Source organism: Syzygium oleosum, unplaced genomic scaffold, assembly GCF_021117445.2.
Source record: "Syzygium oleosum isolate NSW1041296 unplaced genomic scaffold, Sole_v2.1 Sole_v2.28, whole genome shotgun sequence".
Classification (NCBI taxonomy): Eukaryota; Viridiplantae; Streptophyta; class Magnoliopsida; order Myrtales; family Myrtaceae; genus Syzygium; species Syzygium oleosum.
This window is the reverse complement of record NW_026607512.1, coordinates 1,674,020-1,780,482: the sequence shown is the minus strand read 5'-3', so window position 1 is coordinate 1,780,482 and position 106,463 is coordinate 1,674,020. Positions and strand designations below refer to the sequence as shown.

The 106,463-nt window shown below is 39.3% G+C and overlaps 3 protein-coding genes, 1 long non-coding RNA gene and 2 pseudogenes across 6 annotated transcripts; 1 reads left to right on the top strand and 5 right to left on the bottom strand.

The window, feature by feature from the left end:
* Positions 1 to 13,009: 13,009 nt before the first annotated feature.
* On the bottom strand, positions 13,010 to 18,530 carry LOC130135153 (uncharacterized). 2 transcript variants are annotated; one of them, XM_056303640.1, is made up of 12 exons: positions 18,308 to 18,530; positions 18,075 to 18,169; positions 17,818 to 17,875; positions 17,410 to 17,601; positions 17,092 to 17,168; positions 16,868 to 16,950; positions 16,607 to 16,658; positions 15,918 to 15,986; positions 15,422 to 15,508; positions 15,246 to 15,310; positions 13,707 to 13,871; positions 13,010 to 13,549 (listed from the first exon to the last, which is right to left on the bottom strand). In XM_056303640.1, the coding sequence occupies exons 1-11, from the start codon at positions 18,444 to 18,446 to the stop codon at positions 13,763 to 13,765; spliced, it is 1,026 nt and encodes a 341-aa protein (XP_056159615.1). In that variant the 5' UTR covers positions 18,447 to 18,530; the 3' UTR covers positions 13,010 to 13,549; positions 13,707 to 13,762. The 2 variants fall into 2 exon arrangements, with proteins under 2 accessions (XP_056159615.1, XP_056159616.1); XM_056303641.1 differs by having other exon boundaries at positions 18,291 to 18,451.
* Positions 18,531 to 32,247: 13,717 nt separating this feature from the next.
* On the bottom strand, positions 32,248 to 33,769 carry LOC115675337 (uncharacterized). Its single transcript, XR_004005030.2, has 3 exons — positions 33,665 to 33,769; positions 33,473 to 33,539; positions 32,248 to 32,376 (listed from the first exon to the last, which is right to left on the bottom strand). It is a non-coding gene; the product is annotated as an uncharacterized LOC115675337 (long non-coding RNA).
* Positions 33,770 to 42,236: 8,467 nt separating this feature from the next.
* LOC115675349 (kiwellin-like) lies at positions 42,237 to 43,042 on the top strand (annotated as a pseudogene).
* A 1,039-nt stretch (positions 43,043 to 44,081) lies between these two features.
* LOC115675283 (protein NO VEIN-like) lies at positions 44,082 to 76,558 on the bottom strand (annotated as a pseudogene).
* On the bottom strand, positions 67,547 to 69,505 carry LOC115679796 (uncharacterized). The gene is made up of 2 exons (XM_056303642.1): positions 68,166 to 69,505; positions 67,547 to 67,944 (listed from the first exon to the last, which is right to left on the bottom strand). The coding sequence occupies exon 1, from the start codon at positions 69,295 to 69,297 to the stop codon at positions 68,536 to 68,538; it is 762 nt and encodes a 253-aa protein (XP_056159617.1). The 5' UTR covers positions 69,298 to 69,505; the 3' UTR covers positions 67,547 to 67,944; positions 68,166 to 68,535.
* Positions 76,559 to 90,544: 13,986 nt separating the features above from the next.
* On the bottom strand, positions 90,545 to 95,314 carry LOC115675285 (purple acid phosphatase 22-like). 2 transcript variants are annotated; one of them, XM_056303583.1, is made up of 6 exons: positions 95,160 to 95,314; positions 94,803 to 95,009; positions 94,378 to 94,669; positions 91,542 to 92,116; positions 91,362 to 91,450; positions 90,545 to 91,003 (listed from the first exon to the last, which is right to left on the bottom strand). In XM_056303583.1, the coding sequence occupies exons 2-6, from the start codon at positions 94,998 to 95,000 to the stop codon at positions 90,790 to 90,792; spliced, it is 1,368 nt and encodes a 455-aa protein (XP_056159558.1). In that variant the 5' UTR covers positions 95,001 to 95,009; positions 95,160 to 95,314; the 3' UTR covers positions 90,545 to 90,789. The 2 variants fall into 2 exon arrangements, with proteins under 2 accessions (XP_056159558.1, XP_030453744.1); XM_030597884.2 differs by lacking the exon at positions 95,160 to 95,314 and having other exon boundaries at positions 94,803 to 95,040.
* Positions 95,315 to 106,463: the final 11,149 nt, after the last annotated feature.

Genomic DNA, 106,463 nt, shown 5'->3' with positions numbered 1-106,463 from the left:
CAACATCTCAACTAAAAGCATGCATACGAGGGATTCATTATCTCAATCGTTAGTACGGTTCTTTTGGAAATTCTCTGGACAACGTCCCCTAATCCAATGGCGACGGCTATTCATCCATACTTAATCGGGCAACGTCCCCTAATCAAGGGCGACAGCTATTCATCCGAACTTAATCGGCAAAGTCCCCTAATCAAGGGCGACGGCTATACCTTTCCCTTGTGCGAACATGCCAACAAGCATTAAACCAATTTGAGTACTTCACACGAAGTGCGTATCATGCAATGTTGCCTCTAAAGTCTTAAGTCATGCCGAGCACGAAACCAAGCTCGTGGCCCAAACCGACTGGTCATGGCGCCAACCTATACCAAGCAAAGCTTGGATCGGTACGCCTCAATATCGATCCTCCAAGCAAGGTTCGTTTCGACATGTCTTGACGCCGATCTGAACCAAGCGAGATTCATTTATGGCCCGGGGCGTGCTCTCACACATGACACCGAATACATGAGCAAACCTTACAAATTGCATAAACATGCGTAGTAAGCTATATCAAGCATTTCACAAACAACGGAATCCACGCAAGTACAACAAGAACATGACTCGCCCAACAATGTAACATGGCACCCTAGCCAAGGTTTAGTAAGTCTACTTACTACCCTCCAAGGTCGTGGCCGAGTGTGGCCTAGGGGTGAGCCGAGCGATAAGGACACGGTGCAGCACTCGCACGGGCGCGGGCAAGGGCACGGCCAAGAAAGAGAGGGCGACCAAGAGAGAGTGAGGGCGTGAGAGAGAGAGTGGTGATAGTGGAATGGTGAACCAAAGAGGTGAAAATGCAAGAGAGGGCTCCTCTATTTATATGCCTCTTGCCAAATTGCTAGAGAAGTTAGTCAACTTGCAAGGTAAGTTATCCAAGCCAACTTGCCAAGTAAGTTAGCCAAGCCAACTCGCAAGGTAAGTTATCCAAGCCCACTTGCAAGATAAGTTAGCCAAGCTGACTTGCAAGATAAGGTAGCCAGCTTGCAAGGTAAGTTATCCAAGCCAACTTGCAAGATAAGTTAGCCAAGCCAACTTGCAAGATAAGTTTCTAATAAAGCCATTGACTTGACTAAATCAACTTGTCTTCTTGTCCCAAGAAGCACTATAGGCGTGAATCATATGGCCCTATCATTAACACTCAATAATTGGGGTCCTTGCTAATCTAATAGCATAACTTCCTTTGAACACCCCATTTTCACTAAAACTTGACTTAATAAGGAACTAAGGTAATTAGAGGTTTCAATTGCCATCAACGATTGACCATCCCATTTGGAATCGAGGTTTGGTGTAAAAATATGTCCGAATGTGATTGGACACAACCGAGCCAAAGATCGGGTTGAACGGCGCAAGGCCGGACCAACCAAACTGACCAGGCACGAGACCTGTTCGATCGGGTCTGACCGAGCGTGGGGCCAGGCACACGGTCGGGTCACACAGGCACAGGGTCGGGCACATTGCTAGGCTATACAGGCGCTGAGCTGGCTGCATGGGCACAGAGCTGAGTGCACGAGTACGGTGCCGGGCCGCACGGACAGTATGCTGAGCGCAAGGCTGAGCCACACAAGCGAGGGACCGGTTCATGGACCGAACACATATAGTGGCTCACGGACGAGCACAATACATGGCTCGTGGCCAAGTCTATTTGGCATGGAACTAGGTTGGAGTCGGATCTGATGGGCACTTGTGTCAGGCATAATGACTGGCACAGGGTTGGGCACAGGGCCGGTTCGTGGCCTAGCTGACATGCACAAGGCCTAGCTTGCGCGACCGACACAAAACCTAGTCCGCGATTAAGCCACAAGGCTTTTGGCCTAACACATGGCTCGTCCATGGCCTTTCCAACTTAACACAACGATCCATGGCCAATTTGCGATCAGTCCATGTTTAAGCATCAATGATCCATGATCGACCCTCGGTTGTCATGTAGCCGCGTGGAATCAAGTACTATGAAATCAATCCATGGTCATCCGCGACAGATGCATGGCCGAGCGAAATCACTCGTGACCTACACATGCCCGCACGGCACTGATCCATGGTCATCCCGGACTGTCCCACTAGCAACCCTTATAGTCAAAAGGCCGATCCATGGTCAGATCACTCTAATCGGCTTGCGTGATTGAGGAGCCATTTCATTATCGATCCCTTGGTTAATCCATGGACAATCTTTCAATCGAGCCATAACCAATCCTCAGTACACTCATTCCGACCGTACTATCCATTCCATTATCGACCCACCGATCGGACCGCTCGCCAATTCCATTACCATTTGCCTTTGATCGTCTTGGTCCAAATTGGGGATGTTACATACATACTCATCCTCGTTTCTGATTTACCACTGATTTTAGTCATCTTAAGTGAATTTTCAATGCGTTTTCCAATTTCTTATCACTAGCTTGTTCTTTCCCATTGAAACTTTAAGAAAAAATTAATCGAGATACAATTTTTTGGGTTACCACTAATAGAGACTATATGACATATGTCTAAAGATCCATTCCAATTGATTTAACATGACTATTTCTCTCGAGAATCCTTTTGTTAATGTAACTTACTTGACCTCACACATACGTTCTTGGGCATATTCACACCTTAAGCTCAAATGTCTAGATTTTCAATTGTATATCTTATTAAAACATTATATGTAACAACCCGGTCCGATGAGGGAGGGGAGTGATCACTGGGGCCAAAGGGCCTGGACAAGGAGAGGCTCTTGGCAGGCTTCTAGGATAACAAATGGGGCAGGAATAAATCGAATTGTGCACCGAATAAGGGGATTCGGTCTCTAGACCTATATCTCTCAATATTTTGCTATCCTAGAATCTCTAATAGCCAAAAATTTGTGAATGGTCTTCCATATCAAGGGAATCTAGTCTCTAGACTTATGAAAGTTAACAAGCTACTGAGAGGACTCTCAAAGGAATGGAACAACATCAAGACCTCACTGCGAGAAACTCAGAGAATCATGCCATTATCTATTGATGAACTCATAGGAACTCTTCAATCCTATGAGATAGAGCAAATAAATGAGGAAAATGAATCCAAAGGTAAGAGGTCATTAGCCTTAAAATCTAACATTGATTCTGATGATGCAGATTCAGATGAAGACAGTGATGAAGAGTTGGTACTTATCATCAAGAAATTCAGAAAAATGAAAAAGAAAGGAAAAATGCTCAAAGGAAAGAAGTTTAGTGAGAAGAAGAAGATTCCTGACGAAACAGAAGTTGCAAAAGATGTGATATGCTTCCATTGCAGAAAATGTGGACACATAAAGCCAAATTGTCCACTTCTGAAGAAGAAGAAAGGGAAGTATGAAAAAGTGAAGAAGACTCTTATAGCAGAAACATGGAGCGACACGAAATGTGAAGACAGCAATGAGGATTATGCTAACATCTGTCTAATGGCAAACTCTGACTTAGACTCAAGTTCTGATTCTAACTCAGAAAACGAGGCAAATATTGAGGTAAAATATCCAAATATTCCAATTGAAGTATCTAATTATATTGATGAATTACGTTCTGAATTCAAATCTGCTCTTAAGAGGATCTACGAATTGAAAAAGGAAAATTCATTACTCTGGCAACAAGACGTTTCACAAAAGGATAAAATAAATTTTCTAGAAAAAGAATTTCATTAAATCAAAGACGACAGCAGCAGCAGCAGCAACAACAATCAATTCAACTCGGGTGCCTCTCTCTTCGTGCGGTGGCGACGAACCAATCAGGATACGCTCACGTCACACGCACACATTCCGTCGTCCCCCGACTCGGAAGCGACGACGAAGCAGCAGGCCGACGCCAATCGCTCGCTTGCTCTCCCCAAGACGTCTCTCCCTCTCTCTCTCTCTCTCTCTCTCTCTCTCTCTCTCTCTCTCTCTCTCTCTCTCTCTCTCTCTCTCTCTCTCTCTCTGTGTAACGCTTCTTGCTGGTTGTTGCTTCTGGTACGAGTGGGTCGGGTGACTTTTATAAGGGAGAAAGGATCGAGGGGGGCCGGAATGACGAAAAAGGGCCCCGCCCCTGTACGGACCGGTCCAATGGGCGAGCGACGCGTGGCACGTCCCCCCCCAACACGGGAAGGCGATGGCGGGTGGGGGAAATATCGGGACATCGGAGGGGGTAAATTGGGGAAAGCGCACGGCTGTCGGGTTAGGCAAGCGCGTACAGCTCAGCTTGACGTAGCATTTGATTTTATTTGACTAGAATTAGCACGCCTTTTATATATTATATGATTTGGATGGGGTTTTGTGGGTTGAGTGGGTGGTTAAGCATGATTATGGTGGGATTCATTTCCATGGGGGGTTTTAAGTTGGTCTTTCTTGAGGGTGGGAGATGATTATGCGACCCAAACTATTATCAAAGGTTTTTAATCCTTTGTGTTATAGGTAATCGGGCGGTAATCGGGCTCGGTGTCATACGAGTTTTGTTTCTTTGCGATCGATGAAGATTTTGAAACTGTTTATCGCGACCGATTTGCTTCTTTGACGGTTGCCGTTAGGCAATGCCCCAAAACCTCCTCGTGGAGATGGGGGGATGGCGGTGCTAGACCTGTCAATAGATTTGGAATGGTAACGTCTATAAATAACACGGGTGTTAAATAGGTTCACAATTTACTTAGACCTAACTCATCTGTGTTGCTCTCTCGCCCACACTCGATCTCACACTCGCTCGCTCCATGCTCTCACCTCAGTTAGGATATGAGTTCGGGTTAAATATATGGGCTGTTAGATTTGCATTATATAAAAATGGGTTGGATCATTTTCGATCAAATCCATCTATTTGATGGGTCTAGGTGGCGCCAATGCACTCCCCTTCCATTGAGATGCTCTCGATTCAGGTGTCTACTTCGAAAAGCTTGCCCATTACTTAAGAAAACGTATCTTGATCGCCTATACATTCTCGAAAAACCGTCCCTTTTCGCGTTTGCTTTGTAATCACTTCCAAGGTGACATCAAATTTGATCCAACCTATATCGCAGTAAAAAATTATCCAAAGTCACTGTCACTAAGGAAGTCTCCTAGCCCTTCTCTTTCCCTCGCTCGTCCCACGGTCTTGTTCTTCGTTCTTGGCTATTAGAAACCCATCAAACGCCACCCGTCAACCTATAATTTATCTAAGGAAGGGAATTATTCGAGATGCGCAAAAGCTTGGCTATTAGAAGCCCATCAAACGCCACCCGTCAACCTATGACCTATCTAAGGAAAGGAATTATTCGAAATGCGTGAAAGCTGGTCAATCACCCAATCACTAAAATCAGAAAAAGAAGTGATTAAATTTATTACTCAAAGAATCCAACCGTAGATATGCTTACCAAGATGACAAAGTTTGGCGTTCTTCATTGGCTGTGGCTCCCGTAGTTGTTGCCTCGGTTTGATCAACACCTTATCTTCAATACTACGCTAAGGTGGTGGGTGTCCTAGTCAACACGGTCACTTTGCTAATCCATTACATCACGTCAAGACAACTATTTGCATGGTGCGATCCGCCAGAACTTTGCATAATACGTGACAATAGAACTTGATGGAGCCATCGCATGATCCATCAGTTCGATCGGAGGATTAGTCGCAAATGACAAGATTATTGGGGTTGTGTATTTGTTGCCTAAAACATCCGTTAATCCGGGGTAATATCCAAGGTTGTGAAGAAGAGATTTATGACCGAATAGATATCCCAAAAGTCGAGAACATATTAGATTTTAGCTTTTGGACTTTGTAGCATCGAAAGGCCAAAATTGGTAAAAGCAAAATGATCATCTTGTTGATGAGATAAACGATAAATATTTTCATCGTTCATGAAAAATATTTAGACTTAAATTGTTGTCGATAATAAACACATTATTTATTAACTAATTATTTAGGGCGATATGGACGGCTAGTTTTAGGAAAATATGTTCCAAATCTTTCATTTTCCGTGAAGCAAACGGACCCTTAAAGAAAAAAAAAAAAAGACGACTCATGCAATTCGAAATTAGTTGCCCAATTATAGGAGCTCAGATTGTTGTTTTTTTTTTGGGTAAGGAGAGCTCAGATTGTTGTTTATTGGGACAAAATGCCAAAATAAACCAGAGAATAAACATATGAAAAACTAAATAAAAGAAAGTTTCAGGCAGTGGAAATAGATTCAGTCCAAATTTAGGCAAAACTAAATTCTCACTTACAACTAGCAAATACTCATATTTGAGTAAGACCGTAGGAGTGGAGAAAATCATCTTTATGTACTTTTAATCTATACTTTTCTATATTATTATAAAATTTAAAAAGAATCTCCTACTTTTTAGGGATCGCAATTCTTTTTTCTTCCCCAAAATTTCTTCAATTATTTAATTTATAAATATTCCATCAATTGATAGATTCGTAAAACAGAGTTAAAGTTTACGTTTAGCCTTGAACTCTTGGGTATAATAAAGGGTCAATTCAACTAATGTTATTGCTCCAGCTAGACGAAAAGTGCATAGGTTGCATGTGAATAAAAAAAAGTGAGAACGTTTTGGAATTATTGAAAAGCTAATTAATTGAAAAAGCCGGTCTAATTGAAGAATATGAATTTAACATGTTATAAGAGCGGAAAGATAAGAGATTAACGGCATACTTTACCTTTATCTCAATCTCAAATTAGGAAGGTGAGGCATTCACGGCTTACTTTGGTCTGCGTTCGTTTTGCGGAAATGAATGATTTGGAAAATATTTTCCAAAAAATAATTACTTATATCGTTTAGAAAAATAAATAAATAAATAAAATTTCATCGCCTACGAGAATAGTTATGCATAGATTGGTATCAATGATGAAAGTATTTTCCATTGACCGATTTATCTAAATGATATAAGTAATCGTTTTTCAGAAAATATTTTCAAATCACTCATTTTTCGCAAAACGAACACATCCTTAAACTATGGTTAAAATACGCACTACGGACATGCGTATGATTAGGTAATTATGCATCAAAATAAAATGAGTAGCTACATATGAAATAGGTAGTACGAGATAAAGAAAGTAATGATTTTTTTTAGGAAGTTTGAAAGTGAGGAGAGAAAAAAAAATGGGTGGTTTTATATGAAATGGGTTATTACCGTAGAAAGAAATAAATAGTAAATTAGGAAATCTAAAAGTGAGACAAAGGGTGTTTTGGCCAATATATATAGATTATCTTAGAGGAGTAGTGTTGACACCTATTTTAAATTTGCCCAAAATTAATTACACAAAATTTAGGAATTAATTTTCTTTAATTCCTAAAACAAAAAAAATATTTCTATTTAAATGCATTGCATATAGACATTAGGCATATGTGCATTAATAGGGCCTATTAGAGCATATTTTCTTAAATTTTAAACAAAAATTAAAAAAAAAAAATCGAAATCGATTCGGGCCGGGTCGGGGCTGGGCCGACCCGGCCCTTTTCTTCCTTTTTCTTTTTTTTCTTTTTCCTCCTGCGCGGGCCCAGCCCGTTTCCTTTTTTTTTTCCTCCGCGCGGACTGGGCCTGGCCCGGCCCAACCCCTTCCTCTCTTCCTTCTCCCTCGCCGGTCGCTCTCTCCTCCCCTGTTCTCCCCTGTGCGCGACCGAAGCGTGACGCACGGCGGCGCCGCTCCTCATCGTCGTCATCCGGTCAGAGGAGGCCGAGGCAGCACGCCACAAGGACTGGCCATTAAGGCCAGTCCCGTCTTCCCCATTTCCCGGGCTCTCTCTCTCCCTCTCTGCTGTCTCTCTGCACACTCCACAGAATCGGCCCCCCCTCTGCACCGGCCTAATGGCCGCGAAAGTCATGGTAGGAGCAGAGACCGGTGCAGAGCATTGAATGGAGCAGAGAATGGCGTCGTCGTCGTCGGATATACAGACCAGAGAGAGGAGAGAAAGGGGCGGTTTTTCTCGGTCGGTTTTGAGCAGAGAGAGAACAGAGAAACCGTGAGAGAGACCCAGAGAAATTGAGTGAATTCGAGAGAAGACAGAGTGAACAGGGAGCCTCAGTCAGCCTCGCCGTTGCGCGTAACCTCCGGCCGCCGAGCCAGGGGCGGTTTTTGAGAGAAAAACAGAGAGAGAGAGAGAAAAAGAGCACCGAGAGAAAACATGGAGAGAGAGAGAGAGAGCAAACCGAGAGCTCGCCAGAGCAAGAAGGAGAACCAGCAGTATCACCGTCGCCCACGGAGCATCCGGAGACCCCCAGAACGCGCCGTCGACCGGTGAGTCTCTCCCGGCCGAGAACCGCCTCTGTTTTCCCCTATTTTCCGGCGTGGTTGGGCCGGGACTCGCGCCGGCCGTTTCGTTCGAATCCCGGCCCATACCGACGTCGGTCCCGGTCCCTACTCACCGTTGGAGGCGAACCAAGGCCGTCGGAGCCGACCGAGTCGCCGGAGGAGGCCGAGATCCCTTGATTTTTGCCGCGCACTCTACTTGCTCGATGAAATGCCTCAATGAGGCTGGTTTGTTTTTGGTCGCCGGCCGGCGAACGAGTGATCGGACGGTGACCCCGGTGGGTGGAGAGGTTTGATTTTAGTCCCAGGGGCCGATTTGGGGGCGGCGCTGGTCTGGGTCCGCCGGCGAGAGGCCGATTTTCGGCTTCGCCGGCGGCTGCTCCCATGGTTCGGTCTGACCCGGTTCAGCCGACCCGACCCGGGTCGGTCTGACCGACCCGGTTCAGCTGATCCGACCCGGGTCAACGCCCGGGTCGGATCTGTTGACCCGGGTCGGATCCGACCCGACCCGGTTAATATATATTATTATTTTATTTTATTTAAAAAAATTTAATTAAAAATTTAAAAAAAATTAATTTTTTTTTCTTCTTCTGTATTATTATTATTATTTTTTTATTTTTTTCGAAAAATTTAAAAAAATTTAAAAAAAATCTTTTTTTAAAATCATGTTATATCTAAGTGTTTAATTTATCGTAGTATTATTATACATATTTTTGTCTTGTTTAAATTAGACAAGCCTGAGAAATGCGCGGTAATATTTTGCATGTTAGTTTTTATTATCACTGTATTATTATGCATGTTTTTAATACAATCGCATGAGTTGTGTTTTGAATGTCATCTGACTTAGTTAAGGTTAGAACCTTAGGCTGCATGAATTGTTGTGTTCCTGACTGCTGATCGTTTCTGATTATGCACTCGCTTGATCACCTCACATGTTAGGAGAAAGGTCTTAAAATCAATTCAAATTGCCTGACAAATGTTTTCAGAAATGAACAGGGTAAAATGGTACCGAAAGGGCATTAGTTATCCAACTAGTGTAACCAAGTCCCCGAACTCATTTAATCTCTGGTTCGTAGGAATAGGGTGATTCTCCCATCACCCTATTTGGGTTTCTAATTGACCCACCCCAAATCGATTAGTGGCGACTCCTTGATATAAACCACTTGCATGCTAAAAACTTAAACCCTAAGTCGCGATATGGTATGGGCTTGGGAGAGCCCGAGTTAAGTCCCGAACCTAGACTTAGCACGTACCAGGCGAGCCCCCCTTTTTTGCATGTTCGATATAAAAGGGCTCGGGAGTTCGGTCGCGACAAGTAGATAAGGATTGGATAAATTAGTAAACATAAAGCATAGAAGGAGTCAAGCACAAACAAAGCAAAAAGAAGAGGAGCAACGTGGGAAACACTCGTACTTGTTAAATAAAAGGTCGGAAGAAACATCGTTATCTCGACTAAAAAAATGTTCACATGATCGTGTGAGCTTTGCATTATCTTCTTTTTCTTGTCGGTCGATATTTTTCAATCAAAACATATCGAAATGTTGGGAATTTTCATATCCAAAAAGGTAGGGAATTGTGGGAAACGCTAGGATTAGAATATAAAAGTCAAGTGAAACATCGATTACTTGAGATTTGCCACTTGATCTTTTCTAATAGAGACGCTAGGTAGCATTAACTATTGTGCAAAAAAAAAAAAAAAGAAATTACATGGACTATGTACCACATGTGCTACACGTGAATACATACAAATAGGCTAAATAGCTATTAACATTTTCTTATATGATTCTAATAAGGGTGCTCATCCCACGTGAAGCAATTGGATCCGAGTTCCAAATGTAATCTACATTGAATACTAGCTACAAATACTTTTCCTATACTAATTCTAGTCCGGAAAGATCGGTACATTCGTAACCTTTATAAAAGTTTTTGAATACAGAATTAATTGCCTATTTTTTTATGAGTTAATATCACGAAAAACCTCAAACTGATACACTTGTGACAAATTTACTCTAAATTAATTTTTTGACTACCAAAAACCCCGAACTGGTACACTTGTGATAAATTTACCCTTCCTTAATTTCCGTTAAATTTTACTGTCAAATTGCTAAGTTGAATGACGGGTTGTAGTCGAAAGGTGTACCAGTTTTGGGTTTTATCCTCTGTTTATTATAGGTGTACTGGTCTGTGATTTTTCGTGCTATTAACGGATGGTAAATTTATCACAAATTTGCCAGTTTAGAGTTTTTTGTGGTCAAAAGATTAGTTTGGGGTAAATTTGTCACATGTGTACCAGTTTAGGGTTTTTGATGGTCAAAAAATTAATTTAGGTTAAATTTGTCACAAGTATACAAGTTTAGGATTTTTCGTGATATTACCCCATTTTTTATTCAAATAATTTGAGTGAATCTAAGTTTCAAAGTTGAAATGTAAATTTCAATCTATAATTATCTAGCCTATCTTAATCGTATGTGTGTTTTTTCCGGAATAAATTTGTAGGTTTCTAAGGCGAAACATCACTTATTTTGTGCTTTCCCAATTTAATTCGAATTGTAAGATGAAGGTTGAAAATCTATTTACACCTTCTTCACTTTCAGACTCCCATCACATCATTCCAGAGAAAGTTTTAAGAATATTTTTGTAGGTTTAATCCACTTGCTATTACATTGAAATTATAATCGATATTAATTACTTTCTCCATGATAGAAGTAGAACAAGAAGAAGTCTCTTTTTTTCTTCTTTGTACCTTATCTTTTGTTTCGATGTGGTCTAAGTATACACATGTTTAATGTTTGATCATGCTTCTAAGAAATTAACCTATCCATACTTCGATCATTTTTTCCCATTTTTGATTGACATAATTAGATTGAAATTTAATTTTCAACTTTGAAATATAGTTTCACTCAAATTATCTAATGAAAAAGAGGCAATTAATTGTGTTCATAAGCCATCATAAATAAAAATTTCTAATCTTCTATGTAGCATTGATTACTAATATGATACCATAAATTAAAATTAATAACTTCTCTAAGCAAAGTGATCACATGATGCAATTGTGAAACTGATGAGAGAAATGATAAAAATAAAGTTAGTTTTGTTGGTGCGTCCGATGAAAAAAGGAAATGATACTTTGAAGAGGGGATAAGTGTACTAGAAGTCCTAAAACTTATCAGGAAAGTGCAATTGAGTCCTAAAACTTTCAAAAAATGCGATCAAGTCCTAAAACTTGTCACGAAAGTGCAATTAAGTCCCAAAACTTTCAAAAAGTGCAATCAAGTCCTAAAACTTATCACAAAGGTGTAATCAAGTCCTAAAACTTTCAAAATGTACAATCAATGGAATGACTTAATTGAACCAATTTGACAAGTTTTAAGACTTGTTTGCACTTTCGTGACAAGTTTTAGGACTTGTTTGCACTTTTTTAAAGTTTTAGGACTCAATTGCACTTTCCTAACAAGTTTTAGGACTTAATTGCACATTATAAAAGATTTAGGACTCAATTGTACTTTCGTGACAAGTTTTAGGACTTTGAATGTACTTATCGCCTTTGAAGAGAGAGAGAGAGAGAGAGAGAGGCATTTTGGTCAATTACTTTAAAAATGAGCGTTTTAGTCAAAATAAGGGTGGAAATAGCACCGCCCTTGCAAAATTGAACAAAATAAAAAGATATTGCTAAAAGAGTGAAAATAATGAGTAATATATCATTAAACACTTTCATAGTTTCATTTGTACTAGTTTGGGGTTTAATGAAGTCATTTTTGTGCGGGATGGTCCCCCTTTATATTCATACTTTCATGACAAATTGATGTAGGACTCCTCCCCACAATCTCAGTGACTGAGGGGTCATTCGATCATTTTACCTAATAATTCATGCCATGTTTACCCTACGTTAATCAAAGTAGGAATCTTAGATTGCAGGTGGAATCCAAAAGAAAAGAGTCTCGTCTCTCTCCATTCCTGGCGAGTCGCCGGCCGACGACAACACCAGAAAAAAGAGCAGATTACTTCGGTAGACAGAGATGGCTGGAAGAGCAGTTTACTGATAAGAATGCAGAAGGAATGGAGAATGGCCTTGTCGATGACTTCAACTGATTATAACAAGAATGCCTTTCTTGGAGCCTTGTCTACGACGTAATGTCTTAACATTGTACAGTCAACGTTTTTATACTTTACTACGAGGATATGTCGTAAAGTGGCACGGTACACCAGTCGTACCATGGAAGTGGTGAACTCGAGTGAGAGATTGATGACCGTCGCATCACGGCTTTATCACAATTACAAGGCCTTAAGCGCTACGATATTTACTTGTTATGCTGTGATCTCTATAGAAGTTCTATTACATATTTTATGCAGGCAAGGGTTATCAATTCGGGGCTGTATCGCCGTGTTCACCTTAGCGCGGGTTGTTCCCAAAATGTTTCAATCGGATGAATAAATTGTTTTTTCTCTGGTCAAAATGTCTAGATTTCGAGTCTCTCACTAAGATTATGTGGTGATAGAGTTGTCTCTTTCTTCTCATGTCATGTTAAGAATCGACAAGCCTACTTTCAAGGGGTTGCGGATTCTTTCCCCCCAAAAAATATAGGATGACCTACCTGGGGTGATGGCCAGAAATGCAGTGGGCAGGAATAATCATATCAGTGAGGACTGAAGACCCATAAACTGCATGAATAATGGCAGTTAGAGAGGCCTTGACACAAGCAGATAGCCAGGGATGGCAAGAAACAGCTGATAATGGGGACTACACTCAGGGCTGCTTAGCTGAGATTTTGTTGTCAGAAATGAGAAAGGGAGAGCAAAGAGACTTATGAGAATGATGTTTCAGTCAAATAGAAGAAGTGCTAGTGAACGTGCAAGTCAGGTTGCAGTCCATTTAAAGAAGATGATCGATCTAGTCGATTGGGTCGATGACCCTCCCGTCTTCTCTGTGGGATCTTTGCATGTGCTCTTGTTAGGAATGATCCCTGTTGATGAAGAAGACCACCACATAACATGTGTTGATGGAATCAACTGTACGTTTTACTAGCTATACAAGTACATAATGACTGCAGGAAACACTGCCACATCAAAATGGGTGAGTAATCCAAATGACCAAGAGTGAGTTTCTCTGCATTCAGTTTTATATTCATGTGAATCTCACAACAAAGTCAGGGCCTAAATCAATTTTATTTACTCATTCTGCATTAAAGAAGCCCTAGCTTCTTGCTTCAGACTTTCTCGTGTATAAATTGCCTTTTCTGCTCAGCAACATGATGAACTAGAACCTCACATATAGAATGTGGCCATACCATGGTTTTGGTGACCCAGTGGAAGTTGATCGCATCATGCCAAAGCAGAGCCTCTCTCTGTAAGCACAATTAGGTTAAACAACTGGATGCACCAGTTAGGGGTAGAAATTTAAGTCTGTCCAGCACATCAGAGTGTAACGATCTCAAGCTCGTCAAGGAATTCTGCACTTAAAATCTAATCTATTCAAGCCATGATGAAGGTTTTAGTAATTACCCATTGAGTTTACTAAGATGAGGACAGTCAATTGTAATGCAAAGTGGCAACTTGCATCATGAGGTCAAAGATTCCTCAGGGGAAACTGCACTTCCATTGTTAAGCACTTGATAATGTGTCAGGTTTCCATCCTCAATGGCATGTACAACTTCAGGTTCCTTCTCACTGGACAACGAAAACACCATCAACTTTGCACGAAAACACTTCCAGAACGAGGCACATCTATATAAAACTTAAGCACTCTTGTGGGGTCATAGTTTAAAGGATCATACAAATTGATGCTATCCCAACTCATATATTAACCAGCAAAAGATGCCACCATCATTGCAACTTTAAGCATGACATTCCGTAACTGGTTTTTCCAAGCAGGATAGATGGAGTTACACTTCCCTCCTAATGTTTTGATACTTCTGTTATTAAATATAATGGTGTAACATGAGTAAGTCAAAAATGGGATGATCTCTCATACTTTAATTACTCTAAGTAAATGGAATGGGATGCTTAAGACTAGAGAGTGAATTGCAGTCACGAATAGTCATGTAAAGACTCCGTAAGAATTCCTTTGATTCAACAAGACAAAAGAAAGCACCCCGGATAAATTCAGCCAACCGATAACCATAAACACAGGTCCTTTGATATTGCCTTTATTGTCTTTATCTTTGATTAATGCTAGAGATACAAAGGTTGGTTTACAAAACAATTCACAAATTGATGCAGGAGAATCTTATTAATGCCGAATATTATCTACTTGTTTAAATTCTCACATATAGTTTGTCACACAGTTTATAACAAATCTTTGAATCCCTCTCATATTAGGGTCGGTTTGTTTAGAATTAAGTTCCAATAAAAAGTACTTTTTGACTCATGCCAAAAACAAATTATCCAAATATAGAAAAATTATCAAAAAAATATGTCAATCTACGTTTCCACATTTGCACATTATGAAAATTTTAAGTGCTTAGGATTAAGAAGTCAAGCGCGTGCGTCACAAGATTTAGATTAAGCAAAAACAAAAGGTAAATGTACATCCAGACACACCCTTACTCTTTTATCTTTTTCAGGTTTTCATTAAATGGAGGCATGGCCTTTCTATTTGGGGTCACTCATTGTTTTGGGATTACAACCCCAGGCTCTCTTCGGAATGGATGGTGGTTCACTGTCTTGACTCGAGTTATTATCTAAGAGTCAGATTGCTTCTTAGCCAACCGAGTGAATGAGAATGAACGGAATTTCTAGCTATGATTCAAAAGAAAAAGAATCAAAGGTTACGCTCCTCGAAGCAGGTTATTTTTCTAAACTGCAATCAAAGGTTAGTGCTAACGAGCACAAGTTGCTCAATAATTCAGTTACTTCATCTTGACAGAATTTCTTTCCTGTGATGGATACTTGCACTTGGCCAATGGAAAATGGTCGATTGGCTGGGCTACGCATGAGAATATGCACCATAAAATTGCATCTATGCAAGAAATACAGGCATATAGAGGACTGTAAACCAAAAAAATGGAGAGGAACATTCTGTGGATAAGAGATGACACGTACTTTTTCGAGTAAATGACCAAGCCAACTACCACGATGGCGAAAGCAAGATAGTATAACCTGTCAACCTGAAAGAAGGGTGAATATTGATCTGGTTATGCAGGTACAAAATGCTATCATGGTGTCAAATATGAAACTAAAAGCTGCCGATGGAAACCAAATAATGTGAATGATTGTACCTGCTGATTATAGATGAGGATGCGTACAACAACTGCCCACATATCAGATGTGAGTAGAGCGAGATTGAACATTGCGGCTCCACTCATCTGTAGGCAACTTATTCTCATTAGAGATACCGAGATTTACTTCTTAGCAAACATTTAGTGAAGGATGGCTTTATCTCATTTCTTTTGTCATTATATTAGAGATCTCACCATAAGATTACACCAAAAATATATATATTTCCAATAAAGATGGAAGAAGATGCAGAGCGGTAAATAATTGCATCGATCACAATGTTTCATATGGCTGCCATGTACATCAGAGGAGGAGAAAAAATGAACTTAACTCGAACTATCATAAGTCTAGGAAGATATTTGATACTCTCTGTCAGGACAATTCAACATTAGCTCTAAAGTAGATCGTGGGAGTGTACATATGTACATAACCACACTGCAAGATTTTGAGACTTCTAAGGGAAAACAATATTTACTGGCACCAAAAGAGCAAGAGTACCTTCAGGACTGAAGGAGCAAATGTGCAGAATGCAAAGCATGACAGAGCATAACCAACAAAAGCTAGTACCTGAAACAGAAGCAGAGGGCTTAGAAATCGAAATAGAGGGCAAAGTACTGGAGAATCTGAGATGTGCAAGTCAATGGAACACGAGGTACAAAGAGCAAAAAATACTCACAGAACACAAAGTCTACAACCAGTAATCGGAGGTGGTACTATAAATTAAGGTATGTCCAGAGAAAAGACAGGAAGAATGTCAAATTGATATGCCATTCGTAAGCATGCTTAATTTTCTAGGTAAAAACTTATCAGCCAAAAAAAAAGTTGAAATTACCACTCACTTGACATTTACACCACTCATGTTTTCATGAAAGTTTGTACTATATGCCCCTTCAAGTAATGGCTAGAACTCAATGATACCCTTGCCAGACAGGTACAGGCATATCGTTTTTTTTTTTTTCCTTTTGGAGGGACCCAAACATGCATATTGCTTAATATTGTCATTAAGAAGAATGACTCATTTGGTGGATTACCAAAATAACAATATTTAAATGGATAATTGAAAAGGCACAAGATGATTTTAGTTAGGAGGCTTTCCTACTGTACATTGACTCAAAAGGCCATAATTGAACTTTAGACAATTTGAACAAGAATGGTGATGAGGAGGTTTAAAAGTACTTCTTACTCACAAGTTCTGTAGACCACGTGATAGATTCAATACTCTGCCTTTCAAATATGGATCTAATCAGAATTAAGGAATAAGATTAATGTCACCATCCAGTAGCATAAGTAACATTCCCCAGCCATATTCGCAACATATGAATGAGATACAAATCACTGACTGCAAGAGAGTACAAGCAGGTCGAAGCTCAAGCTTTAGATGGGACACTTTTTGTAAATAAGCACCCGCATTTCCAGCATCTATTTTCTAGCACCAACATGGAGGATACATCTCAACCACACTGACTAGTGATCCATAAAGTCCAATCATGGACACTACTTCCACTAGATCCTTTTTCTTTACGCAGAATTCCTGCAGTACTAAAAAGGAAAATGAGGAATTAATAAGTCTATGAGAAACTTAGAAAAGGTTAATCAGAGTCTTTGGAGTCTGAGATATTCCACGTATATCGCCATCTAAAAACTGAAGTAGATTCCATTAGCATTCACTGACCTCACCGACATTGCTAATGGCATAGAAGACAGTCCCACCAATAACAAGTATGTCTCCCAAAAGAGGTTTTGAACCGCCTGAATAGAAAATTCTGATCATACATTTGGATTGATGTTGTATTTTCCAAAGAAGATGACAATTTTCTTTGATAAACATGTCGAATTGCTATGATTCTAGAGAACCAACTGACAGTTGAGACCAAAATGTCCATATGCTATCAACATGAACTAATCCAAGATAATTTGTGTGTAAACTTGCAAGTTCATCTTGTATGCAGAAGTTGGAAAAACGTTTGGTTCAAAATAATAAATCTATCACCTCCTCCTCCCACTCCAGCATCAGACAGAAGTACTAAGCCAAGGCCTAGAATACACAATGCGGCTCCAAACAACTGCAACAGCGAGTACCGAGTTCCTAGAAACACCCTGGTCAGGACTAGGACCCACGCTATTGTCCAGCAATCCAGAAGCGTCACACTCGTAATCGATGAGTACTGGTATGCCTTGTTAACTGCCATCAAGAAGTGTGAGTGATAAGTAAACTGTAAAAAGATGCCATTCCTTATGGGCAGAGATCAAGTTCCTGTACAGACAAAACGCGAAGGGAGATTTTGCGTGATTTGTGTTACTTCACTGCTAATCGGACAATGGTACTGCCGTTCAATTGCTTAAAGAGAAATTGTTTTTCTCGGGAAGAGAGAGAGAGAGAGAGACCTTTTCAACTCACCCAAATAATTTCCTTGGACGTCAACTATTCCCAAAAGCAGATACCAGTACCATGAAACCTGTCAAAAATAAAAATCTCCTAAAAGATGAAATTCCATATCAACGAGTTGCATGTTAGATTCAGCATTTGAACTTGCCAACCGAGTGAAAAACATGCCAATTTCTTAAAAGAGCACAGTAGCTTGGCTTGGCCGAAGTCTCGTACTTAAAAACTGATTGACTCTCTGTACACGGAGAAGAACAAAACAGCGAACATACTAGAAGCCTGCGTCGCCTGTAAAGCAAGATGCTTCCGAAAACCAGAGCCAGAGCTAAATAAGCAAAGAACATCTGAGTGAGAGGCGCATCCACACCTGCACAAATTTCGCCAAAAACCAAGACGACTTGACTCGAATCATCACATTAACGCATTCTATCATTCACCGTCATGGCAAATTTCAAGAAACCAAGTAATGGGACAAAAAAAACTAGTACTCTCTTCCAGTTGTTACCGAGATCAGCTATCAGAGAAGAAGAGAAGCTCCCGAGTGCCATTACGAAAGAGACGACCTGACCCAGGAAGAGAAGGTACACCATTCGCCACGTCCCGTGGCTTCTCCACCAGCTGCTCACGGCGTCGAAACAGGTCATTCTTTCAAAACTTGGTCCGACCCAGAACAGAACAAGATCACCTATCACCCAAAGATTGGACCTTTCGAGTGTCTCAGCAGCGAGAACAACGTATAACTGCAGCCCTTTATCCCCTGTTGCATCTGCTGATAACTACCGACTCGTTATATCTACGATTCTTTGGGTTTGGTTTGGGTTCTTGAAGGCGGAGTGTGCGGCAGAGTAGGTGTTCAACAACGTCGGCAGACGCGAAGGCAACTCGTTGGGCAGTAGGCGCTTCGGTTGGGCCACGATGAGATCATCAATTTCTTCTGGCGTTATTGCCCAAGCCTCGCGTGCGTTTTACCTTGAAATTTCTATGAATTACTTGTTGATTGTTACTTCAATTATTACTAAAAACTCATATTGTACTTTTGCACATTCTAATTCTATGAATGTGAGAATTGGTTCTTATGTGTTGTAAGTAGCGGAACTAAATATATACGGGAAAATTTTTACCAGAAAAATCTTAAACTTATTGTAATTATGCCAATTCAGTTTTAAACCTTTTTTTGGCCAATTACATCCTAAATATTTTGCATTTTTGCCAATTCAGTCCATCCGGCCAATTTTAACCGTAAACCACTGACAAGGATGCTGGCCGTCCTACGTGGTGAGCCGGCACTGACGTAAGTAATTTTTAATAATATTTTAATATTTTTCGAATTTTATTTATTTTTTCTTTTTTTCTTCCATCTTCCTCCGGCCGGTCGCCAAACCTCGGCGACCGACCAGAGGTGAGGGGGCTGGGCAAGGCTCACCCTAGCCAGCCAGCCAGAGGAAGAAGGAAGGAAAAAAAAAGGAAAAATAAAATAAAAAATAAAAATATAGAAAATATTATAAAAATATTCCACATCAGCGTCGCCTCCGCCACGTAGAGCTGCTAGCATCCATGTCAGTAATTTCCAACAAAAATTATCCGGATGGACTGAACTGACACTAACGCAAAATGTTTAGGACTCAATTAGCAAAAAAAAAAAGTTTAGGATTGAATTGGTACAATTACAATAGGTTTAAGACTTTTTTGAAAATTCTCATATATATATATATATATATATATATATATATATATATATACATATCATATAGTTGAGAATTTTGAAGTACTTCTTTCTTATTATATTCTCTTGCACTGTGCAAAGTCGAATCAATTTTATTATGTGCACATGAATCATGACATGGTTAGATATTTTAAAATATTTCTCTCTACTTCATAACTACCTCTACCTAGCATAGTCAATTTAATTGCTTATATGCTAATACAACTAAATATTTATATGCACATTTCGAATTTAAAAGAATTTCCTTTAATTATCACTTTGCTGGGAGAACTCCTTAATTTACTTTTTCGAAAAAGAAAGGTCTCATACCATTTAATTTAGTTTAATTTCCATTGTTCACCTACTATAACATATATGTAAACATACAAAACATTGATTTTTATTTGAAAAGGAAAAGATCCATTAGCCTGATTCTATCTATTTTAGTGCATTTTACTTTCAAAAGTCTATCTTACTATAATATGCTAATAATAATACATAGTCAATTTAATTGCTCATATGCTAATAATAATACAACTAAATATGTATATGCACATTTGAAATTTAAAAGAATTTCCTTTAATTATCACTTTGCTGGGAGAACTCCTTAATTTATTTTTTCGAAAAAGAAAGGTCTCATCCCATTTAATTTAGTTTAATGTCCATTGTTCACTTACTATAACATATATGTAAACATACAAAATATTGATTTTTTGAAAAGGAAAAGATCCATTAGCCTGATTCTATCTATTTTAGTGCATTTTACTTTCAAAAGTCTGTCTTACTATAATACTAGTGCTAGGGTCCATCTTCGCACGGGTTTTATCTTTAATTGTTTTTAAATATTACACTTTTAAAAAAAAATCACATTATATTGTGTAGCCAAATTAATTTTGTATGTGAATATGAAACATGGTATAGTTAAATATATGGAAGTATTTCTCTCTACTTCATAATTATTGCACATAATCGATTTTATTGCGTGTACAAAAATAACAATATGAATAAAAATTTGTATGCACGTCAACGTTTCGAAAGATATTCCTTTAATATTTCACTTTTTCAGCAAAAATATTAAACTTCTATGGGAAAATGGATGGACTTGTTCCTTTAAATTTAGTGCACTTCATGTCTAAAAGTCTATTTTCTTTCAACTTTCACTATCTCAGCAAAACCATACAATTCTATTTTGAAAAAGAAAAGACCCATTCCATAAAATGTAATGCACTTAATGTGCAGAATTCCATCTTACCATATTTTATTGATTTGATGCTATTATTTGTCTTCGGGCCAAAAATAATTCTATACAAATTTCTCAATTCTAATGTGAATGGCTTGCTTTTCACCGGATTGAGAGAATGGAGCGAGACGTGGCTTGAGGTCAAAAGGAAAATAGCACAAAGCTAGGATCAGCATTCACGGCAGAAAATTATGAAGATAAAGAGTAGTTTAACAGTGAAATTTAAGGGCAATTTGGGGGCTGTAAAACTCCATCAACCTGATTGTCAACTAAAGTGATATCGACTTTGATGACCATGATGAACCCTGTGGTCTGATGAAGTCCCACGCCATTCCCCTGCACGAACTTCAAAAGCTAATGGTCCCATGAATCTCTCAAACAGTCCCACTCAAATGTCAAATCTCACATGCCTTTCCCAACCTTCAATGCATGGGACGCAACCCCTTTTGAAAGCTCGACCGTGGAGGTCGCTTTCGAGGTCATTTGCACATGCATAGAAGTCCAATTTGATGCCGACATGGTGACCTCACTCCCACTTTTCAACGTATTGATGACTCATTGGATTGGTGCACATATCTACATGTCAAAGTGAGGCTTCCCAAAGAGAAGCTGCTTTCTTCCAAACTTTTTTTTCCAAGCCAAGTGACCATTTTTCCCCATTTTCAAAATATATTTTCTCTCTTTTTCTTGAAATTAAAAGAAGTACTAATGCAGGATTGAATGGAAACCACCGACTTTGAGACATGTAACCACTTTTGTAAAAAGTGATAATTTTACCGCATCACATTGCTTCTGGATTTAGGCAAAGTCACTTATATTATACGACAAAATCACCGAACGCAAACAAGAAGTAATACGAGTGTTATTTACTTTTAATTTCTCTCGAATTTTCTTGAAAATGTTCAAAATGAAAAAAAATCGATTGACGAACAGATGACAACATGGAAGATGATTGTGTGCAGTTGTAACAACATGTGAAGCACTCGCTCCATTATCTTGTTGTATCTCTTAAATGAAATGGCGTATTTTCTTAATTCAAATGAGTGCGGTCTATAATCATTTGGGACTTCTTACATTTAATGATAAATTACGGCGTTGACATGTCCATCGTTATGTGATGACAGAGATTGTTATATCTTGATTTCAGATAGATGTCTTACTTGGATAATTCATTTATAACTTTTTTTTGTCCACGTCCAAACTTAACTGATTGAAAACCACATCAATAGATTTCGTAAACTTAAATTAACGATAGGACAATATTGAACATTTTTTTATAATTTTGATATCAGATTGAGCATTTACTAATAGTTCAAGGATCAAATTGATCAAATTAAAAGTCCAAAGACGACATTGTTTAATACACCAAAGTTCATCTACCATTTGTGTCATTTTTTCCCAAACCGATAACATCACACAGAATACAACATCCCCTTAGTACTCTCAAGGCCTTATATTTCCTCCAAGTTTTCATGAACATTTTACAAAAATAAACCACACAACCTCACTCCCTATGTTCATATAGATCAAGTTCCTTTTGCTTGCTTCAATAGGCACTTTTATTTTTCATTTCTAAATTTCAACAAGATAAATTGGGTAAGAACATACATTGTTACATCCTTACCTCGAGGTTAATGCGACATTACAGGCACGTCACCGTCCCGTTTCTTTTATCTTCACATTAATAGCATGACGTCCTATTCAATTTTATCTTATCGTTACGAACAAGCGAAAGTATAAACTCGGGACAATCGAACAAACAACGGGGTTAAGATAAACATCATGAGCAAACCTTAAATTTACAGGATGACCTATTTATTACATGAGTGTATTCTACAAACCCAATTCTACTGGCTTTTTTCCCTTTTCAATACACTACATGTATCCACGTAAGATGGGGGAAATTCCTATCTTCTCTAGCGTGACTACAGCTCCCAAAATTGGTGTGAGATTTTCATGCCTACAAATCTAAAAAATAACAGAGTGAGTCAAGGACTCAGTAAGTAAAACTCACTAAACTTCGGATAGGAGGACGCCTCGCCATCGAACTAATCACATGTCATAGACACATCAATTGATAGCAGATCAATAGCAAAGATGCTTCAAACACACTTGTTTTTGTGCATAAGATGATCTCAACTTGCCTTTCTATTCAAGTAACAACATCCCAACTAAAAGCATGCACACGAGGGATTCATTATCTCAATCGTTGGTACGGTTTTTTTGGAAATTCTCTGGACAACGTCCCCTAATTCAATCGAGCCATAACCAATCCTCAGTACACTCATTCCGACCGTACTATCCATTCCATTACCGACCCACCGATCGGACCGCTCGCCAATTGTATTACCATTTGCCTTTGGTCGTCTTGGTCCAAATTGGGGATGTTACATACATACTCATCCTCGTTTCTGATTTACCACTGATTTTAGTCATCTTAAGTGAATTTTCAATGCGTTTTCCAATTTCTTATCACTAGCTTGTTCTTTCCCATTGAACCTTTAAGAAAAAATTAATCGAGATACAATTTTTTGGGTTACCACTAATAGAGACTTTATGACATATGTCTAAAGATCCATTCCAGTTGATTTAACATGACTATTTCTCTCGAGAATCCTTTTGTTAATGTAACTTACTTGACCTCACACATACGTTCTTGGGCATATTCACACCTTAAGCTCAAATGTCTAGATTTTCAATTGTATATCTTATTAAAACATTATATGTAACAACCCGGTCCGACGAGGGTGGGGAGTGATCACTGGGGCCAAAGGGCCTGGATAAGGAGAGGCTCTTGGCAGGCTTCTAGGATAACAAAGGGGGCAGGAATAAATCGAATTGTGCACCGAATAAGGGGATTCGGTCTCTAGACCTATATCTCTCAATATTTTGCTATCCTAGAATCTCTAATAGCCAAAATTTTTTGAATGGTCTTCCATATCAAGGGAATCTAGTCTCTAGACCTATGAAAGTTAACAAGCTACTGAGAGGACTCTCAAAGGAATGGAACAACATCAAGACCTCACTGCGAGAAACTCAGAGAATCATGCCATTATCTATTGATGAACTCATAGGAACTCTTCAATCCTATGAGATAGAGCAAATAAATGAGGAAAATGAATCCAAAGGTAAGAGGTCATTAGCCTTAAAATCTAACATTGATTCTGATGATGCAGATTCCGATGAAGACAGTGATGAAGAGTTGGTACTTATCATCAAAAAATTTAGAAAAATGAAAAAGAAAGGAAAAATGCTCAAAGGAAAGAAGTTTAGTGAGAAGACGAAGATTCCTGACGAAACAGAAGTTGCAAAAGATGTGATATGCTTCCATTGCAGAAAATGTGGACACATAAAGCCAAATTGTCCACTTCTGAAGAAGAAGAAAGGGAAGTATGAAAAAGTGAAGAAGACTCTTATAGCAGAAACATGGAGCGACACGAAATGTGAAGACAGCAATGAGGATTATGCTAACATCTGTCTAATGGCAAACTCTGACTTAGACTCAAGTTCTGATTCTAACTCAGAAAACGAGGCAGATATTGAGGTAAAATATCCAAATATTCCAATTGAAGTATCTAATTATATTGATGAATTATGTTCTGAATTCAAATCTGCTCTTAAGAGGATCTCCGAATTGAAAAAGGAAAATTCATTACTTTGGCAACAAGACGTTTCACAAAAGGATAAAATAAATTTTCTAGAAAAGGAATTTCATTAAATCAAAGAAAATCGAGATTCTCTTGCCAAAGAAAATACTACCTTGAGAAAGGAATTCTCGGATCTTACTTCCAAATTTTCAAATGGCTCAAAAACTTTGGAACATATACTTTCCATACAGGTTCCATACTATAACAAGTCAGGACTTGGTTTTACTAAGGAAAGTGATCTTTTGATTGATTTTCCAAAGGTCAAGGAGAGACTTAAGCAAAGACCTCCTAGACAAGCTTATAAAAATCACTTTCAAAAGAATTTCGTAAAACCTGTATGTCGAAATGCACTCAAGTGTTCAAATTGTGGTCACACACAACACTTCGAGAATGATTGTCCTAAAGTCTGGAGACCAATTCGGAGAAACTGGATTAAGACAGCATATACTACTAAGTCCAAAGGACCCAAACAAATTTGGGTACCAAAGAAAGCTTGAGTTTTTCTAATTCTTGTAGGTTTCCAGAAGAAAAAGGAATAAATGGTACTTGGACAGTGGATGTTCAAGACACATGACAAGAGATTGTAGCATGGTCATTAAACTCCAAAAGCTAAATGGTGGAAGTGTGTCATTTGGAGGAAACAACAAAGGAAAAATCATAGGCAAAGGAACTGTTATAATCGGGGGCCTATTGATAAATGATGTCTCCCTAGTAAAAAATCTTAACTACAATCTAATTAGCAGAAGTCAATTATGTGATACAAGGTTCAAGATCAACTTTCAAGAGAATATATGTTCTGGATCAAGCAAAGATTGTCCTCAATCATTCACTGGTCAAAGACATTGTAACATTGATCTCCTTGATGTAAAATCTGACACTGCTCAATGTTTAGTTTCCATCAAGGAAGATGCAAACTTGTGGCACAGAAGGATGGTATATATTAGTATGAAACAAATATCAAAGCTATCTTCGAAAAGGCTTGTTCGAGGACTACCAGAGCTTAATTTCAAAAGGACAGAATTATGTACAACTTGTACTCTGGGAAAACAGGTCGTAAGTTCGTTTAAGTCTATACATCATATTTCTACTAATCGTACCCTATAGCTTCTTCATATGGACATTTTTGACCCTACAAGGAATAAAAGCATTGGTGGTAAGAAATATTGCCTTGTGATTATTGATGATTTTACAAGATTTACATGGATATTCTTTCTTGCTCATAAAAATGATGCTTTCTCACACTTTTCAAAATTTGCAAGAAGAATTCAAAATGAAAAAGGTTATGCAATTTCTAGCATTAAAACTGATCATGGGGGAGAATTTGAAAACCAAAATTTTGCAAATTTTTGTGATAAGAATGGTTTTCAGCATAATTTTTTTTCTCCCTATACACTAGAACAAAATGGTGTTGTTGAAAGGAAAAATCGTACTTTACAAGAAATGCCAAGAACTCCATTAATAGAAAGCAAAATTTCATATCGTTTTTGGGCAAAAGCTGTCTCTACAGCTTGTTACATCATTAACAAAGTTTTCTTAAGATCAATTCTTGAGAAAACCACCTAGGAGCTTTACAAAAGCAGAAAACCAAACATTTCTTATTTTCATATATTCGGATGCAAATGCTTTATTCTAAAAAATGCAAATGACCGTGTTGGAAAGTTTGATGAAAAAGCAAATGAAGGAATATTTCTTGGGTATTCCACAACAACCAAAGCCTATACAGTCTACAACAAAAATACTCAGACAGCAGAAGAGTCTATGAACGTCAGATTTGATGAGCAGAAGCAGATTCAGAATGATGAATATGAACAATCTCAAGTGATTGAGAACTTACAAGAATCACAACAGAACTTTCCAGATAATGTTCAGTTAGTAGAATATGACAAAAATGATGATCAGACTAAGCAAACATCTTGAGAAGCTAATGGTGAGGAAAATGACAAATACAATAGAAATTGGTAACACAAATCCAGTCATCCAAAAAATCTCATCATCCGAAGGGTAGAAGAGGGCATTAAGACAATGTCAAAATACAAGGAAAACATCAGCACCTTAGCGCTTATATCTAAGATAGAACCAAAAGGAATCGAAGAAGCACTCTCGGAAGCTGGATAGAAGCAATGCAAGAAGAACTCCATCAGTTTAAAATAAATGAAGTATAGGAACTTGTTCAAAGACCAAAGAATCATATAGTGATTAGAACTAAGTGGGTCTTCAGAAATAAATTGAATGACAAAGGAAAGGTGACCAGAAACAAGGCAAGACTAGTAGCAAAAGGATATGCTCAAGAAGAAGGAATAGACTATGATGAAACCTATGCTCCAGTTGCTAGGTTAAAAGCCATCAGGCTACTCCTTTCCTATGCTTGTTTTCATAACTTCAAATTATTTCAGATGGATGTCAAGAGTGCATTTCTAAATGGATACATAAAAAAAGAAGTATTCGTGGAACAACTACCTAGTTTTGAAGAACCAAGAAAGTCTGACTATATCTATAAGCTGAAGAAAGCACTATATGGTCTAAAGCAAGCACCTCGTGCTTGGTATGAGAGACTAAGCAACTTTCTTACGGACAATGGTTTTGAAAAAGGTAAAGTAGACACAACTATTATCAAAAGAGAAGGTAATGACATTCTACTCATTCAAATTTATGTCGATGATATAATTTTTGGTTCCTCTAATGAACTACTCTGCAAGGATTTTTCAAAGATTATGCAGAATGAGTTCAAAATGAGCTTGATGGGAGAACTAACATTCTTTTTGGGACTTCAAGTGAAGTAGACGACCAATGGGACATCTATATGTCAATAAAAGTATGCTAGAGAAATTGTGAAAAAGTTTGGAATGGAAAATTGCAAGAAAATAGATACACCAATGTCTCATTCTTCCAAACTGGATAAGGATGAGAAGGGTAAAAAGGTTGACCATAAGCTTTACAGAAGCATGATCGGATCATTATTATATCTTACTGCTTCTAGACTTGATATTCTGTTTAGTGTATGTATGTGTACTAGATTTCAGTCAGATCCAAAGGAGACATCTTACTGCTATTAAAAGGATAATAAAAAACATTGGAACTTAACCAATGTTAGGACTTTGGTACTCGAAAGGACCATATTTTACACTAGCCGGTTATTCTGATGCTGATCTTGTTGGTTGTAAAGTGAACAGGAAAAGTACTTCAGGTACATGCCAGTTAATGGGAAACATGTTAGTATCCTAGTATTCAAAGAAAAAAGGTACAATTGCTTTATCAACAGCAGAAGCAGAATATGTAGCATTCGGGTGTTGCTGCTCTCAGATTTTATGGATGAAACAACAACTGAGAGATTTTGGAATTGAAGAGTCATGTACTGAGATCAAATGTGACAACACTAGTGCAATAAATCTAACCAAGAATCCAATCCTTCATTCCCGAGCAAAGTATATTGAAATCAAGCATCACTTCATCAGAGATCATATTCAAAACGGTGATGTGAACATTAAATTTATTGATTCAAAGGATTAACTAGCTGATATTTTTACAAAACCGTTGGATAAAAAATCTTTTGAATCTATTAGAAATAGATTAAATATTACTTATCCATTTGCTTGAAGTTTATTAGATAGGAACAGGATCAGATTCTGACAAGCAGACTATGCAAAGTCTGGACAACTTGCCAGATGCTAAGTCTCAGACGGAAAATAATCTCACCATTCATAAAAATTTAAATTCTGGCGGGTAAGTTTTTATTTTGGAAATAATTAAGTAAGTATTTGATTGGATTATTTTTATTCTGTCATATTTGGATTTTCTGTAATTTCGGATCTTGTAAGTGAAACTGCCAAAATTTGATTTTTTTTAAAAACCACCTATTCCTTCCCATTTAGTCACGATGGTTCAGTTTACCGATTCAAGTTTTCAGAGAAACCCTGTTCCTGCTCTCATCTTCCTTTACAAAAGATTAAAACTTCTCACCAAAATCCACTCGAAATTTGAAATGTCTCTAAAATTTGAAGCATCTAAGAAGACTCGATGCTCCTCACGCATTGCAAACATGGAATCGAAGACGAAGAAAAGTCCAGAGCATCTGGAAATTACGGATTCTTTTGAAATGGAATCCGAAAAGGAAGCAACTCCACCTCCTGCATCTCAACCCAAATCGTCAGTCTCCACAAGAAAAGAGGATTTCTACTTCAAAAATTCCAGGTATGTCTGGAAAGTTTATAACTATCTCAAGAAGGGAAATGTCTCTGACGAAGTTATGTTTAGATTCTTCAAAGATAATGGTTTTCTTTTTGAGGTAGATTTTCTGCTTGCCTATACTTCTGAACCATTACAAATAGTATTGCCTTTGAGTGACTTTGCAAAGAACAAAATGTGTCCAAAAAGGGGAAAGAGAAAGTAGGAGAACCTTCTAAACCCAAAATGAAAGAATATGTTCTGAAATCCCCAGAATCCAAGAGTGGTTCTAATCGAAAAGGGAAGGAAAGAAGGAGGATGATGATGACAAGCTATTTAGGAATTTTGAGATTAAAACAGGAATTGCTGTCGGGATAAAGGGTTCTACTGACAAATTGTTCAGAACTAAACTGCACTAAGAGTATCATAATCTTCTTCTGTCCAGGGGAGTGATGAATCATCGCATTGTGGATTTCCCCTTTCTTGATTCCATTGACATTACAGTAAGAGAGTACTTTACAAAATTGGGTATGGAAGAATTTTGCTTTCTATCATCCCCTGTATACCATGAATTAACTTCTTATTTCTATTCAAATTTGTCATTTCCCTCTCCGAATAGAATAAGCTTTACTGTGTTTGATAAGAAGTATGATTTGGTTGCATCTCAACTTGTTAAAATATTGGTGCCAAGTCATACAATTTTGTCCCTATTAAAGTCACCCATGAGGAAGCATACCTAGTCATCTCTAACAATCCCCATTTCACTCGGGACTCAAAGACACACATCTCTTACTCAAGTCTGAACAAGAAGAACATGATTCTACATAAGATCATTATCAATTGTCTCAGGCCAAGGGCATCATCCAGGACTGACCTATCAAAGTTTGAAGCAAAGATAATATGGGCCATCATAAATGAGGTTACTTTCTCTCTGTCTCATATTATCATCCTTCATATGTACAGAGTTGTGCTAAAGAACAAAGGACAACTTCCATATGGTGCCCTTGTTACAAGGATTTTTAATTTTCTTAAAATTGAAATCCTTGCTCAGTTTAAGAAGAATTGTGTTCCTGAAATTACTGTTGGTGAGAAAATGATTTCGAAGATGAGATTCACAAAGCTTGAGATGAACACAAAAGGACAAACTTCAGAACAACCTGAGAAGGTGAAGAGAGAACAGGCATCAGAAAAGCAGGAGAAGTTGAAGAAAGAACAACCTTTAGCAAAGTCTGAGAAAATGAAAAAGGGTCAGTCTGCTCAAGTCTCTAAGAAAAAGAGAAAAATAGAAACTATTCTAAGGGATGAAGATGATGAGAAAGAAGTTCAGCATGAAGAAAGTCCTACAGAGGAGAAAGGGAAGAAAGATGTCAGTGATGCTCAAGCTTCAACCCAGGAAAGTAAGTCTTCACCAGCAGCAGACCTTGAAGGCTTAGAGAAGCAACTAGAAACTGCTATTGTTCAGGGGAGCTTCAGAAAGATAAAGGGATTCAATTCAAACAACTAGAGTTTCAAAACTTCCAAGGACAGACCTCCCATGACGAGACCATCCTTTCTTTATTGCTTGAAATCAATGCCAAACAATCCGCCTTAAGTGATGATATGCAGAACCTGAAGACTTTTGTTGAAGACAAGCTACAAAATGTTGATCATCAGGCAGAACATAATATGGCAACACTTGAGAAGGCAATTGGTCAATGCATGTCTAAGGTTGAGGATGCTGTTTAGAACTTGGAGAACTTTCAACTTGTTCGAGCCCCTTTTGAACTCTCACCTATCTATTTTCAAAACTGTGTGATCGTTGATTTTAACATTTGGTTTGTTTGATTGACATTTGGTTTGTTGATTTGATATTGTGGACTATTATTATGGCTTGATATTGCTTATTTTGGTGGTTTATGATGCTGACAAAAAGGGGGAGAAAGCATGCAATGACAGGATATTTACAAGATACTTTGAATATTATGCTTATGTCTAGTGGCTGGATATTTTGACAAGATATTATGGATAATTTGCAAGAAAAAAGCCACAGAATCACAATAACAGTTGTTGATTCAGATTATATGACTTTGTTCTCTGTACTTCAATGCAATATCATAAATATTTGTTACTTATCTTACTCACAATTTATTAGATCTATTCATTGACATGGAAAATTTTGTCATCATAAAAAAGGGGGAGATTGTTGATAAAACCTCCGAACATATTTTGAAGTTGACAAAATTGTCCAAGAGATATTGAAAGTCTGACAAATATCTTTGAAGTTTTTCTAAGTCCAGGAAGTCATTTTCTGGATGTTCAGACTTTATAATAATAAGAAGGAAAAGTCTAAACTCTACACGGTAACAAACAAAGCTCAAACTTTGTATACAACAGTTGAAGAATTTCATGCTATGATTGGAAACGAAAGGACAACCTACCTTGACTTATATTCTGAAGGCAAGTCAAGAATCAGATCTTATCTAGACTTTATCGCTAACTCAGAATGAATGCAACGGCTAATAATCTGGCTTGGGTTTCGCAAATGGAAAGTCTTTATTGATTCGATCTTAAAAGGTGATTTTGCAAGGAACATTAATATTACGGGATATCCTTAATTGATTAACAATCAATCTCACGAGAAGTCTATTTCCAAATGGAGAAGCTCTGCTTATGGAAACCAAAGTTCTGATTGTATGGGCTATCAGAATCAACGGGATTCAGACTTTGTCCTCAACGGCTACTCAATCCTTCTTATACAAATCTGTCCAAGGAGAAGATTGGAAGATGATCATCTAAAGACTGTCCAATGGCTAATTTGGAAGTAGAGGAGTATAAAAGGAGACAAACTGTCAAAGAGCAGAAGTAGAGAGACGAAATCAAGAATCATCCATTCCGAAGTCTGAGCAAACTCTGACCAGTTTTTACTTGTCTTTCTTGAGCTAAAATCTGTGATCTTGAGATACTTGTTGTAAGAGAGATAGAGTGATCCATCTGAATATCACTCAGAACTTGTAATCTCTTGATCGATCATCTAGTGAAATTCAGCCAGTAGGCTATCAGTGTGGGAGAGTGGACGTAGGCTTTATCTAAGCCGAACCACTATACATCTGTGTGCATATTCTCTCTTCCCTAAAACTCGTTTATTGCACATTTATTTGTTTGCCATTCAAAGTTTGACTAAAATCTGAACATTGTTAAGACTTTACTTGAGGTTAATTGCTTCCGCATTAAAATTGATCAATTAGCATTCAAATCACCTATTCACCCCCTCTAGATGATATTTGCTAGTCTCATCAACTATAACTATATCATGAGTTTTGATCGCTTAGAATAAGCTATACACGATATCCGGGATTGACTTTATCTAGGGCACCTTTAGCTCCCAATCGAAGATTGGTGCAACTAATTAGATCAGTGAGGTACTCTTCACGAATCCTATTCTCATTCTCAATTTCTTCATGCATTTTGAAAATCTAAAAATTCAACAAGCAATTTCAAGCTTCTGCAGTAACAACATACTCTCTTATAATCTTGTACTTCCAACTAACAGGAAAAAGAGAAAACTGCAATGTCAACAAAGTAGGAAAAGCAACTTGCTATGTGTTCATGTGCTACCACATAACAATTACTTATGTTGACATAGAACACTTGTCCATCCCAAAGACACTTCAATCAATTCCTTCACCTGGTTACTATTAAAGGATGATGTTTTGGCTATACCGCAACGGGACTCTCTTTGACAACAATCACCCTAAAGGTCTGAAGGCTGGATTTCTCACAGGACTTGTGAGGTATGGCATGGATACTCATTATCCAGCCAAATCTCAACTTAGAGAAAAGCAACTCTAGAAAGAGGAAATTGGAAAAGAAGGTATTGAATTGAAACATCACAACATGATAAATAAGTGGAGAAAGTTCCAAATAAGGGCTTAGAGTATTCTCATTTTTTCAAATAAGAGCATGAAGTAGACATTATTTTAAATAAGACCCTAAAGTGGGCAAATCATCTCAAATAAAGACTTTTGGCCTGCCAGCCAACATGTGACTATTCCGGCAAGGGGTATTTTAGTAAAAAAAATTATAAGTATATTTTTGTTAATTTTTTGATTTTTTTACTTTTCTTTTCTTTTTTTCTTTTTTCTCTTCCCTCCTCGGCCATCGCCGCGCCTTGTCAATGGACGCCAGCCTTAGGGGAGGGCCGCCCTTGCCAACGTCGGGCATGAGCCGCCTTGGGCTGGGCTGGCAAGGGTGTTCTTCGCCAGATCCGGCGAGGGCAACCCTCGCCGGCCTAGACTAGGGCAACCCTCGCCGGCATCGCGCAAGGGTCGCCTCGTCTAAGTCAAGTGACCTCTGCCAGCCATCGATGAGGCCCGACAATGGCTAGGGGAGGGAAGAGAAAAAAGAAAAAAGAAAAGAAAAGGAAAAGTAAAAAAATTTAAAAAATATATACTTAGAATTTTTTCGAAGAGGCTCGGTGATGGCCGACAGAGGGAAGAGGGAGAAAGAAAAAATAAAACATAAAAAATAAAAAATAAAGAAGAAAAGGAAAAAAATTCACAAAAGTAAAGGACGAAAATGGCCTTAGGCCGGTGAGGACAAACCTTCTTTGAGACTGATATGGCCGCTTCAGGTCACTATTTGAAATAAGGTTCACTTCAGGCTCTTCTTTGAGAAAACGTGGCACTTCAGGCCCTTATTTGAGAAAGTGAGGGCACTTCATGCCCTTATTTGGAATTTTCCTTAAATAAGTGAGAGATTTCTTGTTCATCTTGCATCTCATTCCTACATCAAGATGCATGCCTAAACTATGCAGAGTAAGCACTCCGGTCTAGTTGACAACATATGATCATTAGTTACTAAATAGTACTAGCAAATTGAAAGAAAAGGGACATTGATAGCAATTAAGTCCTTACAACTTGACAGGATTTTGAATATATGTACCTAGACCATGTGATTCTGCCAAGGTGAGACATATAAATTTTCCCCCTAATATGAGAACTCTTTTCACCTGGTAATAAACAACGAAATTTATCCACTCAACTGTGTACTTTATTGGACAGTCTAAGCTACATTCCTTAAAAGTATACTGCAAATGCATGTATCTCAAAACACTCATCGAAATTGTATCAACACCTCTGATAAGTATTGATCTCCCCGCTTATTCCCATGCTCTAGCTCCATTAAAGTATCCAATCCACATTTATCAAGAGCAATATCAAAGGTTTCGTCTGAGAACTGGTGCAAATGCTAACAGTTAGAATCAAGATAATGGTGGAATCGAAAACAAAACTGTGAACATCCTTCTGAATAAAACAAACATATAAAAAAGTCAAAAGCAGCATAAGCAATCAGACAGAGAAACAAGACAATGAAGTTGAAAACCAAACATGTTGATGGAAGATCCAACATAAATGTACAGCAAAACTGAAGACTAGCATTAGTGCATTATCCACCCCCTCTCACATTAAAAAAAATACATCACCCTCCAGCAGCAAGCAAGGTCAACAAAGTGACTTCAAGTTGATGGATGATGATTCATGATCTGAAATTACATAAACAAAACCCACGGGCTATCAAAAGCCAGTGCACTGCAGCAAAATGATGTGATGAGGCAATGGTTTGGGCATGGGCTTGCATGTGGGTATGGACATTATATCCAAGTGACAGACAAGCCACTATCAAAGTGCCTCCATTTAGCTTTATTGAGCTTCCTCTCCTTGTGGCTCTTCTTTGCCAATCCAGTTCAATCATTTATTTCCCTCTATATATGTCGATCAAGCTAATGTACGGTTTCCCTGCTTATATCTCCTGAAAATAATTCTTTTGACCATACATTTGCTTGATCGACATATTTAGAATAGAAGAAAGACAAATCACTTCAACAACAATGCGTTCGATGAATGAACAATATTGAAAAAAATTAAATTCCCGAAAGTAACTATAGTCAGATTTCACCTCATTGATTATGAGACAGATTACGTATGCCTATTAAACACACCTGCTAAAATATGTCTCGAGTTTGAGCCCGATAGACAAAATCCGATCCGAGATTAAATATTATTTATGAAAGTTTGAATATTTTGAATTGGATATTTTACGGATGTCCAAAAGTTAGCCAAGGAAAATATACGAAATCAAATTTCGAATTAAAGTTGGAATGTGCATCGGAGTCTTTGCCCACTGAAATAGGAAAGTCGAACGTGGAGCTTCCCCGTTGAAGTCGGTCAACAAAGAAAGAAAGGAAAGGATATTGTGCCCAAGTTGAAAGAAGAAATAAAATAAAAAGAAAAGAAAAGCATGGCTGGATGTTTGTTTCCTGATCCCAGGCGTGGTCTTCTTTTGTTGACCAACATGGGACTACTTTCAGGCGGTGGATATATATGTATATATATGCTCACGATCAGAGATGCCTTTCACGAAGAAAAAGACTTCTTGAAGCGCCGCTTGCTTGTGAGTACTTGGCGTTCGAAGACGTGCAGAGGGAATTCGTGAATTATATTCATGAAGTCAGTGTTCAAGCAATAAATTCTTGTGGTAAGAATTTGTGAGTAATTCTTTCGTGAGATTGAGAGATTACTTTGTGAGGAATTATAAAGCTAAATACTACGTGAGTTATTGAGTGTAATTTAGGGCTTGCGAAACACTTAAAGTGTTTGAGTGACTCGAGTGTGATTATAATCTCCGTTGTATCGCTTGATCTATAGTGGAATTTCGTGCTACTCTCTCCGTAGATGTAGGTCACCATGACCGAACCACATAAATCTTGTGTCCGATTTATTTTCTTGTTCTGTCAATTTTATTATTCGATCGCTCGGCTTTCGTAACAATTGGTATCAGAGCTAGGTTTGGTTGAGTTGAAGCGAATATATGGCGATGGAAGAAGGAAAAGTGAAAATCGATAGATTTGATGGGAAGGATTTTGGTTTTCGGAAGATGCAGATTGAAAATCATCTGTATCAGATGAAACTGCACTTGCCCCTATCCGGGGAGAAGCCAGAGATTATGAAGCAAGCTGATTAGGAATTGCTGGATAGACGAGCTTTGGGGTGTTATTCGGCTGACGTTGGCTCTTAATGTCGCGTTTGACATCGTGAAAGAGAAAACCACTGCGGGTTTGATAGAAGCCTTGTCGGATATGTACGAGAAGCCCTCTGCAATCAACAAGGTCTATTTGATGCAACGCCTGTTTAACTTGAAGATGAGCAAAGGTGCGTCAGTTACTGATCATATCAATGAATTTAATGTGATCGCTAGTTAATTGAGTTCAGTTGATATTGATTTTGAAGATGATGTATGTGCTTTAACTCTATTATCTTCATTACCTGATAGTTAGAATACTACTATTACTGTTGTTAGTAATTCCTCTAGGTCAACAAGTTTGACGTTTGATGGTGTTCGAGATTTAATTTTAAGTGAGGACATCCGTAGAAGAGAATCTGGTGAACATGTATTTACTGCTTTAGTAGATGAAAATAGAGGAAGAACCGGCACACGTGTTAGCAGGAGTAATATGAACTGAAATAGACGTAGTCAGTCTAGGACTGGTGGTGCTGTCTGTTGGAGTTGTGGCGAGAAGGGACATCTTAAAAGGGATTGTCTTAAGCTGAAGAATGAGAAGAGTAATGGAATTATAGTTGATCATGTGGATGATGTTTGTGACATCCTGAATTTCGGCCCATTTTTGGGATTTATAAAACGGGTATTTCGTCAGTGCGCTTATAGTAAAAATCTCGCCCGGGAACTGATCACTCCCGGTTATTATTTTTAAATCTTGAGATTTCGCTAGAATCGCATTCGATCGAATTTGGCCGTTATTTAGACCTCGAACTTGGCAGTCGATTTTCGGGAGTTTCAGGACGAAATAAATTGGACGGTGTCAATATTATCGTAGCCAGCGTTGAGATTGTCAGGAACAATGGAAAAATGGGAGTTTTTGACCGGGTGCGAATTTGGACTAGTAGACCCCCTCGCTATAGTTTGATTTAATTAATTCGGCCTTTGTCCCTTTTTATATGCGAGGCTTATTTTGGACCGGTAGATCGCTTTCGGTTTTGAATTTGGGTCATCGGATCGCATTTAATATTTGAATCGTGACCGTTAAATCGATATTTAGTTTGAACCGTGTCCGTTGGTTCGCGCTCGAGGATAAATATTAACTTTGTTCTCTCTTACTCTCTCTCCTCTCTCCTCTGACATGCCCACGCCGCGCACGCCCTCTCTCTCTCCTCATTGCGTCTACCGTCCCTCTTCTCTTTCTCTCTCCCTCCTTCTCTCTCCTTCTTTCTCCCCCTCTTTTCCCCCTCTGGCCGCGCACGTCTTCCCCAGGCAAACGTCCCCTCAGCCCACGCCCATGCAGACCCACCCCCTGACACACACCCTCTCTCTCTCTCTCTCCTCTTCCTTCTTCTTCTCTTTCTTCTTCCTTCTCTTCGCCTGCTCTTCTTCTTGATCTTCTTTCTTCCTCCCCGACGAGCCTGCGTGTGGCACTGCTCCCGCCCGGCCCGACGGCTCGCCAATCGCCGCTCGCCGGACCGACCTCCGTCGCTCGTCACCACCGCACACCATCCGACCGCCACCTCCGCCTAGCCGCCCCGACGCTGCCTTCCTCCCCTCCCGAGCGCGCGAGCTCGGCTCGCCGCCGTGCTCGACGAGTCCCGGCCGCTGTCCAGCCAGCTCCCCAGCATCGCCCCGACGCCTGAGCGTCTACGTCACCGCCGCCGCCGAACGCCCCCAGCCGCGCCACCCGCCTCGGCCACCTTCCTCTTCTTCTTCCTTCGTTCCCATCGTCGTCGGGGAGCAGCTCGCCGCTGCCTGCCTCCGTCGCTACCTCGTCCACCACCACCCGGCGTCCCTTCTGCCACCGCCATGCCGCCCGAGCATCGCCGGCTTCGAGCCCTCACCGCCCCAGCTCTCTCTCTCCCTCGCCACCCCACTCCGGCCGACTCTCTTCTCTCCCTCCAAGCTGGTCGTCGGAGAGCCGCCCTGCTTGCCGCCGCCACCGCCAGCTGCCGGAGCAAGCCCAGCCGGCCAGCCGACCAGCCATTGCCCGTGCCCGTGCCCGTGCCCTTGCCCGCGCCCGTGCCCTTGCCCGCGACCGTGCCCGTGCCGCGCCTTGTGCCCGTGGCCGAGGGCTGTGCCCATGGCCGAGCGCCATGGCCGAGCCCCGCGCCCGTCGCGCCCTTGCCCGTGCCAAGTGAGACACTGTTCACCCGGGCCATTTTAGGCCCGAGCCGATTTTCTCCGGGCCAAAACCAAGTAAGTGACATTCTAATCCCTATTTAGTACAATGGGTATTATTAGACTTGTTTAGAGATTAATTAGAATTAATTCAATGACTAAGTTAGAAAATGAATTAGTTGGTTAGAATATGATTAGTACTTGAATTAGGTGATAAGTGGTGGATTAAATTGTGATGATTGCGTGGCAAATTGTGACGTGCTAAATATCCGTATTGTCTTGGCGTGTGTGGGAAAGTTGACGTGTGATTGTGGCCGGCTTGAATGTCGGAATCGTGAGCTTGTGAATTGGAATTGGGATGATTGTTGGTGTATGTTTGTGGCTATTGTTGGTGGGTCAATGATTGGCTTATCGTGGCATTTGTGAGTGGAATTGATAGCTGAATGTGACCGACTTGAAGGTCGGGTTGGTGGAATATTGCGGTGAGCATGCCTTGAGTTTGATTGGTATGACTTGTGAGAATGGCGAATTGTGTTGTGGTGCATGTGCATGAGAAAAGCCCGGATTGATCGGAGGGCTGCCAACCTGAGGCGTGGTTACGCGGGTGTGGCGAGAAAGGCATGACCAGACCTGAGGCGTAGGTTACGCGGGTCATTGGAAGGGGAAAAATGTCCTGAGGCGTGGTTACGCGGGACCGAGCCCGGCTTGATCTAAGGGCTGAGCCTGAGGCGCAGTAGCGCGGGCTGTGAGATTGGGCCTGAGGCGCAGTGGCGCGGGCAGTGTGAAAGGACCTGGGAGGTCGTGGAAAGTTGTTCGACCACGCATGCGAGTTGTGTGTGATTGAATTGATTGAACTGATTGGACTGGCTAATTGAATGTGTGATTGAATTGGTGTGATTGATTGAGTGCCAGTGTGGTTGGCGTTTGATTGATCGTGATATGTTATTGAGTTATTATTATTGTCTTGTCGCGATTTGACTAACGTGCAGAGTTTACATGGGTTCGGTGGTGAGGTAAGTATAAGGATGAGTTTTTATTTTATATGTTATGGGGTAGATTGCATGTACGACTTGTCTGGGTACGCATTGGCCTACGTGGGGTTTAGGGTGTTGCTTATTGAGACTCGTTCTCACGGTTATTATATAACCATTTCAGATTCGCAACCGTGAGTGATTGGAGACACTGCAAGGGTATCTCGGAGATCGAGGACGGGTCAAGTATATTGTATTTTGAGTCCCCCTTTGTAGAGGAGTTAAGTTTGTAAACCTTTGTCCCTTTTGAGGAATGTGGTTCTGTTGTTGTGGCCTAGCTTAGGAATTGTCCTTTTGTAGACGTCGTATGTATCTGCCAAGTGTAGGAATTACAGTTATTGTTTTGTGCTATTATTACCCCTTGTCATTATTAATTGTCCGGGTTGTTTCTATTTGTTTCCGCGCGTGCCTAATCTCTGATGTTTGGGTTGGGTCGGCGATGTGTCTGGGACGTCGCATTCAATGATCGACCATCGCGGGATGATCGCGCGCTCGTAGGGTGCGGGGCGTGACAATGTTGCAGCTATAGCTGATGGTAATTTGGATAATACTGATTATGTCTTGTCTGTCACTAATGATTTGCTGTTTGGCAAATGGATTATGGATTCTGGTTGTTGTTTCACGCTACACCAAACAGGAACTGGTTTACTACTAATCAGTGCACGGATAGTAATAAAGTGCAGTTGGGGAACAACGCTGAGTGCGATGTTGTAGATATTGGTGATATTAGAATTAGAATGCATGATGGTACTGTGAGGACATTGACTGGAGTGAGGCACGTTCCAGAGTTAAAGAAAAATCTGATTTCCTTGAGTGCCCTGGATTCAGCTGGGTGTCGGTATTCTTCAGACTGTGGAGTTCTGACGGTTCTTCGAGGTGTCATGGTGATACTGAAAGGAATCAAGCACAATAACCTGTATGAGCTTCAAGGTAAGACAGTGATAGAATTCGCTGTGGAGACATCGGATGTATTTGTTCGAGAGTCTGAATTGTGACATATGCGTTTGGGGGACATTAGCGAGAGAAGCCTGAAGAATCTAAGTGAAAGAAATTTGCTATGTAATTATGTGGCTAACAAATTGAATGTATGCAGGTGCTGTGATTTAGATTAACGGCGGAAAGTGCAGTTCAATGCAACTATTAGAGAAACCACGGATATTGCAGAATTAATTCACTTGGATGTTCGTAGGTTGTCGCGGTTTCCTTCGAGGAAGAGTGTTAGATTTATACTAACAGTTGTGAATGACTACTCGAGGAAGACTTGGGTGTTTGTGCTTTGGCACAAGTTTGATGCTGTTGTCAGGATCAAGCAGTTAAGAGCTTTGATCGAAAAGGAGACTGGGAAGACGATCAAGCAGGTGCGGATTGACAATAGTATGGATTTTTGCTCAGAGCTGTTAAACGAATTCTGCATGAAGGAAGGCATAGTAAAACACTGCACTAGTGCCAATGAACCACAACAGATTGCAGAGTTGATGAGCATAACATTACTAGAGATGGTCCATAAAATGATTTTTAGTGCTGGTATGGCTAAGAGATTCCTGGCAGATGCGCTTGGTATGGCAAACTACCTGAAGAGTAGATCCCTATCGACTGCAATTGGATGTCGGGCTCCCGAAGAAGTGTGGTCATGAAACGTTGCTGATTATTCTGTTTTTAGAATATTTGGTTGCCTATGTTATGTTCGAGTTAGTGATTGTAAGCTTGATGGAAGGGTAAGAAAGTGCGTATTCCTAGGTTATGCATAAGGTGAGTGGGGTTATCGATTGTGGTGCCCAGAATTAAATTCACATGTTGTCAGCAGAGAAGTTATATTTGACGAATCTCTAGTACTTCTGGCTAGGAGTGATTATAACAGTGTTTTTACAGATCTGGACGGTGTTCAGCTTAAGGTGGAGTTGCAACCAGAAACTCCTGAGGTAGCGGGTATTAACAAAGTAATCGACACAGATAGTGCTAGTAGCGAGGTAGAGCCTGTAGAGCCAACAGTTGTTGTAACTGCTGATATTAACAAAGTACGTACTTGATCTCCTGACAGATATGGATGCAACAATGGATTTGCTTTATCTGCGGATGATAAGGTTGTGTCGAAAAATTCTTATGGAACAGTTAAAGGTGCATGTGGAGTTAGTGCTTTGATGAGGTCCACAGTTATGGCGAAGTTCAAGCGAGGCTTTGACTTGGAAGATATCTGTGGCAGTTGAGCCCATGGGGCTGTGGAAGAGTAGTAGCGGAATTCGAATTCTATCGAAGCGATTGTGACTTGGCTCAAATGTCGAGCCAAGGTGAAGATTGTTAAAATATGTCTCGAGTTTGAGCCCGATAGATGAAACTCGATCCGAGATTAAATATTATTTATGGAAGTTTGAATATTTCGAATTGGATATTTTACGGATGTCCGAAAGTTAGCAAAGGAAAATATACGAAATCAAATTCCGAATTAAAGTTGGAATGTGCATCGGAGTCTTTGCCCACTGAAACAAGATAGTCGAACGTGGAGCTTCCACGTTGAAGTCGGTCAACAAAGAAAGAAAGGAAAGGATATTGTGCCCAAGTTGATAGAAGAAATAAAATAAAAAGAAAAGAAAAGCATCGCTGGATTTTGTTTCCTGATCCCAGGCGTGGACTTCTTTTGTTGACCAACATGGGACTACTTTCAGGCGGTGGATATATATGTATATATATGCTCACGATCAGGGATGCTTTTAACGAAGACAAAGACTTCTTGAACCGCCGCTTGCTTGCGAGTTCTTGGCGTTCGAAGACATGCAGAGGGAATTCGTGAATTACATTCATGAAGTCAGTGTTCAAGCAATAAATTCTTGTGGTAAGAATTTGTGAGTAATTCTTTCGTGAGATTGAGAGATTATTTCGTAAGGAATTATGCGGCTAAACACTGCGTGAGTTATTGGGTGTTATTAGGGGCTTGGGAAATACTTAGAGTATTTGAGTGATTCGAGTGTGGTTGTAATCTCCGTTGTATCGCTTGATCTATAGTGGAATTTCGTGTTACTCTCCCCATGGACGTAGATCACTACGACCGAACCACGTACATCTAGTGTCCGATTTATTTTCTTGTTCTGTCAATTTTCTTGTTTGATCGCTTGGCTTTCGCAACAACACCCACACACAAATTTTGAAGCTTCCATTAGCTGATCATGGCCTGAAATCCAATAAACCATTCATTCGGAGGAATCCTGCACTGGCTGTGAAAATTCTACACTCAAAAAATGCTTTGCATTTGAGAGAGAGAGAGAGAGAAGGATTTGTTGTAAAATTTTCGGACTTAATAATAATGATCAATCTTTTGTCTACATTAGATTTAAGTGCAAATGCTTGAGAAATTTGAGGTCGTACTTGAGCGCCAACTTGGCGTCCACGCTAGCTAAATGTCACAACCATGACAGTAAGGCACAACACAAAGTGGGCCTTTGACTAAACGTGGAGGCTTTGATCGTGCGAATTCCAATTTGAGGTCGTCCTTGACTGCCAAGGCACAACACGTGGGGGTTTTGATCGTGTAAATTCAAGTTTATCCTTTAGAATACACTCCATGCATGAAGCTCCCTATATAAACCACTTCAATCTCTCACTCCTCTTCCCATCAATCCAACTTTACTTGTGAGTGTTCAACTTTGCATATTTGAACATGAAGAACCTTGCAACGTCTTTCCACATTGCTTTCTTACTGGTTATTAGCTTCGCCTACTTTTCATCTCTTTCTCATGCGAACTCATGTAATGGCCTCTATCAAACAAACACTTGATGATTGTGATGACCAATTGATTTGCATCAATGGAAGGTGGACGGCCGACCCTCAGGTGGGCACACACATATGCAGCAATTTGCCTCCGTCTCCATCTGGTGGAGGATGTCAGCCTTCAGGCACTATGTCTTGCAAGAAACTATCTTACCCTAAATATAATTGCTCCCCACCGGTGACATCCTCGACCCGAGCTACCCTGACGAATAACTACTTCAGCAAAGAGGTGATGGCGGGGGCCTGTTGGAATGTGATGACAATTACCACGAGAACTCCGAGCTGATTGTTGCGCTGTCAATTGGGTGGTATTCTGGTGGATCTCGTTGTGGAAATGGGATCAAAATAACGTTTATGAAAATTGAGAGCAGCGTGATGGCCAAAGTGGTTGATGAATGTGAGTCAAGGAATGGGTGCGACGATGAACATGATTATCAGCCACCGTGCAGGAACGACAACGTTGATGGGTCGGATACAGGGTGGCATGCTTTGGGGTTGGACATAGATGTGGATGATGAGGATGTGGTTTGGTCCATGGCATAGTGTTTTGGTCGCCAATATGTCATCATATTATCGTCTGGATGTTTGTAGTGCTATGTAAGAAAAGAGTGACGATTACAAGTTGTACCTGTACAATTCCATATATATGTATGTATATAGGTCTAAAATTATGATAGGAGTCATACCTTTACATAGAAGCATCCCTTTTGTGTTTGTTCTTTCTTCCTCGTCTTTTCTTTTAGATATGCCTTCTTTTTTATTTTCTTTTTGTGCCTTTTAATTAGGTAGGTATGGCAACTGAAATTCTATACTATGTATGGTCCATCAATCCACCGAGGATATTTTGAATGAGTTACCAGCAAATAATTGTCGGACCCCTTGCTAAAGAAAACTAATGAGAGTTTTTTCATTTCAATTGTAATTGATATCTCGAGAATTAAAACTTTCAAGCCGAAAAAAGAAAAACAAAAGGGAATGACTAGGGGCACGGATGATAACCAATTCTATTTTAGAAATAGATTTCTGACATGAAATAGATTTTTCTATTTCTATTACTTGGACTATGCGTTTGATAACGACACAAAATTTTTCCCTCTTACGCTCTTTTCCATTCATCGACTGGCGACAAGTGGCAGTGGGAGGTGGCGGGTGACCGGGGGTGGTTGTGGCCTGCAGTGGGTGGTGGTCGGCAAGCAACCGATGGTGGCGGGAGGCGAGGGGTGGCGATGGCCAGCTAGGGGCGGCAGTCAACAGGCAGCCGCTAGGGGTTGCAATGGCCGACTGGCGATGGGCAACGGGAGACAAGGGCGAGCAACGAGAAAATATTTTATTTCTTTTTTTGTTTCAGAAATAGAAAAGTAGACAATTTTTACTTCTCATTTTTATTCCAAACCTATTTTTGAACTAAAAATTTGTTCGAAAAATAAAAAAAATGAAATTGTGTTACCAAACAGATTTCTATTACAAACCTCTTTCCAGGAATAGAAAAATAGAAAAATAGAGAAATAAAATGGTTATTATTAGCGCCCTAAAAACCTACTTCATTTAAGAGGAAATGAGGGCCGCTTTTTAGTTATAACCATCATAAAGACATGACATACTTCAATACCAATACCCCCACACAGACCCTTTCGCCGCCTGGGGGAATATCTGAATGTCTGGGAACCACAAATCATCTAAGTTATGGGGTTTATATACAAACAACCGTTTGTCAATCGGAAATGGCGCTTAAGACGTCGAGGAGGTTGAAAGAATACTAGTAAGAGATCATAAATAAACCGTGTTCCTATGGGGATTCTGAGCTATATCTGAGCTGAATTAGACACAAAAACCACGTCCCCCTCCCTTCGCTACGAAGGCCATGCCCACCGAGAATCTTTCGAGAGACGGAAACCACCACCGATTAAAATGCAAGAGTGAGAAGGAGGTCGGTGATAATAGAAAGAGAATCTCATTTCTTGGACTTATCTCCACTTGGATCATAGTCAAGTGATCATCTCGGAAGCGTCTCTGGGTTGGGAATGGCAAACCATCCATTTCCTACTTGTCACTTTACATGAAGGAAGTACAGTAATGTTGCCTTTGATGATTGCGGTGTCATGCCTCGTAATATCTGTACCGCACTCTGGCGTCCAGGACAGGCACATCCACATTCCCGTGAAATCTGAAGGAAGTTGCATTCATTATGGCCACCAAGCAGCAGCTTCAATGTCTATCCACGACAACATGGAATTCTGGGAAAATCAATGAATACCGCACAGCCTACAGAAGTAGCTCCTCCTATTGGATTAGGACACGCCAGAAAGATCCGTCTCCTGCCTTGGCAACATGACCACCAACTGCAGCTTGCCTTGCTGGCACAGTTTTACGGGGTTCTTAAAGATTGAAACCCTCACGGTGTCATTGTCTACAAGAACCACATGCGCTATGCTGTAAGAGTCACCCCATTCAACGGCAAACTGCCACTCTCTGGTGGATATGTGGAACCAGTCCTTCCTTTCAGATGTGGTTGCTTTAACTTCAATGTACTCTCTATCAGCTTCATTCTCCCCAATAAGGATGTCATATGGAAGCCCGGTTTCACTAAGTTCATTCACCCAGTTCACTGTTGTCGTACCAGCTTTCCCTGTAAAATATCTGAAAGCAACAAGCTCACCAAGCCTCCCAGTCAACATTGCTTGGGCTCCATCAGGGTTGCCAGTATTAAGCTTCTTTCTCCGGCTAAAATTGGGCGAACTCTTTACAGGCACATCAGTCATAGCATTTGAATCAACAGAATTCAATTCTGTGTCCATCACAGTGTCATAAAATTGGGCAAAATGTTCTTCAGAATTTTGAATGTTCACCAGAAACCCAGATGTTGCTGCTGCATTTCCTCCAATGTACCAATTGGCATCAATCTCCGTCGGAACCACATTTTCCATCATTGCAACCGTAATTTCTGAATCACCGTCAATTTTGTCATGTGAGATGCTATCTACCACGTGTGTCCTGAAACCATTTTCACAAGCATAACGAAAATCTGGAGCAGTTTTCCAATCCACCAGTGGCCGATTTGGGATGGTACCTGACTTCCTCCTGGACTTGAGAACGGTTTGTTCACTCATTCCTCCTAAAGCAGAACTTATTGAGAGGGGCATATCAAGGTCTCTCAAAGACTGAAATGCAAGGGACTAAATGGTTTCTTCATCAGGTATCTTTGTCACCTTCTGGCTTTTCAATATGAAAGTCTCTATCTGCTCCTCAGTGGAACCCGATTCCACCATCGTCGTAATCATGTGAAGGAAATTTGCGATGTGTAATTCTGGATTTCCATCAAACCATAATCGAGAGAGCTCCAAAAATAAAGCATGAGAATCTGATTGTTGGGCAACATAAAGAACATTTCCCTGCAAAAATCAGATATAGGACATTATAGAAACAATCCAATCTGCTATTCATGGCCACTATCGTTACACAGTAACTTTATCTGGGTTTGTTTGCATATGATGATATCTTAGCCCAAGTGTAGAGGGTCCTCCACGTGGGTCAGCTTGTACTCACAGCTGCAGATCTATGAAGGATTACCAAGTATATCTCATTCAAACAAAGCTCTACACAATAATCAGCTTGGTTTAACTAAAACATATGAGTTCCGTACTCAGAACAATAGTAGTTGAGTCTCCTGAAAACAAATTTCACACTGAAAATAGGGCTGGAGGTCTTTCTGTAATCTGGACCAAAAGTATCAAGATGAGAGCAAGCATCTAAACAATTTTCAAAAGGCCCCCTCATCAGATATTCCTAGTCGAGATTTGACTTAGCTAGAGGTGATTTTCTCTTCCTAGGTAGATAATGACTTTTCAAATGATACAGCAACATTTTCTAGCTTCCGCACTATATCAAAAACTACTATGAGAATTTGACTTCCAACATTCAAGAAGCTTCATACCTCCAGTAAACAATTGCAGTCATATCTCTTCTTGGATGAACTGCCACAACTTTTGATCACATTTCTGTAGAACAATTTTTCAACTTCTACTATTTGCAACTGTTTAAGACTGTCAAAACAAGACTGCTTAAGCTGTAAATATCGCTGAGGATGCACACTGTAGATGTAGCGTTGGGCATAGGGAAGTGCCCAGTCAAACAACTGGGCTTTTAAAGTACTATCTGCTGAACCATAATATATTGCTTCACGAGTTACAACCTGCCAAGAAATTATAGATAAGGAGAAGAGCTTTGTCAACAACTGAAAATTCGCTGGACTTACATGCTTGTCAATAAATGCTTCTACTACTCCAAAAATAAATAAATGCTTCTATACTTGACAGTTAATAAAATACTCAGCACGGGTAAAGTTGTCTTGAATTTAACTTTCATACTTCAATGTTACTGCAACAGCATCAATATTCAGCATGCTATAAGTGCACCCTAATTTTGAGCCTTCCGTGAAGTGTATGACGTGCATTTTAGTGCCATAGTCAACACAGCTAAAAAAACATACAGATGCACAAAATTCATACAAAAACTTGCAGTTCAATTATTTTCTTTTCACTATCCAAATGGTGTTTCATATCACAAACCACGCCTTCTATTAGTCAATGGGTTTTCACTATCTCAATGCAAGAAATTCATACAAGATTTTTTCATTACGGGTTTACCAGGTCATTTTGCCAGTAAATAATGAGTCATAGTAAACACAGGTCTGTCAAACTGACATATTAGGTCTGTGTTGAGCATATATGCTAGTGCCGATTGCTCCTGTGGCTTTGTGTCTGGGGGGTGGGGGGGTTGTACCTCAGAAAGTGCAGGAATCCCCAAGGTCCTCAGGAGCTTAGTAACATTTGCAGGAAGCATCTCTTGATTGTTGCTGGGTTCACCAAAGTACAGAAAATCAACGCCTTCCACATACTTAAGTTCCTTTCTCAAACTCTCATTGTCAGACCAGCACACAATACCAAAAGAAGGATGCAGGGATATCCACTTATCTAGCACCGTGGGGAGCACGGTGTATTCTGGTTTTGTCAAACATTCTTTGAAATAGCTGATATCCTCTGCAGTTATGGATCCTGACACTAATCCATCATTCCACTTCAAAAAAATTTGAAAAACCTGAAACATGAAAGAAAAATTCTTAGGCCTTGGGACCAACAAACCTCATCACACCCAAGTACACTTCAAGTTGGTTACTCACTATATTGGCTACTTGTGAAGGTAAGGCAGTAGCAGACAACTCCACCAACATTTTCAGATAAACGTGAAAAGCAGGGCCCTCAAGAACACCGCATTCCCTGACAAAGAAATCATAAAGACCTGGGTAGATATTGTCCAATGTCTTGCAAGGGACGCCAGCAGTTGCACCCGCCAATCTGCACTGAGAATACACTTGATTTATTTGTTTCACTGAACCAATGGAATCGTGCCAATACACTTCTTTAGGGGAACAAAAGATGCCAGAAACCAGCTCCTCCTGCCGAGATCCAGAAGCACTTGGAACAAAGATAAACTGACTCGTTCTAATCTCTTCACTCATTCTTATCTGAGAAGAAGCCAGTTCCTTCCAAATAAATGAATATAACCTTGCCATTTGAGATACGCTGAAAAGAAAATCGACACATAAATGAGAACACAGATTTGAGGAACAAAAATAAAATGAGTATGAAATGAAGGAAGCCAACCTCATTGAAAGTTGAACAAAGATATATTCAATTACGGTAAATAGTGTACAAATATCTTAACGATAGACTTTTAACTGATGCAATTCAGCGTAAAAATTTCATGTGACAACGCGTTAAAGAGTTTCACTCATACTGTTTCATAATTATGAATTCCTTCAACTGGATCCAGAACGCTATGTTTGGAAGAGATTTCAGACAATGATTGAGTAAAGATATAATCAACATATAACGGAAATAGTGGGTCTCAGCAAATTTATCTCCGTCTCTCTATTGAAACTTCTAGAAAGAACACAGAAACACGTATTTGGAAGAGAATTGTCTTCGATTTTGCTTTCTTGATGAAATTTATCATATATCCAATGATAGAGTCGAAGAGACACGAAATCAAAAGTACACAGCAATAAAACAACACAAATACGATGTGAAGCTGGTCAAGGTGAAAGGAGAGTAGCACAACACGTCAGAAGTACCAATTGGTTCCACATTCTGACCACACACCTTTTGGATGAAAAGCTTCATCGGAATCAGGAAAAATTTGCAAAAATGAACATATCACCACTTGCAAGGGGAAAATTTACTCAAAAGGTGACTAATTTCAAAATTTTGTGAATTTTTGTTGTTCAAATATAGAGAACCTTAGTGCACCAGAAGGGCAGACAGGCATTTACCTATCGAGGGAGAGAGGGAAGAGATCGGAACAAATGGGGTTTGAAAGAGTGGTCGTGAAAGTAAGTCACTAACTCCCATATATGCATCCCAAGATCTCCCAAGTCACATTCTCCATTTGATTCTTATGTCTTACAAAAAGAATAAGTTTCATTTCCAGCACCATATTCAAATAGAGAGCATCGATCTGCTTTACCAAAATCTCCATCATAATAACTACCTGTTCAGCATTTAAAATAAATTACACTACGATAAACATCAAATTGACAATATATCCTAGAATGGTTCGTTTTCTCATACAAACAAAAGTTTCATAATCCATTGGTGTCTAGTATTATTACCGACCAGAAGAATTATAAAATAGGCATTTAGACAATGGTTCGCTGTTGGCACTTGAAGGATGAGATGTGGATCACTTCCTAATATGTAGCATCCCAACCTTCGTGACTTATCTATCAAAATCATATTCTTTAATTAGCAGCTCAAACAGCCCAATTACTGCATAGTGGCAAAAGGCAATCTTTCACCAAAGCAGTAAAAAACGATGATATACTGCAATTGACTATCTAAGTTCATAATTCATAGCAGTAGAGCAGAGTAGATCAGATATCCATGGCATGAGAACCAAGATCTGGTCCTCTTCCCCCATCCTTCTTTCTCTTTCTTTCTCTACTTTTCCCTTCCCAACCAACGTGGCTGCGGATGATTTCCTTAAGAAAAGAAAATCAAGAGTGATTTGCAAACTGGACGTGGAGAAGGCCTATGACCATGTTTCGTGGGAGTTCTTGATGCATATGTTAAGAGGAATTGATCTTGGTGACTAACGGCGTAGATGATTCCAAAATGCATTTCTTCACCGACTTTCTCGGTTATGGTGAATGGCAATGCAAGAGGTTTTGTCAAGTCTTCTAGAGAATTGAGGCAGGGTGATCCTCTGTCACGTTTGTTGTTTCAGTTGGTTATGGAAGTATTGAGCAAGATGCTTCTACTGATGAGGGTTTGTATAATGGCTACAAGGTTGGCAATGCTAGCGATCTAGTTTCCATATCCCATCTTTTATTTGCAGATGACACCATCATTTTCTTGGAGGATGACATCAAACAAATTTTGCACTTTAGAGGCATATTGCTATGTTTTGAGGTTGTTTTGGGACTAAAACTGAATTTGGAAAAAAGTAAACTCCTGTGAGCTAGAATGTAAATGTGCAAGAAATGTCCCGCATTCTTAGCTGTAAGGATTTTAGCTTACCTATTAGGTATCTGGAATTGTCGTTGGGATCCACTCATAAAGCAAAAACTGTTTGGCATTCGATGATACAAAGATTTGAGAAGAGTTTAAGTGGGTGGAAGATGGCTTATTTATCTAAGTTAGACTTGCGTTGTTGAAGTATGCGCTCTCCAATCTTCCGGTTTGCTTTCTCTCTTCGTTTCCAATCCCTATCTCATTGGCAGAAAGACTTGAGAGCATAAAAAAGACTCTCTGGGGAGATTGGGATGACAATCCAAGATTTCATTTAGTTAATTGGAGCATTGTAATACAACAGGTTCCTAATGGGGGCTTGGGTGAAATGTCGTTGGTATTTATAAATAAAGCTTTGCTTGGGAAGTGGCTGTGGAGATCTAATGTGGAGACACTATCCTTTGGAGGAGAGTACTGGTTGAGAAATTTGGTTTGGTAGGATATAGATTGGATAACTAAATCTAGTTGAGGAGCAGTTGGAGTCGGGGCTTTGGAAGCACATAAGGCAATGATGAAATGCTTTTGAAAACAACTTTCTATTAGATTGGGGAATGTTGGATTGACATATGGTGTGAAGACACTAATTTCAAAGACTTCTTTCTGAAAGTGTATGCACTTGCAACAAACAAGAGAGCTAGGGTGCCAATTGTTGGAAGACTAAAACAGAGAAACGGTGTGGGAGATCAACTTCATTGATAAGGCTCAAGACTGGGGCTTGAAGCTTTCTTGAATGTTTGTTGAGTTGTTGTATCAAGCAATGTTAGATGAAAGTGAGAATGACATGCTACGGTCGAATTGTTGTACCTCTGGAAATTTTTCTATCATATCCTATTATTCAGATCTCATCTCCACTCAAACGCAATTACAACAGAGCACAATCTTCCCTTGGAAATCTATTTGGAAAGTCAAGTCTCCCTTGAAGCTTTGATTTTTCGCTTGGGAAGCTACTTGGCGTATTCTTAACTCGAACAATCTTCAGAAGTAAGGGAAAATACTAGCTCATAGGTGTTTTTTTGTGCAAGATTGAAGAAGAGAGTGTGAATCACTTACTTTTACAATGAAGCTGGACCAAAAAGATTTGGACTACAGTTTTTACAATTTTAGGAGTAAATTTGGGTGACATCAGGCATGGTGCATCAGGAACTTGGGGCTTGGAGAGGGACTATCAGTTTGTGTGTTGGACAGAAACAGATAACTAAGAAGATTCCTCTCCCTGTTTTTGGTTCATTTGGACAGAGGAACAAGAGGGCATTCCAAGGAGTTGAATCCTCTGGGGATTCCTTTAGGGATAATGGGTTGTACACCCTTCACTTTTGGCATAGCAGGAAAGTTAAACTTCATACATTTATTGGAAATGTTAGAAACACTCTTTTGTGCATATTTCTGTATATGGGTGATGTGCTGTTTGTATAGGGTGGGTACCCCCTTGGTACCTTCTTAATGAAATTTTATCTATCATTCAGAAATGAACTCAACTAAGTTTATAAAATATTAGATCTCCCGCTGTAAGCTTGAGCTAATTGCTGTGCCATACTCTCAAGAGAAGGTTTAGTCAGGCAGATTTGCCATACAAATTAAGAAATTGGATATTTAAAAGCAAGAGCGTCGGAAATGGTTGAAGTAGGAGTAAAAGGGGCCTAATTTGTCGTTCTGGAAGCCCTTATAGACACAACAAATACCATCAATGGTTGACTCCCAATAAAGGCTTGTAAAGGAGATGTTTTTTGCCTGACCAAAGAAAAAAAGGAGATGCTTTTCGGCAGGGCATTTGACAAACAATTCAGAGAGTTTCAAATGTGCAAATGATTAAACATGCCAACAGATACCATCAATAGTCGACTCCTAATAAAGGCTTGTAAAGGAGATGCTTTTTGTCTGACCAAAAAATGAAGGAGATGCTTTTTGGTATGGCAGTTGACAAACAATTCAGAGAGTTCCAAATGTGCAAATGATTTTACAAGCCAACGGAGGGGAGGAAACTCATTATTTGAGCCACAAACCATACATTTTCACCCTGATCTTGTTGGTATCTAAGGAGGTTCCAGCAAGAATCAGATCCGCAGTTCCTATCCATTACATACATCACAGAATTCTCCAGTTAAGGAGATTTTGGCATTATATTTTTCAGTAGAGACTAGATCCAAACCTTATATGGATCAAACACCACCAGACAGATCTAATTTTTCATTTCAAAATATTGAAGTTGAACAAAGTAGATTATCCCTATAAGCTCAATTGCTTCTAGTGGTTCAATAACCTAAAGCTTTGAATGAACTAGTGTTGAGGTGTGGTTCATACTCCCCATCGACAGAAAGGCTCAAGAGTCCCGCTCCCTAATGAGCGGGCGGGGGTCATAAGGGGCAGCGCCCCCGCAACGCCAGAGGGCTTTTACAATTTGGACCCGTATTTTATTGGTAGTTTGGGTTTGGCCCATGAATAGCTACTGAGTATATATAATCTTTTTTTCTTGTAATTGAAAGTGTAACTGAGGGGTGGGAGGTGCTAATTATAATGGAATCCTCTGTTGGACATAGCTCTAGTTTAAAGGTAAACCAGGATAAAACCTTGTGTCTCGATTTCTCTTTCTCGCCTTTACTCTCTATTTTGTAGCGTTTGTGCACCTAATCTTAACCGCTTGGAGGAAACTCTATCAAATGCATGACTTGAAAATCCTCGGAAAATACTTGATTCCATATGGAAAAACTGAAAAGCTAAATAGGCAACAAAAACCCAGAGGTCTCTGAATTTATACACCATTCTCATAGAATGTGCAGAATTGATGTTTTGTAAATGAATTTCTCATAGAGGATATACCTCTAGGTACCACATCAATTTAATTATTCTTTTTATCAATTAAAAGATTATTTTCCACCGTGTGATGTCAAAAATGCATACCTCAAAGTAGTCACATAACAGAAACATTTATCAGACTATTATATGGACCGAAAATGCCGTCAAATCTCATAAATTGGGTTAGCTTATACAGACTTGGGGTTTTTGAACTCCTGCAAATTGTCGACAATGTGCTGTGCACAAACAACCATAACATAGCTTCTTTCCTTTTAAATTTAAATAAAAGAACAAAGGAGATGAAACAATTATCAGCTTTCCTCTTTCAAAATAAGAAACCGCAAAGAAAAGACTCAAATAGGGATCCTAAAGTATACCTGGCCTTGAAAAGGTTGCCAGATCTTCTCCAAACTTGTAACATTGCCAGAATATCATCTAGGTTAACTTCAGTCTTGAACCCAATATCACTTAGCAACTTTTCACTTCTCACCTATTGAAAGGACACATAGCACACAAAAAAAATAAAATAAAGTTTTGCCAGCATAGGCCTAACGTTACAAAGGGACAGACACGGCCTCGATTTCAGTCATTAGGAATTCAATGCATGCCAAATCATCAGTTATGCTTGTTCAATTATGCTTCTGAGAAACATGTCAATGAGTCAATGTCCCATCAACATCATCAAGATGATTGGCGAAGTTTATACAAGATCCAAAACTTGTGCTCATTTTTGATAAAAAGCAAGATATATGAATATTGTTCACTAAAATAACAGCAATCAACATAGAACAAGTTGAAGTAAATGGGAGCATATAGGGCTTTAACCTCAGAGCTAACCAAGTGGCATCTTTAAAAACAGACAAAGAAGAAAAGGTAAAAACTAAAATAAAATCTTGTTCCTAAAGACTTTATGAGTGGAATGTTGAGATAAAATTTGCAAACAGGAAAGTAATCTAAAAGGCGAGACTATGGCCCAAGAAATAAAGACTGCCTGCCTAACCTTTGGGACAGCGTAGGGAGCAGAAGCACCCAAAATTAAACGCACCGCCTCACAATCATAGAATAAATCCTTAGGGCAGTGGAGATCATCATCCGTGCTTGATACTACCGACTGGAGATCACAGATACTGTTCATAAACGATGACTTGAAGGGTTTGGGATCCCCATTAGAAGTAGGGTAGCAATAACCTTTTACTTTATCACAAAAAAGATGTTCCCAATGAGTATCAAGAACCTCCAACAGATATATGCAACTCTCCTTATTGCCTGTTTTAGAAAACTGGGATAACATTTGAACTAACTCTTTTGATTCCCAATCTTTCACAACCAAACCGGGGGTGATAAGGTCCATATCCAAAAGCATTCTCTTAGAGGTTTCAGGAGATATGTCAGTAATACTCTTCTGAACTTGAACTACTTGCAGAAAATCAGTGATACCCATTACCTGAAAAAATTCCCTCCACTTCATCTTTCCGCAAGAGAATGACTTGGTGACTGGATGTTTCAAATAGGATGAGTCAACCACATGCCATCTCATGTCTGTAACATTAATCAGCTGATGTATTTTTATAGGATTTCCATAATCTTCACTGAAATGAATTGGCACCTCAACAATGAGTTTGAAGCCATAATTTGTCAAAATTAAAGCTTTATTTCGCAACTCTGATACGATTGAATCCTTGTCAACCCGACAAGTTGGGCAGCCAGATTGCAGGTGGATCATCACATAGCAAACATATTCTATCATTAAGTTCTTATCCATGCTATTCCTGTCAATGGATAGAGAAGGCAAGATGTGTACTTTAACAATTTCATGCGCTGATAGCCGCTGAACACCAATTTTGTGAAGCATTTTTGTGAGATTATCCACATAATCCAGATCCAAACATGAGAAATCATCTGTCACCGAGAAGAGGGCAGGGCTTACAATACGGAGTTTCCTATACATACTGGGAAATGCCCTTAGCCCGTGCTCACCGTCAGATCCACTGCTCATGCCATCGGTATGTAACCAAATAGTTCCTCTGTCTAGTGAGCTGTAAGTACCATCAGAAAGTGGAATAAATGCAATTTTCTGAAGGTTCTTTATGAGATCTTTCTCCATCCTAGAGACATCAGCAACAGGACCAGAAGACTGAAATGACATTGTATAAAGAACGTTTAGCAAGCGACATAACCAGGACAGACCAAGTGACTGGAGACCATTTTCCTTGTTACACAAAGAAGACAATAGCTGCTGTAAAGTTTTTGGACCATATTCCTCAATACCTAATGCCCCTGCTAGTTGATCAGACAGAACTATGTCCTTGTTCAAGAACCCAAGGCCAAGGTGCTCTTGCAGCAAACCATCAGTTAGAAGAGTCCGAGCCTGTTCATCCCAACCTCTCAAAACCTTACATGGAGGAACCCACTTGCTGCAATCTCCTTCCAGGAGTAAGCAGTTTGACATGCGGAGCCTGGAAATTATCATCCTTGGAAGACAAGCAAAAAAGCCATGTACTTCACCAAGTAGTGGAACAAAGCTCATATACACTGATACAGCCTTGCCTGGATTCTCCCTAAAACAAGGAAGGGCACAAAAAGATTCCTTCGCACTTGCAAACAACTCAGGACACCCTGACAGTAACCATTGGTTCCAGGGACTATCTCCATCCACTTCCTCTCTTGATGAGGGAAGTACAAAGTCACCTTGGAGAATAAATTTTAAACCGTAAGTTCTCAGAGGAAGAAATGCAAATACTGGCTGTTGCGCCAGAAAAGGGATGTAATAACTGCAATCTCCTTCCTGCAGTGTAAATGCCATTGCAATCTCCGTAATTTGAACATCACGCTGAATGAAATCTGAATGCAACTTTTGAGAAACTACCAACCATGTCATTTTGTCTTTCCCATGAGAAACCTTGACAATATTATCCCCCAGAACCTCTTTTCTCATAATAATCAGTGAATCATTCAGCATGTTTCTAAACTTAATACACTGGAGACGATGAAGAAAGAGTAACAATGAGGGATGAAGATCTGAAAACATAGCTACAATGCTTTTCATGGCACTTCCTTCTGACAGTTTTGATCTAAAAGGAAGTACGATACAAGTGTTCCAGCAGCTACCATTCATTTCATCAGAATCACTAGAAACCAACCTAGAGAATAAATCGACATTGCAAGCAGGAATAAGAGTTGGCAGGATGAAACCAATTTGACCTTCAGTTATGTCAAACTTCACATGAAATCCATTGGAATGTATCTCTGGAGCATCTGTTACCTAGAAAAATATTGAGCAGAGTCAATTATGTTGATCTTAACTCACACTAATCAGACCATAAAACAACCTGACTTCAGATGATTTGTAATGGCTCTACAGAAAATGATACTTACAATTGAAGGGAGATGTAAAAGGACAGAAAATATAAACACAGCTTGCGCATAGAGCAGTTACATTTTATTTTCACGAACCTAATATGAGATGATGATGTTGGCGTAAACTTCTCTATATGAATCTTTGTAACAATAGCACTATGAGAATATGCTTTCTCCCCAGACGGAGACAAGACCCTTATACTCTCATGTAATTAAACAATGACGTCTCCTTCGACTCCGATTAACAGATAAAGACTGATTTCTTGAAATGCTAAAAATAAATTTCTTTCCAATTAACCATATAAGCAATGAGATCAGGTCTCAACCACCTTCACCTGTATCTGCAAACAAGGTTCCTACTTGCCAAGAAACACCAGTTGTGAATATTCACTATAAAAAAGGACGAGTCAACTTCATGATTAAGCTCTCCAAGGATTTAAACCTTCAGATGTAATAACATATAACGGAGGGTTTTTTTTATAAAAAAAGATGCATTGCATCAAATATAGAGGACATTCATGCACCTAATCCATAATTTGCATAGAGCAATTCTAAGCATCACGCACAGCTACATACTCAAAAGTCTCGCTGGCTTTTCATACTTAAAAATAAGGCATCTGCAATGATTCTTAACAAGGAAAAAAAGAGTAAATCAAATGCTCTATCCTTCACCTTGTTTGATCCAACACTTTGGATTTGGTAGCATATTGGGAGGAGAATCAAGTTAGATTGCACTTCAAAAGTTCAATGAAGACACATACAAAAGACCACGAGTTCTTAATTGCAAAATCTACAGTGAGCACTTAAAATCAGTGGTCAGCTCTCGATTGGATCTAGATTCAGAGTAAGATTATGGGTCTATTTCTAAGTAATAATCCTAATCACTGAAAACTCTGGCAGAAGCAATCCGATACAATGATAATGTTGCAGAATAACTGCTTGTTGCTTCCGCTTCACACATGTATGTGCCCAGGCTTCTTGCATGTTTGAGCACAATCAGCGCCCCGTGCAAATGCATAATGTGTGTTTGTGTGTGTGTGTGTGTGAGAGAGAGAGAGAGAGAGAGTTATTGTTCTCTTTTATTCTCTTTCAAATCACTGTGAAGTAAGTTGAATGACATAAAAGCAGAAACAGGAAAAGAGACTAAGAAAGGATTTATAACAGTAATGATGGCTCTAGTAACATACCCGAAATACCGATTTGAAGCCTATCCCTTTCTGCCCAATGTATCCAGCACGAGATCCTTTTTTTGTTGAATTTCCAACATCACACAGAGCTCTGATGTTTTCAGCCGAAAAACCTCGCTCGTTATTTAAAATGATGATACCTGAATCTTGAAGAATGAATGTTAAAGTTGGTTCCACATTTTCCAGATAAAGATTATCATCAGCGTTTTGGACCTGAATCAAACGTCAGGAGATGCAATCAATACAACACGAGAGAATTTGACAGGTTGCCTTTGGCAATACAAACATACATGAACAAGTATTAAAAGATGGCAGCATGTTTGCGCAACTGTAAACAATGGTTCTGGGAACACCACAACAAAGAGAAATCATGTGAATCAATGCCTAAAAAATTAACAATACCTATTGAAATATACTGGAGAACTTCCTTATTTTTCACAGAATTTGCAATGCAATGCCCGTGAATAAAACTTCACTATTCACCTAACAAGCATATGAATTGCAACATGTAGAGAATATAGCCATATTATTTGCATATAGAGGTGAACATATGGAGATCAAGGCCATATATACACATAAATGCATATATACATATATAAACACGTGTGTGTGCATTAGTGCTCATCCTCTTCTTCACAAAAACTCTTTTCTCGGAAAGAAAGCTTGAATTATGTACTTGTTTTCTTGCAATCTACAAGAACAGACAGTCCAGCAAAAAGTTCCAACTCTATGGCCAGAAGGTCTCCTTATATTGACTCCATTGAGAAGATATTATCAGAATCTAGCTTGAGGGGCTGCAACTTCTCCGCCCATACATTCCGCACATGTGAATCTGGATACCGTTTCTCCCCACACTAATTTTATCATCCACAGGAATTTCTATACCCAATTTCTTTTGCGGCTTCTGATGAATTCAATTCCTCCCACATATTATGCATCTGACAGCTTGAATTGGTGAAAATAAATGAAAACTCAATATAAAGATTAAGGATATAAGATGCATATTAAGGATAACCTATAAACCCCTACACTAGCTCCAATTGAGGTCATTTCTAACTGGGAATTTTCCAATTACAAGAATGGATGAACAACATGACCACAAAAGATCATCACTGACCATGCATCAAACAAAAAACTAAAGCAAAAGCATAAGCGGGTATCCGATGGGGCAAATAGATATTGTAAACTCACAGTACTATCTTGCTAAATGATGACTGCTACTGGAGAGGAAAAACTAAGATTAATGAAAAACAACAGTGAACTTACTAACTCAAGAATAAAATGAGAATCCTGAGAGTATAACTCCTGGGAAAGACAATGAATTGCTCTCCCCAGACGGGCATGTTGCTTTTTCAACAAGCTACTTTCTGTACTAGAGAGACTAGGATCAAGACCAAATTCTTCTCGCCTGATAGATTCGATGATTGAGTAAGCATCCTCGTATTCAACGGTTTCATTTTGTGCCAGACTCTTATCTATGCAGACTTTTGGACCATCAGAACTGCGACAAATCTCATTATTCATAATACTCTGACCCTTAGAAACAAGAGAGAGCACAATCTTGTCTTCTTCTGCAGGAGATGATTTTTGTGGATTGTATGTAGCAGACAGTGAGCCTGTGCTTGACTTAGAGGTGTCAGCTTTGAACGATGGAGCTTCACAGGGCTTACACATCTCACCATCAGTAGAGGAGCAGAAAACACGGTAGTCATCAATCCACTCCACAACACCAAGATATAGTCCCACTTCATGAAGCATGATTCGTTCCCCCATAAGTTTACATTCTGACAAGATGGTTGAAGGTACATGTTTAATGACAGATTGCATACCAGATAGTAACACATCAGCAGCAAAAGTACGAAACTCTGAAGGAATATAACTGAGGCATTCAAGAAAATATCTTGATGCAACAAGCATTACATTACATGTGCCAGTGGAATTCTGCAATGATCTACTAGCATAAACTTCATCCAACAGCTTTGAGGTACCAGCTGCTTTTTCTTGCATCTGAAGATTCCAACTGTCAGTCACTTCCTTATGTTCCAGATGACTGTTCAAGATGACTTCAAATGCACGACGTGCATGGCATTTTAAAAGAGACAGAGGAACATGTTTTTGTCCGCCAAGTATCGAGAACAAAGAGAGCAACTGAACAGCTGTTTGGAAAGGTGATGATTGAAGGGCACATTGCAGAAATGAATCCGCGCTAGCTGAACTATCAATCCGGATCACATTACCATCTTTTGTCACTAAACACAACAAGTCTGTTCTATTAACTTCATTCAACAACCATCCTACAAGAGGGCCAAGATGTGGAGCGAACTTAATGTCCCAATGTGACCAATGACTTAAATCTGACAGCATTGGCGCCCTTAGTAAGACTTCAATTGCATCCTGAGATGAAACTGATTCCAATATTCCTATTTTCTGTGAGACATCACTTCCTCTACCAATGGTTTCAAGCTCAACTGCATATTCATCATCAAGCGCCAGCATAGCCTGACCATGGGCACCCATCAATGTCTGAGAGAAAAGGACACATTTTGACATTGCGATACCTCTATACTCCCCAACGATATTTAGAAAATCCTCCACTGAACCAACTTCCATTTTGAAACTGAGATTGGGGAATTGCTTCAAAAGCAATGTCGAAATCATCTGTTTGGTCACTACTTCACCGTCCCACAAGCTATTCAATGCTTGTGATATTAGTACCATCAACTGATGCTGCAGCATGCAAACCTCAAAGTGGGACTTCTCATACATGTCACCATTCAAGAACTGTTTCAGCCCAGCAGGCATAAGAGATATGTGTTCTGTCACGAAACTGAAAAATTCTCCATAACCGAGGGACTCAAATTCATGAACGAAAAATTGCTTTGCCAGCCAAGAGTCACAGTCAACAAATTTTCTCAACAAATTAACTCTCATCCCCAGAACTGATTTGCTGTTGCTTGTTTTCTCATGATCAAGCTGATAATAAGCACCAATTTCTCTGGCAATGTCTTCAACAGTGACACCTATCAATTGATAAATAAGTAGATATTACAAGACTCGTCTATGAGAACACATCTCAGCATCAACTGCACAAGTGTGTGACATCTCAGAAAAAGATATGGAGAATAAAGGTGAACAATGAACAAGCCGCAGCAGCATACAAGCCATCTGGGTAGAGTTTCAATCAATCACATTTCTAAAAGGCCATTCGGTCCGTTGTCCTTGAGAAACTCAGAGGATCGAATGCACACGAATATATCTCAATCCAAAATCGAAAAATGAGTATCTTGATGAATAGTAGATCGTCCTTGATAAAATTCAAAGATCCCAGGGCAAGGTAGCCCAATTAAAGATGTACAGATGAATAAAATTTCATCCAAATGTCATATATCAAGATAAATCTCTATGATTCAGTCCTACAACTTTGTTCAAAATTATAGTTGACTCCACAGCTTCCAGTCAACTCATGCACGTAGTCTGTCCAATTTTCTTCCATAATCATGCACATACTCTAACTCAAACAATTTTTCCATATTGATCACATGCCACCATCATTAATAAATATTTGCCCAAAATGAATTTCCTACACACATGAAGGGACGTCATGATTTTCTACATCATTTATTAAAAAAAAAAAAAAGAAGTTCGGTCATTACCTAAATTATCCTATTATCTAAATTTTATCTGAACCACTCATTGATATAACATTACAAAATTCTGTCAAATTTCCGAAATGATGTTAATGATTGTCTTTCCAGAGCTTAAGCAATCAGCAAAACTCGTCTATATCTTAAATCGGGCATATCCTAAAACTTTCTGTTGCATTTCACAAAAAACGCAGCATGCACATGTAACAATGTCAAGCAAAGAATCGATGACAGGAATTCAATGATAGAAAAATAGGAAAGAAAAAAAAATAACTATAGGAGGGATCACTAGGATTTGAAACTTTGGCCTGTGCTTTGTCACCATGTTAAGATGTTTTGTCCTAAGAGATGAGATTAATGGGCCCATTATGTATATCGAACATATATTTTAAGAGACAAGATTAATGGATGTCATTCCAGTCAAGTCAAAGCTTACACAAATAAACTAAATCAATTACACAAATCATCAGCTATCAGATAAAGTGACCAAGTAAGATATGACCAATGAAGCCAAAATCTTGATTCAACTAAAAGTACTTCAAGCAACCACTGTTTCAATTTTACAAGTAAAACCTTCAAACCTCAAATACCCCAAATAAAACAAAAATTGGTAACTAGAAGTATATCAAGCAACCCACTATTTCAATTTTACATGCTACTTATTTCTTCTGGTTGTAACTTCTAGACCATTACATAACCTTGTACTTTATACAAGATCAATGATAAAGAGTTGCAATTTGCATATTGTTCTACATGAATTTAGTAAGGCATCATATTCTTGTGCCAGAGCCAATTATGCTTGCTTGTCTCTGTTCATGAAACTGCCCTTCTTAAATGAACAAGATCCAATGTACTTGTGTGCATGGCATAGTAAAAATGAAAGTTAGATTGATGCAAGAATAAAGGGAACAGTCAAAAACGCATGCTTTCAGACAACTGTTATAGACAACGAATATGTATATAAGAACCAATACTAGATAAATGACTCAGGGATGCATGCTTTGAGATGATACTTTTTGTAGGCTCGGCACTGTGCCAAGCATTGTTGGTTGCACACTCTAAAGTTGAATGTGTATCTTTGCTTTCAGGCAGGGAGGTCGGCAGAGTGATCCCATCTGCCATTTGTTTACCAATAGCATCATATACATCTTCCAACATTCCACATTTGATACAAGTTACCTGCAATCAAGAAAAAGAAGTAACCTTTTGGCAATATAAGAATAAGAGCAGCCATGAAACTGACTTCCATAAACTCATGATATGGTAACAAAAAAGGTAAAATGTGGTCCAACCATCAAAATAAGATTTAAAAAGTTGTATACTAGAAGTTCAAAAAAATAGCCCTTCCAGAAAAGTTTTAGTTAGTGCAACGTAATAAAGCCACCAGAGAAGTTCTCATGCCATTCGTCACAAATTCAGCAGTTCAGACAATCTGCAAAATACTTTTCTGCTTCACCAAGACATTAAATCGGGCATGTTTGAAATGACTTATACTTTTTTGCTCTTTACAAATCCCGCGGCATGAAGTTGACTTTAATTTAACAACAAAAACCTGAAACCTTTTCAAATATACAAATGTTGACTTGTAAATTTGCATTTTTTAGATTCTTTGAACTCTAAAATATTTTCTAATTCATATTTTTAATTAAAAGAAAGGTAGAAGTTGGTTTTTAACCAAAATTTTCGGCTTCTTAAAATAATTTGATAAGGTCATGGAACAGATAACTGGAGGAATATTAAAGATGCATGGATGGTGACAATCTTATCAAGTTGGTTTAAACTGCTTTTCCTGGCTGAGCATTATTGCAACACTAACTACCACATCTCCATTTGATAATGCTCTCCACTGCACGTTCATTTATGCGTTGTAATGTCTATAAAAAAGAGAAGAGGTGAAGCCACCAACGGATTTCCTTTCTGGAAAGAGTGGGAACTATTAGATGCTCATAACTTTCACCAGGTTCAGTGGGATGCTATTTGGAACCCTTCTCCTAAGGAAGGAAGGAGGCAGGGAGGAAAGGTATAGAGGGAATGCATGTTTAGGAAATTCTTTTTTGGTGGAAAAAATTTAGAATATTCGCTCAAGCTCTTCTAGGAGCAGATTACGGAAGAAGCAGGGTCTGGGATCACTACTACGTACGCATTCCTGTATTCTCAAACTCACATGGAACAAGACCATAAAAGCAAGCAGGTGTTGCAGCAATTTCCTAACTTCATCTAGATTCATGTTTGGTACTCATTGTCAGAAACTGTCGTTATCCAAGACCAGAGGAGAAGGGACAGACCGAGAACTGTGCTACATGGCATAGCAACAGAAGATTTATTGTTTGACAATACCAAAAGGGTCTGACAAATAAGAGTAACATTTCTTTCCCACGAAGGCTATGTTGGAGGTCAAAGCTCCCTCCAAAGTCCTCATTTTGTTTCTGGGGAGTCCGGAAACCATTTTATACAATATATTAACAGGTTATAATGTGAGACTACCTCAAACTGCTAAAGCATGTAAATGTTGCTTTTGCATTGAAAGCTGTGAATCATCTTCTGCTTCATTGTCAAGAAACAACAGAGATTGGATCCAACTTCATATCATTGTCTACATTTTCTAGGGTTATGACACAACTTGTCAAAAGGTTTCACATATTAAGATTTTGTAGGACCACTGCCAACTCTTCTAAAAGCTTAAGCTATTAGATGAACGTGTGGTTTACTATTTAAATACTCTAACATCACAAGCACCGGATGTGGTGCCAAGGAACAAGAAGTGCAGTTCTCTAAGCTAAAAGCTATCATTAATAAAGATCAAACGGAGCTATAACTTAGTTCTCTTTTCCTCTGTTTTCTTATTCCCCCTTTTATATGTTCCAGTTAAACTTGTATCTAAAATACATCACTCTGATACTTCCTGAATACTTGAATGTACCAGGGTTTATTGGAAATTTTTCATTATCTAACACAAAAGAGGAAGCCTTTGATGGATAGTTAACTGAAGGTATTAACTATCAGCAACTCCAAGGAACACAGATTAAATAAGTTCCTCCGGAACAAGAACAACTTGCTATTCCTTTACGTCAGAGGAAGATTTTATAACCATACCCCAAGTTTGCTTAGTGAGAAAAGAAGTTTTAGGTAGACCAACTTGCTAAAATTAGTAATATTTGTTCCTATGAATCAGATGATTCAAATTTCAGGAGCAGTTAAGAGTACATTTCTTGGTTAAAATTGAAGGAAGCAGCTAAACATCTAGATGTTCAGACAAGAAACAGCCTCTCTGACTTTTTCCTCATCCTACTTTTCTCTCATAGCTTCATGTCCCACTTTCATCGGCTCCTCTACAGACATAACTTTGTAGAGAAAAACAAAGTATCAGAAACAGCTAGCACGTAGAAGTCAAGGTGAAAAATGGAAATAGGTAACATCTTTCAGGAGAAAGTGAGATCTGCTTTTACTGTCAACTTGAAAATTGAACTTCGAAAGGCAAAATATATTGTCTAAAGGAAAAATAAGGAAAAATATGGCCAACTTACAGCGACATTCAACAACCCAACCAAGGGATATGGAAGCATGGAGCAAATCTTGCGTTGCCTTGTCTTGGATACTTCGTACATGTCTAGCATTTTCTCGATGACCTAAAAAATGAAGAACTGTTTGAGAAGCTGTGCATGCTAAATTCTAATTAACCACCAAACTATTGCCTTAAGACCCTTTTTGACATTATACACTCCAAAATTCTAAGTTCATCTATACTTCATACATTTTGTGCGTATTGAGTCATGACGGTGAGAGGTTGAAGTAACTAATGCAGGGGAGACTCCAGATCAACCTCTTCCTATTTCCTATAGCTGATATTAGTTAATGAAAGAGGATAAAACATAAAGTCAACCTATGACTAGATCCAGGTGGTGAAAGGCCAAGGAAATGCATATAAGCCTCTAATCCAAAATTCTGAAAGAACATATTTGGGGTTTGTAAGTAGAATAATGATGTATTTTTTATTGATCAGAAAATACGGTATATATACACATCAAAATCCCAAAGACCATTATACCCTTTAACACTCCCCCTCAAGCTGGAGCATGGATATCAAGCATGCCCAGCTTGTTACAAATATACTCAATCCTACTTCCCCCTAGAGATTTGGTAAAAATATCAGCTAGTTGTTCACCAGTCCTAACATGACTAGTAGAAATAACTCTAGCTTGAAGTTTCTCACAGACAAAGTGGCAATCAACTTCGATATGCTTGGTACGCTCATGGAAAACTGGATTTGAGGCAATATGGACAGCTGCTCGATTATCACACCACAACTCCATTGGTGCAGGGTCTTCAAATCCAAGTTCAACTAATAATTGACGCATCCAAACTAGCTCACAGGTAGCTTGAGTCATAGCTCTGTATTCTGATTCTGCACTTGATCTAGCCACAACACTTTGCTTCTTACTCTTCCAAGATACTAGGTTTCCTCCTACAAAGGTACAATACCCTGATGTAGACCTCCTATCTATAGGAGATCCTGCCCAATCAGCATCTGAGAAGGCTTCCACCCTTCTGTGACCATGATCCTGATAAATGAGACCACGACCGGGAGCTTTCTTCAAGTATCTCAAAATTTTGATTACAGCAGCCTAATGTGAGGTACGGGGAGAAGACATAAACTGACTCACAACACTCACTGGAAAAGAAACATCAGGTCGAGTGATAGTCAGATAATTTAGCTTTCCAACAAGTCTTCGATACCTCTGCGGATCATCCAACAGCTCACCATCTTCTGCTGTCAATTTAGAGCCCACTTCCATTGGTGTATCCAGTGGTTTAGCACCTAGCATACCTGTCTCTGTAAGCAAATCCAGAACATATTTTCGTTGTGAGATATAAATACCTTTCTTCGCCCGTGCTACTTCGATACCCAGAAAATATCTAAGAAGACCCAAATCCTTTGTATGAAACTGCTGTTGCAAATACCTTTTCAACTCTTTAATCCCTGTAGAATCATCTCCAGTTATGACAATATCATCCACATAAACTACAAGGAATATCCGACCAGCTCCAGAAACTCGATAAAACATAGAATAATCTCCAGTACATCTACACAACCCAAACTGGAGTACCACCTCAGTAAACTTCCCAAACCAGGCTCTGGGAGACTGTTTCAAGCCATATAAAGATTTGTTTAAGCGACAAACATGACCAGACTCCCCCTGAGCAACAAACCCTGGTGGTTGCTCTATATACACCTCTTCCCGTAAATCTCCATGAAGAAAGGCATTCTTTACATCGAGCTGAAATAGAGGCCAAGAAGCAGACGCAGCCAAAGAAAACAAAAGACGAACGGAGGTCATCTTAGCCACCGGAGAAAAAGTATCACCATAATCAACCCCATAAGCCTGTGCATACCCTTTAGCAACCAGTCTAGCTTTGAGACGAGCAAGAGAACCATCAGGGTTAACTTTAACAGTATATACCCACTTACATCCAATGGCTGTTTTCCCTGCAGGCAAAGGAACAAGATCCCAAGTCTGATTTTGGTCCAGTGCCTGTAATTCCTCTTCCATAGCTGCCCTCTAGCCTGGACTAGATAATGCTTCAGCAACAGTTTTAGGAATAGGATGATTATCAATGGTCATTAGACTAGCTCGACAAGAAGCAGATAAACCAGAATATGAGACAAACTGGGCAATAGGGTGTTTGGTACAACTACGAACTCCTTTGCGATGAGCAATAGGAATATCGAGATCAGTATGTGACCGACTTACCTCAGGTTGAGAAGACGAAGTAGATGAGATAGGCTGAGGTACATCTGCAGGGGGCTCCACATGCTGACGAGGACGTCGACTATAAACATACTGGACAGGTGGAGGAATAACTGGAGAGTCCGAAGTGGGTGTTGATTCCATAATAACATATGTTAAGGAATCATCATCCACTGTAGGAGTCTCCATCGAATTATCAAAATAAACAGTAGACTCGAAAAAGGAAACATCTGCAGTGGTGAAGTACTTATGCAAAGAAGGACAATAACAACGGTAACCTTTCTGTGTACGAGAATACCCAACAAAAATGCATTTAAGGGATCGAGGATCAAGTTTGGAAAGTCCTGGACGATGGTCACGAATATAACAAACACAACCAAATATACGAGGTGGCAAATGAAACAAAGGGTCAGAAGGAAAAAGAAGAGAGTGAGGAATGGCACCCTTAAGAACAGAGGACGGCATGCGATTGATAAGATAACATGCTGTCATAACAGCATCAGCCCAAAAGGATTTATCTACCTTCATTTCAAACATCAAACAACGAGTAATTTCTAACAAGTGACGGTTCTTCCTTTCGGCTACACCGTTTTGTTGTGGTGTATCCGAACAAGAAGATTGATGAAGAATGCCCCGTTGGGACATGAATTTAGAGAATGTTCTAGAAAAATACTCCTTGGCATTATCACTTCTAAGAATGCAAACAGAAGCAGAAAATTGAGTATGTACTTCATTAACAAACGCACAAAAAATAGAGAATAATTCAGAACGACTTTTCATTAGATATAGCCAAGTGGCTCTTGAATAGTCATCTACAAAAGTCACGAAGTACTTGAAACCCAACTTTGAAGCAGTAGGACATGGACCCCAAACATCAGAATGAACTAAAGAAAACGGCCGAGAAGCCTGTTTATTGACTCTTGGACTATAACTAATACGATGCAATTTTCCAAACTGACACGACTCACACTCAAAACTAGATAAAGAATGAAACCGAGAATCAATTTTCTTCAAACTTGCTAAAGAGGGATGTCCCAAGCGACAGTGAACTTGATGTGGAGAAACTGCTGAACAAGCTACACTGGTAGCATTATCAAACACATATAGTCCCCCTGACATATGTCCTTTACCAATCGTCTTCTTCGTCTTCAAATCCTGAAAAACACAGGAATCAGGATAGAAGGTTATAGAACAGTTATATTCTTTGGTAAGATGACCAACAGACATAAGGTTAAATGGAAAATTTGGGAGGTACATGACAGAGGATAAAGATATGGAGGATGTCAGTGGTACTGTGCCTATCCCTTTTACTGTGGACAGAGAGCCATCAGCTAATGTAACACTAGACGAAGACTTGTGAAAGACAGAAAAGATACCTGAAGATCCAGTCATATGATCGGTAGCACATGAATCAATGACCCAGGGGCGAGAGGTAGATGAAAGACATGCTGTTGCATTAACTGTCTGAGCAAAAGTAGCTGTGGAAGAGGAAACTGGCTGAGAAATCTGGAACTGATTGTACCTAGCAAGTTCCTCTTCTGACATTCTAATTAGTGTTCCTCCTTCAGAAGACTGCGAAGAAACACCCAACTCTACTGCATTGGCTACATTAGCGACAGCCGAATGAGGGGGCTTTCCATGAAGCTTATAGCAAAAACGCTGAATATGTCCAGGCATACCACAATAATGACATGTTCGTGCAAGTCCGGTATTACTCCCTTTGTCACTAGAGATGCTACCGTATGACTATGATTGGCCTCTATTGAACCCACGGCCACTACCACCACTATTAAAGCCACGGCCACTACGACCACCACCACGACCTTGACCACCACCTCGATTTCCTTGGACTGCCAAGGCAGAACTATCACCTGTGGGGGATATATCCTTAGATGACTCACGTGAAACCCTTAAGACCCGAGAAAAGGTCTCCGTTAGTGAAGGCACATTATTTCCTCCAAGAATTTGTGAACGAACTGCATCGAACTCTGGTCCAAGTGCTCCCAAAAATCCCATAACAGCCAATTGTTCTCGTTGCTCCTGCATCGTCTTAACATCAGACGTAATTGGCAAAAGATGATTAAACTCCTCATACATTTGTTTAAAATCAGCAAAAAATTGAGTAAGAGACCGATTCTTTCTGTCAGCTCTAAAGAAATCTTGGGAGATTTCATAGATCCTTGAGAGATTATTTTCCCCAGAATAAAGAACATTCAAGTAATCCCACAAATCCTTAACAGTAGTGGCATGTGTAACTAAGGCAGCCACGTGAGATTCCATAGAATTCCACATTTGCCCAAGAATTCTGGCATCCATGGTATCCCATTTAGTATCAGCAGCAGTTCGTGCACCTGTCAAATGGTGATTTTGCTCTCTTCCGGTCAATACTATCACCACAATTCTCTTCCAATGCTGAAAGTTGGTGATCCCAGCTAATTTTTCCTCAGTCAAACGATTAGAAGATGTAGATACGACTTCAGTCAATACTCCTTTGTTCTTATCTGCCATAATCACTCACACTAAACCAGAAACAAAACTCCACAACCTATCACAACAACTTCAAAATGATCGACCAAATCCGAACCAATCAACACATCAGCTCAGTACACAGTAATTATACGCAACAGTTCTCAGCCCCCCCTCTCTCAATCTACATGTATAGCACTACACGTAATCAGCCAATTAGCCAAACCAACATCACATCCAATCATCCAAACCAACATACACAGCGATAATCTCCCTTCCCGCAAGCATATCAGCAACTAAGTCAAACTTTAGAACACATTCACCTCCTCCTCCTCCTTCTTCTTCTTCTTCTTCTTCTTCTTTTTCGATTCCTCTTCAATCAGCAGCCATCAGAAGGGGTCGCTCCTCACTTAGTGACGTCAGAAGACGTCGAAGTGGGTCGCCTGACCTGGAAACCTTCGATCGACGCCTGGAGGACTTAAATCGGCGCCGGAAATGGCTTCGCCGGGCCTGGGCGACCTCAGGTCTGGCTCGCCGGCGCTTCGCCGGGCCTGGGCGACCTCAGATCTGGCTCGCCGGCGCTTCGCCGGGCCTGGGCGACCTCAGATCTGGTTCGCCGGCGCTACGCGGGGCCTGGGCGACCTCAGATCTGGTTCACCGGCGCTTCGCCGGGTCGCCGGCGCTTCGCCGGGACGCCGGGATGAGGTCGCCGGTCTTGTATGAGGTTGCCGGTCTTGGGTTCTACGGTGTTTGGTGGTGGACGACGGTAATTTTAGGGTTTAGGCTCTGATACCATGTAAGTAGAATAATGATGTATTTTTTATTGATCAGAAAATACGGTATATATACACATCAAAATCCCAAAGACCATTATACCCTTTAATAGGGTTTAAGTGCCAAGTATCCTATAATATGAATGCCAAGGCAGTCAAATTGCTTTAATATGACTAAATCAGATAAAAAGCGTTCAGGCACAGTATTGGCTATTATATTACAAGTTTAGTACATATTTATATTGTTTGCTCTGTTACAACCAAAGCCATAACAGTCATTCCATAAGTGCCCAGCTCTCTTTTCTCTCAATTTACTCGTATTAATAATTAAAAACTTTCTTACACAACTACTCCAACTATAATATCATTACTAGTATTAATGATGATTATACTAATAATGATGATTTTTTTATATAAAGTGATCTAACATGCATTAAAATAATTACACACTATACTAATGATGGGTAAATTGAGCAATAAATAAATGCTATAATTATTGTCATATGAATATAAATATAGTATCTTAACACCATTATTGTTAAAATCGTACAATTCACGAATCGAATTGTTCGATTCAATTAGATTCACATACAAAGCGATTCATTTTGTGGCTATGAATCAGAAATGCATCAGAATTGCAAGTGAATCTTATGATTTGATACAATTAAACACGACTCAATCAGACTATATATTTGTAATTGTTGGGCCCCAAAAGTTTTGGCACTATTCTTTATATCATAGTTATCCGAATCGTACGGTTCTCGTTTCGTACCATAAGGTTTGATTTGATTAGATGCCCTAGGATAGGCATCGATTAGGTATATAGCTAATCACCTAACTTGTAAGCAAATCTATCGATTCACTAACGAATCTACGATTCAACACACATCTATCGAGTCAGATTTTTATACATTTACCCATCAAAATGATGTAACTTTGTCAAGTTTTACTACATATGCTGAATTTTCATAGATATAGAATAATTACAATAAAATTTTGCACTTCGCAATGCAATGATAAATGAAATGACATATAACGAATGGTGATTTATATTTAAATGTAGTCTTTATGTTAATAAAACAATTGAAAATCATATCTTTTTATGCATAGGGATCATCATATCCACTCAAAATTAAGATTTTTATTTCCAAGATCATAAATCTAAGTCAAAATTTTACATCTAGAAATATTTTTTATATAACTCATGAATGTCTATGACACAAAATACTAATTTATGATTTCGATTCACAATGCATGTCTCGATTCAACAACTATTCTATATACACATTTAATATTGCAAATATTTACATAACACACTTTCATTGACAGAGGTGTCATTTGAATTTCTTACATCGGTCATTTGGGTTCATCTTATGCAATCGCGTGATATTTCTTTGAAGATTATATGGTCAGATGTCATTTTTACAATTTTTTTCTATATTTTGGCAACTAATACGTGGGCTTCAGTAAGACATCCCTCTTTTTTAGTTATTCTAAAGGTTTTACTGAATTTTATGATTTACGATTTGATTTAATTCATTATTCAGAAAATGAGCTTTACGATTCACGATTCGAATCTCGATTCAACAACATTGCTTATAGCACATAATGTTATATTACATATCTAACTTATTCATGGTAAAATTAGAATAAGATTTAATTACTTAATTAAAAATCATGTATGAATTATACAAAATTTCATAATTTACTCTGAAATCATGCAAAATATAATAATTAAACATTACATCCATATTTAACTCTAATACATCATATATAACAACATACAATTTTTTAGAAAGTAATGTAACTCTATTTCTTGTATGATATTGCAATAATTATTCAGATATTAAATGAAATATAAGACATAACTAATAGTATAGTTCAATGATACATAATTATGTATTATGCATAATAAAAAGACTATCATTTAACTGTTATTATATCATAGAGTAAAGGCAATTTAGATCTTTTATCTCTATCCCTTTACTACTATTGTGTCAACCTAAACAAAATAATAACCATTTCATTACCAAAACCGAACAACATAATAGCTATTACAGTAGTATTCCACTATAGCCATAAAAACCATATTACAACCTAGCTATTAAGGCAACCGAAAGTATACATAGTTTCAACTATTACCACAGACATCAAAGAGACAAAAGACCCTACTATCCAGAAAGTTCGACAGCTAATCCCATTTGTAACCCAATGGTACTGGCAGTTGAGCATGATAGAGAACAATCACGCAAGTTAAGCTATTTTCGATGTAAAAGAGTAGCATGAATGGATTTTAAATGGAAGTTCTTTACTTAATGGCATCAATCATGTCAAGGAATGAAAACCATGAACTTACCTCGGGAATAGACCATGCTTGACACGCTTCCTTCCATGTTTTCATGAAAATTCTCATATTACTAGTCTCCAGAACCAGACTAGCAACTTTCTTTCTTTTACCCTTTTTTGTGTAATTGGCTTTATTCGTCAGAATTTTGTCCCGCTCTTCCATGTCTCTTTTAAGCCATTCTGCATCAATGTGCATGTTTTGGCCTGATTTTTCATCTCGATTACAATCATCATCGTGCTGCTTATCTTCATTTGAGAAGTTACCACCATCTTCATCATCTGACCTTGAAGAAACGAAATTTAAGTCCTTGCCAATAAAATCTTCCTTCAACGGGATACATATATCAACCGGCCCCTGCTCATTAGGTTGTCGCGTCAGCTCCTTCGTATATGTCCTCAAGCATGTCTCTTCCGATCTCTTTGCATCTAAGATAAAGGATATATGAAGCCTACATATATAAAAGGAGAAAAAAATACAAGGCCTTCATTAATAAAGCACAAGTTAATAGATGCGACAAATGTAATGTATTTAATCTAGTTGATACAGCAGATAAAAATGTGTACAGACCACACAATTGTCACCATCAAGAAAATTTAACTATTCATGCTTGAAATCTCATTATGATTTATTGCCTGATCATAATACAATGAGCTATTTGTCGATTTTCCCTCATTTTGACTTACGATCTGATCTAACATAATTCCAGGAGTCATGACCTAATGTGCCATCTCATGGTAGGAATCTTTGCACAACAGGAAAGATAAAAAGAATATGCCAAATGGCTTTGACACATTGAGATGAGAGGGTACAAGAATGACTAACCACTCTCAATTAGAATAACAGGTGAAATTAAGGTGGTCATATTAGAAATTCAAATCTCAGAAGGGACCTATATCCATCCAAAAGCAAATGTTGATATGATGATTAGTCCAATGATGGAAGTGGACGGGTTCCTCATACCTTAAAGTCTCTCGTTGCAGTCCTCACTCACTCTATACTCCACCAGCACATAAAAAAAAAAAAAAAAAACTACCAGAGCTTCCAATTAAAGCATTCAAAGTCAATGCACGACAAGGATAATATATTATCAAAAGAGATGGCCGCATGCAGCAGGTTAAGGCAGAGATCACCTCCATTGTCTCTACCCTGCCTCAGCAATGAGAATTGTTCCCCAACCCACCATGCTTTCCATGCATCAGTTGTGTATTGTTTTAACAAACAGGAGATACACTTAAAGATGCATAGACCATTCACTACGACACATTAATTGACTTGAACTCCAAAAGGCAGATTAGTCATCCGCATGTCTGATGAACAAAAAAGATCTGTTTTCTACAATTACTTCAGCGCCTCAAATAAGCAAGTGGAGTTGTCTGTATATTCTCAAAACCGCAACTTGAACCTGGGTTTCTTTTAAATCGGTTTCTTGTTCATCCCATTTTCCTATAATTCACTAATCCTAAAGATAAAACGTTATTATGTTTGCAAAATAGAACACCCTCAGCAAGACCAGTTCAACCATACGAAGCTACACCGTATAAAGAAGCTGTGCCTCTTGCAACCATCAAGTTTAACTGCTCATCCTATGAGAATTTAGCACACAAAATCAGGAGGAGTGCATAATAGAGGGAAACTTTAAAGTAGTGAACCAATATGGGGAAATTTTCACTTCGAAAAGGTTTCTTTGCCTGTGCTAATTATGGAAAGTAGCTATCAAGCAGCACTAAATAATTAAATAATTGAATTATAGTAGTCTGTGCCGTTTCTCTGAAGAATTCAATCCTTAAAATCTAGTACCAACTTTGTTAAGCAAGTCAATTTAGTATCTGGGAAACATCAGTGAAATCAAGTTGTAGAAATAAGAATCCAAAGCTAATAAAACTACCTCTAGTTAAGTTACATTCTCTGTCCTCTAATAATTTAAAAATTGCAATCACTAATCTTTGTGTCCAAAAATCCAAATAAACTAAAGAAAAAAAATATCAACAACTATGCATAAAGGACAAAGGGTGAAACATTTGCAATAGCCAATTGGAGTCAAATTCTTTTCTACAGAAAACAATTCTCAAGAAATTGGAAATACTTGCTTCTCTAAGCTTATAAAGCGGTCGATGAAGCAATGTAAAAAAGAGTCAGATGAGAACAATGGCATGGACAAGCAATGGACTCTGCATATCAAATCAATCTAATTTTTGTTACTAGTTAAAACAAATTGAAACCAACAAGTACACACCCCAGGTTCCGAATTCGTACTCCAAGCTTTTCCACTTCTGAGAGTGATTTCTTTTTGGCTATAAAGCTGAGGAGGTCCCCAATCTCAATGCATTTTGTAATCTTGTATTCAGATAAGAATTCACCAAGGTGACATACAATCTCCTCACTAGTTATCTCGAACACTTCAGTCACATTGCTGTTCAGGGAAAAGTAATGCACAACAAGCGGATATCGCAAAAAAGAGCCCAATTCAAGCTCTTCAAATCGTTCAATGCCCTCGTTTTTGCAGATTGCTCTTTCCAGATCATACAATGAGGCGATTCTCCAGGTTTCCACAAAGCAATGGATAAATGAATTTATCTGACAAATGTTAAACAAACAGTGAGTCAAAAGGAAGAAAGTCAATGTTTACAGGTGTATCATTTACAAGAAAAATCTAATGGAAGAGGGGCAAAAGATTTGCTTAAAAGAACCTTCCAAACATAGATTAAACTTTATTTGTAACTTGTACTAGATAGAAACAAATAGAAACCCTATCTGGGTGTTGACTTCCTCAACTTTTCTACCATTTGGACAATCATTTAACTACGAATTCTCCATGGTTATTTCATTAATCCCACATTTTTTTCAAAAGACACCACAAGTAGGTTGCAGCCATATGTTTAGCAATCATGAGAAAGGCAAAGGAAAGAGAACGATGATGAATCATGGTCCTTGTAGACTATTTGAATATCTTATTTGGGAAATACTTGCCGGGGGAAGAATGATAATGCAACGGGAAGCCAACTATTTTAAGTCTTAACCCAATGGGTTTCTCAATCAAATAAATAAAAGATTTGGAGAAATCTCCTCTTGTCTTTGCAAAGAGCCCACTAAATTGACCCACAAACGTATGTAACTCAATTAAACAATGCATGGAGTCCATTAGCATTGTGTTCCATGAATTTGACGATGGAATCTCATAAGAACAAAAATTACATCAGTAAAAGCACATATTAATTGCAATTGTTATGAAAGAAAAGCAAAAGCAAAAGCAAAAAGGCCAAAAAACCAGCAAGCTCATGGCCTCCACTAACCATCACAGTACCACGACCTTAGAGAAAGACCTTGACTTTGAAGTTGACTTAAAAGTCCTTAGTCGTTGTCCTTAGTCGTTGTCCTAAACCCTGCCAAGCATCTTCATTCCCTATATTTCCTCTCCCAAAAAGGAAAATCCAGGAAAAAAAAACTACCAATCCAGATTGCAGAGAGCAAAGGCAATCACAGATCATCCAAGCAGATGCAACCCAAGCTTAGCAAAGTTCTCTGATTAAAATCCTCTTCCTTGAGCGCTGAGTACAACATGATTAAAGAAAAAACAGAGAGAATTTTCCTAGGCCATTACTCATTCCACACACTTTCAAGCAGTCTCAAAACAGAGGAGACGAAACTCTAACAACGCTCACAAATCCTTTACCTTTCCTTCAACATCCATTAAGCTCTGAAGAGAGGGCACTTGTTGCATGCTGAACTCTAAGGAGCTCCACGACTCGACCTGCAGAGCCGAGACCGCGGCCTGCGAGACCTTCCAGGACGAGACGCTCTCTCCGGCCGCGAGGAGATCGCGCCGGGCCTTCGTGACGGCCCGGTCGATCCTCTCCAGCCGCTCTACGTTGCTCGCAACAGAATGTTGCTGATGCTGGTGAGGACGATGATGATGATCTTGTGGTCTCACGAGAAGAGTCGGAGGAGTCCGGGCTCCAGCGTGAGGATAGTCAGGATTTTGGTGCTGCTGCAGAGGAGGCGGGGGTCCACTGCCGCGTCCGCCGCCTCTTCCGCCACCGCGGTTGGGACGGCGAGGGCGTAGTGGCGGTGACCGGTCCATCTTCTTCGTCGGAAGCAGTCGGAAAAGCACCGTGACGCGCCAGAGAGTGAGAGTGTGTGTGTACGAGAAAGATAGTCGACAACGGGCTGTGGTCAATTTTAAAGCAGGGAAAACCGAAAAGGCAGGGTAGCTTCTTTGTTAAGTTTGGCCATTTCTTTGTACTAATTGCTAAAATAGTACCAAGCTTTGGGATTCCCCTACTGCTATGTTTAGGAAATGGATGAAATGGAGTGAACGGAAGTTTTAAGGGAAAATGGATGGATGATTTGTAAAATATTTTCCTAAAAATGATCGATTATATCGTTTAAAATAATTATCCATTGAAAGTGTTTTCATTATCGACGATAATTTATGTTTAAATATTTTCGTGGACGATAAAATTATTTTTCGTTCATTCATTTTTATAAGCGATGTAATCGATTATTTTTAAAAAAATATTTTCCAAATCATTCGTTTTTCGCGAAACAAACGGAACCTTAATATTTTTACGAGACGAAGATGAGTAAAAATTTAAAATTTGTGCATTTTCTTTTCAAATTTTCCTTACTCTTCGTCGCAAAGTTAAACATAGTATAAGTATTTATTGTGTCTCTAATTATCTCATTTGAGATCCATCCATAATTTTTCTTGCAAGGGAAGGTGAAAGCGAGAAAAGCGAAGCTTTCTAAAGAGATTAGGATGTCAGTGTGATTGTCTCAGTCATGTGCTCTTTTATCTTTCATGAAATCACAAGCCGGGCATGCTTATGGGACCATGTTAACAAGCTCACTAATCATGAATCTTAGTGTCTCAGTTAGGGGTAAAAGGTTCCAGGTTCCGTACAGGTTCCACTTGAAACTTGGAACCTACCCATGGGAACATGTTCTTCATTTTTTGAAACATGGAACCTACCTTACATACCTTGAAACCCGGAATCCAGGGGGGTCGGTTCCAAAGTCTACCAAGGTTCCACATGTATTATTAATTGAACAATTACAATGAATCATCACCTTTAATGACCACCACTTGCTGTTATGATCTACTAATCACAATTTATATTTAGAAATACGAAGAATATGAAACACTAATAAGTCCTTAAATGAAAGCTCAGACTAGTGGTTCGAGATTATACACTCATCATCTAACGTCATGGAACACTGTAGGATCACGCGAAGACATGACCAAGAAAAAACACAAAAAACTTGTTTAAGGTTTTAGGTTCCATCTACCTAGAATCTACTAGTCAAAACAGATTCCCCAATTTTTGGAACCTGGAACATACCCTGTATATCTTGGAATCTGGAACCCACAGGTTCCTACTAGTCAGGTTCTCAGGTTTCAGGTTCTACTCTAGAACCATGCTCACCCCTAGTTTCAGTTATGCTGAGTAGTTAACTTTTTCTATGATGAGTAAACTAACTTTAGATATGTAAACGTTGAGCCCATTAAATATTCTACTAACCGTAGGATCCAATTAAAATGCGAGTCAAAGCTTGAAAGGTCGTCCAAGTATGGAATTGATTGCACTTAATTTGACATATATCATGCACCTAATGCACTTGTGCCAGGTGTTATTCGGTTAAAAACTAAATATGTTGTAACAGGTTGAATCTTTTATGGTAATGTCTAGGGGGCCACAAACATTGGTCATTCTTCTACGCCGTTTAGATAGAAAAACAACACATGAGAGGGAAAAGTATGACAAATAAATTGAATAACAATTACATCCAATTTGTACATATTATAGAAAAAAATCCCAGTTGGCACCCGATGAAAACTTCTTCTATTTGTTCTCAAATGATTGAGAGAAACTAGAATTTCGACTGACAATACTGGACATGATACGAGGTAAAATAGGAATTACTAAGAGAATACTCGAATATGACAGAACATGATACATTTAATTTATATGTTGACACGAATTGACACTAGAGCACATTGAATCTCGTGGGCCAGGGGTCGCCACACTAGTATCGCCTTCAGCCCCTAGTATATTTCCAAACCCTAGGTTCGAGCAAACTATTGGATCAAGATATGATCATGAACATAAATATCATAATAGAGTCGCCCTCACCACCAACCAATATAGGTAAACCTAAGTCGATTGACACCCAAAGGATCCATATAGTGATGGGAAAGTCAACTGACTAGGTGTACATGTAAAAGGATTGGTCAAGCAAAAACCTAAAATCTTAGGTTTAGCAGTTTAGTTACACGTGGGACGAATTAGATCCCATAACGCCCTTTCGATACCGTAAGCCTATTTTTGGTTAAGCATTCATCAATCAATTTCCTAAACATGTAGATGTTTTTGTTTGAAAATCTTGAAATGTTGCAAAACATTTATTCAACGTTGTTATTGATTAACAAGAACGCTTTCTCGTGTATACTGGCATAACTCTGTTTGTGTGTGAAAGTGTGTATGAGACTATTAACTCAAAAGCAAACTTCAATCATGACGTACAAGAATGATATAACATGGCCATAACAATATACAACTAGGTATGACAAATCAAATGGAAAATAGGATAATGAGATGACATGACATGGCAACAATCAATGCAACTTGACATGGCAACAAATGTAAGACATGATGGCGAGATGACACGACATTGCAATAATTATATGCAGCATGAAATGATAAATCACATGCAAGACATAACGACGAGATGATGACATGGCAATAATCACATGCAGCATGACATAGTAAATCAAATGTAATAAATAATGATGGAATGACATGATATGACAATAATCACATGCAACATGATATGGCAAATTAGATGTAGAACAATGACATGACATGGCAATAATCATTGGTAGCATGACATGACAAATCAAATGTAAAACATAACGATGATGTGAATGGCAATAATCACAGGTAGCATGACATGGCAAACTAGATGCACAACATAAAGGTGAGATGACATGACATGACAATAATCATATGCAACGTGACATTGCAAATTAGATGCAAAACATGACAATGAAATGACATGACATTGCAATAACCACATGCGGACTGCATGACATGACAAATTAGATGCAAGCCATAACGATGAGATGCCATTTGACATGATATGGAAATAGTCACATGTAATATGACATAAGACACAACAATGAAATGACATAACATGGCAATAATCACATAAAACTAACATGACAAATTGGATGCAAAGCATAATAATAAAATAATATGACACAACAATAATCACATCTAACATAATATGGCGAATCAGATATAAGATATAACAACGAGATGACATAAGGTAGTAATATTTACATACAACATGATATGGCCAATTGGATGCAAAACATAACGATGAAATAATATGACATAACAATAAGCACATGTTGCATGACATGGCAAATCATTTGCAAAGCCTAATAATTACATGACATGACAATAATCACATGCAGCATGACATGACAAATCAGATGCAAGACATAACGACGAGATGACATGACATGACAATAATCACATGCAGCATGACATGACAAATCAGATGCAAGACATAACGACGAGATGAGATGACATGACAATAATCACATGCGGTATCACATGGCAAATTAGATCTAAAACATAACGACTAGATGACATGACAATGCAATAATCGCATGCATAATGACATAGCAAATTAGATGCGAGACATCACAATAAAATGACATGGCATAACAAATCAGATTAAGCATGACATGGCAAATCAGATGCAGGACATAATGATGCATGATATGGCAATAATCACATATAACATATCATAGCAAATCAGATGCAAAACATAACAATGATGTGAAATGTAAACTACATATGTAAGGAGGTTTATGTAGAAACACATCATCTTCCTTTCGGCCAGGTCAAAATAAAATCTTTATTTGATTTCAAAATCATTATTCAAATCAAACTCATGAAATGAGTGGTCGCATGCTTTGAGCCTCTTTTCATGCATTCGAATTGTGATGGCTATTTTTTTGACCTCTAACCGCATTATCAAGCCTATCCTACACTTGAACGCAATCCCTTCGGTACATGAACTGTGGATTAGTTCACAAATAAAGAGATGTTCTAGTGTCACACTTTAATTTATTCCTCCAAGCTTGACCAAGGAAAGATAATCAAAGAAATGTTAAAAGCAATGTGGCATTTTAACATGACTTCTTTTCTTGGCTTGGCCTTTCTATTTAGCTTTCCCATCTCACAAGGCAAATTTATTCAATTCGGTAAAGCAAATTTATTCAATTTGGTAAGAAGTTGCTTACTTTACCGTGTAAAGAGTACTGATAGGAAAGCCTTTAGCTTCATTTGTTCTACCCTTCGTGCATTACCCGAAGTAGCTGGATTAACTATGAATGTAACTCTTCTTTGTGTTTATGCAGTAATAGAGGCAACATCTTGTCAGGAAAATCTCCTATAGCCAACCTAGAGAGAGTGAATAGGTTATTTACATAGAAATTGTAGATTATGCGAAAATCAATAACCAATACTTGAAAATTAGGAAAAACATTTAACAACAAGATCTGGTTAAGCTGATGTGCAACTCGTCAGATAATAACAATTTAAAAGATGGCACGCAACAATTTATAGTGGTTCAACTTTATCATCAAGCCTACATCTACTCTTCAAACTAATAGCCGCAATTTCGGCTGGAATGCACCAGTAATCCCAAGATAAGTTACAATAAGAAAGTACCGATCCTATCAAATGATAGATCACACTATCAGGACTCAAGTGCGGCTATTGTACACTTGATCTTCTCACAAATACAAAAGCAACAAAAACAATACAGTGGAGATCTCAAATTAATGAAACGCTATTTAATCAAAATACAATGATGAACACTTCTTGGGTTGTTATATATATTTCATCCAATCCTTTTAGGCTTCAATGGCATTCTCTTATATAGACATTTTCAATCTTCTCATTAAAGATAATCCCGAGAAGCAAGGAGCCGTTATGATTCTTTTGCGAGCTGCTATTCTAAAGCTAGACAACCCATACAATCGTTTTCCTTGAACATCAACAGGGTTTCCGAAAATAAGTTCTACCACTGCTGTCACATCGCTAGTTGCTTTAACAGTTCTAATAAGTCTATTTCCAATTCTCTTTCTAGTTCTTCTACTGCGCTATTCCGGTTGCCAACAACTATATTTTTGTCCTTAACAGATATTCTCAAATGAGCATTACACCAGCATCATCAATGACTTGATATCCTCACATCCGTTACTTAATATCATTACGAGCATATTATCACCAGTTAGTTGATGTTGTTTATGGATAGGCCGTACAAACATCAGCACTTATCATAGTAAATATTATACTAAGGATAGTTATGGAATCATCAAAATTCCTAGGGATGTTTCTCCAATAATCTCATTCTTTTTTTTATGACAAAACTACCCCCATATGTGATAATGTAGATTTAAATGAATTTGCAAGAATGATCTACACAAATGATAATTTTCAATGAGGCGTATATATTCAAGCAGACATCGTCTAGAAGATTTAAAGGGTATGAGTGAAAAAAACACAAACTTAGTTTAGGAACAATCTCATGATAATTTAGAAAAGATGATGGATAAAAGCAAATAATCATGAAATTTATTCAAAGACAAGCTTTGAGAGATATCATGCTAACAATTGATATAAACTATAATCACACTTAAAGTTGCTCCTCCTATCTTGGTGCTATAATCATCTCAACAATCACCAGAAGTAAAATCATCACATAGCTATATCACATCCATCACATCCATTCTCCTCCTTTTTGTCATTAGCAAAAGGACTAAATAGTATGCAAAAGACAATTTCATTGATTATCAAGAAGGAGCATACATCAAACATCAGCAAAAACAAACGAGCGCTAAGGATGAGATAGTCTAAGCAAGACAAGGTCACTTGCATTGCTAAGAGTAGAGTGATGGGGCAAATCGTTCAGATATTGGACGAAGAAGGTTGTAACAGCTGAGATTGAGAATGGTTTGCTCAAGCTACACTAAATATTGTCCAATGGAGGCAATGGATGTCTTTAGTTCCTTGACACCCTTTTGAAGTTGTGCAAGAGTAGGAGCAATATTGGTAGGCAACTCCCCCTGGGGCGTTGATCGTTCAGGTTGGGGGGATGAGCAGAAGACTGCCACACGATAGGCGTAGATGCTTTGGCCTTCCTTTTCCTTTTATTCTCAGCTTGCTTGTTCAATCGTTCCTTCAAAGCATTTTTTGCTTTTTCATCATTGCCTTCGTCGATAGAAATTACCTCATTCCTTGGATTAACCCAACCTTCAGGAGTCATCCTCAACATCATTTTCTTCAAATTTTCCTTCCCAATTTCTATGTTGACTAAGCTCTGGTAAGCTACATTAGCAAAATCAATGCCCTTTGACCGCAAGATAAGAGTGATGAGGGCACCGTAGGGTAGCTTGCCAACCTTCTTCATCACGCATCAGTACATATGAATGATAATCATGTAAGAAAGGGAGGAGAAAATCTTGTTGAGAATGGCCTAGATAAGTCACGCCTTATAACGAGATAAATCATTAGTTGAGGAAAACTTTGGACGAAGGTATAGAGTCAAGATCTTCTGAATGAAATTCACTTTAAGGGGCAGTAGGCTCAAGGGGACATTCTCTTTGTAACCTTTGGTAAAGTCAGAGATTTCCAACACGAAACTGTGAGCTTCATCAGGTCTCACAGGAATTTTGACAAAATCATACAAGGGAGCATTGATGAGATCAAATAAATTAGCGGCAGTGACAGTGAGTTGCTGTTTTGCAAAAGTGAAGACAAAGGAATCGCGGCTAGGAAAATGAAGGTTAGAATAAAGTAGGGCCATAAGATTTGGAAAAACATCGTCTTTCATAGAGCAAAAGAATTTCAAGTGAAATGTTCAAAAAGTTCAGATATATATTTGCAGTGAGAATCTAGATAATCACAATCTACAAAGTGATAAGGAATGGGTCCTCGAGTGAGAAATGATTGGAAAGCAAGTTCATGATCCTCACACAGAAAAAGATTTTAGTCAAGAGAATCATCAACATCAAAACCAAATATGGGTTCGAAAAATTGGAATACCCGTTCATCATCAACTTCTCTTCGCTTATCACTTGGGGCTTCCTCTATTTCAGTACGAGGCTCACTGTGGTCTATAGTCCGGGTTGGTGTTTCTTGGGTGGATGGTATCACGGGTTGAGGTAGATCCTCAATGAGTTGTTCAATGAGCATTTGATGCTCAATATCTTCATTGGTTTCCTCCTTGCTGTCAGTCGAAGATTCCTCAATGATTTTCTCCTTGTCTTTGGCAAGGCGAGAAGGTTCAGCCACATCAGCAGGAGTAGGGGTTGGTGCTTGAACTTTAGGAGCAACACTTTCATGAACATGCACAACATGGAAATTTGGCATCTTAAGGAATTGCTCAAATAGTTGGCGGAGGGTCACCAATTGTTGTGGTGCTAAAGCACTAGACCGAGCAATTGCGCCTATTACTAGAGTTGAAATGGTCAGGACAGAGACGATTTCCCTTCCAAGTCAAAGTCGAGACTCAGGGGTTTTCACAATAGGTGTTTATCCTTCAGTTTGAGACGGCTGGGCTGTGTTGGCTATCTCTGATTCTCAATGTTCACCAATGATTTGAGTTGTGGGTACACTTAGACTTTGTGTCCCTGATGTTTCTTCAAGTTGTTGAGTGAGATCGATTTCAAATGGTCCTTTGGGGGCTTTGGATAAAACAGTAGCAATTCAAGTGGATTTGCGAGTTCTAGATGGTTTGAGGGAGGTACAAGACTTGGGAGCCATTTTGAATTGATGAGGAGAACGGAGAAGAAAAGAAGGATTTGGAGCAACGAGGATTAAAAAAGAGAGACGAGAGAGAGAGAGAGAGAGAGAGAGAGAGAGAGAGAGAGAGAGAGAGAGAGAGAGAGAGAGAGAGAGAGAGAGAGTTAATTCGTGGTTTTTCATGAGTAACCATTATGTCCATTAACTCCATATAAATAAGAGCAGTAGAGCATGATGAGAGCTACTTCGCCATTTACAATAACAGTTAACTCTTATTCGAATTTTAAGAATTATAAACAAACTAAAGATATACTTAATAGCATTAAACGGTAATAAGATCAATCAGCAATCAAATTCGTACAATCATTGTCAGAACGGTCAAAACAGTGAGACAAAGAAAGTCATGAAACGATAACTTTTTCAAAATAATACTTATTGATATCCATTGTTTTGCCAATTTTTGATCTAATTTCATTGCGTTCATGCTGACGATGAGAGTTACCTGCTAATATCATGGAAATGAAACTTTTACTCGAAAGGATAACAAATTCCAAGTTCTTCTGATGAACTCGAATGTGTTCTTGTTGAGCGTCTTAGTGAAGATATCAACTAATTGATGCTTAAAATGAGCAAAGTAAATGCATATTTCACCACTATTTACATGATTTCTAACAAAATGATGACGAATATCAATGTGCTTAGCTTGAGAGTGCATAATTGGATTCTTCGTCAAATTGATTGCACTAGTATTATCACACATAATGGGAATGCTTGCACTCCATTATCCAGTCATTGAGTTGTTATTTTATATTCTAATAATAATAATAATAATAATACATTTAAATATTTATATGCACATTTGGAATTTAAAAGAATTTCCTTTAATTATCACTTTGCTGGGAGAACTCTTTAATTTTTTTTTTCGAAAAAGAAAGATCTCATCCCATTTAATTTAGTTTAATGTCCATTGTCCACTTACTATAACATGTAGACATACAAAATATTGATTTTTGTTTGAAAAAGAAAAGACTCATTAGTCTCATTCTATCTATTTTTGTGCATTTCACGTTCAAAATTCTATCTTACTATAATACTAATGCTAGGGCCCATCTTCGAATGGGTTTTATCTTTAATTTTTTTAAATATTGCACTTTTACCAAAAAAATCATATTACACTTTTGACTCATTCTAATTCCATGAATATGATAAATGATTCTATTATATTGTGTAGCCAAATTAATTTTGTATGTGAATATGAACCATTGTATAGTTAAACACTTGGAAGTTTTTCTCTCTACTTCATAATTATTGCACATAGTCGATTTTATTGCGTGTACAAAAATAAAAAATATGAATAAATATTTGTATGTACGTCGACATTTCGGAAGATGTTCCTTTAATATTTCACTTTTTTAGCAAAAATATTAAACTTTTATGGGAAAATGGATGGACTTGTTCCTTTAAATTTAGTGCCCTTCATGTCCAAAAGTTTATGTTCTTTTAACTTTCACTATCTCAGCAAAACCATACAACTCTAATTTGGAAAAGAAAAGACCCATTCTATTAAATTTGATGCACTTAATGTCCAGAATTCCATCTTACCATATTGTATTGATTTGATGCTATTATTTGTCGTCGGGCCAAAAATAATAATTCTATACAAATTTCTCAATTCTAACATGAATGACTTACTTTTCCCTGGATTGAGGAGGTGCGTGGATGTAGTCCAGAGAATGGAGCGACATAGGGCTCGAGGTCAAGAAGGAAATGGCACAAAAAGCTAGGATCAGCATTCAAGCCCAAAAAAAATATGGAGGATAAGAGTAGTTTAACAGCGAAATTTAAGGGCAGTTTGGGGGTTGTAAAAGCTCCATCAACCTGATTGTCAACTTCAGTGATATCGAATTTTGATCATCGTGAACTCTGTGGTCTAATGAGATCCTGCGCGGCTCCCCTCACGAACTTCAAAGCTAAACTGGTCTGCTCCATGAATCTCTCAAGAGTCCCACTCAAAGGTCAAATCTCAGACGCCTTTCCCAACCATCATAGCCATGGGGGGACGCAACCCCTTTTGAAAGCTCGACCGTGGAGGTCGCTTTTGAGGTGATTTGCACATGCAGAAGTCCAATTTGATATTGACATGGTAACTTCACTCCTACTTTTCAACGTATTGATGACATTGGATGGGTGCATATCATATATCTACATGTCAAAGTCAGGCTCTCCAAAAAAAGAAGCTGCTATCCAAATTTTTTTTCAAATCAAACGACCATTTTCCCCCTTTTCCATATGCACATCCTCTCTTTTTCTCCAAATTGAAAGACATAGTAATGCAAGATTGAATGGAAACCATCGACTTCGAGGTGTGTAACCACTTTTATAAAAAGTGATAATTAATCTCCATACGTTGCTTCCGATTTAGGCAAGGTCACTTAAAGGATACGATAAAATTACTGAATGCAAACAAGAAGTAATACGCATGTGATTTACTTTGATTTTCTCTTGAATTTCTTGAAAATGTTGAAGATGAGAAAAATCAATCGATAAAGAGATAACAAGGTGGAAGATGATTATGTGTAGTTGTAACAACATGTAAAGCACCCGCCCCTGTTATCTTGTTATATCTCTTAAATGAATTGGCGTATTTTCTTAATTTAAATGAGCACAGTCTATAACCATTTGGGACTTCTTACATTTAATAATAAATTAGGGCATTGACATATTCACCGTTATTTGATGGAAAGAATTATTATATCCTGATCTGAATGAATGTCTTACCTGGATAATCCACGTATAACTTTTTTTTTTTGTTCATCATTCAAACTTAACTGATTGAAAATCACATCAACATATTTGGTAAACTTGAATTAACAAAATGACGACATTGAACATTTTCATATAATTTATATATTAGATTAAGCATTTACTAATAGTTCAATGACCACATTAATCGAATTAAAAATCTAGAGACGGCATTGCTCATTATGCCAAAGTTTATATAGCATTTATGTCATTTTTCCCAAACTGATAGCATCACACAAAATACAACATCCCCTTAGTACTCTCAAGGCATTATATTTCCTCCAAGTTTTCATGAACATTTTACAAATTATAAACCACACAACCTCACTCCCCATGTTCATATAGATCAAATCCTTTTACTTGCTTCAATATGCACTCTTATTCTTTATTTCTAAATTTTAACAAGATAAATTGGATAAGAGCACACATACTCATCCTCATTTGTGATTTACAACTAATTTTAGTCATCTTAAGTGAATTTTCGATAAGTTTCCCAATTTCTTATCACTAGCTTGTTCTTACCTATAGAACCTTCAAAAAAATTGACCAAGTTACAATTTTTGGGTTACCTCTAATAGAGACTTTATGACATATGTCTAATGATCCATTCCAGTTGATTTAGCAAGACTATTTCTCTTGAGAGTCCTTTTGGGCATATTCACACAAATGTCTTCCGACCAAAAAAAAAAAGCTCAAATGTCTAGATTTTTAATTGCATATCTTATTAAAACACTATAGACATAGTCCTTTTGATGAACGACTGAATTCTTTTCTGAACCAATTTTTTCTTTTTTTCCCTAATATTGTCATTTTGATTAGATGGGTTGAAACTTGAAAGTGAGTTCTTTCAAGACTCACTAAAATCCATCATTAATCGGGCTTTGCTCTATTATACTCATTTCAATCTATATTTTAAATTTTAGATAACCTGTGATTACCAAGCTCATTAGATATGAGTGGGTCAATGACCCATTTTGCCACCTCTAAACCACAATGAAATCTCTTAATTAATGCAATTTTTTTCCCGCAATTGTCCCCATTAGATAAAAGTTTTGTAATGATTGCGCCTATTTGAATTTGCTCAAACATTTTCACCTTTAGTCCTTTAATTTAGACTTTATGATTTGCAACACGGTGGTTCACGTAAGGGTCAATTGGAATAATATGTAATTTAGGGATCAAGTCTGCCAAAAAAGTGTAGGACTGAATTAAGCATATTAAAAAAGTATAAAGACTGGCAGTATCATTATCCGAGAGATTATCGTATTTTATGTTACGCTAAGATACTACAAAAATTGAGTTTTTTACTGGGTAGTATATGTACTTACCTTTTTTGTTGAAATTAATTTTAGGGAAAATTCTAAATAAGGGTTTGAAGTGCCCTCGTTTTCTCAAATAAAGGTCTGAAGTGGATTTTGTGTCAAATAAAGACATGAAGTGGCCATGGTAGTTTTGAATAAGGGCTTGACCTCGCCGGTCGACGAAATATTCCAACCGATCAAGGGTATTTTCATCCAAAGAAAAATTTAATACTAAATTATTTTTCTTTTTTCCTTTCTTTTCTTTTTCTTTTTTCTTTCTTTTTTCCTTTTTCTGGTTTTCTCTTTGTTCTTCGCCGGCCACCGGCCACCGGCGAAGCCCGTAAGGGCTAGGCGAGGGTTGCCCTCACTTGATCTGGCGAGAGGCACCCTCGCCAGCAACAGGCAAGGGATGGCCTCGCCAAATCCGGGCAAGGGTCGCCTCGCTAGCTGCTGACAAAGGACGGCCTCGCTAGATCCGGGCGAGGGTCGCCTCGCTAGCTGCTGACGAAGGACGGCCTCGCTAGATCCGGGCGAGGGTCGCCTCGCTAGCTGCTAACGAAGGACGGCCTCGCCTGTGGCTTTCGAGGGGGTGGCCTTGCTTAGGGCGAGGGTTACCTTGCCCAGGCGAGGGATGGGGTGAGGCCGTCCCTTGCCTATTGTTATCGAGGGTGGCCCTTGCCAGATCGGGCGAGGGCAACCCTCGCCTAGCCTTATTTTGGGCCTTCGCCAGTGGTTTGTAGGCCAGTAGAATTGGCCACCGGCGAAGAACAAAGAGAAAACCAGAGAAAGGAAAAAAGAAAGAAAAAAAGGACAAAAAAAGTTAAAAGACGAAAATGCCATTACTATATGGAAAGTCAGGCCTTTCTTTGAAACAAACATAATAGCCAATTCATGCCTTTATTTGAAACAATGTCCACTTAGACCCTTATTGGAGAAAATGAGGGCACTTCATGCCCTTATTTGAAATTTTCCCTTAATTTTATCTTAACTTGCAATTAATCTTAAACATCATATAAAAAGAAAAACGTTTCAATAAAAAAAAATTAGTAAAACGTCTATTTCTTTTCCTATAATTTCAAATAAGTTGTTTTCTTTCATGTTACTAGCAGTGTCCATCACGTACATTGAAGTCTTTGTCTAATTTCTTTCTTAGAAGGAAGCTGTTTAGCCCTACTTTTATTCAGGAATAGAAATCCTCAATCAAGTCAACAGTCTTTCCCTAATAGCAGTTTTTCCAAAGTCTAATTTGAATATTAGGTTATGCATAATTGTCAGAACATCTATTATCCCACTAGTCACTCAAACTTAAAGCATAATTCAAGTACTTCCCATAATGTGAATCTGATGTTCAATTTAGTCCAACCTGGATATGAACTTAATATTCTGATTCAGTCTAGAACGGGAAAATTATCCAAAAAGTCATAAACTTATTACATTTTTGTCAATTCAGTTCTAAACATTTTAATTGTGTCAATTTTTTTTTTGTCGGATAATTGTGCCAATTGAGTCCATCCGGCCAATTTTGACAAAAATTTGCTGACGTGGACATCGACCATTCTCGCCGGCCGTCCTATGTGGCATGGCTGGCTAGGACAACCGGCGTTAACATGAACAATTTTTAATTTTAATAATATTTTCAATTTTTTTTACCTTTTCTTTTTTTTTTTCTTTTCTCTCTTTTTTTTTCTCTTCCCTTCTTCCTCTAGCTGGTCGCCGGGCCTTGGCGACCGGCCAGAGGTGAGGGCCGGCGAGGTCAAGCCTTGCCAAGGGGCGGGTGAGGCTCGCCATCACTGGGCTAGCGAGAGCGGTTGACGAGGGCAAGCCTCGCCTAGCGACGGCAAAGTCAAGCCTCGCCTAGTGACGGCAAAGTCAAGCCTTGCTAAGGGCGGGCAAGGCTCGCTCGACCTTGCCAGCCCTCACCTATGGCCAGTTGTCGGCCATCGCCAAGGCCCGGCAATTGGCTAGAGGAAAAAAGGAAGAAAAAATAGAAGGAAAAGAAACAAAATTCGAAAAAAATATAAAAATATTATAAAAAACTATGAACTCAATTGGTAAAACATGAAAAATGTTTAAGACTCAATTGACACAATTTAAAGGTTTAGGATTGAATAAGTAAAAGTGCAATTGTTTAGCACTTTTTGGATAGTTTTCCCACCTAGAACACATACTATTAAACATGTATACTCGCTAAGACAATGAATTGTAAATTCGTTTCCACTATTTTTCTGTGATGAGAACAAAATGGAAAATAAACCGCATAAATCCAATCGATTGCTCTAGAAATTATTTGTGTCGTTAACAAAGGGTAAAAAATCCCATCTAATTACAAGAAACTGTATCTAAGAAGGAATTCAAAGGGAAAAGAAAGATTGCCAAACAGGAATTTGACTAAATATCTTGGGTCCTTCCAACATATCAACCCACACACATCAAACATGCAATTTTACTTATGCTGAACCTACGTCTATCTATCGTGGTTACGCTTGTGCTCAAAGTTCATCCCTAAGTGAAGATGGTTGTTGACCCATGCAAGTACTTGAGGCGCTCAGGCTCTCTAGCCAAACCGCGTCGGCGATGACGGAGTTGGTATCGTTGTTGCGGTGCCACGACCAGTGTGCATGCGTATGGTTGAGTACCCTCAGTCTCCCGTGTCCAAAGCTCGCCTCCCTGAACATCGACAGAGGCGAAGCTGGGTGCTTGTACCTACAAATTTATCACCTAAATGCTCAGGCGCTATGAAAGTGTACATTAACAAAGACATCATCATCCAATGTTTCAACACAAGGCCAATGCGTCTAGCGATAAAATGAGGCCTACTCTTTTAGAATTAATGATGACTAAAATCTATCTATATTTCAAAATTTGAGAATGAAACATTAAAATATCCGTGTTTTGTCCTATAAAAGATTAATGATAGATCAAAGAGTAACCCAACAGCTTAACATCAGTCAATTCCTCAAGGGTTTGTTTCTGTTTTTCATCCTACAATTCGACCAGTTGTTGATTGAGAACGAGGATTGAACATAAACAGCAGAAATTAAGTCAGAGAAAGCACACTTACGACATAGCAAGACCTTCTCTATTCCCTCCATCTCCAATGGTCACGTACACAGGTCCACACGAGTCAGCCTTATTGTCGTAGATTCTAGTCTGCGTATAACAAAGAACGACCGTCGTTTTCTCGAAAAGGAACCAAAAAGGAAACATTTTGCATGAAGCATCAGGCTATATGTGGACTTACAAATCGTTCATAGGCATGAACATGCCCGGCAAAAACGATGTCAACCCGGGCGCCATACAACAACTCCTCCATCACCTTCCTCATGCTCTCACCTTCCCCTTGATGGGCTGTATTCGTATTGTACCATGGCGCGTGCAGTAGCACAATCACCCATGGCGTCGTCTTGCGGTCGATCTTGGCCAGGTCCTGCTGAAGCCACTTGTACTGAGCCGAGTCGGAGTTGAACTCGGTGTACGACCCCAGCATGATGATGTGGATGCTGCCGCCGGTGACATCGAAGGAGTAATAGAGGTTGGATTTGGACCCGCTTTCATCGAAGGGCATGCGCCACCGGGCGTTGTAAGCCTTGAACCCGTGGGGGTAGATGATGGGGTATATCTCGATCTCGTGGTTGCCCTCGGTCACCATCCACGGTCGGTGGCTTGCGATCGGCTCAACCAGGCGGCCAAAGGAGTCCCACAGTGGCTGCTGGCTGTCGGCGTAGGAGAGGTCGCCCGGGAGAAGGAAGACATCATAGTCCTTGCTCTCGACGTGCTTTAGGGTCGAGTTGGTCCATTCCGTTTGCCCTAGGTCACCTACATTGATTGGAAAAGCGTGATGATTAATGTTATTAGATAAACTCGGTTAGGAAAAATAGGAAGAAAAATTTGCTATTATCGACACAAATAGTACATAGATTTCATGTGTACTAGATGCTTATCCTTTGTTATAACAATTTGATCCTAGAGTTAGATCCCATTTGAATTTTGTTAAGTAAGATATAAAAGATAACTTGTTACATGGATCAGTTAAGAGCTATAGTAGTCGACCATAATCGAGCTAGAGTAGTTCATGAGAAGTGTCAAATTCGTGGCTCAAAGTTCTTGCCAACTATGGAATTTGGATCGAGTCCGGAGATCGGGATAGGTCTGAGACAAGTTTAGAGGTATTCGGGGTGCAAGAAAAGGGGGGACCGGGCGGCCAGGCCAAATGCCCAACAAAAAACACCCAAACTCCGTTGAAGTAAGGGACTTGGAACTATGGATTCACTTGTGTGAGTGAAAACATGAGTGCTTCTCTGTTAATTGGGAGATTGACTTACAATAGAAAAAAATTAGGCTCGACGTATAGATTTTCAGCCAGTGATGGCCCAATTGAATAATGGTAGAAGGACCGTGTGAAATCCCAACTCAAGAAGCCCAATTGAATCCGGGCCGGACTTGTCTCAGTCATATTCCTAAATCCTAACGAGACACAGTGGACCATGTCTATTTCCGAAAATGAATGTTTCAAAAATCGTTTTCTCAAAAGTAATTATTTATATTGCTTACAAAATCGAATTAACAAAAAATATTTTTATCACCTACGAAAATATTTAAACATAAATTATTGTTGATAATGAAAACAATTTCATTACTAATTATTTTAAACAATACAAGCGATGATGTTTAGAAAAACGTTTTTTAAATCATTAATTTTCATAAAAAATAACGGTGCTTAAATTCAAATTAGTACGTGAGACCCAAATCTGACAAATTATAACTTCTCTAACACTATGAATGACAAATCATCTCAACACATGCAACGATCACTTGACAAATGCTTTTTTCTGTAAAATTTAGAAAGGACATCATCTAATATCACCTTATATCTTCTAAATGATTAAGTGTACTTTACTTAAGGGCATAAAGGCACCACAGTCCCTAATCTTTTACCACATATCCAGTTAGGTCATTAACTTTTTTTTTTTTTTATAGATATATATATATATATATATATATATATATATATATATATAGGATATTAACTTCATTTTAATTATATATACATACAAGCTAGGGACTCTTCATTTGGGCTCAATTCAAATGAGGGGAAATAAACTTAAACTTTTGGTGACACGCAATCTAGACGTAAAGTATTGCGAAGGAGGCTGTGATGTACACTCTTCCTGCTCTCGTGCTGGTGTTGCTTCGCCTTAAAGCACGAGCTTGACTAAGAAAGGAACAACAGAAGACAACCTGATCTACTGTTCATGGGGGCTAGTGGGACTCGCAAATTTAACAAAAGCATACTAATTCTAAGCGCACAACAACTTGTATAATCCTTTTATGCACAACCACATCCATTGCCATAGATTTGGACGGTCGATCGATTTTTGAAGCTATGACCATCCATATCAATAGTCGTGAAATAATGATGTGCGATAAATAAATTAGACCTTCACACCAAAAATAAATAAAATTAAATGAATTATACAGATTGCATATCATATGTTATCTTCTGAGAGCGAGACGTTTCGAATAATAAGTTTGGCACCAAAAATTGAAAATTTAAGATAGTATTTGAATAAAAGAAACTATCACGACACTATTGAGATAAGATGGTAATATGCTTCGGGATATAATCAAATAATGTCGGGGGAATCTGATGTGTTGATGCTTGTGTTCACGTGCATTGTTAGTTCTTCAAAAAGGTTTTTAAGGAATAGAACCACGCAACCTTTGGCAGGCCACGCCAAGGAAAGTTCCTTTCATGTGCACGAAAACATACAAGATTCCAATAATGAAGTGACCACCTGGAATGACATATTAACCCATGGAAGGACATATTTTCTTCATCTTAATTTTCTGATTGTTTTATGATTGATTGTAAAAAATTTATTTCAGAACTAGAGCACCACTTTTTACCTCTAAGCAAAATGACAGAAACCCTAATATGTTCCTTGAGCTGAAATTCACTCCTCAATTAGTAAAGCACCCCCTCTTAAAGCAAAAAACCCAAAATTTCCTCATCCTCACAAATTGATATCGATTGCTTCTTAAGGTGAACAAAAGAGTACTGCTTCAAGGAGACTTACCAACCACCGCGAATTCGATGGGGAAGGTGGAAGGCAGCGTCCTGAAGGAGAACTCCGGGCCGCAACCACCGCAACGGTAATAATAGGTCGTGTCCGGCTCCAGCGGCCCGATCTTGACGTGGTGGATTTTGCCGGAGGAGTAGAAAAAGTACGTGTAGGAAGTGTGCTCTCCTCTTGCCACAGCGTTGTATCGTCCCGGAGCCGTGCCATACTCCACGGTTGAATGCGCGTTGTGGTCGTTTGTAACCCACGTTACTCGCATGTGGTCGCTTCCGGCGAGTGAAATATGCACCTAAAATCACCCATAAAATGCAAATGATAGCTTTTAACATACTTCGAGAAATAGGCGTGTTTTTCGACGGCAATGGATTCAATAAAGCATTTTCGCAATCAGTTGTACGATCAATCGGCAATGAGATATCTACCTGCTGAGGCTCCGATTCGGACCGGTCATGCTTGGTGAAGATGATGCGCCCGGGAGGCTGTCGAGCGTATTCCTTCTCGGAAGCACGAGCGAACTGAGAACCGGGGAAGAAGATGAAGAAGACGGCGGCTAGAGGTAGAAGAAAGGCCCGGGGACACCGAATCTCCATGGTTGAAGCAATGAAGCTAACAGTGTGCATTGACGAATGCTTTTGGGAGAGAGAGAGAGAGAGAGAGAGAGAGAGAGAGAGAGAGAGAGAGAGAGAGAGAGAGAGGGAATATAAAGAGAAGGTGGGTCACGGGAATTTGAAATCGGAACACTATATTTGTAATCTATTAAATAAGAGAGAAGGCAATACCGTCAAGTAAGTCCATTGATATATGCTCAATAAGCTTCAAAGGCAGATATGTTCTTCGTCCTCCTCCATTTTTCTCCGATGCCAGCAAGCGTGTGATGAGATAGCTCTTGGACTTAGCTTGGCTGGGGGAAGGGACCTCTTTTCTCAGCAAGTAATCATATACGATCATTTATGTGATTGGATAGTTTTTGCTATTGATCTGACACTCAAGAAATAATTGCATATCGAGTTATAGGTTTGTATTATTTGAAGAATGGCTGTTGAAAAAATATCGGATTGCAAGCAACCCATCCGCAAGTTCGACTGCTTACGGGTGAAGGTTTGCAATCGATACATAGCCAAAGCCATAAATATAAAATGGTGTTGGGTAATTTATATAAAACTGAAGAATTCGAAGTGGAAAAATACCAAGTGAAACTTGTTGAGATATATGGCAGATGTGCATTGATTGTGGGCAAGCGTGCATCACTCGGTAGTTCGAGCTTCTAACAAGAATAGTTATTAGGATTTTTTGTGTCGCGAGATCAAGTCTGACGGCCTGTCTGTTCTCTTGCTCGGCTCTTTATCTGATGTTGCTCCAGCCACCTCTCTCACAATCCACACGCAATATTCCGATGTAGATGACATGTATCAAGATGTGTACTCATGATCGTTATGTACATATACGGTCGTTGAGCAAAGATTTAATGCCTTTGCCATGCTCATTGGAGTTCACCTTTCGGGCCAGTAGAGTTCACTTAGCACGTGAACCCAGGGAAAAATGAATTCGTCGTGGTACACGAGAATCTCTCCTTTATATGCAAGACAAAGATCAACCATCGGCATTGTCTAAAAAAATTCCCAACTTTAATTTTAATTCTACTCAAAACTTCTTTTGACCCATAAAAAACCTTCAACTTTAGGTCTAATCCCAATTTTACTATAAACTTTTTTTTGTCCCATAAAAAATCTAAAACTTTAGATCCAGTCCTAACCTATCCTAAACTTTTTTGTGTCATAAAATACCACAAACTTTAACTTGAGTCCCAAATCTACACTCATTAATCCTCAGTCCAAAATTTCTCTTGACAACTAAGAGATGGAAAACTCCCAAGTGCAAGTTGTTCAAGCGTCCTGAGAGCAAGCTCCCTGACCACAAGAAATGGAAGACTCCTGAGCATGAGAGATTGAATACTGAGCTTAAAATGGAAGATCCTTGAGCAAGATGGAAGATCCTTGCTCTTAAAAGTAAGAGCAATTGAAGAAGGCCAATCATAATTACTCTGATTTTTACCCAAATTTTAGATCCAAAAATACGTCGTTAGGGCTGGCGTAGACACTCATCTCCAAAAGATGTCTTCTTGAATTTGAAATTTGGGGAAAACTAGAGCAATAACGTGGAAATGCCACATCACTAAGGGTGATTTGGAAGGAGTGTTAACAGGGGCAAATATGAGACTTAAGTAAAAGATAGTGATTTTTCATGAGCAAAAAAAAATTAGGGTAGAATTTGAATTGGACCTAAAGTTGATAAAAAAAAGTTTAAGATAGAATTGGGTCTGAACTAAAAGTTGAGGGTTTTTTATGAAACGAAAAAAAAGTTTATGATAAAATTGAGACTTGAGTTAAAGTCGAGGAATTTTTAGGGTATTAAGCCTCGTTTGAATACCCAAAGTTAGAGTTGAGTATCTTCGAACCTATTGGAGACTTAGACCCATATGTTTATATTTCCTTTGTTCTGCTTCTTCTCGTTTTGTCTTCATTTGATTTTGGGTTATAGTTCAAATTGGCTCTATAACTTTTTAGGAATATTGTCCCAAAAGTCCTAAATCTATTATACTATGATCAATAATCTTACACATTTTAATTATGTCAATTTAGTCATAAACTTTTTGACAATTTGCCAATTTAATTCTAAACTTTTCAATTGTGGCAATTAGTTCTAAACATTTTGACAATTTACTAATTTAGTCCTAAACTTTTTAACGAATTGCCAATATAGTCCTTCTGACAAATAATAACTTTAGGACTGAATTGGTTAATTTTCAAAAGATTTAGGACTAAATTGACTAATTGAAATATTTATGACTAAATTGACTGATTAAAAGATTTATGATTAAATTGAAAAATTGTCAAAAAGTTTAAGATTGAATTGGTACAATTGGTACAATTAAAAGGTTGAAAACTGAATTAGTCGCCATATAATAGATTTAGGACTTTTTGGACAATTATCCCATAACTTCCTTGGTTTTGTTTGCCCAACGAGGAAAATGTAGGGTTTGCCGGTGTCGCGACCGAACTCCTTTTCAAACAACATGCAAAAAAGGGGGGGCTCGCCTGGTACGTGCTAAGTCTAGGTTCGGGACTTAACTCGGGCTCTCCCAAGCCCATACTATATCGCGACTTAGAGTTTAAGTTTTTAACATGCAAGTGGTTTATATCAAAGAGTCGCCACTAATCGATTTGGGGTGGGTCGATTAGAAACCCAAATAGGGTGATGGGAGAATCACCCTATTCCTGCGAACCAGAGATTAACTGAATTCGGGGACTTGGTTACACTAGTTAGATAACTAATGCCCTTTCGGTACCATTTTACCCTGTTCATTTCTGAAAACATTTGTCAGGTAATTTGGATTGATTTTAGGACCTTTCTTCTAACATGTGAGGTGATCAAGCGAGTGCATAATCAGAAACGATCAGCAGTCAGGAACACAACAATTCATGCAGCATAAGGTTCTAACCTTAACTAAGTCAGATGACATTCAAAACACAACTCATGCGATTGTATTAAAAACATGCATAATAGTACAACGATAATAAAAATAACATGCAAAATATTACCACACAATCTCAGGCTTGTCTAATTTAAACAAGACAAAAATATGCATAATAATACTACGATAAATTAAACACTTAGATATAACATAATTGTAAAATAAAAAAAATATAAAATATAAAATATAAAAAATAATAATAATAATAATAATAATAATAATAATAATACAGAAGAAAAAAAAAGAAAAAAAAATTTAATTAATTTTTTTTAAAATTTTTTTTAAAATAAAATAAAATAATAATATAATATTAACCGGATCGGGTCGGGTCGGATCCGAACCGGGTCGGAACCGACCCGGGTCAACGGATCCGACCCGGTCGTTGACCCTGGTCAGATCGGTCAATCCGGATCGGGTCGGAACCGACCCGGGTCAACGGATCCGACCCGGGCGTTGACCCGGGTCGAAACTGTTAATCCGAGTCGGTCGGAACCGACCCGAGTCAACGGATCCGACCCGGGCGTTGACCCGGGTCAGATCTGTTGATTCGGGTCGAATCCGACCCGAACAAACAGACCCGCGGGGAGGGGGGCGCCGGAGAGGCCAAAATTGGCCGTCCGCCGGCTGACCCAGGCCAGCGCCGCCCTCAATCGCCCGACTAGGACCGCCTGTGGGCTGTGCCACTCACCTGAGCCGCCGTAGGACCACCGTTCGCCGGCCGGCGATGAAACAAAAACCAGCCTGGTTGAGGCATTTCGTCGAACGCCTGGCGGGTGCGTAGAAAAACGAGGGATTCCGACCTCCTCCGGCGATCCGGTCGACTCCGGCGGCTTGGGTTCACCTCCGACGGCGACTAGGGATCGGGACCGACGACGGTATGGGCCGGGATTCGCGCGAAACGGCCGGCGCGAGTCCCGGCCAAACCGAGCAAAAAATCAGGGGAAAACAGGGGAGCTTCGCGGCCGAGGGGGGCTCACCGGTCGACGGCGCGTCAGGGCGGCTTCCGGCTAGTCTGACGGCGTCGACGACCGTTGCTGGTTCTTCTTTAGCTCCGGCGAACTCTCGGCTCCCTCTCTCTTCTCTGTTTCACTCTCTATTCTCTCTCGGTCTCTCTCGGTTTCTCTCTCTCACTCTGTTTTTCTCTGAAAATCGCCGACCCACTCTCTCTCTCTCTGTGTCGCCGCCGTCGGCTCGGCGACGGGGATGGATGGCTGAGGTGCGGTGGCTGCCGGAGGCTTCCTGTCTCTCCCGGCTCACGCTCTCACGCTCCCTCTGTATTTTTTTCCAAAAATGGCCGACCGGCCTCTCTCTCTCTCTCTGGTTATTTATAGCCGGCGACGACGAACCTGTGCCTCCCCGCGTCGGCGTGACGATGGCCTGCACCGGCCTACCTGCCCCGCGACTTTCGCGGCCATACAGCCGGTGCGGCAGGCGAAGCGAGGGGGCGAGAGAGGAACAGGGAACCGAGAGGGAGGAGGGGATAAGGGAGAGGGAAATGGGGAGGACGGGACCGGGCAATTAATGCCGGTCCCGTTCGGCGTGCTCATCCGGCCCTCCTCTGGCCAGACAGCGACGGTGAGAAGCGGCGCCGCCGTGCGTCACGCTGCCGTCGGTGAGCAGAGGCGAACAGGGCAGCGAGAGCGACGGGGGAGAACAGGGGCGAGAGAGCGACCGGCGAGGGAGAAGGAAAAGAGGAAGGGGTTGGGCCGGGCCAGGCCCAGTCCGCGTGGAGGAAAAAAGAAAAGAAAACGGGTTGGGCCCGCCCAGGAGGAAAAAGAAAAAGAAATGGGCCGGGTCGGCCTAGCTCCGACCCGGCCCGACTCGATTTTTTTTTTTTTAAATCTTCTCTAATAAACCCTATTAATGCAAAATGTGCCTAATTTCTATATGCAATACATTTAAATTGAAATTTTTTTTGTTTTAGTAATTAAAGAAAATTAATTCCTAAATTTTGTGCAATTAATTTTGGGCAAATTAAAAATAGGTGTCAACAGCTGCCCCTCTTTGAAGGTGAGCTCGCAGAGGTTACGTTCAAAGATAAAATGGCACCTAAATTTGGCCCATGCATGTTCAATGAATGTTATTTTTGGCGAGACTGGAGTCCCATTTTTATGATGCGATATAAGATGATGCGTGCTAAAGCAAATAAAAACATACCTGGGGCTACTTACCTTGCCGAAGGGTAGAGTAATTCCAGATAGTTGATATTGTGTGTCGAGGACCCGAACCTGTCTTCGGTCGCCTTGACGGAAAAAATGGTTTGTCTAGGACCCGAACCTATCTTCGGTCGCCTTGACGGGGATTGTTTTTGTCTAGGACCCGAACCTTTCTTCGGTCGCCTTGACTGGGGAAATCACTTGCCTAGGACCCGAACCTATCTTCGGTCGCCTTGACTGGATTTCATTTGTCTAGGACCCGAACCTTTCTTCGGTCGCCTTGACTGGGGGAAATCGCTTGCCTAGGACCCGAACCTATCTTCGGTCGCCTTGACTGGATTTCATTTGGTCTGTCTAGGACCCGAACCTTTCTTCGGTCGCCTTGACTGACTGGATTTTGCCTGTCTAGGACCCGAACCTTTCTTCGGTCGCCTTGACTGAGGATTGCTTTGACAAAGTACCTGGGGGTCCTCGCCCGAGGATTTGATGGTTTGCCTGGTGGGTCCTCGCCAGCAGGTCTTGAAAAGGCTCAAACGATGAGCACCTGGGGGTCCTCGCCCGAGGATTTGTTGTGAACATGGGGGTTAGTCCCATGCTCAGAGGGTGAACAACGGGGTCAATCCGATGTTCAGAGGGTGAACAACGGAGTCAATCCGATATTCAATTGGTGAACAACGGGGTCACTCCGATGTTCAGAGGGTGAACAACGGGGTCAATCCGATGTTCAATTGGTGAACAACGGGGTCACTCCGATGTTCAGAGGGTGAACAACGGGGTCAATCCGATGTTCAGAGGGTGAACAACGGGGTCACTCCGATGTTCAATTGGTGAACAACGGGGTCAATCCGATGTTCAGAGGGTGAACAACGGGGTCACTCCGATGTTCAAAGGGTACCATAACAATCGTAGGTACATGGATTTTTGGAATCAGGCATGGGTAAAATGTACTTACCTGGGCACATTCCTGCCTCTTAAGGGCGTGTCTCCTGTCAGACAAGTTTTTTGTGCAAAGACATACGTATTCATCGGAGAAATAGACAACTGAGGCTATTCTTGAATATCGTATGAAATATCTTGACCAGCTAGTCAAGATGCTTTTCTTTTTCAAAGAAACACCCTGTTTACCTTCTGGGTAGTTTGAAAAGAAATCTGATGAAATACCTGGGATTTCTTACCCGGAGGTTTGATGTATCATCTGCTGAATACCCGACCTTTTTCAGGGCATCTTTTTTTTGATGATAATAAGGGCTTCTCCAGTGCCCGAATTTTCATGTTCTATCACTGGGGATTAGAACTCTGAGCTGCAAAAGCATGCTATGTCAATTCCGCTTGGGGAACAGAAGGAATTTTTTGTGACATCTTTGGAGACGCTCCAAAGGTCATATGTTCTTTGAGTCTTTGAAGATATTTTACCTGTCAAAGAGGGTTAGCGCAAACATGCATGCATTCATCGAGGATAGACAAGCTAGGCTATCCCAGAATGTGTATTTGAAAGTTCATACATGATGATTTTGCCATGTTTGCATCATCAAATATCCACCGAGGGTCAATCAAGACAATTTTTGCTCGCTGGGCGGACTTCTCGAGATGCTGAACGAGGGATCCTCAGTCAGAAAGGACTTTTCACTCGCTCTCATTGAAAAGGGCTATTTGTCCCGTCCATTAATGTGGGAACATCGAAAACACTCAATCTGACCGTTATCACATCTGCAAGGGTCTGAGTTTTCTCGTAAGCGGTACGACGCTGCCAATCTGAGAGGTCTTCTTCAGGGTCGTAATGCAGGCTTGGTCAATGGCTTAACGAAGGAGACTGTCCGAGTCAAGGCCATGAAAGAAAATATTCTGCAATCATCTCCGGGTTTACAAGTCAAGAACCCTGCAAAACGAGATAGAAATAGTCTTGCTCGCACTTCCTCGAGCGTTGTTTATAAACATTTGAAATTTCACGTTAATTCAAGTGTCCTAGTCAGAAGAGACTTCATGAGGGACGTAACGTGGGCTCGGTTCACAAGTTGAGAAACGAAAGGGTCGTTAGGCTCAAAAATGTGTGTAAGGGCGAGAGTCGGTGATCATCTTGGCATTGTCACCTGTCTTTTTCTTCATCATCAGGATCCTCTTGGACAACTCCCTGGGTAATCCCGTGTTTTAGCATCTTTGACAACATTTTCTTGAGGAGCTTATGCATCAAGCATTTTCCTGGATACCATTCTATCTCTGTTCCAATTGCTTTCTCAAGAGTAGTTTCGTCTTCATCTATCATGTGACAGATCTTTGTCAAGACAGAGTTCCTAAAGTAGGAATTTGTATCGAAGAAGAACTCAAGTTTAACCCTTTGGGGTCGTCTTTTCATCGTTTTTCTTCTTCTCCTTTTTCTTTTTCTTTGTTTTTTATTCATGGGCATTGGCCTTGCTTTTACCAGGCACACTGCTTTTTCATGTCCCTAGTTTTCAGCATTTTTTGCTGCTCTTTTGGTGTTGTCAGGACTAGCCTAAATAAATTTGAGCAGAACAATGTTATTAGGCTCTTGGAGTCTTCATTTTGATTCGGTACTTTGGACCCTGATGCTCAAGCTGTGGTGACTTTTGCCTTGCCCCGGTGTAGGGGATGATCACCAACTGGGTTGGTACGAAATGAAATCGCCGGCTCAATTGGGTTAGCAAGGGATATGAGTGTATGGGATAGAAGAAGAACCGCTCTTCGTCATCCTAGGGCACTTAAATTATTGTGAGAGTTCATCTGCAATAAAAACACTCAAAAATTAATGCAAATGAGAGCAAGAAAATTTCTATTCATCTTTTCATCTTGTGTGAGCTGCTGCAGCTGATGATCATAGAAACTTTTAGATATTACAAACTCCTCATCCTTCTTGTCTTGCTCATCACTGTTATCAATAAGATGTTGGCATTTTGGACAAGTTTTAGTTTGTTGCTTCTCTCTTGACAAAGCCCTCTTAGCCTCGACTGTTTAGCCGTCGATGGTGTGCTTGTTTTGGAGGACTCTGTCGAGGACCGCTGGATCCGTAAAGACGACGAGGCCGAAACTACGGGAGTGGTGATCGAAAGGGAGGGATGCTCCTCTTGCTCCCTCTGAATTTGAATTCTCCCTGTGATGCTGGTTTACCTCAAGCTGCCCCAATGTGGGGTGGTTCTTGACAGGGGTGATGTAAAGAAACCTCTGAGTGTATGGGCTCAAAAATGGTCAAGCAAAGGATTAATGGTAGTGTATGGGGCAGAGAAATGAACTGCCTCTCGTCATTTTGGCTACCGTACTTTATGCGAGAAACCCCTTTACCTTGTAGAAGTGAAACCTTTTCGCTTATCTTACATGGGTTTGGTACGTGAGAATGTGTATAGACTAAGGATTGCCTCTCATCATCCTGAGATACCTCGTTCAATACATCGGAGCAGTTTGACACCATTCGTCGAATTGTCCAGATTTTCACAGGGAATTGGTGAATTAAACAGGTAAAATTACCATGCGAAATTTTTTCCAAAAGACATGCAATGCACTTGAGGGAAGGTTAAACATTTATTTGCTTTAACATACTTCCTCTTTCTTTTGATTCTTTCAACTCTTAAAGTTTTAAGGGAAAGAAATACTTACCTATGCTGCAACAGTAGGGCAAACCTGCAAGGTAATAAGAAAGACCGTGTTAATGAACGGCTCTTTGGGACAGGAATTGGGAACGATACAACATTACCCTTCATGATTCCCTTCATTTGAGATCAAACTAACAACTCTTTGAGTTTTCTCAGATGTTGATAATTCCCTTCCGACAAAAACAGGAGCTTATGTTAGAAATGAGAGGATTGAGGGTAAATTGAGAACGATACAAATTACCCTTCTTCCATTTTGCCTTCAAAGCTAGCAAAGTCTTTTCTCTTCTTTACTTTGTTAAGCCTTCTTTGTCTCAATCTGTTCCTCCATATTCTAGGTCTCGAAGCTCGAATGAAATCCTCTATAATTAGGGGTGCTCCTGAATAGAGGGCTCCATTGTCAGCGGATGCTGTGTCAATGCGATTCCAGCATGTTGAGAAGTTTCTCGTGGATGCTCCGATTCCTGATTGCACAGGTATGTGCAATTGCTTGCATGGGGAATTTCGCAGCAAAGCTAATTTCTGCTTTAAAGGTCTTTGACTGATGTGGGCATGACTAACATCGAGACTTTCATGATTGTCAGGATCGGCCTTGACGCCATTTTGTCATGTGCGAAGTCTTTTCCAGCTGCTTGCACATGATCTTTACTCAAATTTGTCCTACATAAAAGGAAAGAATGTGTCATTTTTATGCTAAAGTGGATGAACTTTAGGAACGAAATACACCCTTTTTGATGGACTGGGGGATTACATGCCCCATAGTCTGCTCTCCCAATTAAGCATTTCTTCGTCATGTTTCATTCGAGATATCTCAACATTGGTGCTCTATCCGGCTCGCTAGCACGTCAGAGTCTAGCGTGATCCCCAGTTCATTATCTGCAAAAGAAAAGGGATGGAATGTCATTTCCAAAATTTGTTAAGGAATAAGACATACCTTTTCTTTCAAAAGGGATAATCTTTTCTTGATCTGCCCCCGACTTTTGTACGAAATGATGTTCCGCTCATCATGGAGTCAAGGAATGCTTAGCATTCTCTTTGACTTTCTGGGGCTGATATCACCCACTGATAGTAATGAGATTTGCCCCATATTTCATTTGAAGGTTGGATGATCTTCGCTTGGACTGCTCCTATCAGATGAGTTGGTCCGCGATCATTACCAGGGGCTGATGTGCTCTTTAGTTTGTGTCATTTCCAAATGTCCCTTTCGTAATAATAAATCAAAAAGGAGTATGCTCTGAGACACGAAGTGAGCGCATTAGAAAAACAAACAGGGCTATGAGCACGCATGCTTTTCCACTATTCTTTTTTATCCTTTTGAAAAATGATAAAACATTTGTTTTATTTTCAAAAGCTTAGAAACGATGAAACATGAGGAAGCCCGGGCCTCAGAACACTTTCCTTTTCGTGGCTGGATATCATCAACGGGCCGGTTTGGGATACTTCCTCAGGCCCTCAAAACAAAACATTTGTAATTCTTTTGAATAGTTCAGGCGAATTACATTTGTTGGAATGGAAATTGCAATACTAAAATTCCAAGCATAATTACAAATTCAGAAACTGGGAATCTTAGAAAACAACTGGGACTTTAGAAAGCAAGAAAAGCTCCCACATAGGAGAATTCAAACTATTAAATATGTTTCTATTCTAAAGGAGGAAAATTGAGTCTTCAGTTTACTCAATGACGACATCCGCGCCTCCTGCTTGATTGGGTGGTGCGTTGCGGAATGAAAGCATCTTTGCATCCAATAATTTCTGGACCTTATTTTTCAGGACGACACAGTCATTGACGGAATGTCCTATTTCGCCCAAATGATAGTCACATGCCTTGGAGGGATCGTAGTTGGGGAAACGCTTAGGATTTTTACGCTTTGGCTCTTTAGCAAGCAACCTCTTGTCCAGGAGAATAGGCAGGATCTGAGACATAGGCAAAGGGAGTGGCGTGCACTGTTTTTTGTTATTTCGCCTTTGGGGTGGAAGGATACCGGGTTTGTATTGTTCACGTTGCATGAACTTTGGGCATAGGGTGCTCAATTCCTTAGGATCAGGGGACTCGTGGACATTGTCAACTATGACATCTTTACCCTTCTGGTTGACACTGGATGGCTCCATTTGAATCATCACCCCTGGTCTTGGATTGCGAAGCAGAGTCATGGTGAGTTGGTCTAAGCGGACCGACAGATGTTCCACTTGTTTTGAGAGTCGTTGAAGAAAAGCGAAGACCTGCTTCATTTCGGTTTCCATGTTATTGAGACGGACGTTTTCTTCGGCCATTTTTTGTAACTACCTGCGAAAACGCATATATGAATGAGTATAATGCTCAATAAAGAATCATTCTATGACTTAGTCATATTATTAGTGCATATTTTCTTTATTTGCAAAGAAAAAAGAGAGAGAAAAAAAGTTTTTATTTATATATCATTACAGGTGGCGTCCCCGGGGTTCGAACCCCGGTCGCCTCGGACCCTGAGGCTACATCCCCGGACACCACTGGGCCGAAGGCCGCGGTGGTGTCAGTAAGGGGCAAAAAAATTATTTAAAGTATAAAAAGCGGCCCGAGTTATATTAACATTTGTACAACCCATAAACATTTTTACAGGAGATAACCAAAACCCCTGAACATAATTACTAGGAAATATAAAAGACAGAGGCTTTTAACAAAAGGGTGCCCTTCCCGGATACTCATTTTATAAACGATGGGGAAATCACGATCTCTCGGAGGCGCTTATTTTTACGGACAAGCTCCGCAATAAGCGTATCCCTGGTATATAGACTGCAATCAACGGGTGGCCTAACAGTAAC

Coding starts and splice junctions, on each gene's coding strand:
- LOC115679796 (XM_056303642.1), bottom strand. CDS start 69,297: ATGGCAGATAAGAACAAAGGAGTATTGACTGAAGTCGTATCTACATCT.
- LOC115675285 (XM_056303583.1), bottom strand. CDS start 95,000: ATGCACACTGTTAGCTTCATTGCTTCAACCATGGAGATTCGGTGTCCC. Junction 91,451..91,541: donor TTCATGCCTATGAACGATTT/GTAAGTCCACAT, acceptor TGTTATACGCAG/ACTAGAATCTACGACAATAA. Junction 91,004..91,361: donor AGAGAAGGTCTTGCTATGTC/GTAAGTGTGCTT, acceptor ATAAATTTGTAG/GTACAAGCACCCAGCTTCGC.
- LOC130135153 (XM_056303640.1), bottom strand. CDS start 18,446: ATGACCTGTTTCGACGCCGTGAGCAGCTGGTGGAGAAGCCACGGGACG. Junction 18,170..18,307: donor TTCTCTGATAGCTGATCTCG/GTAACAACTGGA, acceptor AAATTTGTGCAG/GTGTGGATGCGCCTCTCACT. Junction 13,872..15,245: donor TTGGTCATTTACTCGAAAAA/GTACGTGTCATC, acceptor TTCGTTGTCCAG/TGAGAAGGAACCTGAAGTTG.